We start from the raw sequence: 144,179 nt of genomic DNA on the forward strand, positions 1-144,179 counted from the left end.
AACAAGATAACTGTATAAATATGTATACATATATTGTATTTAACATATACTTTAACATATTTAACATGTATGGGACTTTTAACACGTATTGGGGGAAGGGGGGAAAGTTGGAACAGAAGGTTTTGCAAGGGTCAATGCTGAAAAATTACTCATGCATATGTTTTGTATATAAAAAGCTATAATAAAAAATAAAATTAAAAAGAAGTTCACATTGCTTTCTTCATGGGTGGGGAAGGTGTGAGAGAGAGGAAAAGAATCTAGAACTCAAAATTTTAAAAAAAGAAAAGAATATGAAAATGTTTTTAATGAAAGGGGGAAAAGGTGCTTACAACATTGCTACAGCAAGTTGCAAGTTGAAAATGGATTGGAAATTGCAGACAATCATCCTAATCATAGAGAACCAGCCCTCCCCTCCCCCACCAAAAGGAGAAAGTATGCACACATGTACTTTTCTGTCGAACATAAACTTCTCAGGTTTACTGTTACTTTAAGGAGCATGTTTAAATTTCAAATCCCGCACAAACTTCTGTTCATTTTAAAGCTAACAATATTCTATAGCTTTGCTATTGCCCACATTGGTCATATTTGCTAGTGCCTAATGTTCTGTGCGTTGCTCATAGGCAGTTTCACTCCATTACTCTTAATGGAACTAATTCCATCTTGTCTGCATTAGTAAACAAGTATATCTTAAATAAGGAGACTTTTCTTCTAATTCTATCCCAATAGTGGATAAGATGCACATAATAGGATGTTGGATCTATACTAGGAAGAAGAGCCTTAATGATATTTCTTAAACTGTATTTGCTACATAGAGGGTAGAGCAGCTAGACCTGAAGTCTGGAAAACACATCCAGACAAAACAAAATCAAATCTGGCTTCAGATACTTATAAATGCAGCTGTGAGACTGAACAAGTTATTTAAACTTGTTTGCCTTAGTTTTTCCATCTGTAAAATCTGTGGGAAATGCAAAACCACTCCAGTATCTATGCCAAGAAAACCCCAAACGTGGTCACAAAGAATGAGACACAACTTATAATAAACCGAACAAAAATCTGCTACATAGAATATTTATAGAGACTGGAAAAGGAAAAATACAAACAAACACACAGACACACACACACACACACACACACACACACACACACACCAATCCAGCTGCATCCTCAATTCTATTGGGATGACAATATTTCTAGAATTTTTTATTATTATTAGCATGCTTGCAAAAGTATTCTCCAAAATAAGTAAAAAATGATGTTTTTAATAGAAAACATCACAATATAAACTACAGGAGAATTCTTAGGATAGTAGCAACACATCAATCTATTAAAAATTAAACTACTTAGTACAAACTCCAGGAGAATCATAAATTCAATAATATATAAATCCAATGGTTTCTATATAATAAAAATAGAATTATCAACAGTAATCCAAATATATAAAATATACATTTTGTTCAATGGGGATTGCTTTTCAATCCACATACTTTTTTTTTTTTAATTAAAGCTTTTTATTTTTATTATTATTATTTTTTTTTTACAGAGCCCATGCCTGGGTAATTTTTTTACAACATTATCCCTTGCACTCACTTCTGTTCTGACTTTTCCCCTCCCTCCCTTCACCCCCTCACCCAGATGGCAAGCAGTCCTTTACATGTTAAATAGGTTGCAGTATATCCTAGATACAATATATGTGTGCAGAACCAAACAGTTCTCTTGTTGCACAGGAAGAATTGAATTCAGAAGGTAAAAAGAACCTGGGAAGAAAGACAAAAATACAAGCAGTTTACATTCATTTCCCAGTGTTCTTTCTTTGGGTGTAGCTGTTTCTGTCCATCCTTGATCAATTGAAACTGACCTAGATCTTCTCTTTGTCAAAGAAATCCACTTCCATCAGAATACATCCTTTTACAGTATCATTGTTGAGGTGTATAATGATCTCCTGGTTCTGCTCATTTCACTTAGCATCAGTTCATGTAAGTCTTGCCAATCCTCCCTGTATTCATCCTGCTGATCATTTCTTACAGAACAATAATATTCCATAACATTCATATACCACAATTTACTCAACCATTCTCCAATTGATGGGCATCCATTCATTTTCTAGCTTCTAACCACTACAAACAGGGCTGCCACAAACATTTTGGCACATACAGATCCCTTTCCCTTCTTTAGTATCTCTTTGGAGTATAAGCCCAGTAGAAACACTGCTAGATCAAAGGGTATGCACAGTTTGATAACTTTTTGAGCATAGTTCCAAATTGCTCTCCAGAATGGCTGCAATCCACATACTTTTTGACTTCACTATGGCCACTGTTGGTTACTCTCTCCTCTACAAATTTTTGTGACTCTATTTTTATATTGTTTCTACCCCCTATTTGTCTGACTGCTCCTTATTATGAGACTTGCCCATTAATTGTTGGTGTCCACCCATACTCTGGCTTAATTCTTATTCTCTTTTCTGTCTATATGCAAGTGGTATTATCACTGATATCCATGGGTTGAATTATCACCTCCAAGAAAATAATTCATAGATGTATCTATCCAGTCTTAATACTTCTCTTGATTTAGCATTATATATTACTATTGGATTTTTCAAACCATATGTCCACTAGGCATCTCAAACTCATGTATAAAACATCTCCTTTTTCCTCATAAAACCCTCTCGTTTTCTAAACTTTGCCATTACTATTGAGTCAGTCAATTTTATGCAACATTACTATCACCCCAAACTATTCTCTCTCCCAAAATACACATCTTTAGTTTCCTTAACTTAAAATTTCTTTCTTTACAACAATTCTTATACATACACATATTTGTATATGCCCTTCTGTGAAAAGCTATCACCTTAGTTTTGACACTTCCCATCATTGAACTATTATAATAGACATTCCTCAAGTTTTTTTCCACTAGAAATCCATTTTTCACATAGCTGTCAAAGTCACTGCCACCATCATCTTCCCCTTTTCCCTCCAAATAAAAAACAAAATTTCTCTGTCCCATATGGAATTCAACAAAAACTTGCCTTGTCCTTTAAATCTCTTTGTAACCTGAACTTGACTTATATTTTTAGTCTTTTAACCTATACTTTCCTTGACACACTCAAGCATTCTGACCTACTTGCTGTTGACCATATACGGTTCCACCTTTCTTCCACATAACTTTCACTGGCTGTCTCTTAGGTTTGGACTGTTCTCCCTCCTCACTTTGGACTCTTTGAAGCCTTGGTTTGTTTGTTCCAATACTCAACAAAAGCACCCAATTCCTCTAGGACACCTTTTCTAGATCCTCATAACCATAATTCTTTTCCCTATCTTCTAAAACAGAAGTGGAGGGGGAGAGAGTTATTGAATCATTTTCTGATTCATTAGCAAAAATACTGGAATTGTGTGTCATTTCTTGCTCCAGATAATTTTACAGGTTAGGAAACTGAGGCAAAAAAGGTTAAGTGACTTGCCAAGGGTCATACAGCCAGTAAGTGTCAGATTTTATACACACATACACACACATTTGATTTGATAGATGTATTTGATTATGTGTATATTATATATATATATACATATATATATATATGTCTATATATGTGTATACATATATACACATATATAGACATATATATGCATATACATACACACATATACACATATATTAATATCTTAAGGTATTTACTATCTGTCTGTCCCTGGGCCAATCACTTAATCCTATTTGCCTCAGTTTTCTCATCTATAGAATGAAGGAAATGTCAAAGTATCTTTTCCAAGGAAATCCTAAATGTCACAGATACTAAAAATGACTCAAATATATGCCTATATGTGTGTGTGTATATATATATATATATATACACACATATATATATATACTTATACCCAATGTTCATATTGAATGTATATTCATGCATTTATATACATGTGCATACATACCTACCTACCTATCCAAAAGGACTCTCCTGTTAAAGAGACAGAAAGAGAGAAAAGGCAAAGAACATCAGGGAAGCAGTATTTCAGAAACAGGATTGAGCCTTTGTTCCTTTACTAAATCTAGGGGAAAGAAGAGTTTTGAGAAAAGCTGAGAAACTGTTTCTGTTGTGGTTGTTCTGTTTGTATGCCAACAGACAAGTAAGATAACTGGCAAGATCCAAGAGTAAAACACTAGAAGCTCTTCTGCTTCTAATCAAAATAGATCACATGCTGATTTATACATCCCTTTAGTTCCACTGCATAGATCAATACATGTTCACATTAGCAATACTGTTAAGAGTTCAAATGTTGGAGTTTGTTCTCAGAGGACAGCCGGTTTAGAGGCTTAGAGCCCTTCGGATGTCTCCAAATCCAAAGGTTCTGTCCTTCAGCCTCTGCCTCTGCCTTCTTCTGCCTCCAACAGAGATGGAAGATCTCTCTTATCTCCTTCTGGGGGGCCCAGCCACCAATTTGCCGCGGAGAGAGGGCTTCTGGCGTAGCTCCACTGAAGTCCGTCAAAAGTGTTCTCTGCAGCAGAGTCGTTTCTCTCGAGTCTAGCGCGATCAGCCAGCCAAGAGGAAAAAATATATTCTGGAATGGCTGTCTCGCCTTATATGTGAACCTTCTGAGAGAATGGGATTATGGGTTTTCTCCCATAGTGCTCTCTGGCCCAAAGAGCTTTAAGGTGTGGACTTTGAGTAAAGGTGGGAACACAAGCCTTGTCTTGATTAGTTCTACTTAGTACCTTGTTTCAGGTTCTGGCCAAAACAACTTCTTGTAAGATTAAATCAACTCTAATTACTTAGCAGTTAGTAAGGATTCCAACATCTCCCCCTTTCTTTTGTTTTAAAACATAGGGGGTTTCTGAGGGGGTACACATAAATCCATCAATATGGGCCAGAACTTTGTAACAGATATACATGGTATACATAAATCCATCAATATGGGAGGCATTATACATAATTTACATGAGCACATAGCAATATAACACAGGCTAGTAGTAATGTAACAAATAACAAGAATCAATCTGAAAATTTACACATGTCCATAAGTCCTAGAAACAGTCCAATAGGATTCCATTGTCCATTAGTTCATGTGCCAGGAATCTAATAATTCTTATGAGCACAATCAGCAACAGAACCACCCGATATTTCTTGGGTCTTCTCCTTTGTTTCAAGGGTCTGCTCCATCTTTCTGCGATGGACAAGGCGAATGCGGCTCGTAGGCACCCATCTGATTCCTTCTCCACCTGTAGAGAAGCAAGCAAATCCTCTCCCCCAAGCAGTTAGTCTATCTGGTCCCTTCCATTCACCACTTTCTGGGTCTCTCCACATCACCTGGCGATTATCTAAAGATAGTGGAGCTGCTCGCACTGGACACTGCTCTTCTGGTGGGTTATAAAACCTGTCTGCTGGAGCCAGTGCATCTTTATCAAAGATTAAAAAGTTAATGGTATAGAGAACTAAATTTAGAAGTTCTCTAGGGTTACCCGTGGCTCCTCCTTTCTTTTGTTTTTGGAGGAGTGTCTTAATGTCTCTGTTTCTTCTTTCTACTATTGCTTGACCTTGAGGATTGAAGGGTATGCCAGTAGTGTGTAGAATCTTATACTGTGCACAAAAGTGTTCAAAATGTTTGGAGGTATATGCCGGTCCATTATCTGTTTTTATTTCTTGTGGCACACCCATAATTGCGAATGCTTGAATGAGGAATTCAGTGACCACTCGGGCTGTCTCTTTTGCTGCTGGTATGGCAAAAGTGAATCCTGAAAAGGTGTCTACCACAACGTGGATAAAAGACAGACGACCAAAAGATTTATAATGAGTCACATCCATTTGCCAGATTTCATTGGGTCTCAAACCACGAGGGTTCTTCCCTGGAGGCAGTGTAGGAGCGTGGAAGGGAAGGCAAGCTGTACAGCTTTTCACTATGCTCCTAGCTTCTTCTTTTGTAATCCCAAACTGTAAACGCAAAGCTCGAGCAGCCTGATGGTATTTAGAATGGGATTCCTGGGCCTCTTGAAATAAAGGCGTACTGGCCAACATAGTTAAAAGGCTATCTGCCTTTGAATTTCCATCAAAAATAGGACCTGGAAGTCCACTATGTGAATGGACATGCAGGATATAAATCTTTCCTGGATGCTTTCTCACTTGCTCTTGAAGTTCCTTAAAGAGCTGATATATATTAGAAGCTGCAAATTTTATTTGGGCTGTGGCAATTCTTTGTACCACACCTACTGAATAGGCTGAATCAGATATTATATTTATGTCGCCTGGGTAATAAGTGAGAGCTAGGATGATCGCATATAATTCGTTCTGCTGAGTGGACTGAAAAGGAGTTCTGACTACTCTTTTTACGGTTAGATCATGAGAGTATACAGCACAAATATTTTGTTTGGCTGCGTCTGTAAAGATGATTGGTCCTTCAAGAGGAACCTTAGAAACCTTCTCTTCAAAAATCCATTGCCAATTATGCAGTAGTCTGGTTATCTTTAATGGAGATCCATGTGCAAAATTTGGAGCCATGGCCAATAAAATCTGCCACTCTGGGATGGTTTCACAGCATACATTAATTTGTGCATTTGTATAGAAGATATATATCTTGTCAGGTCTTGTCCCAGATAATTGTACTGCTCGCTTAATGGCCTTTAATAGAATTCTAGCCACAAGCACTGGGTAAGGCGTAAGGCTTTGTTCTGGTTGTGCTGGGAGGTTCACCCACTCTATCACATTGTCTCCTTGATGAAGGACTGCTGTGGGTGCTTCTTTCGTAGCAAAAACCGATATTTCCAAGGGTTTTTGAGTTACTCTCTCAACTACATTGGATAAAGCCAGTTCAACTTCTCTCAAGGTCTCTTGAGCTTCTTTTGTAAGCCGGCATGGTGAATTTAAAGCAGTGTCTCCCCTTAAAATGTCATATAGGGGTTGCAATTGATTGGTAGTTAAACCTAATACTGGACGCATCCATTGGATATCTCCTATTAATTTTTGGAAATCATTTAAGGTGTTCAACCTCTCTGTTCTTAAAGACAGTTTTTGTAGTGTAAGTGCCTTAGGATATATTTCATATCCTAAATATTGAAAAGGAGCATGTCTTTGAATTTTTTCTGTAGCGATATGAAGTTTGTAGTATCTTAGTGTTTCTATGGTTTTTTGTAGACATGCTTCTAGAATTTGTTCCTCCGGTGCACATCCCAATATATCATCCATATAATGTAATAGCATAACTTTTGGAAATGCTTTTCTTATTGGAGCAAGAGCAGCAGCAACATACATTTGACACATAGTGGGGCTGTTCTTCATACCCTGTGGCAAAACCGTCCATTCATATCTTTTATAAGGCTCAGCTAAATTGACACTGGGCACCGAAAAGGCAAATCTCTTCATATCCTCCTTATCCAGAGGAATGGAATAGAAACAATCCTTGATGTCTATAACCCAAAGAGGCCATTCTCTAGGAAGCTGAGTAGGAGATGGAAGTCCAGGCTGAAGAGTTCCCATAGTTTCCATCTGTTCGTTCACTTTTCTTAAATCAGTGAGCATCCTCCATTTTCCTGATTTCTTTTTTACAACGAACACTGGTGAATTCCAAGGACTTAGAGAAGGTTGTAAATGCCCTTGTTCAAGCTGCTCCTGTACTATATCTAACAAGGCCTGAATTTTATCGCTACTTAAGGGCCACTGTTCTATCCACACTGGTGTATCAGTTTTCCATTGGATAGGAATAGGTGAAAGTGTTGGCAGGCCTTCAACAGCAGCCCTGCTTAAAAAACCGAAGTACTCATTTTTAACCCCAATTGTTGTAAAACGTCTCTTCCCCACAGATTGATGGGGATTTTTTCAACTATAAAAGGAGTAAAAACTCCTGTTTTGCCTTCAAAAGTCCATCTCATAGGGGCAGCACTAACTTCAGCTGCTATTGATCCTCCTACTCCAGACATATAGGTATCTGCTTTAATCTTTGGCCAGTGACTGGGCCAACTGGCACCTCTAATAACTGTACGATCCGCACCTGTGTCTACCAATCCTTCCAATGGTAGGCCATTTATATAGATAGTGAGCATAGGTCGGTCAGCCGTTACTGCTGCTGTCCAGTATATTTCTGGTTTTTGTGGTCTGGAGTCAGAACCTGGGTGACTATCACGAGGCTGCTTATTAGGATTCTGTATGAGTAACCCTGATGCTACTACGTCTCCTGGGTGATGTCACACATTGACTACCTGTATTAGTGACTGGGATATTATCTACACATTCCCCAGTTTCCCACATCAGTGTGTGGATGGACACTGTTTTGTACATACAAGAAGGTGAAATGGTCAAGCCTACTGTGCCTGGAGGTAAGGGATCCATAGGCTGGAGAGGAACAGATTTCACCTCTCCAGGGGGTATCTCAGTTGTCCCAGCTGCATACAGCTCTATTCTCCCCAATTGTAATTCCCTTCTGCCATCAGGTTGCTTCCTGGCTGGTTGACTGTGTAATCCCCTTCTCCCATCATATGGCTTTCTGGTTGATTGGTCATGTCTGGGTACTGGACTTCTAGGCACTCTCTGGGTGCACCATTGGCTGCCATCATGCCCCAAGTGTTTTTTGCCTTGGGCCCTGGGGCTGGGCCCCTCATCCCGTTTCCCTGAATCTGTCTGCATTCTGAGGCCCAATGGAAGCCTCTGTTGCATTTTGGACATGGGGTTTGGGGTCTTGTTCTCCCACCTTGTCTTCCCATTCTATCTCTATACCAACATTGAGCTTTCAGATGTCCTACTTTTCCACACTGAAAGCATCTACGAGTCTCTCTGGAAGTCCCTTGCCAAGAGGGATTCTGTCTTCTCATGTTTGGATTTTGGGAAGTCTGCATCATAGCCTGGCTATAAAAGGCACCTGTGCCCACTGTGGCACAGCGTCTTATGAGTTCCTCTAAAGGAGCATCCTTGCGCAGTCCTAGTATAATTCTTCTGCAAACCTCATTAGCATTTTCCTTAGCAAGTTGCCTTATTAAGATGTCTGTTATTGCATTTTCTCCATTTGTTCTTATGATAGCTGTCTGCAAGCGTCCCACAAAGTCAGCGAAGGGTTCATTTGGCTCTTGTGTTATTTTTGTGAAGGCCCCCCCTTTGTCGTCTTTATTGTGAAGAGAAGCCCACGCTTTGATAGCATTATCAGCAATTTGCTGATATGCTGCTACAGAATAACCAATTTGTGCTGCGACATCTGCATAAGGACCTGTACCTGTTAATAGGTCACAGGTGATTGCCGTATGAACTCCACTTTGAATATTTTGTTGGGCTTGTATCCTACAGAGCTCACTATATTCAGAAAGCCACAAGTAGTTCTGTCCAGGTTCTAGGCATATTTTTGCTATCGATTTCCAGTCATTAGGGGTCAAGATTTCAAAAGACAAATTTTGTAATAGCATCTTAACATAAGCTGATGTAGCCCCATAAAGAGTGCAAGCTTTTTTCAGGTCTTTGAGGATTTCTATATCAAAAGGTGAGTATCTTCTACTTTCTTGACCTGAAGAATTAAACTGTTGAATTACAGGAAAAATGTGGTGTTGAAATTCTGATACATTTTTCCCTTCTTCTCTGGCCTTAATTAGTCCCTTTTGTAATCTACTCAAAGGAGCAGCTGGATGCTGGGGGGGAGGTGCTGGATGCTGGGGGGGAGGTGCTGGATGCCGGGGGGGAGGTGCTGGATGCTGGGGAGGAGGTGCTGGATACTGGGGGGGAGGTGCTGGATGCTGGGGGGAAGGTGCTAGATGCTGGGGGGGAGGTGCTGGTGCTGTCACTGCCCCCCCCACTACCCCTCCTCCCTCCATCCCGGAGGGTGGAGTTGATGAAGGAGAGTCAATTACCTGCTCCTCAGGTGGGGCTGAGGCTGCCTCAGATTCACCCCACCCTTGAGTCTCACTTAAGTCTCCCTGCCCTGTGGGGATATGGCCATTAATCTGTTCTTTGTCTTCCTCCTTTATCTCAGGCTTCCCCCTTTGGATATCCAGGTATTTTAAGGCCATCTGTATTGTATTGTATAAATAGAACACTGCAATGGAAACTGAACGAGGACCATTTTCATTGTTATATGCAGACATCTGTTGACCAACCAATGCCCAGTTTTTTAGAGAGATTTGCTTTTCCTCTAAGAACCAAGGGGAGGTGCGTTTTAATGTAGCCAGAAGTCTAGCTGTCTGTCCCCAAGTTACAAGTAGCCCTTGATCTTCTATCAGCTTAAGCAGGCTTTCTATAGCACCACTCTTGGGTGGGTCTGGGGTTGGGGGGGTTGGGGTGGGGGATGGAGAATCTTTACCTAGGATCTGTCCCATTTCAGCCAAAAAAGGTTGTACTCACTCAGTTCCTGGTCACTGGAGACTTCTTCAGTGAAAGTAGGGTCCTTGGTTCCCACGCTTGGGCGCCAAATGTTAAGAGTTCAAATGTTGGAGTTTGTTCTCAGAGGACAGCCGGTTTAGAGGCTTAGAGCCCTCCGAATATCTCCAAATCCAAAGGTTCTGTCCTTCAGCCTCTGCCTCTGCCTTCTTCTGCCTCCAACAGAGATGGAAGATCTCTCTTATCTCCTTCTGGGGGGCCCAGCCACCAATTTGCCGCGGAGAGAGGGCTTCTGGCGTAGCTCCACTGAAGTCCGTCAAAAGTGTTCTCTGCAGCAGAGTCGTTTCTCTCGAGTCTAGCGCGATCAGCCAGCCAAGAGGAAAAAATGTATTCTGGAATGGCTGTCTCGCCTTATATGTGAACCTTCTGAGAGAATGGGATTATGGGTTTTCTCCCATAGTGCTCTCTGGCCCAAAGAGCTTTAAGGTGTGGACTTTGAGTAAAGGTGGGAACACAAGCCTTGTCTTGATTAGTTCTACTTAGTACCTTGTTTCAGGTTCTGGCCAAAACAACTTCTTGTAAGATTAAATCAACTCTAATTACTTAGCAGTTAGTAAGGATTCCAACACAATACTGTCAGAAGAAGTTAATTTGAAAAAAAAATTGGGGGGTGGAAGTTATATCATTATCACCCCAACCCACTTTTCAACTCTTATTCTGATAACAGTAATCAGATCAATACTATATTTCCTAGAAAAGGCATATCAATCAATAACTATGACTTCAGGCTCAGATCATCAATTGCTTATTGGAGATTTCAAAGTGGATGTCTCAGAAACATCTTAAATTCAGCATATCTAAAACTGAACTAATTATCCTTCTCACCAGCCTCTCCCCTGTTAAACTTCTCTATTTCTACTTGAAGGAACAATCGCCTTTATAGTTTCAGATTTGTAACTTTAGCATTATCCTGTAATCATCTCTAACCTACCGTACATATCTAGTCACTAGCCAAATCTAGCTTTTTCTACCTTCACAACATCTCTGTCTGATCCTTTCTTTTCATTCACATTGATATTGCTCAGGTAAAGCTCAGATCACCTCACCCCTAGATTATTGCAACAGCATCCTAGCTGATCTCTTTACCTCAAATTACTCATCATTCCAGTCTACTCTATTCAATACTGCCAAAATATTTTTAATCATGGATCTGATAATGTGACTTGTCTCCCCACCACTTTATCTATTTTTCTATAGGATAAAACTTAAAATTATTTGTTTAACTTTTAAAGCCTTTCACGACTCACCCTCAACATATTTTTCCAGCCTAAATGGACATTACTGTTTCTCCCACACTCTACAATCCATATAATCTGGCCATTAGGTATACAGAATTCTGACAACAAGATATTACACATTTACCATTATTTTATTTCACTTGAAGTAACCAATCACTTTAATCATTTCTATCCAACCTGGGTACGTTGAGAAAATTTCTTTTGAATGAATCAGAGGTATGAATTAGTTTTGAACAGAACCTAGACATCTCTGTTGAATCAATTCATAAATCAAGTGCATTAGACTAAAAATCCTTGAAAGTCATTGAACTTAGATATATAATTTATATCAAATTTCTTGCCTTTTTTAGGAGGGAAAATAGAGGAGAATTTGAAACTCAAAATTAAAAAAAATTGTTAATTTTTTTTACATATAATTGAGAAAAACTTAATAAAATAAAAAAAAAAAAAAAAAAACTGAAGGGGGAAAAAAGAAATAGTCCCCGTCACATATGTGTGCTTATAATGACTTTGAAGATTTTTTCAAAAAACTAATGATATGTATTCCAAAAATCATACCATAGAGATTGGCATTAAAATCCATTATATACAATCTCGGACTCAAAAGTACTCATTAACAACATAATGCTCTACTCAGCCCAACTCATTCTCTTATATTTCCACATACTCCAGAAAGCCACATGGAAAGTAGCTTACACATTTTCAGCAGACTGTGTCCAACACATTTTCTCAGATTACTGGACACAAATCTGCACAACTTTCAAAACCTAGCCCACACAGCTTTCACAGCCCTATCCTTCTATAAACTTTTTTCCTTTTACTTTCATACTACTATTGCACTGTTAGTCTCCAAATTCATTCAACTACTATTCAACTACTTTTCTTAATTCTTAAATTCTTAAAGGTACCTCTCCTTGCGTTAATAAAACCACTGTTACTCCTTTAAGCCTTAACATATATTTGTTTCAAATAGAGTTGTGTCTTTTTTATGCCATTTTCTAGTTTCCTAAAATTTATTAGGCCCAATTGTTAGATTTTACTTACACACACACACACAATCTTTTAGTTTAATAATTGTTAGGAGTAGACTCAATTTCAAGATCCTATGTAGGTCTGAAGTTGGGATGAAATGAAGTCATCATATATCATTGAAGAGTTAACAAAATGAGATTTATTTTGACATAAAGAAAAGGTATACAACAGAAATTCAGGGACATTTAATTTCTTCATATACATATCAATGTAGAAATGATGAAGTTCATGCTAAGTATTGCAAGATATCTTGAAAGAATTTGTAAGTTTATACAATCTCCAATTCAAGGTGGAAAATTTTTATTATTATGTCATAAAGCAAACTTAGGCTCCTTTGAGGAGCCTAACAGGATGCCAACATGGTTTTTTAAATAAGAAAATTAGATTTCTGGGAGGGGTGTTTTTCAGTCTGCAATATCAGAGTCAAGTTGTGATCACTATGCCTGCATTACTATGATTGTTCTTTTTATCATTCACTAGCATCTTGTCAGACATTCTCATCTGACAAAGTAGTCATTCTAATCTTGCAAGATAGCCTGAGATATCACTTCCTGGATCTATTCTCAGACCCTATCTTTTACCTCTCAAACAACTGGAACCCAAAATCATTTGGGGCAAAGGAACAAAGAATTCATTTTCTGGAGCTACTTTCTGCTGGGAGTGGGTGTAGAGATGTTTAGACTTTACAGGTTCCATTTAGAGGGATGTGAGCTAAAGGGCCCAGAAGTTGGTCAAAGCAACATCAAGCAGGTGCTAAGTCTCAGGATCAGAAATAGGATGGTATCCATTGTTGGTCATCATTTAAAAATGAATTGGCTGGAGCCCAGAGGAAACAGTCTAAAGAGAAGGTTAAGCAAGCATGGAAAAACAACCAAGAGGAAAATGATTAGAAGTGGAGCTAGTAGAAAAAGAAGTCACGAGCTCCACCTAAGGGAGACAGAAGAATGAAGATTGATAGGAATCTTGCACATTTACCCAGCCTTCTTCAAAATTTGATTGGTGTGGATTTCAACCTTCCAGGTGTTATTACTGTACAAGCAATAAGAGGTGTTGACAAAAGCACAAACACCAAGATGGAAGTTAAGAAGCTAATTTAGGGAAATCCTGTTATCTAGTGCCATGATAGCTAGAAACTCCTGGGACTCTTGAAGCTGTTTATGGCCTGTTCCTCAATTTTTTAAAATAATCGGTCTCTACACAGTTCTTTAAGAAAATCACAAAACTTTCATATTACTTTGTTAATCATTCTCTCCTTTGAAGGATTTAATCATTTGTTATAATTTGATCATAAATATAGGCTAAAATTATAAGATGTTCATACTTGCATCCTATTAGAAGAAAAATCCAATATCAATCTATTATTTAATTGATATAATGTTGTAATTTTGAAACTTTTTGATTAAAGAAATTTGCTATTCAAGATAGCAGAGAGCAGACATAACTCTCTGTGACCTCCTCTCCAACCAAGAACAGATTAAGCCTTTAAACTGGTTTTGGAGTCAAAGAATGCACAAATATTTGGAGTATAACACATTCCCAGAGAAACTTTTCTCACCTTATAGGGAAGTAAGAAGGAAAGGGGGAAAAGAAAGGGAAAGACTAATAGAAGTGAAAAAGGAAGAATAAGGGGAAAGGTATATAAAAAAGGGGGAGGGGCCCTAAAGGGGGAAGACTTTGAGGGAGGTAGTCCTCAAAAGCAAAATACTGGGGAGCAGAGAAGGGGGAAAGGAAAGAGAAAATCATAACACTGAGTAAATAAGATGGCAGGAAATATAGAATTAGTTATTTTAACTGTAAATGTGAATGGGATGAACTCTCCCATAAAATAGAAGTGGATAGCAGAATGGAGTAAAAGCCAGAATCCTATAATATGTTGTTTACAAGAAACACATTTAAAGCATGATGATACATGCAGAGTGAAGGTAAAGGGCTGGACGAGAATATATTATGCTTCAGGTGAGGAAAAAAAAGCAGAAGTAGAAATCCTGATCTCAGATCAAATTAAAGCAAAGATAAATCTAATTAAAAGAGATAAGGAAGGAAACTCTATTTTACTAAAGGGTACTAATGAAGCAATATCAATACTAAACATATGTGCACCAAGTAATATAGTATGGAAATTCCTAGAGGAGAACTTGAAAATGACCAGCAGGATGAATACAGAGAGGCTTGGAGAGACTTACATGAACTGATGCTAAGTGAAATGAGCAGAACCAGGAGATTATTATATACTTCATCAATGATACTGTATGAAGATGTATTCTGATGGAAGTGGATTTCTTCAACAAAGAGACCTAACTCAGTTTCAACTGATCAATGATGGACAGAAGCAGCTACACCCAAAGAAAGAATACTGGGAAATGAATATAAACTGTTTGCATTTTTGTTTTCTTCCTGGGTTATTTCTACCTTCTGAACCCAATTCTCCCTGTGCAACAAGAGAACTGTTCGGTTCTGTGCACATATATTCTATCTAGGATATACTGCGACATATTTAACATATATAGACTGCTTGCCATCTAGGGGAGGGGGTGGAGAGAGAGAGGGGAAAAATCGGAACAGAAGTGAGTACAAGGGATAATGTTGTAAACAATTACCTTGGCATGGGTTCTGTCAATAAAAAGTTATTATAATAAAAAAAAAATAAGAGAACTTAAGAGATGCCAGCAAAACTATACTAGTGGGGGATCTCAATCTTGCCCTCTTAGCACTAGATAAATCAAAGCACAAAATAAATAAGAAAGAAGTTAAGAAGGTAAACAAAATGTTACACAAATTATGATATATCTTTGGAGAAAATTGAATGGAGACAGAAAGAGTTTATTTTTTTTCTCAGAGGTTCATGGAACTTATGCAAAAATTGACCATGTGTTAGGACTTAAAAACCTAAAAATCAAATGCAGAAATGCACAATAAATAAATGAATTTTCTTTCAGATAATGATGCAATAAAAATTACATGCAATATAAGGCCAGGAAAAAACAGGCCAAAAAGTAATTGGAAACTAAATAATATCATATTAAAGAATGAATGAGTGAAACAACAAATCATAGACATAATAATTTCATCCAAGAGAACAACAATAATAAGAAAACTTACCAAAATTTGTGGGATGCAGCCAAAGTGGTAATAAGGGGAAATTTTATATTTCCAAATGCTTACTTGCATAAAATAGAGAAAGAAATAAATGAATTGGACTTTCAACTAAAAAAGCTAAAAAAAGAACAAATTAAAATCTCCAAGCAAATGCCAAACTTGAAATTCTAAAAATAACAGGAGAGATTAATAAAATTGAAAGTAAAAAAAAATTGAATAAATAAAACTAAGAGCGGATTTTATGAAAAAACCAACAAAACAGATAAACCTTTAGTTAATTTGATTAGAAAAAGGAAAGGGAAAATCAAGTTGTTAGTCTCAAAAATGAAAAGGGAGAACTCTCCACCAATGAAGAGGAAATTAGAGCAATAATTAGGAATCACCTTGCCCAACTTTATGCCAATAAATTTGATAACCTAAGTGAAATGGAGAAATACCTACAAAAATATAGATTGCCCAGATTAACAGAAGAGGAAATAAATTACTTAAATAGTCTCATTTGAGAAAAAGAACTAGAACAAGCTATTTAATCAACTTCCTAAGAAAAAATCTCCAGGACCAGATGGATTTACATGTGAATTCTACAAAACACATAAAGAACAATTAACTCCAATACTATATAACCTATTTGAAAAAATAAGGAACAAAGGATTCCTACCAAATTCCTTTTATGACACAAACATGGTACTGATACCTAAACCAGATAGGATGAAAACAGAGAAAAAAATTATAGACCAATCTCACTAATGAATATTGATGCAAAAATCTTAAATATTAGCAAAAAGATTACAAAAAAATCATCCCCAGGATAATACACCATGACCAAGTAGGATTTATATTAGGAATACATGACTAGTTCAATATTAGCATAATTGACTATATTAATAACTAAGTTAAGAAAAAACATAATTATCTCAATAGATGCAGAAAATGCATTTGATAAAATCTAGCAACCATTCCTATTAAAAACATTAAAAAATATAGGAATAAATGGGCTTTTCCTTAAAATAATCAGCAGCATCTATAAAACTATCAGCAAGCACCATCTGTAATGGGGATAATCTGGAACCATTCCCAATAAGATCAGGAGTGAAACAAGTTTGCTCACTATCACCATTAGTATTCAATATTATATTAGAAATGCTAGCTTTGGGCTAGAAGCTGGAAAATGAATGGATGCTCATCAATTGGAGAATGGTTGAGTAAATTGTGGTATATGAATGTTATGGAATATTATTGTTCTGTAAGGAATGACCAGCAGGATGAATACAGAGAGGACTGGCGAGACTTACATGAACTGATGCTAAGTGAAATGAGCAGAACCAGGAGATCATTATACACCTCAACAATGATACTATTTGAGGATGTATTCTGATGGAAGTGGATCTCTTCGAGAAAGAGAGCTAATTCAGTTTCAATTGATCAAAGATGGGCAGAAGCAGCTACACCCAAAGAAAGAACACTGGGATATCAATATAAACTGCTTGTATTTTTGTTTTTCTTCCCAGACTATTTATACCTTCTGAATTCAATTCTCCCTGTGCAACAAGAAAACTGTTCGGTTCTACACACATATATTGTATCCAGGATATACTGTAACCTATTTAACATGTAAAGGACTGCTTGCCATCTGGGGGAGGGGGTGGAGGGAGGGAGGGGAAAAATCGGAACAGAAGTGAATGCAAGGGATAATGTTGTAAAAAATTACCCTGGCATGAGTTCTATCAATAAAAAGTTATTTAAAAAAAAAAAAAAAGAAAGAAAAGAAATGCTAGCTTTGGCAGTTAGAAAAGAAAAAAAGAGATAAAAGGAATTAAAGTAGGTAATGAGGAAACCACTCTTTACAGATGATCAACTAAAAAACTATTAGCAATAATCCACAACTTTAGCAAAATTGCAGGATACAAAATAAATCCACATAAATCATCTGCATTTTTATACATCACTAACAAAATCCAGCAGCAAGAGATACAAAGAAATATTCTATTTAAAATAACTGTTGATAATATTAAAAATTTGGGAATTTATCTGCCAAAGGAAAGTCAGGAATAATATGAGCAAAACTACAAAGAACTTTCCTCACAAATAAAATCAGATCTAAACGATTGGAAAAATATCAAGTGTTCTTGGGAAGGCCGAGCAAATATAATAAAAATGACAATACTCCCTAAACTAATCTATTTATTTAATGCTACACCAATCAATCTCCCAAGAAACTATTTTACTGACCTAGAAAAAATAACAACAAAATTCATCTGGAAGAAGAAAAAGTCATGAATTTCAAGGGAATTAATGAAAAAAAAAAAAATGCAAATGAAGGTGGCCTAACTGTCCCAGACCAAAAACTATATTACAAAGCAGCAATCATCAAAATTATTTGGTATTGGCTAAGAAATAGATTAGTTGATCAGGGGAATTGGTTAGGTTCACAGGACAAAATAGTCAATGACTATTGGAACATTGTGTTTGACAAATCCAAAGACTCCAGCTTCCGGTATAAAAACTCACTATTCTGCAAAAACTGCAGGGAAAATTGGAAAGTAGTTTCTATTATGGAAGAAACTAGGCATTGACCCACACCTAATACCCATATACGGGTCAAAATGAGTTCATGATGTAGATATAAAGAATGATATTATAAACAAATTTGAAGAACATAGGATAGTTTACCTCTTAGATGTGTGGAGGAGGAAGGAATTTGTGACCATAGAAGAACTAGAGATCATTAATGATCACAAAATAGATAATTTTGATTATATTAAGTTAAAAAGTTTTTGCACAAACAAAACTAATGCAGACAAGATTAGAAGGGTGTCAATAAACTGGGAAAACATTTTTACATTCAAAGGTTCTAATAAAGGCTTCATTTCTAAAACACATAATTAGCTCAAATTTATAAGAATTCAAGCCATTCTCCAGTTGAAAATTGATCAAAGGATATGAACAATTTTCAGATGAAGAAATTGAAACTGTTTGTATTTATATGAAAAGGTACTCCAAATCACTATTGATCAGAGAAATGTAAATTAAGACAACTCTGAGATACCACTATACACCTCTCAGATTGGCTAAGATGACAGGAAAAGATAATGACGAATGATGGAGAGGAGGTAGAAAAAGTGTGACATTAATACATTGCTGGTGGAATTGTGAACGGATCCAACCATTCTGGAGAGCAATTTGAAACTATGCTTAAAAAGTTATTAAACTGCATACCCTTTGAACCAGCACTGTTTCTAAAGGGCTTATATCCTATAGAGATCTTAAAAGAGGGAAAGCGACCCTCATATGCAAAAATGTTTGTAGCAGCCCTTTGTGTAGTGGAATAAAACTGGAAACTGAATGAATGACCATCAATTGGAAAATAGTTGAGTAAATTATGGTATATGAATGTTATGGAATATTATTGTTCTGTAAGAAATGACCAACAGGATGACTTCAGAAAGGTCTGAAGAGACTTACATGAACTGATGCTAAGTGAAATGAGCAGAACCAGGAGATCATTGTACATGGCTACAAGAAGACTATATGATGCTCAATTCTGATGGACATGGCTCTCTTCAACAAAGAGATGATTCAAACCAGTTCTAATTGTTTAGTGATGAAGAGAGCCATATACACCCAAAGAGCGTGTTGTGGGAACCAAGTATGTACAACAACATAGCATTTTCACTCTTTCTGTTGATGTTTGCTTGCATTTTGTTTTCTCAGGTTTTTTTTTTCTTTTTGATTTGATTTTTCTTGTGCAGCAAGATAAATGTATAAATATGTATACATATATTGAATTTAACATATATTTTAACAGATTTCTCATGTATTGGACTACCGATCATCTAGGAGATAGGGTGTGAGGAAGGAGGGAAAAGTTTGGAACAGAAAGTTTTGCAAGGATTAATGCTGAAATATTATCCATGTGTATGTTTTATAAATAAAAAGCTTTAATAAAATTTTAAAATTTTAAAAATTGCTATTAGAGAAAAAAGCAGGAGCATGATATTAATAGCATCAATCTAGTCCTTCAGGTTTAAGCCTAAGGGCACACATATGGCAAGATAAAGCAACTTGAGCTTTGTTTGATTTCAGGCATGACAATCAGTCATGTAGTAAGTAACAATTCCTCCTCATAGGCAGACTCAAGAATAATCAGATGGGAAATACTCCTTTCAAAGAAATATAGTTGAGGAAAGTGAGTCAGAAGAATTCCAATTTAAGTTAAGTCAAGGTTGTCTTACCAGCTTTTGCTCAGATACAGGTCTCCACCTGTAATTGTTCACTGATAGGGTCTAGCAGCAGATCTTGAAAGGCTAGGATGAGCAGTTATCTTGAAAGGCCATCTTTTCTAGACCATTGTACTAATACAACTTGTTTGTACATATTTGTTAGTTAGTTTTCTTCTCCATTAAAATGTAAGCTCCTTGAGGGCAGAGACTATATTTTTACTCTTTATATGCTCAGCACTTAATACAATGCCTAGAACAGACTTAAAAGTAGGACATCAGAACCCCCTAGCTTAGCAGAGGCCTGACACAGTAAACATTTAAAAAATGCTAAATCCACCATAGTCTTTAAATTAAATAAAAGATTCCTGATTTCACAAGTACTACCTCTTTGACTTAGATCATATTTATGTTAATACAGTACATGATGGATTTTGTAACATGATGGTAAATATTTTTTCCTTATGAATTAATATAATTACTTATAATTATAACATGCAGTAATATAACTATAATTAATACAAATAATGTAATATAATCATCAAGATTTATTTGCATAGAAATTCTTATTGCAATATAAATGTAATGGTTTGGGAAGTGTTTTCTTCACTACAAATCTTGTGAGTTAGATAACATAAGTATTATTATATCCATTTTATAGAAAGGAAATTGAGATTCTGTAAGATAAATGATATGTATATGACACATAGTGAGTAAATATTAGAGGCATTCCTCAAAGACAGCTCTCTAAATTCCAAGTCAACTGAAGGTAACATTTTACCCCACTAGTGCGGGACAGGGATGAAATCACAGAAACAATGAAGGCCTTCTCCTCCCATATTGATATCTTTGTGTTGGTAAACTGGGCCATTTTTTATGTGGATCCTTACCTTGTCTTTAGTCATTAGCTATTCTAAGGTAGGGCTGGGAAGGCAGAATTCTAGCCAAGACAACAGAGTTCTAACTCTTTAAATACTTGGATATCGCTAGTAGCTAAATAGCATGGTGAATAAAATAGGAAATTTGAAGGGAAGAAGAAAAAAATTCAAATCATGCCGTGGACACTATCTGTGTAACCTGGGCAAAGCATTTATCATCTCAGCCTCAGTTTCTTTATTTATAAAAACTTACAGTAATTGCACCTAGCTAACAACCTTCTTTTAAGAATCACATGAGACAACAATTGTTAGATAAATGTTAACTTTTATTATTTGTGGTTGTTTTGTTCACTTGTTTGTTTGGTTTGCTTTTTTGGCAAGGCAATTGGGATTAAGTAATTTTCCTAGGATTGACACAGCTGGTAAAAATTAAATGTCTGAGGTCACATTTAAACTCAGATTCTTTTGCTAGAGATGACTCTTGCCAGAGTCATCTAGCTGCCCCATTATTTTTCTATGAAATTCTAATTTGCATGTCAACTGCCAACGACAAGACCTGTCTATTTCCTTCCAATATGTAATAACACAGAGCCTTTTCCCACACTTTTCCATCAGGTCATCAGAGTGTAAGTTTTCCTTATTTGATCTAAAGTTGCTGAATTTTCAGTCTGCCAGACATATCCAAATTCAAATGTGAAACTAATTTAAATGTGTCTTCTAATGTAAATTATTTTCATATTCTGTGTTTTATTCTATTATCTCTACTGCTACCACTCACTGTTTTGCTGTTCTGTTGTTTTTCAGTCATGTCCATTAATTTATGACACCATTTGGAGTTTTCTTGGCAGAGATGTTGGAATACTTTTGTCATTTCCTTTTCCAGCTCATTTTAGAGATGAGTAACTAAGGAAAACAGGGTAAAAGTAACTTGCTGTGGGTCACACAGTCAGTAAGTATCTGAGGCCATATCTGAACTCTTGAAAATGAGTCTTCCTTAACCCAGATTTTGCACTCTATCCACTGTACCACCTAACTGTCCCACTCCCTGTCAGTTACATGATTATACTATATATATATATATATATATATATATATATATATATATATATATATATGTATGTATGTGTGTGTGTGTGTGTATATATATATATGTTTTTGTCAGTTCTACATATATGCAGGATGCTACCTTATTTCCTCAGTCTTGTTAGGAAATGAATCATTCTATAAGAATGAATTACTCAGATTACTGAAACTTATTTCTTTAATCATAATTTAAAAAAAATTAGGCATGCCGGTTGCCCAATGACTTAGGTGACTATTATTAATATCAATTACTTTATAGTGTTTTAACACAGTGATTCTCTTAGTGGGCATGGATATTTTTGTTTCACTGACCTCTGTGTCAGTCTCCTCTGTAAACAGCAGTCACATCAAACTATTAACATAGTGCCTTGCTGTTTCTTATTTACTGCCTTATTTTGACCACAAATGCTTAGGCAGAGCCAAAGAACTTTAGAGCTTCTATCTCTCTCCTTTAGAATGAAATGTTTTGAATTTATTATGGATCTTTTCAATATTCAGAAATATGCTCTTTGTCCTGGTTTCAAATAATTCATGGCTGGAATCTCAAGTATGATCTTGAATGGACCCATGATTTGGTCTTGCCATTTGCATCTAATGGAATTTTCAGCTTTATAACATATCTATATTCATTATTTTTGCAATATTTTATCAATATAATATAATCCATTTTAGGTTTTGAAGCTTTTACCTCTTAGAGTAGCACAGTATATCTGCTAGAACATTGGGCTTAAAACCAGGAAACAAAGAGTTTGAATTTTGCCCTGGATACTTAAAAAATTCGTGATTATGGACAAGTTAACTGCCAGAACTTCAGCTTTCTCATTGTTAAAATGAGGATATTCATGCTCAAATAACTGAGCTCACAAACTTATTGTGATTTGATTATGTAGAATTTTTTAACAAGCTTTGAAGACAAAATCATTGAAGATAAATTAAGAGACAATTGATAAAAGTATGCAATAGAAGATATAAGGGGACATTGAGATGGTTTAGTGAATAGAGTGCTGGGCTTACATTCAGAAAGACCTAAATTCAATCTAAGACACTTGCTAGTTATGTGATCCTGGGCAAGTCATTTAACTTCTATTTGTCTCAAACTACTGAAGAAAGAAATTACCACACCAATACCTTTGCCAAGAAAATTCCATGGGCAGTACGGTCCATAGAGTCATAAAACGTTGGATGTGATTGAATGACTGAACAACAATACGCATAATAGAGTGAATTAAAACAACTATACAAGAACAAAGTCATTCTGAAATAGACAAGCAGTCAAAGAAAAGGAACAAATTTCCAAAGAAGAATTTCAAATCCATCAACTGATATTTATTGCCTTTTAAATTGTTTTGAATGTATAATTTAGGATTATGTAGTAAAATGTAGTAAAGGAAACTAAATCTTATTAACTACTGTTTCATCTATTACAATATTGGAAACATACTTCAAGGAGGTCTAACATGGAGGGAAATTATATATCAAAATATTCATAGCATCATTTTGTGTGTGTGTGTGTGTGTATGGAAAGCAAAAAAAAAAAACAAACAAATTTTAAAACATTCACTGTCTAATGATTGCAGAATGATTGACTAAATTGTGTTACATGAATATACTGAAGCATTATTGTAGTATAAGAGATGTTCAATTTGGGGAAACACATGAAGAGATGAAGAGTGAAATAAGCAGAACTAAAAAGAACAATGAACACTGTGATTAATTTAAGACATTATTCTTGCTCCAAGAGAAACAATGAGGAAACATCTTTCTTCTCTCAGGATAGAGTCAAAGGATTATGGGTTGGAAATATATTATACACTATCATAGGAAAAATGATTCATTCATTCTTTCACTTATTCTTTCAACAAATATTAAGAATTCATAGTAGATCAGAGATTGTAATAGGTATAATAGATACAAAGACAAAAATAAAACAATCTTTTCTGTCACAAAGTAGTTTACTTTCTATTGAATGAAGGTAACAGTATAGGAACAAATAAACATATTTAAATATAAACAGAAAATGTTCAAATTAATCTGGAGAACAGAATTAATAAGGTTGATTGAATAGCAGAAATGACTAGGTTAAGGCTTTCTATGGGAAGTAAAACATTTGAAGGAAGCTGTATATTCTATGTAAAAATGGGAAGAGAAATGTATTTATGGAAGAGTAGTGAAATAATGAGTAAGGAAAACAGCAAGTAGATGGAAGGTATAGTATAGGAAGGGCAGATGGTAAAAAGATTTAGATGCCAAATGAAGTTTTTAATTTTAGTCTTGAAGCAATTGGAAGCCACTGGAGGTTCTTGACCCCATCAGATCTGTGATTTAGTAATATCAATTTTACAAATATAAATTTAAATGTGATATCTTTTTTTTTAAAGAAATGACCTAATCATTGGGTAGTATAGCATAGTTTAAGGAGAAATTATGGTATTTTTAAAGCAAAATACAAGATTTGATTTTTTTAAATAACACCAGGAGGGATATCATCAAATGATTTTTCCAAAATAAGCTTAATTTTGAAATATTTCTTGATAAAAGTATACTCCTTGATAACTGCTTTCTTTTCTAAAATTTAATTTCATTTACTATATCCTAATTTTTTCCCCAGGAACCAAAACCAAGTTCATTGATGTGCAGTAGACTCCATTATTTTCCCTTTTAAGAAAATAGAGGCAAGTTCTTGTCTTATCTCTACCTTCAGAGATTTTTGACACAGGCTCAGCAGCAATATATGCCACATGATTAATCTAGTGGGCTCCTTATTGCAAGTGAAATTCTGGGAAATATGCATTTTTGAGGTCTACTTTTTCTTTCCAGGACGAAAGGCTATTTCAGTGTCTTGAGTCTATTCAAAAACAGAATGAGCTGCCTTGGGCGGCAGTCTATGTTCCTATATAGAAGACTGAATCAAAGAATATCTAGATGATCACTTACTTGGGGTGGTGGAGAGGATTCTTGTTCAGGTTATGGTGGCAATAGATACTTTGTGAGGTCACTTCAACTTCTGACATTCTATTATTCTCTGACTTATCAGGAAATCATAGATTCCATGACTTTTTCAATTTAGGAGGCCAAAGAAAACATCAGTCTTGCTGTATATCCATTATGTAGACAATAGTTTGAACTTTTCCTGTTTTCTTTGTAATTTGTGCTGATATAAAAATAGAATTCAGTCAAATATCTTCCAATAAGACTATATATATATATTTAATACACAGATTATACATAGATTACTTTCCCATTTTTGTTTCTCTTAGTATTTGTTGTGGTTGTTTTATTTTGTTTTGTACTTTGGTCTGGACTAGATTTGTGATTTCATCCAAGAATGGAACTCCATATGGCCTCCTTCTTCTGAAGCAGCACAAGTGTGTTCCCTGAGGCAGAACTCACACTGAGATCTCACTTGTTCCTAAGTGGCTTCTGTACAAGAGACTCTCCCGGGTCCCTCACAAAGCTGAAGCTTTCAGGCTCAGCAAATTGCAATGTTTGAGGAAGTCAGCAGCTCTCCTTCCGCCTTTCCTGCCGGCGTCAGTCTGCGCAGGCGCCGCAGCCAAAGACCCCAGACGCGCCAGAGGTCAAGGGCCACCCCCGCGGCGCTTCCGAACCCGGGCGCGAGGCGCCTTTGCAGCCCCCGCCCCCGCCCCCTCTTTGCCCTGCCAACGCCAACGCCAACGCCAAAGTCAAAGCCAGCGCCGCCGCGTCCCTCTCCCCTCCCCACCAACTCCCCCAAATATGGACACCAGCAAGCTCCGGGCTTTTGTGAAATTATGTCAACAAGATCCTGCCCGACTACACAACGAGGAGCTGAGCTTCTTGAGGGAGTGGGTGGAGAGCTTGGGTGGGAGGATACCTCCTCCTCCAAGAAGAATAAGATCTGAAGAAAGATTCAAGGGAGGGGAGGAAAGAAAGTTATGGGATGAAACCACCAAGAAAGAAGACGTCGAAACTGAGGAAAGTGATCTAGAACTTGATAATTCAGGAGTGATTGAAGACGATATGGACGGCCCCCAGGAAATGGGAGATGCAACTGCAGAGGTAACAGATGAGATGATTGATCAGGCCAACGAGATGAAGGTGAAGGGCCTCGATGCCCTGCATAATGGTGAATTCCAGAAAGCCCTTGAACTATTCACAGAGGCCATCAAATTGAATCCTTGGTTGGCCATTTTATATACCCTAAGAGCCAGTATCTTTATTGAATTGCAAAAGCCAAATGCTGCAATCAGAGATTGTAGCAAAGCAATTGACCTTAACCCCCACACAGCTGAACCTTACAAATGGAGAGGGAAAGCACACAGACTTCTGGGACACTGGGAGGAGGCAAGCCAAGATCTGTCCTTGTCTTGTAAACTAGACTTTGATGAAGATGCTAATGCTGTGCTTAAGGATGTTCAACCAAGGCTCCAGAGGATTCAAGAACACCGGAGAAAAAAAGAGCTTCGCCAGAAGAAACGTGAGCAGAGATGTGAGGAGCAAAAGTACAGAGAAAGGTTAGAAAAAATGAGGAAGGCTAGAGAGGAGTATGATAAAGCTAAACAAGAGGAAGAAGATAGGAAAAAGGCAGCTCACTTTGCCCCTTTCCAATTTTTTCTAGGAGAACTCCCTAGAATGAGGAGGAGAATGCGGACCATTCCTGGTACATCAGTGCTCAATGAAATTCTTGGTGACCCAGAAATTCTTACAGCCATGCAAGATCCAGAAGTCATGCACGCATTCCAGGATGTGGCCCGGCATCCAGAAACCATGGGCAGGTATAAGAACAACTTAAAGGTTATGAATTTCTTCAGCAAATTGTCAAACAAATTTGGAGGGTATGAGGACATTTCAGGTGAAGATCCAGAGCCTGATGAGGAATTAGATGAAGTTCCCAGTGAAGATAGCTTTGAGGTTTTGGATGAAGGTGATCTTTGGCTCCCAAGGAAATGCCTTGATGATTATCTCAACAACTTTGAACGACAAGGTCTGCAAAAAGGGATGAAAGAGAACTTGGAGGTTGTACCTAGTGAAGAAGAAGTCAATTTAAGGCGGCTGCCCTATTTTAAGGATTTGGAAGAGCTCAGTGAAGAAGAACAGTAAGGTGGGATGTGAGGCCTAACAAATACTTAAAAAAAACACACATAAAAAAAATTCACAACAAAACAATAAAAAAAAATCCCAGATTGGTGCCTTATCACTCCTGTACAATGGACTGCTGACATATACCAAATGCAGATCCTGCTGTCAGTGATTATATTGTGCCCCCCCCCTTTAAATTATAGTTCCTGCTTCTTCCCAAGTTCCATTGTGTGTTGCTCCTTCACAAACTATTTAGGAGCTTTATTATCACACTTTGCATAAACAATGGGATATATATATATAACATATATGTTTTATATATATATATATATATATATCTTTTTGAACAAAGTGTGACTGAAAAAGTCATGACTTCATACTAAGCATTCAATTTCCACAATATTTGGAAACAACTTTCTGAAATTCAAATATTTGCCTTTTGAATCCAAGGAACATATTCATTTTCCTCTTTAGAGTATCAGGCATATAACTTATGCAAAATATTCTTGGACTATCTAGGGAGAAAGAATGAATTACCATTTTTGGCCTTCTTGATCAAAATGAAAAGTCAGACCACATATACTTGTTTGCAAGTCACTGGAGAAATCTGTTGATCTAGCTTAATTTGTAAGGTATATTCTTAAAAGAGCAGAAGTTATTGATGATATCTGATAGGATTCCAGTCAGGAACTGAGGCCAGAGACATGGTCTGCATTGGGCTTTGGGAGTAGATGGCTCATTCCTCATTGAATGCCAAAGGCCAGAAATTCACTGAAGGCAGCTTACAGTGACAATGTTCATTTGACCAAAGGGGCAACACTGAGGTTCATCTTCCCATTTGTTTTTTTGTTTTGTTTTGTTTTGTTTTATTTGGTGGGGGGAGGGAGGGGGTTTTTGTACATTAGGGATTTCTGTTGAAGGTAGAAGTGTCTGCAAAACGTGTTAGTCCTTATTAGACAGTGATAATGCAATGGCTGCATTCATAAGGAAGGATAGGCTTTGCTATATGAAGTACTCTAAATCTCTGAATCTCTCTATCCTTAACGTGGATATGTTTACTTAGTGTCCCTTGCCTGTGGGGTACAGTTGTGCTTCTTTCTTAAAGTGATACCTTTGGTATCAAGGAAAAAAAAAGGGACTATCATACAATTGTAAAGTGAAAATTAGATATCCTTTTTTCAGTCATGTCAATTTCAATAAAGTAAAAGCTGACTGGTTGCTTCAACATTATTGGTTGTACTGGATCCTTGTGGGACATATCTACCCACAAAAGCACAGACTTAAATATACATAATGATGTTATTGATAGAAATCTACTATGGTAGATATTTTGAGATACTATGACAGAATTTCAGGTAATTGTTCATAATTAGATAATATGCTTTATAAATAACACTTCTACTGCATCAGTAGATCATAATGTAGCAAGGTTAACACACAGGGCCTATTCCTTGATAAGGCCAAGCTCGGTAAGTTGGGAGTTGTGTTTGTTCAGGAATAGAAGGCTGGGTTGAGGCATTGTTTAGATGAACAGATGCCCATTCTAATGGGATGGAGAAGGGGATTCTCAGGCTCTAAATCTGAGAATAGAGGATGGGGGTAGAGTTAATCCATTGGATTAGCATAGAAATGGAAGAAGGGTCTTTCCCATTAAATCAGGCAGGCTGATCAACTAAGTTTATGGACAGAAAATAGCTGTGGATAGAAGGAATTTTTTTTAAAAAGCATAAATGATAGTTATCTGTAAAAGTAGGGACTGGCATTAGATGATCTGTGAGTCCACTTACCTTCTTTCCACCATCAGAAAAAACAGGAATGTTTCAAGTCTTATTTTCATTATATAGACAAATCAGGTTTAGAAAGGGAAATGGATTTTAAAGACTTTTGTTTCTTTTATTATGAGGAGAGGCCAGAGGACAGTGGTCAAAAGGACTGGCTCTATTCAATATTTGCTTGGTTTCTTGTCAAAATGATCTAGGAGAAAAAAAAAAAGTAACACTTAGAATGAGGTTTGCTTACAAATCCAGATGTTATGCTGTGCTTACCTTTGTTGGTGAAGTAAAGTTATATGTATAATAGATTTTCATTCCTCTTACTTGAAAATATGTATAAGTTTGGGGGGAAAGTTCTGCAGAGGATAGTTTTCATGACACACAAGGCCACCATAATTTGAATATATTAAAATCATATTCTACTTCTTAGAGAGACAATAGTATTAAGTTCCCCAGGAGTTCATTGTACAAATTTCATTTTAAAAATAAAACTAAGATAATAGTCTGAAAAGAAATATGAGACAGGGAAAATAAGTCTATCTTCTACTCCATCAGTATGAAAGTAGATATATCAAGTTTTTTGTGCTTTCCCTTTTAAATGAGAATTGAAAAAGAGCAAAGTGAAAAGAATAAAAATATCTCTGCCAATTATTTTCATGATCTTGAGCATAAAGAGAAACATTGTGCACACTGCATTTTCTATGACTGGATTTTTTTTCAAGAGGATGCTTTTGCAAATGTTTGCTTTGACTTTGTTTTTTTTAATATGATTTAAAGAAGAAAGACAAAATAGTTCCTAACTCAGACTTGTTGCATATTATCAACATTCTGGGAGAAATATTTCACTTTTAATTAGGGCTTATTTAGTGATAAAAATAATCTAATTTGCATATCACAATTGACAGTGCTACCACATAAGTGATGTATTACAACATCCTCTAGTGTAGGGGTTTTAAACATTAGATACACACATGCATGTGTGTGAGTGTGTGTATGATGCATATATGTAACTGTCAGATATGTGCATGCATGTAGATATATGGGACACACATGTATGTATATGTATACGTCTATGTGTGTAACATATAATCCTTATATATAATCATATATAAACTTAGATTTAGACAGGTATTACTATCTACATATGAATATATAATTATGGCTATTTTTATATAAGCTCAAGTTTATAGAATATATAAATATATATTCATATGTCTATATAAATGATATATATTTCCTGTTTCTCATATCCAATATTTAGAACTACACCACTACAAATGTCATCAGTGCAAAATACTATTTGCGAAGTAACATTATCATGTGTGATATAAACATAAATATTAATAAGTAAATATAGGCATAAGGTAAATATAGATAACTCTATGACGTATAACTTGAGTTTATATATTCACATAGCTATATAATGAATAGATAATATATTCTAGATAGTACAAAATAACATGTGATATAAATTAATATATAATATAGAGACACCTGATGTTTAGAACCCCTATATTACAGAATGTTGTCAGTGCAGAACATTATTTTATATTAATGTTATCGGTTGTAACATATATACAGAGTTTTTATAACACTATAAATATGTATATATATAAGATTAGAGGTATTACATTGTGTATTCACACAAACACATATACAATGCACATATTATATATATATATATATATATACACACACATACACACACATAGTATATTTCAATATAATTTGTTTACTTTGTAATCCTATATATTTGTTACATTTACAAATACTCATTCTTTGAATCTCTGAAGGGACCCATAGGCTTCATCAGATTGCCAAAGGTGGAGGTAGTATAATATGTAACCATAAAATGGTGAATAACTTCCAGGAAAATTAGTTTGTAACCTTGAAGAACTAGGCTCTTACTTGATACATAGGGTCTAGATACATTTTGTGGGGATTCCACTTCTCTTACGTTTGTGACCCATAGTCAAGTGAACTGAAAATGAAAACTACAGTTCGTTGCAAACATCCTCTGCTATCCAGCTATGTCATTATCAACTCCCTTTATAATTAATTACACAGGCTCACAAGCCTCAAAATATGAAACTTTATTTTTGGGCAAGGAAAAAACCACTAGTACTCCTATCAGATCTCATAGGAAATGAAGCACACACATGGTTCACATAGAAAATAATATGTCTGTTCCTCTGTTATGTGATTTTTCAGATATATTTTGTACTGAGGTCTTTCATATTTCCAGGATTTTCCTTCAAAGTTCCTCTAAATGTCAACATAGTGTGACTCAAGTCTTCAACCTTTTAATATGTAGTAGTATTAGGTCATTGTTGGCTATGTAGAAAATCTTGTGACTTCTTTCAATTGCTCATCCCAGTATCAGAAATCCATCTCAACCATTCTCAAAAGAATTTTTTTTTTCCTTCCCTTTGTTCTCCACTTACAGTGAGAACTCAGACGTTCTATGCCACACATATGACAATTGCTTTCCAAGGTATGGGGGAAATTTCTAGTGTTCCCTTGGCTGAGCTAGAAACCATGGGACTCCCTGACTTTGTTCAGCTCTAGTGTAATACTCCAACAATTCCATCAGGCAATGTTCTCATGCTCTCTAATTCATCTAATTTCTCTTTGGTGGGGTTATGGATAAAAATGAGAAAGCAGCTTTCAGTGATAGCCCTTGTAAAGTTTCTTCCTCCACACTTCTACCAGTTGATTCTTGTCTGCTCTCATGATGGACTCACTCCTTCCTTCCTCTTTTGCCTCTCCTCAGTCTCTTTATGTCTTTGGATGTCTGAAACTTTTCCTTCTCTTGCCTTGCTTTGCCTTTTTTTCCTTCTTGTTTCTTGTTTCCTGTATTATTTCCCTCTCACTCTTTCTCCCTCCCTCCCTCTCTTGTCCGTGTCTCTGTCTTATTTGACTTTCTCTGCTTCTCTGTGCTCTCTGTCTCTCCCTTCCTTTGTTACTCTCGTGTCTCTCTGTCTTTCTCTCTTTTCCCCCCTTCTCCATTTTTCCTTTTCTCTGTTTCTCTGTTTTTCTATGCCTTTTATTGCAGACATTTGTTTCTCTCTGTTTCTGTCCCTGTCTCTGGGTTCATGACCTGAATGAAAAATCCTGACTGTGGCAAGTCATTTGATTTCTCAAGGTCCAGTAATTTTTTATTTTTATTTTTAGAATTTATAAATTGTATATTTCAGTTGGAAATAAAATACCTTTACAAATGAAAATAATTAAGCTCCTTATACTAAATGATGCAAAATAGACTTAAATTTCTTTCTTTTTTTTTTAATTTTTATTTAATAATTACTTTATATTGACAGAATCCATGCCAGGGTAATTTTTTTTTTTTACAACATTATCCTTTGCACTCGTTTCTGTTCCAATTTTTTTCCCCTCCCTCCCTCCACCCCCTCCCCTAGATGGCAAGCAGTCCTTTATATGTTTGATATGTTGCAGTATATCCTAGATACAATATATGTTTGCAGAACCGAACAGTTCTCTTGTTGCACAGGGAGAATTGGATTCAGAAGGTATAAATAACCCGGGAAGAAAAACAAAAATGCAGATAGTTCACATTCGTTTCCCAGTGTTCTTTCTTTGGGTGTAGCTGCTTTTGTCCGTCATTTATCAATTGAAACTCAGTTAGGTCTCTTTGTCAAAAAAATCCACTTCCATCAAAATATGTTCTCATACAATATCGTTGTCGAAATGTATAATCATCTCCTGGTTCTGCTCATTTCACTTAGCATCAGTTCATGTAAGTCTCGCCAGTCCTCTCTGTATTCATCCTGCTGGTCATTTCTTACAGAACAATAATATTCCATAACATTCATATACCACAATTAGACTTAAATTTCTTGACTATTCTCAGTTCATCTTAATACTTTAAAACGTTAATAGAGAAAAAAAGTCTATTTACTGAATAATGTACTTTAAAAAAAACCTATAACTGTTTTTTTCCCCAAAACAACATCAACTTTATTTCTAGATATTTCCCAAGTATTTCGTCAATAATGATATTTTTGGTATCTTTATTTGAACATCTCAGATTTTTTTTTAAATTTAACATTTTTCCCCAGTTACATTTAAAACAAATTTTTTTACATTTGTTTTTAAAATTTGGGAGTTCTAGATTCTTTCCCTTATCCCCACCCACAATAATGAAACCACATGTAAAGTTATGTAAAATATTTACAAGTTGTGAAAGAAAACATAGATTTCCCACCCTCAAATAAAATACCTTCTAATAAATTAATATTTATTAAAATAAAAACCCTCAAAAAATTAAGTTAAAAAGAAAGAATGCTTCAATTTGTATTCCGACACAATTGGTTCTTTCTCTGAGTATGAATAGGATTTTTTTTATCATAAGTCCTTCAAAGTAGTTGTGTATGATACTACCAAGAACAGCAAAATCATTTACAGGTGGTTATCCCCAGAACATTGATATTACTTTGTATTCAATAATACATTTCATTTTGCTTGAGTTCATGGAGAACTTTTCCACGTTTTTTTTTTTTTTTTTCTCGTGAGAGCACCCTGCTCAATCTTTTCCCATAGAATAATACTATTATATTCCATCACAAGCATATTCCACAGTTTATTGAGCCATTCCTTAATTGATGGGCATCCCCTCAATTTCCAATTGTTTTGCCCTCCACTACAACTCTTAAAGCATATGTTGACAAAACTTTTTTTCATTCAGTTAGGCAATAAATATTTCTTAAATACCTACTAGGTGCTGTATATTGTGCTAAGTCAGGAAAACAAAAGCAAAAGACAATCCCTGCTCTCTCAGAGTTTACAATCTAACAGGGAAAGACAAAATAAAAAAGGAAGCTGAATGGAGAGGAGATAAAGCAGAGGAAGGTGGGAAAGTATGATAAAGCTGAGAGGAACACAACTAGGTGGGAAATAAAGAATGGGTGGTCTGAGTATTCTCCTTAATAATGAAGATTGTGAAAAGATCTTACCCTCCACTCTCCAGGAAAAGAGAGCCTCAGGGGCAGGGCCCCTGAGGAGGCATGTTGTCTAGGGTTATTATAATCTTATAGGATAATTAAGTTTCTTGGGATATGATGAAATCCAATGCAGTGTAGTTAGGTGAGAAATGAGTATAGCAAAGTATCTACTCTTCCAGTGAAATGATAGGTACTGCTTCTAATTATAGACATAAATTCATGCATGGAGATACATATGAATTAAGTTATGTATCTTAATTCAATTTAAGATGGTCAGGATCAGATGGTGTTAAATTCCTTTGGCAATCTGGTAACATATATGGGCCTCTTTTCAGAATAATGTTTTTAAACATATAAGATAAAATATATCAAGTTACAAAGGAAACCAATTATATTGAAATACAAAAAAAAATTTTTTTAAGTTAATCATCCCAAACTAAGTACACTTTCGAAACAATAAGTAGTCTCCATCTACTTGTTTTTTTTCCCTTATGAGAATAAGTAGGTCAAACTCTTTTGAGTAATTAGGAATCTTATTAAGGATACTCTGCATTATCTCCTTTTTGGGGTAATTAGCACAGTGGCATCTAAAAATTAAGAGTATCAGTAAGACTATCGATGGGAGTGAAATAATTCTTCAAAACAAATTCTTCACTGGATCTTATCTAGGACAGGGGTAAATAGCTTTGGTGAGCATGTAGTCTTTCTTGAAACAAAAATCAATAATATGGGAAATTGATTAAAAGTAAAGACATTGACTCTAATTGTTACCATTCTTAAAGCAATTTAATTGATATTAAATAGTTATACAATGAAGAGACAAAAAGGCCTCAGAGATTATCTCAGACTATAACACTTAAAAGACATGTCATTGAAGAACATCAATGGTGACTTAGAGTCAAAAAAATACTTTGCAAAATATCACAGAGGAAGAGAGTGAAACTTCACCAGCAGTATCAACTCACAAAACAACAAAAGATTTTGGAAGACAAAATGAGCATTGGATTGAACAACAAACATTTATTAAGCACTGATTGTTTCAGTCACTGAACTAACCTCCTGGAATAAAAAAGGAGAAACAAAAACAGCCTTTACCCTCAAGGAGTTTACATTTTAATGCTATAAATGATTAAATCATTATAACCTTCAGATGCAGAGAGCATAGTGTCCAGAGCAGCTCAAGAAGACATACAAGCCTGGAATGAAACAGTAAAAAAGTGATGCATAATTGGATTTAATTATGTAGAACTCAGATGCTTAGCAAATTTATGCTTAAGACTCCTTTACTGAGTATAGCTTAAAGCAAGCTGCTTTTTGCATTATTAGGTCTTGGCACTAATATGTAACTGATAAAGCCAGCCAGACAAGATAGCTATATCATAGAGCAAGAAAATGTGAGCATCTCACCAAAAATAAAGAAAACTATGTTTATAGGTCATCAATGATTGAACAGTAGTACAGTGAACAGCCATGGAAAACTTATCTTTTGAAATGTAAGTCAGTGAAAGGCACTTCCCAGAGGAATGGCAAAGGAAGGCATACTCCACTTCAAGTGAGTTATGTTTTTGTTTCTGCCAGTATCAAATAATATCTGTTTGTACATAATGCATATTTTTCTCCATGTTAGAGTAAAAGATGAAAAGTATTGGAGGAATCTCTAATCTTTAGGTTATCAGAGAATGAAGACTTCTTTAAAAATGGAGGAAATGCTTTAGGGAAGAAACAAAGAATGATGATTGAGGAAGCAGTAAAGATTGCATATCTTTACTTTAGGAAGTAACTTTAACTTTAGGAAGTTAAAAGGCAGAAAAGTGTGATACAAAGAAGGAAGAAAACAGAATAGTTATTCTATGCATAACTAATAAGTATAATCCTGTTCTCATAGGGGGAGAATCTGGGCTACCTTACAAGAAATAGCTGCTTCTACTCCAAAAAAAAGATGATGGGGTTCATAGGTCCAAATGTATGATATTGTTCTAGGAGTGTTTGATTTCCTACAGATGGTTACTAGAGAGGATATTTGTCAATCTTATATAAGAAGGATCTGTTTCTGTCCTCTTCTGAAATTTATTGGGAACATTATAGAGAGCTATGCAAAACTTGCTAGAAGTAATGGATGGGTCCACTGCCTTTATTATTCATGTGGTAGACATAATACCTCTATAAGGACAGTAGAAAGCATTGAGAATGATGAAGTTCTGGGTAAGAAACTAAAGATGGAGTCACGGAAACAACAAAAAAAGATGAGGGTTAAGATACTTTCTCCAATTATCATGATTTCTAAACCTCTTCAAAATACGAATTATGTACCAGATATAATTTCCAACTATTTCCACAATCCAGGGCACCCGGAACACAAGACAAAAATTAGATGACAGAGAAGGCCAATAATCCCTAACCTCTAAAGCACTTACAAGGCACCCATTTTCCCTATGCCCACTATGTTTTAAACAGCAAGGCTTTATGTTTGCATAAGAAATCAAGTGTCAGATCTCTACCCCTTGCCAGATATCCAAACTACAAATGGACAGACATTATTCAGGCTTCAGTAACGGCAGCATGGTACTTCTCTGTGCTTCAAAAAGCTTGACCTACAAACAGAGGTATAGGGAGAAATGGGGCATGATACACATTGGATTTGTAATAGAACTTAACCTTTAACCCCCCTCCCCCCACTTCCCATTCTCTCAGTAGAGAGATTTAAGTATATACCTATGTGAAGGATAGTTGTTAGAATTACTTTGGTGAGTAGCTCTCCAAGTATACACCAGTGAAGCCTAACATTACATTTTAACATTACATTAAGAACAACCATGTGATAGACAGATGATTCAGTAGATAGAGCACTGGACCTGGAGTCAAAACTTGAATTCAGATTTGACCTCAAACATTTACAAGTTATGTGACCCACCCTGATCTGTTGGAGAAAGAAATAACAGATCACTCCAGTATCTTTGCCAAGAAAACCCCATAGACAGTATGGTCCATGGGTTCACAAAGAGTCAAAATATAGGCAGTACTGATACATCCTCTCTCATTTTATTGGCAAACAGTTGAAGCTTAGAAAAATGGAGTAGATTTACCAAGATCATGTAGGTGAAAACTGATTGATCTAAGATGTGAATTCATATGCTAATTCCTGATCACAGTAGTGTTCTTTCCAGCAAAAGCACTATTGCATACTACATGTGTCAGTATCACTCCTAAACTCCATTGCCTTTTTCTACTTTACATTTTTTAGGCTATCCAACACAGATAAAAACTTGTTGGGAACCTCAAAAGATAACTAATTCAATGTCATTATTTAAGGACACAGATATGGTAACTGACTTGCCTAAGGTCATATAGTAAATGTTGGAGATAGGATAAAATGTATGTCTATTGAAGAGCCAGAAAAATATTTATTTTACTATGGGGATAATAATAACACTTAGCTTACAAGGTTGTTTTTGAGAAACAGAGAAAATATTTATAAAAGGCATATTAAAGTGTCTGGCACATAGTAGGAGATTAATTTTGTCCCTTTTCTCTTTTTTATAGCAAGTTGCCTCCTGTGTTTTAGTATCTTCTTTTACCACTAACTAGTTCTGAATGATCTTGAACAAGTTACTTTTTTTTTCTAAACCCATTTCTCTTATTTATAAAATAAATCTAATAGATGACATCTAAAATTAATTTAAAAAGTATTAAAAAAAAGATTAATACCAGGAAAATGATGAACTCAATGTGTTCAACCATGATAAAAGAATTTAAACTTTTACACTTTTTATCCTTTTAAAATTATTGTACTTGTGTTTATGACCCACATGGAGTTCTAGGTCATGATTACATTGATACCAAGAAATTAAATGCCATGTCAGATTCACACTATAATCCATTAACAGTATTATTATACCTCCCTTTATGGCAGTTTATGTAGAACATAACTGTCACTAAAACAGTTTCCTATCTGTCAGAATTCCTGAAAAAATTAATTTTTCAAAAATACACAATTCAGCAATTTAACAATTGCTTATATATTTTCTGCAAAAAACTCAAAAGAAAAATATTGCTGATCTTTTTCATACTCTCCAATACATTTCTTGTATAGGTCATGAGCCTGTTTCAGTGAACAACTTCTTGAAATAGATTTCCCTCTTCCTGCTGAATATTAGAATCAGCCTTCCATTTGAGATTTTTTGTTGTTGTTGTTTTTTCTTGACACTTAATGAACAAAAGGGAAAAAATATAGAAATAAGTGAACAATCTGGCTTTTGGCAAACTTTATGAATCAATTGGCTTACTTCAAATTTAGTGACATTTTGGCACAACAGGGAAAGAAGTGGAGGAAAAACCTATATTCTGTTATTAGCTACTTGTATGACAAATCTCTTAACCTCTTAGGGTCTGAGTTTCCTCATTTATCAAATAAAATCTGTACCATTCAATGGGTAGAAAAAAAGTTCTAACAAATTACTTAACCAAAAAAGCATGCATTAAGAGCTGACCCTTTTCCAGAGAGGACACTAATTTTTGGTAATCTATGGAAAAACAAAAAATTCTTGATAGCAAAAAGTTTCATTGTATTGGGAGAGACTTTTTGCTATAACTATGTACATATAAGATGCATATACTGTAAATGGAAGATCATCTTATAGAAAAGAGATTAAGGGTAGGCAGAGGCTCCTATGAATGGTGGAATTTGAACTAATCATTCTCTCTCTCATACACACACACACACACACACACACACACACACACACAATTCATAAATGTCAAGTATCTGAGACCAGATTTGAATTCAGATCCTCCTGACTGTAGAGCTGGTGCTCTATCCACTATGCCACTTAGCTGCCCTATAGCTGTACTCTTGATCTTGCCTTTATCAGCAAGTGTTCTACTGTTATGATCATGAATTTTTAAATTCCATTATCTAGTCATAATCTTTTAAAACTCCATCTTTTCATTTCTTACATCATAATTTCTACTCTTTGTCCTCACTTTTTTCCATTATCAGTTCTTTCCTAGACCACTATCCTTATACTGTTTAAATTCTCTTTTTCATTATATTGACCCTCTGGTGAACCTGTTTAAATTTTACTTTTCTCTATACCCACATCTCTTGTCCTATAACCAGTAACTGTTACCCGCAAAACCTAATATGAATTACTTCCATTATCCTTCTTCATTTCTATTCATATCCTGCAGAAAGGAACAAGAAAAAAAAGAGAAAAAAATAAAAAAAAATAAAAAAAATAAAGGAACAAGAAAAAAGATAATTGATTTGTTCTGATCCACTGTTTTCACTGTCAATTTAATATTTCTTCTCTACTAAAATTAGCCAACCAATTGGCAAATTTATTGCCTCAGACCTGTTATAGGGTGCTTGAAAATTTTCATTATTCCCTTTTTCTTCATGTTTTGACTCTCAGCATCTATGGCATTTCTTGAGCTGTGAATATATTTTCAATTAAAATGATTTTTTCTAATTTGGAAAAGAATACCTAGCTACAATATAATTTTCTCTTAGTCATAATTTAAATATCCTGACTCATCTTCTTTCTTAGCTTGGTGACTCTGAGCAGGTCACTTAATCACTCTCAGCTTCAGTTTGTTCATCTGTAATATAGGGGTAATAATAGCACTTTATTGAGTTGTGAGGATCCAGTGCAATAGCATGTACAAAGCACTTTGCAAATGTTGCAGGGTAATATAAATAACTAGCTATCATCATCATCATCACCAAAACCACCACCAGTATCATCATCATCATCACCTATTTGTTCTGGTAAGTACCTAATAAATGATAGCAAATGATTGACCGATCTCTTAAATTTGACAGACTCCCAAATTAAATATGTTTTAAATATTATAATATAGTTAAGTGAAATTATTTTCTTAGCTTTAAACAACATAAACACACCAGAAACTTTTACAAATAACCTCAGAACCTCAATTATAAATAGAATCAATCCAATTTTTTTTATTTCCTTTCTAATGTTTTTTTCAGTATTTAATTCTAACGATCACGTCAAGTAGTTCAGCTTTAATATGAATGCATTTATAAAGAGATAAGTCAATTCTGCTCTAAAAAGCAGAATCAGTATGATGGGAAGAAGGGAGCAGCCTTCAATTCTAAGATCTTAGGTAAAGCAATATCAGATATTGCTTTACCTAAGATCTTAGTGCACAGATAAGGTTAAAAAAAAGTCAAGCATAATTTTCAGGTTGAGAAGGTGGGTTTGAATGTGCACTATTCAATGATAACATGAAATAGCAAGTGTTAAAAAGCAAAAAAACTCAAAAGAAAAATATTGCTGATCTTTTTCATACTCTCCAAATACTGAGAGGGGTATTGAGATTCTTTGATAGTAACTGTCATGTTTGTGGAGCTTTAAAGTCTGCAAAGTCTTTTCCTTATAACTGCTTCATAAGTAAAGCATTATTTTTCTCATATGATATATAGATATGGCCATCATCATGTAGTTACTTAGTATCCAGGATGTATCCCCAGAACCAGTGATTCTAGTTACAGTATTTTGGCTATTTTTCCATAAGGCCTCTCAGCCTAATAGATTATGTAACTCTGCTATATGAATCTTATTTATATATTAAATCTACTTCTTCTAACAGCTACATCACAATCACCTACCTGACATACATCATATCAAGAGAGGCAGTTTTACTAGTACTAAGCCTGACATTCTTTAATTTTTAAGTTATCTAGATTGGATATAAAATATCAAAGAAATGTTTGAGTGAAAGATAAATAGGAGTGGTGTGATCACAAGTAGAATTCGATTAGAAGAAATGCTATCTGAATATATTCAGCCATTATTTTAGATTATTGTGATGAATAATAATTATAGGCAGATTGTTTGCAGAAATAAGTTTTAGGAGGGAAAGGTATTCTAGGTAGCTATTTGATGAAGTGGAGAGAGCACTGAGTCTGGAATTAGGAAGACCTGAGTTCAAATTTGACCTCAGTAGTGGTGTGACCCTAGTAGCTTTATAACCCTAGAAAAGTCAGTTCACTCCTATTTACCTAGGTTTATTCATTTGCAAAATGTAGATAAAATGTAGATAAATGTAGATTAAAAATAGCATCTACCTCCCAACAATGTTTATGAAGATCAGATGAGATATTAAGTGCTTAGCACAGTATCTGGCATGTAGTGAGCCACACAGTAATGTTAGCTATCATAATTTTAAGGACAGTTAGGTGGCACAATGGAAAAAACTGAGTTTGCAGTAAAGAAAACTTTTCATCAGTTCAAATCCTTTCTCAGAGACTTTGTGAGACTGGGCAAGTCACTTGTTTGCTTTAGTCTCTCATCTGAAAAATGAGCTGAGGAAAAAAAAAAAAAAAAAGCAAACTACTCCAGTACTTTTGCCAAGAAATCGGGATCACAAAGTTGGACATAACTGAAAAATGACTCAATTTATTATAATTATATAACCTAATAGTAGAGAAATTTTATCGAGCATAGTTACAATAATTGACAGGTCATCTTATATATAGGTTAAGTAGACAAAATTTTAAGTCCTGAAGGATTCTAGGAAGTTATTTAGGTTTCTAAATCTATTCCTCACAATATTTTAAATATATCCCCTTAGTAAAATGCTAATAGTCCTAAGTAAAAAGTCTTTAATATTTGAGCACAAATAATTTTATTAGAATACTTACAAATCTATTTTGTCCATGAAATAACTTTATTCTTCAAAGATGACTAAAAAAACCCATAAATGTAGAGTAGCTAGGTTAAGTCCAAGGACATTTGTGATCATAGCCTCGACCAGAATTACCATCTCAGAAACAGTATTTAAGGAAAATATAAGCGATAGGTCAGGATTGCAAGTTCCTCATGTTTTTTTCCCCTTTAGACCTCCCCTCCCCCCCCCTTTTTTTTTTTGAGAGAGAGACATGGAAGTCATGGAAGTCAAGAGCAAGTGTATTTAAAAGTAGGAATAAAGTGAATATTGGTTCTGGTGTTAGAGGATCTGAATTCAAGTCCTACTTTTGAAGCATACTTCTCTGACATTGACAAATCACTAAAACTCCTGGGCCTCAGCTTGTTCATCAATAAGTTAAGGGGGGCCAAGATTATGGGAAGTTGGTGAAATAGGTCAGAAAATTCCAAACTCTCCATATTTCTCCCACAAATAAAACAAAATTGTGCCTCAGGGAAAATGTAGACCAGTGAAAAATAAGACTTGGGGTACAACAGGGGTCCTCCTTGGACAATGGGAGAAGCCCAGAAGACTGACCCAAGGATGGAGGATTAAGTGCTGTGAAGTATAAACATCTCCAGACTAGCTCTGATGAAAACAGTAAGTGGGGATGCCTGGGGCTAGCTGGGTATGGTGGCACTTCAGCAGGAACTACAGGAACTTATACCTCCCGTACAGTGTGGGGTGTCGGGGTCTGAGTCCGGAAAGACTGATGGAACCTCTGCTGGTTAGGAACATCAGGCCCAGCTGTGCTGCTGAAACATGGCCCTGGACGAGAAGGAAACAGTGCACATTGTGAGTACAGAAGCAATGGGGCAGGGGTATTGATAGCTGTGGGCACTTATAGGAGGGTGGAGTTCTGGGTTTGGGGTTCTAGGTTAGAGGGGAGAGCTGAAGATATGAAACCAGGTCCCTTCTCCCACCCAAACCTATAGGTGATTACACTATTAAATTCTTAAAAAAAAGAGTAGCCAAAGGAGAAAATATTTTAGAGGTTCAAGGACAACCAAACATGTTGAGATTCCAGACTGATGTTGCAAGATATCTTAAAAGAATTTGCAGGGTTAAAAATTATTTCCAAATCAAGGGGCAAAGTTTATAATTGTAATACCAATAAAATCTTCCCCCCTACTCTCAGCGCCCCTCCCCCCAAAAAAAGCCAATAGGTAAATTTATAGGGAAAATTGAGAGAAACAATGTACTTCACGTTACTGATGTGCTAATTTTATGGCTTAGAGGTGAAGTTGAGTAGTGACAGATTCTTATTGTGTGGGCAGATGCCCTCTATCCATAATTCCCTGGAGAGAGTTGGGAAGGGGGGAACCTTCCAAAGGTGTGTTTTTAGGCCTGAAATGTCTCTAGATCAAGTGGCAGACATCTAATTTTGTGCTAATAATTTTTTTATCTTTAAGTACCTCATTATTGAGGCTTACTGGCCTCAGAAGCCTGTTATCCCTGACCAATAGGTTATCTGGACTCAGCATTTTGGTCTTATAAAGTAAACTAATGCAAAATAGCCTAAGGCAAGAAATACATTGTTCCTAGCTACATCAATCCTAAGGTTAGATAGCCTTGAGTTTATTATATCATTCCTAAGAGTTGTACCACATCACAACCATAGAAAGTTAACAGAGTTCGTTTTGAGAGGATACTGAAATAAAAGTTCCTCCACCCCAAAAAATAATGTTAAATGACTATCTGCCCCCAAAATTTAGAAATCAAATAAGATTGAGGAAAAAAAAAAAGAAGAGAAAAATCCAATAAAAATCAACTAGAAAAGGAGATCCAGGATCTTAAGAAAATGACTTTTTGAAAATAAGAATTGGGCAAGGAGAAGCCAGTCAAGGTACAAGAGACGAAGGAATAAAATATAATGAAAAAATAGAAGAGAATATCAAACATCTTTAAAGAAAACAGATCTGGAGAACTAGAACAAGAAAAGAAAACTTAAGAAAAATTGGATTACTGAAAGTTATGACCAAAAGAATCTTGATACACCAATACAAAAGTAATTACAGAAAATTTTCCTGAAGTGATAGAACAAGAGGATAAAGTAGAAATAATAATAATAATAAAAAAAAGAAAATCCATCACCACTTCAAAGAGATGCTACAAGGAAACACATACAAATATCATTACTAAATTTTAAAATGCCCACATAAAATATTGTATAGGAAACAACAAAAATATGCTGGAACTATAAGAATTGTACAGGATTTATTAGCAGCTACAATAAAAGATTGCACGTCTTGGAATAATGTAGACAACCAAAAGAACTAGGGTTGGGGCCAAAAATATATCCAGCAAAATTAATATTGACAAAAAATGGACATTTAATGAACTTTCACACTATCAGCTTTTTTTTTTCTCAAACATGAACACAATAGAAAATATATGAACCAACATTAAAGAATAATTTCAACAAGCATTCAACAAGGACAAATTCTTTTACATGTGAAAATGTAAATCATATGTCTAAGATGAATTGAATCAAAAAGTTTGGGGTACAGCTAACTATGATGTGACTCTATAATATAAAATTATCTAGGAAAAGGTAAAAATAGTCATTGTTATACCAATGAGGTGCTATAGCAAGAATTAAAAAAAGAGTAATTAGATGGAGAAAGGCTGGTTGTTCTGAAAACCTACTTACATGGAGGTAGATTAAACAGGGAACAATATAATTTATGAAGGTAATAAGGTGAATTATAGAATGTATATAAATCAATGGGAGTAGGTTAAGAATGTAGATCAATAGGAAAAGGATAATCAGGGCAAAAAAGGGATTGGAGAGAAGGAATCCATGGTGGGGTAAGGAGTGGGGAGCTGGGAGGGTAATAGTAAGGCAAATCAAGTAAAAGTAAACTAGAATTAGCAGGAATAGGTAATAAGAAGTATATATCAATCAAAAGTAATTGATCTGAAAGTCAAACTTAAGAGATTCAATTGAGAGAAATATACATATGTCAACTATATGTTTATGTATATATATATATAAGTGGGTATATACATATGTATGTATATTTGTATGCATATGTGTGTACATGTGGGTGTGTATATGTGTGTGTATTATACACACATCTGTGTTTAACTGTAGCCTTCTTTGGGTGAGGGGAGAGGGGAAGGAGAAGGAAAGAAAAGTATAAAAGTAAAGTACACATCAGAGAATAAAAAAAAAACCCACAAAAAAGGAAAGATAAGATGGACAGTTATGGATAAAATATCTTAAGATATATGTTTTCTTGAAATGGAAATTTGTTACGTATTTTGAATCTTCCCTACACTTCTGCTGGGCACCTGACTCTTTTTTTTTGTTTGTTTGTTTGTTTTGGGATGTTTTTCTATTTACTTTGCATTTACATTTTAAATATATTTTAAAATAGATTTTTTAGAGATCTCTTCCAAGTCTAAATCTATAAATCTGTTGTTTTATGATTTCTTGTATATTCCTTGTAGAGGTATGTTGTATGACTTTCCTAAGGTATGTCTCATCATGGATACCTATCCTTGTTGGCCTAGGTTGAGAGTCAGAGCCATATAACAGAGGCAGGAAATGCATTGTCTTTTCATGTCACCAAGATGTGCAAAGTAGAGATGGATTCTAGCTAGTCAGATTAGATATTCCTTTAAGATTTCCTCTTTAATCATTAGAGAATTAACCCAGTACTAGATTGATACTAGACTGGGATGAACAAGTTGGCTCTGCCATTTGAGAGAAAAGTACAGAAACCATGAACTTAAGTGCTCATATTTGAGAACTTGATCTGGACATGAGCACTTCAGATAGATGAAATGGCACAAAACCCTGGCAGGCAGGCAGCTTTGTTGCTGAGAGACAGAGCCAAAAACACACAAAACACACACACACACACACACACACACACACACACACACACACACAGTTTTATAATACCTGAGAAATGTCTTGGCATGAGTATTGAGAAAAGAACACATTAGAATTATTCATATTTTATACCTTCCAAAAGCAAAAAAATATATAGACCCTATTTTTTCTAGACAAATGAACACATAGTTAATTGTTGAGTGGCAGAGGGTAACTAGCTGGAATTGCTATAGGAGATTGTGCTTTGTCCATTACCTCTTTCCAGTTTCTTTCCCATAAGTATAATCAGGCATTACTTTCACAGTAAGGCTGGCTATAACACCCAGAGGAACCCTGAGTTTATTGGATATCTCCTAATGCCATTTACTTAAGATCACATTAGTTTTGTTTCCCCACACAGTTAGCTACAGTAGTTGCTAGCAACCAACCCTCAAATTCCATTTAACCACTCAACATCAGTTAGCATTTACAGGAGAGTATTTGCTTTAAAGATATAGAAATAACAAAAGTAGAAATATTTATTGTCACCACCATGGGGGAAAATTCTTTGCTATATCATCTCTGTTCCTGGGGAGAAGGGACTCCAAATTATTTCAGTTCCTACATGGGATTGGTCTGGTCCTGAAATAAATGTTTTTAGGAGGAAGAGGAGGAGAGATCTTATTTAACATTTCATTTGTCCCCAATTACAAATTCAAAAAATTATAACTTTTTAAAAAAATTTCGAGTTCCTAATTATCTCCCTTTTCCTCCACCTCATTGAGAAGGCAAGCAATTTGATATAGATTATACATGTGTAATCATGCAAAACATATTTCCATGTGAGTCATTCTATGAAAGAAAACACAAAAGCAAAAGAAATTGAATAAAATTAAGTGGTCAAAGAATATGAAGGATTTTCAAAGTAATCAAAAGTATAGTCACATAACAAAATGATCTAAATCAGTATTGATAAAAGAAATGCAAATTAAAAAACTTTGAACTGCTGCCTCATACCTGCCAGATTGGCTAACATGACAGAAAAGGAAAATTTTGGAACGAGATATGTGAAAATTACAACAATGTATTACTAGTGTATTTTTATTCATTCATTCTGGAGAGAAATTTGGAACTATGCTAAAGGACAGGTCTGCTTCCCAAGTGGAGGAGACAGTCTCAAACTATCAAATTTGTTGTTGTTGTTGTTGCAGTTTTCAAAGGTATTCTGGGGATCTATAAATTTTTGGCTATTCCAAGGTGGTATGATCTAGGGAAAGGTGTACTTATTTGCTGTATAGTGCATTGGTTTATGAGTGACCACAAGTATTCTTTTCAATCCTCGGATTGTGACCAAGGTCCTTGCTCCCCAATTGCCACAAATTCTGCTGCACAAGGCTACTGCTCCCACTGGGAATAAAACATAGGATTGAAACCCAGATCCAAATATAGATGATGCAACAAAGTCCTGCTCCAGGTGCTAACAAATGGACGCCTTTGGACTCATTGTCCAAACCCCTTTACCGTTTGTGGCTACTACTGATTCAGTAGGCCTGAGGCCTACCCCTTTTTGCTGGAGCTGTGTCTTCACTGGCAAGGTTTATGCAGGATTATGCTGCTCTGTTACCCTTGTACTGCAGATCTAAATTATCTTGGGATGGAAAATTGTTTCACTCCATCAATTTATGGATTCTGCTGTTCTAGAATTTGTTTAGAGAGTAGGAAAGGTTTGGGGTAGAGCTTAGATGAATTCCTGCCTTTATGACATCTTGATTCCCAGTGAAAGTCTCCTTGAAGATCAGTTCTTGTTACTCAGGGTTTCAATGCTATACTGGCTACAAAACTTGGATGCTGGCACATTCAGACACTCTGTTTTCTAGACATTTTGAAATTCACAATGTTACAGTCCCTGCTCTTCTAACAGAAAAATGAAAAGCCAAGGCAAGAAAAGAGCAGCTGCTCATTTTCACAAAAGCAATATCCCTGGGGACTGTCAGTGAATGAATTAAAGGGATCCACTAGGAGAAAAGAGCCAAAGAGAAAAAAAAAAATTGAGGTTCTAGTGACTTGTCCTCTGAATCCCTTTGCGCCCAATCCAAAATTTTTTTCTTCCAGCCATATAATTGACTAGATTTAGAATGTAAACATACATTACAATATTTTTCAAGGCACTCCTTTTACAAGCTACTTTTCTGTTTAATAGTTTTAAGGAGGCACAGCTTCTATATAGATGGCTTATAATACTCATGTTTCTTAATACATGTTGAGAAGCAAAAATTAAATCATTTCTAAAACATCAAGTAGTCTTCTTAGGATATCAATATATTAGTATCAATAAATGCTGTTCCCTCAAAATTATCTCTTTGATGAAAACTATAATAGTATGTCCTGAAAATATGGAAAAAATTTAAAATTTCTTCTGCTTAGGAGATTTTCTCCCTAACTTCAACTATCTATTCAACTAAAACAACCTGTTGGTAAATGAGTAGATAAATGAGTTTTGCTTGACGCTAAGGGAAGTTAAGTAATTTATCCAGTATTACACAAGTATTAAAGATAGAATTTAAAACTTTGTCTTCCTGACTTAAGCTCAGTACTCTAGACAGTGTACTATTCTTCTAGGAAAATAAACATGGAAAATAATTAATAAGAACAAAACCAATAAAAGAAACTGTATATAAATGTTCACTTTAAATTTTTTTCAATGCTCATTTTCTTTGGAAGATAATTTCATTGAATTTTAAAATAATATTTTTGTTACTTTTATTGATATTTTGTTCAACATTCCTATTGTATCATTTTCATTATCTTTCACCTTACTGATAAAACAGGATTATAGGACACATTTAGGCTTTCTACAAACCACATTTTGAGGAAAAGCAATTAAAATCTGTGTTGGGACTAATATATTCTAATAGCTTGAGAGCATGAAATTTCCTTTAAAAAAGTATTATCATTGTTTTAATTGAATTCAAATCTATGTTGGTACTAATATATTCTAATAGTTGAGAGCATGACATTTCCTTTAAAAAAGTATTATCATTGCTTTAATTGAATTCTTTGCAATGTGATGTGACACTTTGATATGTTATGAAGATGAAATAGGAAAATATCTGTACAGCTTTAAAATCTGAACAAAGTCTACTCCAGTCAATATGTAAAATGGCTTATGAATTCTAAGGATCATTACCTCATTTGAAAGATGTGGGGTGTCTAAGATCTAACAGTCTGGCCCTAAGTTCTATTAGAGAAGTGAAAACCATTATATAGAATGGTACTTTTGGGTACAATAAAGGTGAAGAGCAAAATAGTTCCATAGTCTCCTTGTGTTGTGCCTATTTTGTTCCTCTAGAAAAAGACTGTTCAAAGTATGAACTTTTTAAGGGAAATTTTGCTGTCTTGGGCCTCTATAAAGTAAAGAAATTAGACAAGATTATTTCTATCTGTAAATCTATGACATGTTCAGGAATTAAACTAGGCAATGTTTTTATCAAGAGAATGTATTTCTGACATTTTTAATATTTCTATTTGGTGAAATTTCCAGTGATAGTTATGTAACAAATGATCTATTTTAATTACATTTTATTTAAAAGAACAATCCATATGCTCTGCATGAAAGAAATATTTCCTTCAAAAAAATTTTAAATGGGTTTTGAATGTGCTATATCTGACCCATTTTCCTTTTTTTAATGCTATCAAAGGCATGGAATATCTAACCCCCTGAAACTACAGAGAATCATTTTGGGGAAAAGGAACATTTTCCTCTTTAGATTCTGCCTTAATCACAACCTTAGCATTATAAGGTATCTTTTGTATTCTGATCTCATGCTGTTGTGTTACCATATTATAGAATATACTCTAAGGAGAGGTGTACTTTTTCCCTTAAATAATCACCATGAAGGATGACTCAAAATCCAGAGAATCAAGATACATATATGATAGACTTTTAAGGGACTGTTCCCACTTTATATACACTAAGTTACTGTTGTCACTGAGTTTGCCCTGTCTCAAGGATGATTTTAATCTTCGCTCATGGCAGATCCAATGAGATAGCTTGCAAGGTACAGTGGATCTGAAATAAAGTCTGAATGTGCTACTTCTTGTGAAACCATGGATAAGTCACTTAAGCTTTCCAACATACTTCCCTTTCTGAATTTATACTCCAAAGCAAAGTTAATATAAAATTGCCAAAGATGCTATTTTTAATTGTCATAGCAACCAGGATGGTCTGAGGGAAATTCAGGGAACAAGAGAACATCCCCTTTTTATCCCATCACAACTAGCTTATTTTTCTCCACTCCATCTTAGATAATATCTTTTTGAGGCCTTTTTTATTGATATTGATTAACCACCACTGTAGTGAATGTATAATTCTAATCTCTTGAACTAAGATTCTCAAAAATCTTTTGCATTTCCCCCATCAGCCCCGGGTAAATGGGTGATTTGGGAAAAGGACATTAAGGTTTCATAATTTCAGGGCAACAGACTTGGAGAGCTATAATGCTTAGATTATTTCCACATTTCACTGTTACTTTGTATATATTTCATTCATGTAGGTTTCTACTCTTACTGCCTTTTTAAATTATTTTTTCATATACATTTTAAATCTCTCTTGCAAAAAAAATATATATTGTTATAGAAAGTGCTTCTGTCTTTTGCTCCAAACTCTTTAGTCTCTAATTAGATTTGCTGATTTCTTCCTTGATAGCTACACTTTCTGTCCTTTCTTTTCTGTTTTTATTTTATTCCTTGATTGTTCTGTATCATTCTGAAATTAATCTTATAATTGTACTATTACTGTTACAAGGGTCTGGTATAGTTTGTTATACTTCCTCACCTCCTTTTTGCTTAGTCGCAAAATACTTAGCCACTGAGATGACTGTTCTTTTCAAGTGATTATTCATTCATCCTCTTTAATTTTTATTTTCATCGCTTACTCTGATATGATATATGGATACAGAGTGGATACATGTGTACACATGCAACCCCATTGTATACATGTGGAGTCAGACACAACTGAGTTCAAATTTTGGCTGAGACACTAACTAGCTTTGTAGCTTTCTGGAGGTGTGCAAGTCACTTTAACTTCAGTTTGTATCAGTTTCCTCATCTATAAAATGAGCTTAATAATAGCACCTACCTCCCAGGGTTGTGTTCTTCCTCAGTTCTTACTGTCTATATTTACTTTATTTTAGTCATTCTTTTATCTTACTTCATTGGAGGCGGGGAAAAATCTTTGGCCCTCAGTGTGTCAGGAAACCTTTGTTTACACTATGCTTCAGGGAGACTCTAAATGACCACAGTATTTCAAATCAAGTCTACAACCATTTATTAAGCAACGTACTATGTGTCACACACTGTGCTAAACAATAAGAATATAAGCAGAGAGAAAATTCCTGCCCTCAAGGAGCTACCATTCCAGTGGGAGAAAATGTAAAAGGGAGTTAAAAAAAGAAGAAAATTGAGATTGGCTAGGTGTTAATGGTGAATGGATCCAGAATGAGAGCATAGTAGAATAATTCCAATGAGGATTAAATCAGTAATGCAATCAAGAATGAAGACATGGTTGGTTTAAATTGGTATAAATTCTTGAAGGAATTAGAAGGAAAGAACATAGGAAGTAGGGTACTACTAATGTGGATAATCCAGAGAATGAGCAAGAATTTCCTGTGTCATTATAGAGAAAATCCTATGGATATGCCATAGTAAAATATCGTAGAGAAAAAAAGATGAGATTCTTTCTATCCTTTATCACTTCTGCTTTTGGGGAGGAGAATTTACTCTATTTTCTATAAATACATTTGTTCAGTAATCCCTAGACCTCAGGGCTTGTCATGGAAGTATTAGGGTAGAGTACCCTGGGTCATTTCTGAGAGAGGTGCTTTGGGAAGCTTTTGCACATAAAACTCTACCATTATTTCTTTCCTTCCACTGGCTTCCAGTTTGTTTGTTTGTTTGTTTTTTTCTGAATATTAAATAGGTATAAATAGCATGACATTTCTCTTTGCCTCTCCTTCATTTTTTTTGTCCTCTGATCTCCACAAGATCCTTTAATAAGCTTCATTTCATGTTTTGGAGAGGGTCCAATTTAAGGACCTCAACCTGATCTGGGAGCAAAGTGCCTCTAATATACTGAGTGTAATTCTGAAAACATGCACCTAAAATCATGAAAGTTATGAGGGCACAACCCATGTGTAAGATGAGAGATGGAGGGAACCAAGGACAGACAAGGATGCAAGAGATAATGGCTTGTTAAGCCATGTATGTATACATTTTTTTCTATAAAAATTGGTGGTTTATTTATTTTTTTTTTTGTTAAACATTAGTTTTCTGCCTTCAGACTCTTCTCTGGTATTCACAGACATTGAGTAGCACAGGAGGTAAGAGCAATAAATTTGAAGATAGTATATAACTGAGTTCAAATTCTGCCTCAGACAATAGCTGTTTAAGCCTGATTATGTCAGTTAACCTCTATCTGTCTCAAGTTTCTTCACCTATAAAATGAGGATAATAACTAACTCTAAAAATTGTGAAGATAAAATGAGATGTTTCTTTTTTTTATTAAAGCTTTTTTATTTGCAAAACATATGCATGGGTAATTTTTCAACATTGACCCTTGCAAAACTTTCTGGTCAAAATTTTTCCCTCCTTTCCCCCACTCCCTCCCCTAGATGGCAGGTAGTCCAATACATGTTAAATATATTAAAATAAATGTTAAATCTAATATATATATATATATATATACGTAATTATACAGTTATTGTTGAAGAGAGCCACATTCATCAGAATTCATCATCATATAGTCATGCTATTGCTGTGTATACTGATCACCTGGTGCTGCTCATTTCACTTAGCATCAGTTCATATAAGTCTCTCCAGGCATCTCTAAAATTATCCTATTAGTCATTTCTTACAGAACAATAATATTCCATAACATTCAAATGCCATAATTTATTCAGCCATTCTCCAACTGATGGGCATTCATTTAGTTTCCAGTTTCATGCCACTACAAAAAGGGCTGCCACAAACATTTTGCACATGTGGATCCCTTTCCCTCCTTTAAGATCTCTCTGGGATATAAGCCCAGTATTAATACTGCTGGATCAAAGGGTAGGCAGAGTTTGATAATTTATTGAGCATAGTTCCAAATAGTGTTTGTTAAACCCTAGATTACTATAGTCATTGACTTTTTGTTCTGTGAACCTAATCTATTCCACTGATCAACTACTCTGTTTCTTGGCCAGTACCAAATGGTTTTGGTAACCGCTGCTTTAAAATATAGTTTTAGATCTGGTGCATCTTCATTTGCTTTTTTTTTTTTTTTTTCATTACTTCCATTGAAATTCTTGACCTTTTGTTCTTTCTGATGAATTTTGTTATTTTTTTCTAGGCCAGTAAAATAGTTTCTTGGGAGTTTGATTGGTATAGCAATAAATAAATAGATTAGGTAGTATTGTCATCTTTATTATATTCACTCGACCTATCCAAGAACATGTGCTATTTTTCCAGTTGTTTAGATCTGTCTTCATTTGTGTGGAAAATGTTTTGTAGTTTTATTTATATACTTCCTGATTTTCCTTGGCAGATAGATTCCCAAATATTTTATACTATCGACAATTATTTAAAATGGAATTTCTCTTTGTATCTCTTGCTATTGGATTTTGTTAGTGATGTATAAAAATGCTGCTGATTTATGGGGATTTATTTTGTATCCTGCAACTTTGCTAAAGTTGTGGATTATTTCTAATAGTTATTTAATTGATTCTCTAGGGTTCTCTAATTATACTATCATATCATCTGCAAAGAGTGATAATTTGGTTTCCTCATTACCTACTTTAATTCCTTTAATCTCTTTTTCTTCTCTTACTGCCAAAGCTAGCATTTCTAATACAGTATTCAATAGTAATGGTGATAGTGGGAAATTTTATTGTACCCCTGATCTTATTGGGAATGGTTCCAGTTTATCCCCATTACATATGATTCTTGCTGATATTTTTAAATAGATGCTACTGACTATTTTAAGGAAAAATCTATTTATTCTTATACTCTCTAGTGTTTTAATAGGAATGGGTACTGGATTTTATCAAATGCTTTTTCTGCATCTCTTGAGATAATCTTTTTGTTAACTTGGTTATTGATTTAGTCAATTGTGCTAATAGTTTTCTTAATATTGAACCAGCCCTAATTCCTGGCATAAATCCTACTTGGTCATGGTGTATTATCCTGGGGACGATTTTCTGTAACCTCTTTGCTAACTAATCCCTTTTATTTAAGATTTTTGCATCAACAAGATTTGCATTTGTTCTATAATTTTTCTTTCTCTGTTTTTGTCCTACCTGGGTTAGGTATCAGTACCATGTCTGTGTCATAAAAAGAATTTGGTAGGTGTCCTTCATTCTCTATTATTTCAAATAGTTTATATAGTATTGGAGTTAATTGTTCTTTAAATGTTTGGTAGAATTCACATGTAAATCCATCTTGATCCTGGGGATTTTTTCTTGGGGAGTTTATTAATAGCTTGTTCTATTTCTTTTTCCAAAATGGGACTATTTAAGTAATTTATTTCATCTTCTGTTAATCTGGGCAATCTGTATTTTTGTAGGTATTCCTCCATTTCACTTAGTTTATCAAATTTAGTGGCATAAAGTTGGACTAAGTAATTCCTAATTATTGCTCTAATTTCCTCTTCATCGGTGGAAAGTTTTCCATTTTCATTTTTAAGACTAACAATTTGATTTTCCTCTTTCCTTTTTCTAATCAAATTAACTAAAGGTTTATCTATTTTGTTGGTTTTTTTCATAGAACCAATTCTTAGTTTGATTTATTAATTCAACATATTTTTTTTTACTTTCAATTTTATTAATCTCTCCTTTTATTTTTAGAACTTCAAGTTTGGTATTTGATTAAGGGGTTTTAATTTTTTTCTTTTTCTAGCTTTTTTAGTTGCAAGCCCAATTCATTGTTATTTTCTTTCTCTATTTTATGTAAGTAAGCATCTAGAGATTGGGGGATAGGAAAGATTAAAAAAATTTCTCCTTCTTACCACTTTGGCTGCATTCCACAAGTTTTGGTATATTGTCTCAAGATTGTCATTCTCTTGGATGAAATTATTGTGTCTATGATTTGCTGTCTCACCCATTCATTCTTTAGGATGAGATTATTTAGTTTCTAATTACTTTTTGGTCTATTTTCTCCTGGCCTTATATTGCATGTGACTTTTACTGCATCATTATCTGAAAAAATGCATTTACTTATTGTGCATTTCTGCATTTGATTTTGAGGTTTTTATGCCCTAACACATGGTCAGTTTTTACATAACTTCCATGAAGTTCTGAGAAAAAAAAATAAACTCTTTCTGTCTCCTTTCAATTTTCTCCAAAGATATATCATAACTTGTCTAATATTTTCTTTACCTCCTTAACTTCTTTCTTATATATTTTGTGGTTTGATTTATCTAGTGCTAAGAGAGCAAGATTGAAATCCCCCACTAATATAGTTTTGCTGGCATCTTTCAAGTTCTCCTCTAGGAATTTCCATGCCATAACATTTGGTACATATATGTTTAGTCTTGATATTGCTTCATTATCTATGGTACCCTTTAGTAAAATAGAGTTTTCTTCCTTATCTCTTTTAATTAGATCTATCTTTGCTTTAACTTGATCTGAGATCAGGATTGCTACCCCTGCTTTTTTTTTCACCTCACCTGAAGCATAATATATTCTGCTCCAGCCCTTTCCCTATACTCTGTATGTATCACTATGCTTTAAATGTCTTTCTTGTAAACAACATATTGTAAGATTCTGGCTTTTAATTCAGTCTGCTATCAGTTTTTGAATTATGGGGGAGTTCATCCTATTCACATTCACAGTTAAAATAACTAATTCTGTATTTCCTGCCATCTTATTTATTCTAGGTTATGCTTTTCTCTTTCCTATCCCCCTTCCCTCTTCCCCAGTGTTTTGCATTTGATGACCACCTCCTTCAAACAGTCCTCCCCCTTTAGAGCCCTTCATCCTTTTTACACTTTTTCCTTAAATTCTTCTGTTTTCTCTTTTATTAGCTTTTCCCTTTCTTTTCCTGTTTTCCCTCCTACTTCCATATAAGGTGAGACAAGTTGCTCTGTGAAACCAAATATGTCTGATACTCTCTCTTAGATCTGATGAGAGTAAGATTCATACAGTGCTCTTCCCCTTCCCTTCTTTACTTCAATTACAATGGGTTTTCTTTGCCTCTTTGTGAGTTGTAATTTCTCTTATTTTACCTTCTTTTCCCTTTTTTTCCTGTAAGCTCCCCTTTCCACCTCTAGTTTCTTTTTCATATTATTATAATAAAACCAAATTATACTTACACTCACTAAGTATAGCCATAACAGAAATATAGTTCTCAAAAGTTCTTTTCTTTTTACCTTTGTTATGTTTCTCTTGAGTTCTGTGTTTGGAGACCAGAGTTTTTTCTTCAGTTCTGGTCTTTTCATTAGAAATAGGTGAAATTCACCTGTATCATTGCATGTACATCTTCTTCCTTGAAAGATAATGCTCATTTTAGCTGGATAACTTATTCTTGGCTGGAACTAAAGTTCCTTTGCCTTTCAGAATATCAGATTCCAGGCCCTTCAATCCTTTAAGATAAAGGCTACTAGGTTCTGGGTAATGCTAATTATGGTTCCTCAGTATTTAAATTGTTTCTTTCTGACTGCTTACATTATCTTTTCCTTGTTGTGAGAGTTCTGAAATTTAGCCATGATATTCCTTGGGGATTTAATTTTGCTGTCTCTTTTAGGAGGTGATCTGAGAATTCTTTCAATGGCTTTGTTACCTTCTGATTCTAAAATATCCAGGCAGTTTTCTTTTATGATTTCCTGTAAGATAATGTTTAGGTTTTTCTTTATTTTTCATCATGGCTTTCAGAAAGTCCAATAACCCTTAGATTGTCTCTCCTAGATCTATTTTCCAGGTCAGTTGTTTTTCTTAAGAGGAATTTCATATTTTCTTCCATTTTATTTCTTTTTTTTTGTTTTTGTTTGACTGATTCATAAAGTTTTACTGAGTCATTCACTTCCATTTGTTCAATTCTAATTTTTAGTGTATTTTTTTCTTCAGTTACATTTTTTAGCTCCTTTTGCAACTGGCCAATTAATTTTTTCTTCATTGCATTATTTTTTCAATTCTTCTTGCAATGATCTCATTTCATTTCCCCATTTTTCTTCTTTCTTTTAAGATTCTTTATGCAATCTTCAAAGAAAATTTTTGAAATGATGGCCAACTCATATGTCTCTTTGGGGTTTCTTCTGGAGTTGCTTTGCTTTTAGGAACCTCAGGATGTAAAATCTGTTCTCTCTCTCTCTCTCTCTCTCTCTCTCTCTCTCTCTCTCTCTCTCTCTCTCTCCATAAAAGCTGTCTATGGTGAGAGTTTTTTTAAATTCTTTTTTTTTTTTTTAAAGCTGGAGGTCTATTCAATGCAAAGGAGTGACAGCTGCTTTAATTTGCTGTGGAGCAGTTCTACTGATTGATTTCTAGTGCTGGATAATGTTGACTTGGTCTGGGATTCTTCTAGGGCTTAGTGGTTTACAATTTATCTTTTACAAAAGGCAAATTCGCCAAACCATCTGCTTACAACCAAGACAGAGTGGTCTAAGAGGCTCACAGAAGATTCCTGGGTATGTGGAGTATTCAATGCTCTGACTCCCAGCCCCCACTCTTTGTCCATGGCTCCCTATGCTGTGGTATGGGATTGGCAGACTATCCCTGTGCCAGTTTGAAACAGATTGATCCTGAAGTTCTTCCAAGTTATCTTTCTCTGGGAATGTGTTGTACACCAAATATTTGTGGATTCTTTTACTTCAAAACCAGTTTAGAGGCTTAATCTGCTGTTGGTTTGAGAGAAAGTCAGAGGAAGTCACAGAAAGTCCTGTCTGCTGTCTGCCATCTTGGCTCCATCTCTGGAAGTCAAAATGAGATGATATTTCTAAAATATTTTGTAAACCTTAAAGCACTTACTAAATCTAATTTAGTATTTATCATCATTTCTGGTATTCTGGTAGAAGATGCTTACCACACTATCTTAGTATTTTTTTCTAAAATATTTTCCAACAATTTTCTTTAATTAAAATTTTCAATAATACCTAGGGGTAACGTCTCTACCTAGTAGGATTCAGCCACAGATTACATTCAGAAGGTGAAAACACAAAGGTTAAATAAACATACTCCTAAAGTTATATTTTATGACTCTCCACTGGCATATTTGACTTTTCTAACATCATCCAGAGGATATAATTTCCAAAAGTAAAGATGTGTATTCCAATTCCATATCAAGAGCACTAATAAAAAACATTTGGATCATAATTCACCTACAATTTTGAGAAAAGTACACATGCAATGGACATATGAAAAAAGATGCCATCTGCATCTAGAGAAAGACTAATAAATAGAAGTATATATAGAATAATTTTACATTTATCGATCTATTTGTATCTAACAATAATTCTCTAGGGCTGGGAGAGAGGAAAAAATTTACATGAAAACTTTTATATATTTAAAAGGAATAACTATTTATGCATAATAAATTTGCAATTTCATGTGCAACTTTTTTATTACACTATGTTATAGAAAAGATTGTTACATTCTACAAATTAAAAACAAAATCAAACTTAAAAAAAAATTCCTATGTGGCTAGGCAAATACATAGGTATCTCATGTGGCCAAGGCAACATAGTCTTGTAGCACTTCAAGCCTCTCCACCATGTCTGCTTGCTATATCCTCCCACTGATTCTTTTTGGTGGTTGTTCCTTTGGACTTCATGAATCTGCTGCTTGGCTGAACTTTAGTCTCTACTTCAGGTTTCTTACAAACTTGTAGTAATACATTTCAAAAGAACCAGAAGTCACATCCAGGCACCAAGGCTCAAAGAAATGTCTTATCCTAATTGAGAATCTAGGTCTAGCTGCTGGATTTATAAGCTCTTTTGCTGACAACTCTTTTCATTTCTTTCATTGGACTCTTGGCTTTGAGTTTCTGCTGCAGGAAGCAAAATCTAATCCATAATCTCTAATTTCCCTTTGTCCCTACATAGTAATAAAGGAAGAGGTTGATTTACTTAAGTATAAGAGTATGAGCTAAGTAGACTATTTTTTTCCCTATTATGTCTGCCCTCATTTCTTTTAAATTGTTCACACTTGCCCAAAATTATTAGTAATATTATCCCCAAACTAGTCTTTATAAACCTACAGCTACTTTAACCATCACAGTCAGAGAATTGTCAGAGAAGTATGACTTTCCAGAGACAATTAGAGTTTAAGGCCCTGTGGTTCCTGTAGCTGTTATAACATATCAAACAGACTTATAATAAGATATCCTTTAAATAAGATATTGAAACAAGAAATTCTAGTCCTTCTTCCCTTTTGATTCTTAGATAACATCTACCAGATTTCAATTATCACCTTGCAGATAAACATCACCATTTTAATACAAGGGACAATAAGGAGAATAGAACAGGAGACTTAAATGATAGACTGTGTTAAACAAGAATGAATCTCATTTTTTAGTGGCTTTTGGATGAATATTTATCTATGCCAAATGTTGTTGGGACTATTTGATGTTTATTCTCCTTAGAGAAAATGTTTATCTTTCATCTCATCATATATACATATATATATATATATATATATATATATATATATATATATTTGGAGGGGAGAATAACAAATTAATATAAGCAAATTCTAACAATTATCCATTTTAAATAAAATATCAATACCATGCCCAATATTTTTATTTATTAGTTGCTGAATTAATATTATTTTGGACAAAAAGCAATCTTACTACATTGTCTGTGAACAGTTTGTTCCGATCAATATATTGCAACACTGAACTTTTAAAATCAAGTTTCCTGCTAATTAGCTTTGTACATCTTTAGACTTCCTGGGTTTCCTAATCAGTAGAATTATAGGATTGAAAGAGATCACCTCAATGGAGGAGATGAGTACCAGTCTCATATAGGGAAGACTCTCTTATTCTCTGATGTTTTCTCATAAAATTACAAAATAGGGCTTAGCTCTTTTTCTTTTTCTTTTTTAATGATCTCTTAATGAAGTCTAGATCTAAAGATCCTTTAATTTTTGAGCAACCAAACTATTCTGCAAAAAGTCAGAGAAATCATGAATATTACATGGAGGGCTAATAGCAATGGAATCCCTGTCTTCAAGTTTCTTTGTTTATACTTTTTAAATCTTTTTAAAAATTTACTTTTAGGGGCATCTAGGTGGCACAGTGGATAGAGTACCAACCTGAAGTCAGGAAGATCTGAGTTCAAATCTGGCCTCAGACACTTAACACCTCCTAGTAGCAAGTCACTTAACCCCAATTGCTTCAGCCAAAAAAAAAAAAAAAAAAAAAAAAAATCGGAGCACAAGGGAAAAGCCACGGGAGAGAAAAAACAAACAAAAAGAAAAAAGAAGTGAACATAGTATGTGTTGATTTACATTCAATCTCCATATGTCTTTTTCTGGATGCAGATGACATTTCCAAAGTCTATTGATTTTGCTTTGGGTAACTACACCCTGAGAAGAACCAAATCTTTCATAGTAGATCATTACACATTTTTCCTGTTATTGTGTACAATATATTCCTGCTTGTTTTGCTCAGCATCAGTTCCTGTAAATCTTTCCAGGCTTTTCTAAAAATCATTTTGTTCATCATTTTTTATAGAACACTAAAATTTCATTATTTTCGTATACCACAAATTATTCAGCCATTCCCCAATTGATGGGCATCCATTCCTTTTCCAATTCTTTGCTACCACAAAAATGGGGCCTAACTCTTTATTAGAAAAAAATTCATCTCTATTTTGAATGAGTGTTTTTTTTTTTCATTGTGGTACCATTTTCTTTCCAATTGATGTTTGAAAACAATTTATGTAAAAGGGAAATTTCCTATACAACAAAATATATCCTGTTTTTATGTGAGTATATAAAAGAGAACAAAGGTTCTTAACCTTTTTTGTTTAACATGCAACATTTTTTTTCAATCTGATGAAACATCTAGATCTCTTCTTAGGAAAAAATAGTTTTTTAAATGCATAAAATTAAATTCATAGATCATAAATCTATTATGTTGTAATACAAACATAACACAACCTTTCTGAGCTGTTGTGAAGATAAATATTTGTTTTGTAAACCTTAAAGTGCTATACCATTGGTAGATAATTATTATTTTTAAGTTCATAATCTCCAGATTAAGAACTTCTGATATAGACATAGTTCACCATCAACAACATGGTGGAGTAAATATAAATTTATCTTTCACAGGTTTCATCAACCCAGTTTATATTTACTGATCTGATGATATATCTTCATTCTACTTAGGGTAATTTACTTAAATGCTTCCTGTAGTTTTGTTCTTAATGGAGTATTATGAATTTATTTAAATATAAATTTATTTTTTAAATATTTTACTTTTAGATGATACTAAATATTGTATAATCATTTTGGGGGGTATGGTAAGATATGATTCCTCATCTGTATTAAAGTTATAGATTTACAGTAAAGCAAAACCAAAAAATTCTTTAGCTTTATATGAATACTCTGGAAAAACCATTGTGTTAATGTTAACTTCATTCAATTTATTAAGGAAACCTGAATGGATTACTGAGGTGGATATTTTATAAATCTGTTAAGAGGTTAAGATGAAAAATGTGTAGAGTACCTTGGAAATCCATATGCTCAAAGGCATTAATTTAACTATCTGTAGTTTGCTCTTTTTAGTCTCTTGCTCAGTAGCTGAGATTAAAAAAGAAATAGAAATAAACAAAAAAAACTACCTTTTAACATTGGTTATGTGTTTTTGAAACAAAGAATTATCATATGAATGGCCCTGTAGGCTTCACTTTCTGTTTATAGGTCAGGTGTGCCTCATTTGACAGGAAAGAAAGATGGAAATATGCATTTAAATTAATGTATTACATTTTTTTGATTTTATAATTACTCTGTTAAGCAATCATAAAATCCCAGAAGTCATCTAATCTAACTCCTTGATTTGAAAGATAAAGAAACTGAAGTCTATGGAGATAGATCGATTTGCCCGTCATGCAGGGAATATAAGAGATATTATTTCTACAGAAGTTCTTTGATGTCAGTGGCAATTTTTTTTTTCCCTACTGTTCACTCTACCAGTTGTATTCAATGACTATTAGGAAATGTTCTAATCCTTCTGCTCCTATAGCTGCTACAAAGGATTCAGAAGAATGAGAACTCCTTTGTGCTTAGATTCTATCTTGGCTTTACTTATTTATCAATATCATATTCCTATTATCACAAACGGAGGAGTGGGTCTTAAGTAATCTTTATGAAGTAAAGCCCAGAATAATGACTTAACATGCCTAATAGAGAATATAATTTTGGGTCTCATTGAGAAATGAAAATGTATATGTTTAACAGCTAGACAATAAATAATGTTAAACTAAGATTTCTTCATGGTGGTGATGATAAAAAGCTATTCATGAGTAAAGATGTTTTAGATGAGCATAGCTGGTTGATTCCATGGAGTAGCCATGGGAATAGAAACAAGGACAATAGGGTAGGAAGAAATGAAGCAAAAAAGGGAGAGAAAAAAATGAATGAAGAAAGAAAAAATGAAAGGAAGGATGAAATGAAATGGGAGGTAGAGGGAAGCGGGGAGAAAGAGAAAGAAATGTATATAGATTCACTCCTGCATTTAGTAAATTTTGATCATAGATCATCTTGTAGGGTCAGAACTAGATGGATATCTATTATCAGATAGTCATGAAACTATAATGTTCTTTTAAAAAAAAAAAAACTTTTTTTTGTTTTTATTGTTTGCTGATTAAAAATATAGACTTAACCCAGTCTGGAAAGCTCTTCTCCAACAATGTCGCATATAAATGTTAAAATCTTGTGTTATCTTGCTTCCAGTGAGATTAGTCCTTTTATTTTCTCCTCGTGTCTCTCAAACTACTCTTTCCATTTTCCTTCTAAGTCAAGAACTTCCTGTTGTAATTTTTTTTCAATCCAAATAGTATGCACAATAGAACAAACAAAATGATTATGAAACTCTGTTTCTTATCCATTGCCTTAAATATGTATACAGGTATAAATGTTGCTTTCAAAACTTTGTGGCCTGTCTGTGCCTAATTCTAAACATTTTGTTTTTTGTTTATACATGTATACTCTTTATTTTTTACATATTTCTTTATGGAATCATGCTGGGAGGGAAGATAGGAACAAAAGGGAAAAACCCTGAGGAAAAAAAAAACAAGAAAAAGGGGGGGAAAGTGAATATAGATGTGTTAATGTAAATTCAGTCTCCAAATTCTGTATTTGAATGGTGTTTTCCATCTAAGGTGTATTGGGATTGCTTTGGATCACAGAACTGCTGAATAGAAGCAAATGTATCATAGCTGATCATTGCATAATTGTGATTATGTACAATGTTTTCCTGATTCTGCTTCTTTCACTCAGCATTAATTCATGTAACTCTTGGCAGATCTTTTTATAGAACAATAACATCACATTACTTTTATATACCATAATTTATTCAGCCATTCCCAATTGGTGGGCATCTACTCATTTTCCACTCCTTTGCCAACACAATAAACATGCTATAAACATTTTTGCATGTATAGGTCCTTTTCCCTCTTTTCAGATTTTTTTTGGGATATACACCCAATAGTGGCATTGCTGGATCAAAGTGTATGCATGGTTTGGACATAGTTCTAATTTGCTCTCCACAATGATTAGATCATTTCACAATTCCACCAACCAGGCATTAATATGCTATTTTTCTCAAATCTGCTCCAATTTTTATCATCTTTTCCTGTCATCTTAGCCAATATGAGAGGGATGAGGTAGTATTTCAGAGTTGTTTTAATTTGCATTTCCCTAATGAGTAGTGATTTAGAGTATTTTTTCATATGACTAAAGATGGATTTCATTTTTATCACCTGAAAATTGTTCATATCCTTTGACAATTTATCAATTGGAGAATGGCTTGTATTATAAATTTGATGTGGTTCTTTATATAATTTAGAAATGATGCCTCTTATCAGAAACACTGGCTGTAAAAGGTTCCCCCCCACAACTTTGTGCTTTTGCTTCTAATCTTGTTTGTGTTGGTTTTATTTGTGCAAAAACATTTTAATTTAATATAATAAAGATGTCCATTTTGCATTTCATAATCTTCTCTAGTTCTTTGGTCACAAATTCCTCCCTTCTTCAAAGATATGATAAGTAAACTATCCCTTGTTCTCCTATTTTGTTTATAGTATCATCCTTTGTAACTAAATCATGCACCTATTTTGACCTTATTTTGGTATGGAGTGTTGAGATTTAGGTCTATATTGAGTTTCTGACATTATTTTCCAGTTTTCCATATGGTTTTGATGACTGCTACTTTATAATAAGAGTTTTAGGTCTAATATCACTAAGCTACTATTGTTTGTATTTTGTTTTCCATTAATTGTTTTGGTATTCTTGGCATTTTGTTCTTCCAGATGAATTTTGTTATTTTTTTCCTAGCTCTATAGAATAATTTTTGGGTGTTTGATTGGTATGGTTACTAAACAAGTTGACTTATTTAGGTAGAATTATCATTTTTATTATATTTGGTTGGCCTATACATGAGCAATAAATTTTTTACAGTTGTTTAGATCTGACTTCATTTGTATGAAAAGCATTTTGTAATTCTGTGCATATAGTTTCTGGCACCCAAATATTTTATTTTATCTATTCATTATTTTATTTTAAATAGAATTGCTTTTTCTATCTCTTCTTGCTGAGTTTCATTAGTAACATATAGAAATGTTGATTTGTGTGGGTTTATTTTATATCCTGCAAATTTGCTAAAGTTGTTGATTGTTTCAAGTAGGTTTTTTGGATTCTAGGATTCTCTAATATACTATCATATCATCTGCAAAGAGTGAAAATTTTATCTCCTCAGTGCCTACACTACTTTCTTTAATTAATTTTCTTTTTTTTTATTGCTATAGCCAACATTCTAGTAAATTATTCTAGTAATAAGAGTGATAAGGGCTTCCTTGTTTCACCTTTGATCTTATTGGAAATGTGTCTAGTTTCTCCCCATTACAGATAATGCTTGCCAATAATTTTAGATAGATGATGCTTACCATTTTAAGAAAAAACTCCATTTATTCTTGTGCTCTTTAGTGTTTTTAATAGGAACTGATGTTGTATTTTGTCAAAAACCTTTTGTCAAAAGGTTTTCTGCATCTATTGAGAATATGTGATTTCTGTTAGTTTTGTTATTAATATGGCCAATTATGCAATAGTTTTCCTGATATTGAACTAGCCCTGCATTCTTGGTATAAATCCCACTTGATCACAGTGTATTATTTTACACATAAGTTATTTTATTTAAAATCTGTACAGCATTTGGAACTATTCCCAAAGACTTATCAAACTATGCTTGCTCTTTGATCCAGTAGTGTCTCTATAGGATCTGTATCCCTCCAAAATCATAAAATTTGCACCATAGATGCAAAAATATAGCAGCCCTTTTTATAGTAGCAAGGAACTGGAAACTGAGTGGATACCCATCAGCTGGAGAATGGCTGAATAAGTTATGCTGTATGAATGTTATAGAATATTATTTTTCTATAAGAAATGATCAGCAGGATGATTTTATAAAGACTTGGATAGAATGACAGAAATTAATGCTAACTTAGGGGAGTAGAACCAAGAGAACATTGAACACAACAACAAGATTATGTAATGATAAACTATAATGCATTTGGCTCTTTTCAACAATGAGATAATTCAGGCCAATTCCAAAAGACTTGTGATGGAAAAAACCTTCTGTATCCAGAAGGAGGACTATAGAAACTGAATGTAAATCACAACATAGGATTTTCACTTTTTTGTTATTTTTTGCTTGCTTTATTTTCTCTCTCATTTTTTCCTTTTTGATATGATTTTTCTTGTGCATCATGATAATGTGGAAATATGTTAAAATATTTGCATATGTTTAACCTATATTGGATTACTTGCTATCTAGGAAAAGGAGAAAAATTTGGAACACAAAGTTTTACAAGGATGAATGCTGAAAACTGTCTTTGCATGTATTTTGAAAATAAAAGCTATTATTAATAATTTTAAAAAAAATAAAAAACAACAACAATAGCAACAACCATAAAATTAGTTTAAGTGAAAAAAATTGCATCAATATTTATTAGGGAGCTAGATCTGTAATTTTCTTTCTCTGTTTTGGCTATTATTGCTTTAGGTATCAGCACCATATTTGTGTCACAAAAGGAATTTGGCAGAATCTCTTCTTTGCCCATTTCCCCAAATAGTTTACATAGTACTGGAATTATTGCTCTTTAAATGTTTAGTAGAATTCACTTTTAAATCCATTTGTCCCTGGAAATTTTTTTTTTTTTTAGGATTCATTGATACACCTTGTCCAATTTTGTTTTCTAAAATGAAGTTATTCTGTTGATCTAAGCAATTTGTATTTTTGTAAATATTCATCCTTTTCTATCAAATTGTCAGGTTTATTGGCATATAGTTGGGCAAAATAGCTCCTAATTACTGCTTTCATTTCTTCACTGGTGATAAGTTCACTCTTTTTAATTTTTGATATTGATCACTTATTTCCCCTTTTAAATAACCAAAAGTTTATCTATTTTGTAGGTTTTTTTTTTCACAAAACCAACTCTTAGTTTTATTAATTAGTCTAATCATTTTCTTAGTTTCAATTTTATTAATCTCTCCTTTGATTTTTAGAATTGGTATTTAATTGGGGGGGGTTAACTTGTTTCTTTTCAAACTTTTAAAATTGCATACAAAATTCATTAATCTTCTCTTTCTTTATTTTATCCATAAAACTATTTAGAGATGTAAAATTTTTCCTAAGAATTTCTTTGGTTGCATCTTATAGGGTTTGGTATATTGTCTCATTATTGTCATTCTCTTGGATGAAATTACAGATAATTCTATGATTTGTTGTTTAACCCACTCACTCATTGATTGGAATTATATTATTTAATTCCCAATTAGATTCTATTAACCTCCATAAGTTTATTTCTTATTTATTTTGTGGTTATCTAATTCTGAGAGGGGGAAAGGGAAGTCCTCCACTAATATAGTTGTGCTGTCTGTCTTCCTGTAACTGGCTTAACTTCTTTAAGAATTTGGATGTTGTAGCACTTAGTGCTTATACATTTAGTAAATTACCACTTCATTGTCTATGATAATCTTTAACATGATATAGTTTCCTTCTTTATCTCTTTTAATTAGATCTGTTTTTGCTTTTGCATTATCTGAATTCATTTGCTACCCCTAATTTTTTTGCTTTAGCTGAAGCATAATAAATTCTACTCCAGTCTTTTACTATTACTCTGTATGTATCTCTCTGTTTCAAATGTGTTTCTTGTAAATAACACATTGTAGGATTCTGGTTCTTAATCTACTCTGTTACCCAGGTTCTTTTTGTGGTCGTTGCCTTTAGGCAGACCAATAATTTTTACATTGTCCATCCTGGATTTATATTCCAGGTCAACTGCTTTTCCAATGAGATATTTTATATTTTCTTTAATTTTTTTCATTCCTTTTAATTTGTTTGATTGATTCTTAATGTTTCATAAAGTCATTAGCTTCCATTTGCCTAGTATTAGTTTTTAATGTATGATTTTTTCAATTAGTTTTTATATCTCTTTTTCCATTTGATTAATTCTACTTTTCAAGTGGTGTTTTCTTCAGTGAATTTTTTTTTTTTGGTTGCATTGTACCAATTGTAATTTTAAAGAAATTGTCTTCTTCAGTCAATTTTTTTTGTCCTTTCTTTTCTAAACTGTAACTTTCTTTTGCATATCTCTCATTTTTTCCCCCAATTTTTCTTCTACCTCTCTTATTGGCCTTTATGAATTCTTTGAGTGCTTCTTTGAGCTTGAGACCAATTCATATCAACCTTTGAGATATCCCGTGTGCACATTTTTTTTTTTCTGAGTCAGTGTTTTGACCTTCCCCGTTAACATAGTAGGCTTTCTATGATAAAGATTCTTTTTCATTACTTGCTCATTTTCTTTCTTTCCTCTTGCTTATTTTGTGACTTTTAAGGTCAAGCTTGGCTCTGGTATAAACTATTGTCCCAACTTTCTTTGTTCTTTCTTTGTGCTACTTTGAGCCCTGGCTTTGAGCACAAGGGTCTCTTGTGTTAGACACAACATGGAATAGCCCTACTTGCTCTCTACAAGCAACAGCCTGGTTTCCCAGTATGGCAATTTATTTGCCTTCTGTGCTGGGATTGGAGGCTGTCCCACTGTTCTTTCTTTCCTACTGAGCTAGGGCTGACAATGTCAGTTCATGATTTGCTGTGATTAAGACTTTCTTACTGCCTTTCCTAGATACTGTCTGAGCTGGTCTGAAAAACTTTCTTTCTTATTCCATTTGCTATCATTCACTTGTTTCATTCATATTAGACTCATTGTGACCCTATTTGTCTTGTCAAAGATGTTGGAGTGTTTTATCATTTTTTTTTTTCTGCAGTTCATTTTATAGATGAAGAAGCTGAAGCAAACAGGGTTAAGTGACCGGCTGAGGGTCACACAGCTACTAAGTATTTGAAGACAGATTTGAACTTATAAAGATAAATCTTCCTTTTTCCAGCACCCCATCCATGAACAAAAGTAAAGCAAAAGTACTATTACAAATATGTAGCATGAGCAAAATAAATTTCAGCCTAGTGAAACTGACCTTTCTTGAAGCCCTGCTAATCTGTCTTGGGTGGAAGAGTAGTTTTATTCCATCAGACTCTATTCAGTTTTGCTTTTGTATGGTTTGAGGGAAATTGGGAAAACTTAAGCAGCTTTCTGCCTTCCCTCTGCCATCTTGACTCTGCCCTGCAACTCCTGAAACTGTAATGTTCTAAGAAATTTGCAATTAGATCACTCCAACTATACATTTCTTCCCTCATTGCTAATAAAACCTTGTTTTAAATAACACAGGCAGCATTTTTAGTATTTCTGCTACTTCAATGGCTTTCGGATTTTTTCCTCCATGTAAAGTCAATTCATTATCTAGTGCCAAGTTATTTTTTCAGTAATCCTATGTTGGCATTTTGATCTATAAAATATGTTTAATATTTTTTATTTCCTACATTATAAGTTTTTTATATCCTATTATATGGTCAATTTTTTGAAAGATGCCATTTACAGTTGTGAACTATGTATGCTCCTCTCAAGTCCCATTAAATAAAAACACCAGATTTCTAATTCATTTAACATTTATAAAATTCTATTTAAGTCCTTATCTTCTTCTTGAATAATTTTTTTTTTGGTTTAGATTAGTTTGACCTTTAAGGACTATGTTTATCTGCTTTTGATAGAGAGGTTGAGTCAGAGCACAGAAAAAGACTTATTTTCCTTTTAGATGTGACAAATGTACAAATTTATTTTGCTCATGCTACATATTTGTAATAACACTTTTGCTTTTCTTTGGTCCATGGGAATGGGAAATAGATTAGGAGGTAGCAAGATGGCTCAATGAATGGAGTGCTGGAAAAAGAAAGATTTATCTTTATAAGTTCAAATCTGTCCTCAAATACTTAATAGCCAGGCCATTTAACCCTGTTTGCTTCAGTTTCCTCATCTATAAAATGAATTGGAGAAAGAAATGGTAAAATACTCCTTTATCTTTGACAAGATCACTAAGGTCCCAATGATTTTAACATGACTGAAACAAGTGAATGACAACAAATGGAGTAGGAAGGAGAGTTTTTCTGGCTCTGTACCTGTGTTCCCTCTATGCATTTCCCTTATCTGTGTGTCTTTCCTATGATATAATAACTTTAGGGACATGGAACTTCTATGATTATTAGTTTGAGGTAATATTTTTGCTATGATTTGTTGTATCCTTTCTGATGAAATTAGTAAAAGTATGGCCTTTTATCAGTAGGGCTAATGATTTTGAGTATGTCCTGACATAAAGAATCTAAAACTTTAGGTAGGAATCATCTTTCTTGTGTGTAAATTTTTATGTGTATGTATGTGTGCATGTACATGCCTGTGTATGGTCTGGAAGGTAGATGGGAAGGGACAGAAGTATTGGGTACTACATGTGTCACTTGTTTTAACAAACTCTTAAGTTAGGGGCTTTTTTGTATTTCCCATAAAACTGAACAGAATATTTTGCATACAATAGGGAATTGCTGATAATTTGTGCTGCTATTATTCATAGTAATGATAATTTACATATGTAATACTAAATAGTTTTATGAACTGAGTAAATAAAATTTGGAAATGTAAGGCATTTATTCAACCCACCTCACTGGGAATAATGAGGCAAAGAAAGGTGAAGTTATAACCTATGTGTTCCACAAACAGGAAGTGGCAAAGCTAGGATTGTAAGACAGATCCTCTGAATTCAGTTTTACTGCACTTTCCATTATACAGCGCCACTTTAAATCCTTACAATTATAATTATACGTGTGTGTATGTACATATACATGTAAGTGTGTGTCTCCATGTGCATGCATATGTGCATACACACACATATACAAGTGTGTATATATACATGTACCCTAAATTTATGTGTATATTCAAGCTAAATTTTACATAATATCATTTATATATGTATATATGCATATATACGTCTGTCTGTCTATCTGTCTGTCAGTGGACAGGAAAACTGATACACAAAGTAGGTAAAAATCATTTAAAGAGAGACTGCCTCCAGATGGCCGAATAAAGGCAGGGACTAGCCTGAGCACTGCTCTCACACTGCCCCAAATTCTTTTAAGTAATGGCTCTAAACAAATATTAGAGCATTAAACACACCAAAAGACAAAGCAGAACAACTTTCTGCTGAAGACAACTAGGAAGTCAGCAGAAAAGGTTTGTGACAACAGGGTGGCCAGTGCACAGTCCCAGTGCAGGCTGCCCAATACTGGGAGCTGACAAAGCAGAGAGAGGCAGGGGGGGAGGACCTTGGGACCTCTGAATCAGCAGCAGTTCTGGTGTTTCCAGACTTTTCAGTCCAAAGACACCAAAGATGAGTTGAAAGGTCAGCATGACTTAAAAGTAATGGAAAATTAGTAATGGAAATCAGGAATTTAATAGAATCCAGGCCTTTGAGGAAGAAAAGGAGAAAGAAAAACAAAAAGGGAGGAATGGAGAAGATTTCTACATCATCCTGGTTGTATGAGATAATTTTTGCTAACCTTCCTTTTTCTGCCTGCCTCCCTCCCCGCAACAATGATCCCCATGTATTCCTTCTCACTCTTTCCATTCTTCTCTTAACATCATCAAGACATAATAGAACCACTCTCAGTTCTTCTATCTACTTAGATTTCTGTGACCATTGACAATGACGGCTTCCCATGTTCAAATGTTATCTTGATTAGGTCTTTATTGTTGGTTATTTGTGATTTTTTTTTTAAATCACCTCTTAACTCCTGTGTTTAAACTTCAAAATTTGTATAGAGCTCTGGTCTTTTTTTTAATCAAAAGTTATTGTAAGTATTCTATCTTTTTAAAGGTATATTTCCCCTCCTTTAGGGTCATATTCAATTTTTCTATTAAAGTTATTCTTGAATATAAGACAATAATATTCTTTGTCTTCTGGAATAAGATATGACAGACAACATCTCTGCTCCTTTAAGTAATGACTTCAGTACTTGAATGCTTGCTTTCTGGGTGTTTGTAGTGTTTCTTTTTTATTATGATTATTTCACTTTTCAACTCTTCATTTTAGAAATAATGCTCATATTTTCATTTGGGAATTTCTATCAGAAGATAACCAGTGGATTCTTTCCATTTCCACTTTTACTTCTGGTTCTAAAATCTCTGGGAGGTTTTCTTTTTAGGCTCTCTTATATTACAATGACTAAGTTCTTGTTTTTGTCATGATACACAGGTAGTCTGATGACTCTTAATATTTTTCTCCCCAATTTGTAATCTAGGTGAATTGATTTTTGTATAAGATACCTTGATATGTTCTTATTTTTTTTTCAAACTTTTGACTTTGTTTTACTATTTCTTGTAATCTAATAAAATCATTGTCTTCTAATTGGTCCAGTCTAGTTTTCAGGAAGATTGTTGCTTGGGCATTTTGTACCACTTGTGCCAAATTGTTAATTCCCTTTCAAATTCTTTCTTTCAAAACTCTTAATTTCTTTTCCAATTTTCCCCTCTCATACTTTAACTTTATTGACAGAAAACGTTTGTGTCTCTATGTTGATTTGAGGTAAAAAAGGACTCACTGTGACTTTGGCCTTGATTTCCAGATCAGGGTTTTCCTGGTACATTTTCTAAATCAGTTTGGGGGAAAAATGGGAGGGGGTTCTATGATGGCATCCTCTCTGTGCTACTTTCTTCTTTCTACTCTACTCTCTTGGGTCTACCTCCATTTTCTTGTTTTTTCCTGTTCCTTCTCCTCCTCTCTTCTACTCTCCTCTGCTCTCCTCTCCTTTCTTCTCTCTTCTCTTCTTTTCTCCTCTCCTCTCCTTACTTTTTTTTCTCCTTTCTCCTGCCCTTTCCTTTCCTTTCCTCTCTTCTATTTTCTCCTCCTCTTTCTTGTCTCTCTCTTTCTTAAAACTATTACTATCACTCATCTCTACTGCCACTATGTGGTTATGACATTGCTGGAAGTTTTCAATTTGCTGGATGTTAAAAAATATTTTATTATTCCCTTATTTTTAATAATCTGGGCAGTTTTCAATTATTTATTGAAAATATACTTCCTGAAAAATAATGATGAATGTTGGAGGGGATGTGGGAAACCTGGGACACTGATGCATTGTTGGTGGAGTTGTGAACAAATCCAACCATTCTGGAGAGCAATCTGGAATTATGCCCCAAAAGTTATCAAATTGTGCATACCTTTGATCCAGCAGTGTTTCTATTGGGCTTATATCCCAAAGAAATATTAAAGAAGGGAAAGGGACCGGTATGTGCCAAAATGTTTGTGGCAGCCCTGTTTGTAGTGACTAGAAATTGAATGGATGCCCTTCAATTGGAGAATGGCTGGGTAAATTGTGGTATATGAATGTTATGGAATATTATTATTCTGTAAGAAATGACCAGCAGGATGAATACAGAGAGGCTTGGAGAGACTTACATGAACTGATGCTAAGTGAAATGAGCAGAACCAGGAGATCATTATACACTTCGACAACGATATTGTAGGAGGATGTATTCTGATGGAAGTGGATTTCTTTGACAAGAAGACCTAACTGAGCTTCAATTGATAAATGATGGACAGAAGCAGCTACACCCAAAGAAAGAACATTGGGAAACAAATGTGTACTATCTGCATTTTTGTTTTTCTTCCCGGGTTATTTATACCTTCTGAATCCAATTCTCCCTGTGCAACAAGAGAACTGTTCAGTTCTGCAAACATATATTGTATCTAGGATATACTGCAACATATCTAACATATATAAGACTGCTTGCCATCTAGGGAAGGGGGTGGAAGGAGGGAGGGGAAAAATCAGAACAGAAACGAGTGCAAGGGATAATGTTGTGAAAAAATTACCCTGGCATGGATTCTATCAATATAAAGTTATTATTAAATAAAATAAAATTAAAAAAAAAGAAAATATACTTCCTGAATCACAATTTAAAGAAACTTTGTGATTCTTAAATTATTTCTTGAACTTATTCCTGGAAGCTAGTTTTAATAATGTTACTTTTTTCTATTTAAACATTTTGATTTTTTTATTATAGCTTTTTATATACAAAACATATCCATGGGTAATTTTTCAACATTGACCCTTGAAAAAACTTGTTTCAACTTTTCCCCTCTTTTCTTCTATCCCCTCGCCTAGATGGAAGGTAGTCCCATACATAAAATATTTTGGTTTTGTTCAATTTTGAGAAAAGAATTTCATGTGGCACTGAGTTTTGTTTACTCCATTCTCTCCCTCCTCCTCCCCACTTCCCAGATTCCATAACTTAGATAACATGTTCTACTTTCTGTCTTAAAGTATAATGCTCATTTATTCTTATTAAATTTATCATTTCATTTTTCTTCATTAATTCAGTAATTGCTTCATTACTTCCAGATACTTTTGTAGTCTTTATTGTCAAGCCTTTTTTTTTTATTTTTTTACTGTAAAGATAAATTTATGATGCTGCATATTTATTCTCTTTTTCTTTCCTTGAGCTTTTTGTAAGAGTTAGTATTTCTTTTTTTATGCAGTGATTTTTTCTATTTCTTGTATTTTCAGCCCCACTTTTTGGTTTTAGAATTTATGCTTTTCTCTAGCCTTCTTTAAAGAATTGGGTAACCATATTTTGGGCATGTTATCTCTAAAAATCTATATTCTTTAACAGGTCCTTATCCACATGAGGGGGCTCATGCGAACTTCCTCTCTCTTCAATTTCTGGCTTGTTTTGTCCCTTTTTCACTCATTTTTAGCATTATTCTTGACTTGATTAAGTACCTTACTTCTGTTTATTTTCCTTTGATTTCTTTTATCATTGATTTTTCTGAGATCATTTTCAGATAGGGGCTGGAATTTATGTAAGAGAGCTGGTCTATTATGTGATTTTTCATATTCTTGTCTAAGACAGATAAGCTTATTAAGTACCTCTCCCCCTCCTCCAACTTTTAAAACAATGTTCAATTGTGTGAGTATATGAAAAACAGAGTGAGGATTGTGCTAGGTGAAGGTACTAAAGAAAAGTCTCCCTTTCAAGGTTTTCCTGTTTGGTGTTCTTTTCTTCCCATCTCATTTTTCATAAGGCTATTTCATCCTACTGGAAATTTCTGTATCTATGGTTTACTGTCACCATCCTTAGTTCAAGCCCTAAAAGTACCAACAGTAACAGGAACCACAAGGCACTATGTGTGTGGGTGTGTATGTATGTTTACTATAAACAGTGAAACTGGGGTTCATGTCCATAAATGTGAATGAATAATTAGCACATTTATCAGTGTCCAATTTGCAGTTCCAATTTGCAGAATAATAATTTGTTAACTACAGACCATATGTCCTGATTACAGTGCTCATTACATTAAAATATTAAATGAATTTAGATGCCTGATCAGAAATCTAAGAGGCTTGAAAGCCATACATATTTACTGTGAATTCAAGAACATTATCTACCTCTGGTAGGCAGTGGAAACAAAGGAGCCTCCATCTCAACAACACAAAATTATAGGTAACACTAGGAAGAATCATAACATGCTTTGACACATTTGCTAATAATTCTTTTCTACTATGGATGTTAACTTGAATTGCCTTTGGACATTCATGTATTAATGAATTTACAATTTTACAAGTTCTTTCAAATTTATTGTCTCAATTCTTATCTTAGGCTATTTAAAGTGGATAAGATAAAACTTTAATTAGAAATATTCAAAAATGAATTGAATAACTATTAATTTATAAGATACAGATTGAGACATAATACCAGATAGAATGATAAATAATCTTTGACATCAATAATTTTATAAGGTAGTGATAATGTAATTTTCTTACAAGCCTACTTTCAGTATGTATATATGTATTGTGATATATAATTTTCTTAAATGTAAGCTTTATATAGATACGTTTCTTATTATCATGAGAGAACAAGAATTTATTCATTGAAGTTGAGATAAGAAAATAAAGCAGCTAGTTACTTTTATTTAAAAAAATTTTTTTTAAAGAGAAAATAGAGAGGGAATATACTAGAAGGTTGGCAGAGTAGATTGGTAAATTTCAAGCTCTCAGACTTCCTCCACACATAGAAAAGTAGAAAAAAAATGACCCTCAGGGAGAACATAGGCTAAAAATCAAGAAGACTTGGGGCAGAACAGAGGTCCTTTAAGTGCAACCTAAGAAAATCTGAAGACAAAGTCCAAGTGGAGATTAATCCTTGTGAAGTTCAAATACATCTGTACTAGCCCCAAAGAAACCTCAAGAAGGGACCCCTGAGGCAAACTGAGTGTATCTGGACCCCCTGCAGGAACAACAGAAACTTTCACCTCCCAGAGAATATGTAGAGTCTGAATTTGAGTACCTGAAGACTGATGAAATTTAGGTTGATTAGGAACTCTAGGTCCAGCTGTGCTGCAGAGATGTGGCTCTGGGCAAGAAGGAACTCTAGCATGCCTGTGAATGCAGAGAAAATGAGGCAGGGATACTGGTGGCTGTGGGCACTTGCTGGAGAGTAGAGCTGGTTTGGGGTTCCAGGTCAGAGGGGAAAACTCAAGTGAAGCTAGAGGCACTATACCCTCACCTCACAATTAGAGGTGCTTACACGAAAATCTCTTTATTTTTAAGACAATGGACTGGCAAATTAAAAACACCATCATAAAAACTTACTATGGGAACAGGAATACTGAGGTTCATCTTCAGAGGAGGATACTGAAATAAAAAGAACTTCTTTAACCCAAAGTATAATGTAAACTATCTCCCTGCCTAAAGAGAATTTATAGAAGGCAAAAAAAAAAATTTAAAATCAAATGAGAGAAATTGAGGAAAAAGTAATGAAAATAAAAAATAAAAAAACATCTAAGAAAAACAAGATTATGAAAAAAAGATATTATGAAAAAAAAGATATGAAGCTATAAGAGACCAAGGACTAACAAAACAGATTATAAAGAATAAAAAAATAGAATGTGAAACATAAGAAAATTGACAGATCAGGAGGACAGATCAAGAGGAAAAAATATAAGAATTGGCCTGAAAGTTGTGATCAAAAGAGAACACAATAATGCAATAAATAATCCAAGAAAATTGTCTTAAAGTGGTAGACTATAAAAAGAAACTAGAAATAGAAAAAAATATACCCATTGCCACCTCAATGAGTTCCTTTGTGGAACTCACAGGAATATTATTGCCAAATGTCAAAAACCCAGATCAAAGAGAAAATTTTGCAAGAAATAAGAAAACAATTCAGATATGTTAACTCTGTCAGCACCCACAAAAAAAGACCTAAGGTCCTGGAATTATATCTACCTACAATAAAAAGAACTAGATCTGTGGCTAAAAATATCATATCCAGTAAAATTATAATATTGAATGAGAGAAAATGGACATTCAGTGAACTTGAAGATTTTCAGGACTTTCTATCCAAACCCAAACTTAATTAGAAAATTTAGCATATAAGAGCCCAAATCAAAGATCAGTTTCAAGGAACTCTAACATGGATACATTGTTTTTTGTTTTTGTTTTTTAACATGGGAAATGTATACCATACATTTAAGAATGACATCAAGAATAAGGTAGCTCAAAAGAAAAATTGTGGCAGAATTAAAATAAAAATAGTAATTATATTATACAAATGAGGTACACAGGAAGAATAGACATAGAGAGGGAAGAAGGGTTCCTAGTTTGGAAAAGCTACTCATCTTGGCAATGGATTAATAAATAGGCAAAACTACATATATACTATGAAAGTATAGTGGCTCTCCAAAATTTAAAAAGAAAAAAGTGAGGATGGATGGGTAGACAGGGAAGCAAGGGGTGAGAGAAGAAGACAATGGAGGGATTCATGGGTAGGGGGAGTTAAGTAAAGCAAGGCAAATTAAGGAGCAGAATTAAAGCAGAGTGTCAGTAGGCTTAGGAAATGTATGTGTATGTGGACGGTAGGGAAGTGTGTGTGTGTGTATGTATACATAAATATATCCTTAAATAGTCTTTTTGGGAGTGTGGATGGAAGATAAAAGAGGAAAAATAATAAAATATAAAAGGTGTAAAGCAGAGAACAAAAGAACAATTTACAAGTAAAGAAAAGATGGACACTCATGAATATAATTTCTTCTACTGATACACACACACATACACATACACACAATTTTGAATTGCAATGTAAGTTGTCATTATATATTTTCAATTCTCCCTGATGTTCTACAGAGCACATGATAATGGTTTACTTTGTTCTGCTTCATTGTTTTATATTTCTTTTCTGTCTCTTTTTCCTTATTCCATTTTTTAAAATAAAATTTAAAAATAAAAATAAAAAAGAGAAAATAGAATTTTAATTATAAAATGTGTATTTTCTTTTTGTTGTAAATTCATATTTTTGTATTAGGCCTCATTTAAAAACTTTGAAAAACAAAGCAATCTTCATAATAATATAGTGAAGAATAAAATCAAAGCATAATTTGTATCTGAGTAAGATGAAAATGTGCTGATTTTTGATGGCAAAATAAATAGTATTATAAATCTCTACTTTTATTGTATTAATTTATTAAGAAAAATTTCTCTCCTGTTTTCTAAATAGTTTTGTAGCAACTCTTGTTTCTCCTTGTAGGTTTTTTTCTTTATTTTTTTTTAAACTCATAAGACCTTCCTGGCAGTCACCACCTAATAAATTTGGTTTTCTTTTTAGATCAATAATATTTTTATTGCACAATTTCCTATAAAGTATTATATATGATTTTTGTTTTATTTGCTTTTTTCTGTAATATCCACACAAACTCTGGAGGAAAGGCAAAGTATGCAATAGTATTAACTATCCCTTGCAGTTTATTTTCACAGTCTTGTAACTCTAAGGACATTTTCACATATAAACAATAATATAAATGATGTAAGATACATGCTATAAATATAATATGATTTTACTTGTTTACTATTATTAATGATAATTCTATCTTTAAAACCACTGAAGCAGATCACAAACCTTCTAGTTTTCAAGTTCCAAGATTCTAGGATTCTTACTGATGTCTCTCAAAAAAAGTATATTTTCATTGAGTATCTATTTAATGTTGTGTTTTTTCTTAATATAGTGTAGATACTAATATAATCCTGTTCAATTTTGTGACTGCTATTCTTCTCATACCATAATTGTCCATTTTCTTTTTATGGTTTTACATGAATATGCCTTTGGTTTAATTCTTTTTATTTTCCTCATTTCTTTTTTTTTCTCCTCAGTAAATGTTAAAAAAAAAAAATTAACAATTAAAAAAAATTGAGCTCCAAATTCTCCCCCTCTTCCTTTCCTCCTCTTCTCCTTTCCTCCCTCCCTCCTAGAGAAGACAAGCAATTTGATATACATTATACATGTGAAATTCTGCAAAGTGTACTTCTGTATCAGACAGACGTGTTACAAACGAAAATATAAACAAACAAAACAAGAAAAATAAAGTTGAAAAAGTATGTTTTGATCTTCATTTAGACTTCTTTCTTTGGAGATAAATAGCAATTTTTTTCATCATGCATCCTTGTCTTGGAATAGTGACTTGCTCAGAATAGCTAAGTCATTCACAATTGATCATCCTAAGTATTGTTATTAATGTGTATAGTTTTGTCCTGATTTTGCTCACTTCATTTTGCATCAATTCATATAAGTCCTCCCAGACTTTTCTGAAAGCATTCTACTCATCATTTTTTCTTCTTCCTCTTCCTCCTCCTCTTGCTCCTGTTCCTCTCCCTCCTTTTTTTTTTTTGTTCTTGTTCTTGTTCTTTTTCTTCTTCCTTCTTCTTTTAGTTAAACACGTGCAGTTCTTTTAAACATGTTTCCATATTTGTCATATTGTACAAGAAAAAAATCAGATCAAAAGGGAAAAAAACACCAGAAAGGGAAAACAACAACAACAACAACAACAACAACAACAACAAGGCTCATCATTTCTTAAAGGACAATAATATTACATCATGATCACATTCCACCCCATGTTCAGTCAATTCCCAGTTAATGGACATCCCCTCAATTTCCAATTAGTTATCACTACAAAAAAAGCTGCTATAAATACTTTTTTCCTACAACTATGTCCTTATCCTTTTCCTTTGATTTTCTGGAAAAATCTAGTTTTACTAGACATCATTGAATCAAAAGGTATGCCCATTTTTATAGCCCTTTAGGCATAGTTCCAAAATGCTTTCTAAAATCATAGGATTAGTGACTTATTTTTTTCCCCAGAAGTCCCTCAACATTTATCATTTTCTGTTGTATTAACCAATATGGTAGAAGTGAGGTGGTACCTTAGAGTTGTTTCAATTTGCATTTCCTTAATTAGTACTGAATTAGAGCATTTTTTCATAGTCTACATTTTGATTTCTATATATTTTGATATATAGTTTTGATTTCTTTATCTGAAAACTACTTTTCATATATTTTGACCAATTATCAGTTGATAATGACTCAAATTCTTATAAAGTTGATTCTCTATATTTGAGGAGAGAAAAATTTAGCAGAGAAACTTACTATGTTTTTTACCAGTTTCCTGCTTTTTCTTTTAATCTTGGTTGCTTTGGTTTTTAATTTAATATAATCATAATTGTCCATTTTACATCTTGTAGTGCTCTCTATCTCTGGTTTGCTTATAAACTCTTCCCTTAGCCATACATCTGACATATAAAGTATTCCATGTTTCCCTATTTTATTTTAGGATATCATTATGTATAAATCAGGTACCCATTTTGATTTTATCTTGGTACACAAGATGAGATATTCATCGATGTATAGTTTCTGCCAAAATACTTTCTGGTTTTTCCAGCAATTTTTCTCAAACAGTGAATCTTTGTCCCAAAAGTTTGATTCTTTGGGTTTATCAAACACTAGAAAACTATTGTGTACCTAGTCTATTTCACTGATCCATTACTGTATTTCTTAACCAAAAATAAATTGTTTTGATGATTATTGCTTTGTAATACAGTTTGAAATCTGGTATAATAAATTAATAAATCTGCATAAATAAATTAATTTAGATAGGTTTGTCACTTTTTATTATATTGACTTGGCCTACCCGTGATCAATTGCTATGTTTTTAATTATTTGGATTTAACTTTATTTGTATGTTTTGTAGTTGTGTTCATATATTCTTGGCATGTAGACTCTCAATTTTTAAAACATATTATCTGCAGTCACTTTAAATGGAATTTCTTTTTCGATCTCTTTTTCTTGGACTGTGTTAGTAATATATAGAAATGCTGATATATATGGGTGTATTTCATATCCTGCAATTTTCCCAGTGATATTAATTGTTTTTTTTTTTTATTCTCTAGGTTCTAAAAGAATATACCATTATATCATCTGCAAAGAGTGATAGTTTCGTTTCCTCATTGCTTATGCTAAATCTTTCCATTTTTTTTTTTTCTTCTCTTTTTGCTGTAGCTGGCATGCCCAGTACAGTATTGAAGAACACTGGTGATAATGGACATCTTGTTTCACTTGATCTTTTTTCGAGGATTTCTAGTTTATCTCATTATAAATACTTTCGGATGGTTTTAGATAGGTACTACTTATGTTAAGGAAAGCTCCCATTTATTACTATGCTTTCTAATGTTTTTAATAGGAAATAGTGTATTTTTTTATATTGAGATAATCATATGATTTCTATAAGATATTTTATTGATAATGGAGAATTATGCTGATAATTTTTCTAATATTGTACCAGTACTGTATTCCTGTTATAAATCCCACATGGTCACAATGTGACACATTACTGTAAATCTCCTTGTTAATATTTTATTTAAATTTTTTTCATCAATACTCTTAGAGAAATTGGTCTATAATGTTTTTCTTTATTTTGCCTCTTTCTGGCTTATCAGCACCATATTTGTGCCATAAAAAAGGAATTTAGTAGAACTTCTTTGCCTTTTTTTTCCAAATAATTTTGGAATTGTTTTTTAAATGTTTGATAGAATTTACTTGTTAATCCATCTAAGCCTTTCTTAGGGGACTTACTTATTACTTACCAATTTCTTTTTTTAGAGTGGATAACTTAATTATTCTGTTTCCTCTTCTATTAACCTAGGAGATTTTTATTTTTTATAAATATTCATCCATTTATGATAAATTGTTAGATTTATTGACACATGATTGGACAAAATAATTTCTAATAATTGCTCTTTTTTAACTTTATTGATGATGAATTCACCCTTTTTATTTTTAAAATAATTTGTTTTTCTTCTTTGTTTCTTTTTGAAATAAAGTTAATGTTTTAAATTTTTTTCATAAAACCAGCTCTTATTTGTTTTTCAATTATTATCTTTCAATTTTATTAAACTCTTCTATGATTTTTAAGAAAGTTTTGTTGCACCAGGGTGAGAGTAGAATGCAGTCCAGTGAAGGCTGTGCCAGTCCAGATTGGATTCTAGCAAACCAGGTCCCAACAAACAAATTAAAATCCTTGAGGACTGAGACAGTGACAGCAATGCCAATTTCCTGAACTCTCGGCCTTACAGATGGCAAAGATGATAGCAGATAAGCAGGAAAGGTTTGTCAGACTTAAGTGAGAGTAGAGCAGACCATCGCAGTAAAGCCCTGGCTCCAGCAAACGAGGAGCAGGCCTTGGGAGTCTGAATCATCAGTGGCTGCTTTTGGAATTCTGAGCCATAGAGAATAATAGATTGAACAACTGGCCAGAAGGAAATTGCAAGGTTTTTTGTTGTTGTTGTTGTTAGCAATGAGGCAGGACTCTGTTGCTTTGCTGGTGTTCAGATACAAGTTATAGTCTTGGGTCACAATTCCAGATTGAGGAAGAACCCTAGCACACTAGAACTTGCAGCCAGAGTGGAGCAGGGACCCATCTCATATTTCCAGGGTAGAAAAGATAGTGTTGTCTTCTGAGTTTTGTGTGTTGATCTTCCTGGTCACCATAATAATTTTTTATATCCAAGAACTCATTGTTGTTATTTGATTATTTTCCCATACTATTTTTTTTTAAACTTTTAACTTTATATTAAATTTAGGCTTCTGGGGTTGTAGAAGCTGTCTCAAGCTTCAGTTATATTTTTGCTGTTGTTTTCACAGCTAATTGTATGGGGAAGAGCTGTAAGTTTTCAGTGTTTTCAAGGTGGTATTATCTAAGGAGAGTTTTGGTAACTACTCTTTTGGCCTTTACTTTGGTCTTTCCAAAGAAAAGACATTTTTTTATGCCGGCTAGCATATTCCTCTTCATTCTGAAATTGTGACAAGGTCCTCGGCTCTGCTGAAATTGCAAATGCCATTGCTCCTTTGGGCCTTAGAACCAACAGCAGATTTTCTACTGACTTACAAGTAACCACAAACACTCTTTTCCGTCTTGTAACTTTGACCAGTACCCTTGATCCACTGTGGCTGTTTCTCTTCACCCTTGAATTGCAAACTAGAACTGCATATGAGCAATGCAACAGGATAACATATCCAGCACCATTTTTCTGATCTTTCTAATCAATAGTGAAACCCATTTATCGTATATTGGTTGAGAAGCTCCTAAAATTGTTCCTACCAACATTACTGCAGTTACCTCCAACATATGATGTACTTTTGAAAATTCTTTGTGAAAGCCTCCTTGTTCCCTTATCACATTTTTATCAAGGTACCTTCAATTTGTACAGAGGCCATTATTTTAAAGGCTTTATAGATGAGGTAATAGAAATACAAGTGAACAATTAATGTTGTCTCCATTAACATTTTTCTTAATTTCCTCCTTTTTGAAGAATATTGAATCGTGTTCTTGAGTGTCATTAAAAAAATCTACATTTTGACGGTTTTCCCAGTGCTATCTTTTTAAATATTATAGTCATTTCTTCATATGTAACACATTGGATACTTATTAAGAGTTCAGATGTGGTAACTCCAAAATAATCAGTGATGAGGATAAATTGCTATGGAAATGGAAGCAATTTTGCATTATTGCTTGTCTTTTATCAACCTTGAAACTTCATCTGTAAATATTTGGGCATGGTTAGTCCTAGCTAGATCTCTTCATATTCTGTAGACTTGTTTCTTATCTTCTTTCTTTCTTTCTTTCTGCCCCTGCCTCTCTGTCTCTGTCTCTGTCTCTCTGTGTATCTCTGTGTGTCTATCTTTGTCTGTCTCTGTTTCTTGTCTCTCCATCATGATCATATGCTATTCTTTTCTGTAATATTTTAACCAACACCAGATATTCTGTTATTTTGTCTGTTATTGTCTCTTCTTGGCAAAGATATTTTTTGTTGTTGTTGTTGACTGAAATAGTTTCTAACCTCTTTCAGTTGTTTTCCCATTATGAGGAATTTCACATCACATAAACATCTTAATCATGACAGTGATCAAGGTCAATGTCTTTAATCATATCCATTTTCCATTTTTCAGAATCAACAACTTTTTCAAATAGGTTGGCTCAGAGATGTTATATTTGGCACATACTGTCTTCTACTCATTTTTTCTAACAATGAATTTTAATTTTAGATTTATTTTAACCTCTTGATCAGGTTGACTGTATAAAAGAGCTTATTTATTTAGTCCTGAAAATAATATTAGATCAGAATGCAACAGTTTCCTCTTTGCTAAGATACATTGTTGTATTTTATGTAATGTCTGGTGCTGCTTGTAACATTCAGTTTCAAATCTCTTTTGGAAAAGCCATAACTGTTTACTATATACTCAATTATTGGCATATGGACACAAGGAATGTAATTGTTCTACTTAATTTTATCCTCATTTGTTTCCTAATCTGTATCTTAGCTACAGATCACAAATAAGATGTTGTCTTTAGAGCCTCTTGAAAATCAGTCTTCCATCTGCTGTGGGTACAATTCTTGGTAATCTTTTTCCTAGGTAGAAAGATACAGCTTCCTTTATTCATTAGTCTCAGTCAAGAGTTTTGAAATTTGCCTTATCTCTTTTAATCAGAAGCTGTTGCCATTCTTAAGCTTCTTATCCAATGGTTGTGAACTTTACTTTTGTTATACCCTCTTGCAGCATAATTGGCCCTTTCCTTTTTATGGTTTTACAAACCCTTAATCATATTTCTTATGACACTTTTCAAACTCAAATCATCATTGTTAATATTTAGAAAATTATTGGCTATAATTTAGCCAAGAGTTATAGAGTGCAACTCACCCAGACTATACTAGAATGTTCAGAGTCTTTGCTCATCTACTCTTTATCTCTTAGAATTTTTCTCTTAATTAATTATCTTTTTCTGAACACTTTTCAAAATGTAATGTTTGATCCTTATTCAATCTAAATATCCTTTCTTGGGCAACTAAATTCACTTGCTACTTAACATGATCCCATGCTCATTTTAAAATTTATTTTATCCTCTGAGGTGAATTTCCCCAGTGTTTTGTATCACAAACAGAAAAGAGTTTGAAAATGTTGTGATAAAATATGTTAAACTTTAATCAGCTATTTATTTGTTCTATCTTAAATAATAATTGCTGTGTTTACCAGAAACTTTTAAAAGGCTGCTCCATGAAAATGGCAACTACAGTATTGACTAAAAAAAAAAAAAAAAAAAAAAAGCAATACTATGACCTATTTTTCCTCCTGAGGTAATTGGAGTTGAGTGACTTGCCCAGGGTCACATAGCTAGTAAGTGTGTTAAGTTGCCAAGGTCAAATTTGAACTCAGGTCTTAACTTCAGGGATGGTACTCTATCCATTGCCCCAATTAGCTGCCCCAAGACCTTTCATTTTCAAAACAATAGGTCACACACAATCTGGTAACTCATGAAAAATAATTTATAACTTACTAATCAATTTGTAACAATAAATCTTTTGGTGTTTAATACAGTATGGACCTCCCTCCCCTCCACTCCCAGATTTGGTACCTTTTTTCTTGTGTGACACCACTGTGCAGCTTTCCTTAAACCTTCAAGAAGACATCATGCCATTATGTTAAGTATACAGCAAAAGAGTTCAACTAGTTGAGTGCAATAGCTATCTTTTCTGGGAAGTAGTTTTCTACTTGAATAGCTAGGGATGTATTTTCAGTTATTGTATATGTAAGGGATAACGATTTCCAAGAGGTTTCAATATTCCTGATGATTACAAGAAATCTTTCAGTCTACAAATACTTAAGCCATTTCCCTCTCTATCTAAGAACAACTAGCTCCAATGAAGCTCAAGAAGCTTTGATTTAAAACTTGCTGATCATTTCCCAATTTAATTGAAGGCATAGAATGAGATTTTGTTCAAAATTTCAGCATATAAAATTTTATAATCATGGCTAACTCAAGATCCCCAAACCAGTGAATTCTACTTTTTAAGATTACTTTCCATTGCATTTGTAGATCCAGACATTCAGTGTGCTGATAATATTTTTGGTTACTGTACAAAGAGTAAAGTGAAAAAAGTTTTTTTTTATTTTTAAAATTTTAATGTATAGAGACAATAACCTCTAGCCAATTCCTCCTTCTAACTTTTCTCCCATTTCCCTCCCAGATCATGTGGTACAGATGTAAAGAAATCAGATAGATAGACAGACAGATAGATAGAGATTTATATCTATCAACTTATACACACACACACACGCACACATATGTATAGTTGTACATAAACCTATACATCTATTTACATATATGTATATATGTATAACTTTACATACATCTATACATATATACACATACATAAATATACATACACAAAGATAACACACACATATATTCAGGAGCTTGTAGAAAAGACTGGGCAGAAAGGATATGAATTCCCATTCTCATACTAGAGTTAGACATAAAAAAATGAAGAAGAGGGTGAGGGTTTTATTCCTCTTTGGAGGATTTAAAAAGAATCAGGTTCTTTGAATTATCTAGTATAATGAAATTAATAACTGCTTAGCAGCTCTTAGTTTCACTCACTTACCCTCTCTTTCCCCACATAATTGTCCACCTCACTCTTATGCCTATAAGCATAAGTTTTATGATGATTTCTCTAACTCTGTTCAAGATTTCCATATCATTCTATTCAGTCTCCAGTTAGCTCAGATTGCTTTTGTCTCTGTTAGAATTTTGAATGGCCAAATCATAGGAAGGAAAAAAGAAAACCAGGAGGATATCACAAAATACAAATTGTATCTATGCCTTTTATGTATTTGGTTTCTTGAATATAGGGAGGAATATCCAGGGAAGGACAGCTTCTATTATCTTTTAGAGAGAAGCAGAGCAATTTCATATTTGGTGATATATCTCAGAAATTTTATCAGTGTCCCTCTCTGAAAAACAAATAAACAAACTGTGAGACATATATAGCATCTCCAAAATGATGCAAATGCACTGGTCTGTATGTGTGATTCTCTCTTGGATAGTGTGTTTATACTTGGTCCAAAAATTAGCTTCAAGAGAATTATGGCTACAAAACAGTTTGTTGAGGAAAAAAAAAAAAAAACCTGGGGATTTTAGTCTATAAAGCCTTAACATAATTGACAACTGTGATACAGCAGTCAGCAAAGTTTTTGTAGTATCTTCTCCCACATTTGTTACCAAAAGGCAGTGAAATATTATAATGTGAAAGCTGGCCTCAGAGAAGAAACTGGGCTACCTTTGCAGAGGTTAAAATCCTGCCTCTGATTCATAATTGTTTTATGACTCCAGGTAAGTCACTTAACCACTCAAGAGAGTTACTCAACTCTCCAAGACTATAAACTGGAGAGAAGGTGCTGACCTTCATTTGGTATTAGTGCCCCATGACAATAATACTGCTGGCCTCTTCCCTATTGCGATCTTTTTGATTTTGGATCACCCATGTTCTACTTTCTCCCATCCAAGAGATTTTATAGCAAAGAATTAAAGAGGAAAAAAAAAACACAAAACCAAACATCAATGTCTGACATTATTAGCAATTATTTCAAAAGTATAGTTGCTTACCTCTACAAAGAAGGGAGACTCAATTAATGAATTATCAAGATAAATTATAAGGATAATTTAAGGTCTAACTAAAAGTATGATGTCTAGGACTCATAATCTGGTTAGAATATATTATTATTTTCACATCTGGATGTAATATTTAAGGAATGATTTTGATAAGCCATGGGGCCATGATAAGGAGGGTGATCAGGATGATAGAGTTTTTTAGTGTCTTGTTGCACGAGAAACAGCTGAAAGCTCTGGGGATATTTAGCTTGAAGCAAAAAATTAGAGGAAACATGACATTTGTTTTTAAAATATTTGAAAGACAGTCATGAGAAAGAAGAATCCAACTTCTCCTTGGTTTTGGAGGTCAAATGGAGCTCATAGGTAGATATTATAAAAAAGGAAGACTAAGGCTTGAGATAAGAAAATATTCACAAAAAATTTTATACATACTTATATAATTGTTATAAGATAACAGTTACTTTTCCCAATATAGAATGATATATATTAGGATGAAGGGAGTTTCTCCTTTCTTGAGATTAAAAGAAAAAAACAACCAAACCAAAAGCCAAAAATTACCTGGACAAATACTCCTCAATTATGCTGTAGAAGGTATTTCTTTTTTCCCTCATGATAATTAGATTACATGAGCTCTGAAGCCACTTCCTCTTCTGAAAAGTAATTGAAGCCTTTCCAAGTTAGTAGAAACTCCCAGAGCCAGTGATCTATTTGCATATCTTTTGAGAAACTCACCACTGTTAAGGAATGTGAAGGGATCCCCTAAACTTGTCTTTTGAATTGTCTTATTTTCCAGAAACACTGGACCTAGAGTATATAGAAGACTCTGAAAGTGTCAAGGGTGAAGCCTTCTATGAGTTGACATAATTTTTAGTTTGCACCCCAAACTGGACTCCCTGTGTATTCTTGGGAATCAAGATGTATGCCAATCAGTCTGAACCAGAAACTGCTTGTGTAACTGGGACTTTTAGATAAGCAGACCATCCTACCTTCATGGTCTAGCATGGTCCAGCAAGGGAAAAGAACGCTGCTTTTGCCATCACCTTGTTCCTTCCCTTTAGGAGAGGTTTTGTCCTTTTTTCTACTTTTATTATCTCTTTCTCCCTTCCTATGCCATTTCCCTTTAGGGGAAAAATTCTCTTATCTCCTCCATCTGTTGTACTGTAATAAAAACTTCTGCACTGATTGCGAACTCTTTGCTTTAGCTTTGGGTTCCCCAATGCATCTTCATTTCTCTTGTAATAAATCTAGTTGCAATGCAATATCCCATGGCCTTCTGATATTATTTTTGGTTAACACCACCATATTCAGATGATACAAATGAGTAGGACTTGTGTAGCAGATTTAATTACATTTTGATTTAAGCAAGCTTTGGTGAGCTATTTTTGAATCCTAACCACTATCTATATTTTTAATTCCATTCAACCCTTGATCCCCAAATGCTCTTGATTCAAGCTGTCTTTTCAATTCATACTTAGATATACTTCCTGTCTTCTCCATGGCCCTCCCAGTTATGACTTAAATTCAACTAGATTCATTTATTGTTCATGACTCCATGAAATAATAATGCTATAAGAAGTCAAAGATATCATAGCTAAGCTTAGGCCCAGGAGGGATTTGGGGAAATCAGTAAGTAAACTGTACTTCTTTCAGATAGTTCTGAACACAAAACTAAGATATACAAGTCTTAGGACAGAAATATGTAACTGCTGTAATCTTATCAATCAAGACACAAAAAATTCTGCTAGCATTGTTATGATTGTTTGGAAAACAACAATAAATGTTTTCCTAAGTTTGCAAAACAACAATAAATATGTTTCTAATTAAATTAGCTATCTGAATTATCTTCTTTTGTTACATAAAAGAATAGATTTCACTGTATAATCACTAACCTTTCATTATATATTAAACTATACAAATGATGTTATTATTTTTCTTATCATAATTCCAAGCTCCAAGAGCAGTAAAAGCAAATATCTTTAAGTGATTAAATATTTTGAAAAGTCTTCCTTTTCCACATACCTTCCAAATCTCAGTTTAGATTTGTTAGTTTCTTCAGACTTGGACATAATATAATGAACTGAGGCTGTATGAATACTCAATCCAGTTTATTCAGGATCTGATTTTGACTACTAAGACTAGTTCATGAAAAGAGCAAAATATTTTCACTTTTAAAGTATACGTTTCTATATCCTGGTTAAATAATATACAAATTATACAAATAGCCTCCATTTTAAGAGTTCATTTTAGGAGAATATAAAACATTAATAAGCAAATATATGGAGGGAATTTTGATGAGAAGCTTAAAGAAATGAACACTAGAAACTAAATAGGTCAGGGAAATTTTCTGTAACAAAATACTAAAAGAACTGAGTTTTGAAGGACTCTCAGCATCCTAATATACAAAGGTGAGGAGGAACAGTATTCCAGTGGAAGGGTAAAGATACTTGAAAAGACATGAATAAAGTTGATGAAATAGTGAAATAGGGAAACAAGAAGTAGCCAATTTGCTTAAAATGTAGAATTTATAAAAGAAAATTAAGATTTGAAAGCTAAGATGAACCCAGGTAATGAAGAACTTAAAACTTAAGCTTAGGAAGTATTTTATTCTCCAAGAAATAAGTAGCCATTTAAAAGTATCTTGAGCAGAAAAGTGCCATGGACAGATGTAGTTTGAAGATAATATATGTAACATATATATGGTGGAATATGAATTGAAGAATGAAGAACAAAATAACTCAGCAAGGAGGCTATAATAATAATCCAGGAAAGAGAAATTGAAGGCCTGAGCAAGAGTGCCTATGTAATTGGAGAAAGGAGAGCAGATCGAAGAGATATTGTGGAGATAGAGGGAAGTCACCTTGAGTGACTAGAAGGATAAATGGTGCCATCATCATCATCATCAACAACCGCAACCAAAAAACAAACAAAAAAAACAAGCCAGAGATAATTGAAAGAAGGGTGAGTTTGGTGAGAAAGATAATGCTTATTCTTTTGGTATTTTGAGTTTGAATTTATTATAGAATATTTAGTTTGGAATTTCCAATAGATGATGCGGGACTGGAGCTCAGGAAAAAAAAATAGGGCTTGATATGTGTATATACACACACCACATACATATTTATTAGGTAATTTTCAGAACATTTTAAAAAACAATTCAGTTTCCTGATATGGTGTTGGAACATTGTCCATGTTCTACAAGCATACAGTTATAATAAAGTCAATAGAACAGTTCCGTAGACTATAATACCTCTTCCCTCTCACACTTTCCTTCAGAGCTTCCCCAAAACTTAAGTTAGCTCTGGCAATGCAAGAATTAACTTCATCATCTTTGTGAACATCCCTGAAAGTATATTGCCATGGTAAGTGAATTTATTCACAGCATTCAAAATTTATCCATTTTCTATAACCAATGGTTCCACATATGAATGATATGATGGTGGCTAATGAAGAAGCTCTACTTTTTTTGGGGGGGTTGGGGGGATATTGTTAGGCCAAAATTAGCACAAGCATAGAAAATTGACCAGTGCTTTTTTTACAATGCAAAAAAAAATTTTTTTTGAGTGCATAATCATCTTTGAACAGTCATGCATGCAACATATGTGTGTGTATGTGTAAAAGAGAGAAACAGAGATAGAGACAGACAGAAACACAAAGAGACAGAGACAGAGAAACAGACAGAGACAGATTCAGAGAGACTGAAACAGAAAGAGACAAGACACAAAGTTATCTGTCTAGAGATGATAAACCCATAGGGAACCAAGGAGATTACCAAGAAAGAGGGTATGAAAAGAGAAGAAAGGGGGCACAGGATAAAGTCATTAGGAATAAACTCATTTGTAAGACATGTTATAGATAATGAATGATTAAAATTGATTGAAAGGGCCTAGTTAAGGAGCAGGAAAATCAAAAGAGAAGAGTATTATGAAAACCATAAAAGAGAGTATCCAAAAGAAGAGAGTAATTAACAATATATAACCATTGAGTATATTGTTGGGTAAGATTGACAGAATAGGCAGAAAATGAAAATGAGAGGAATAAGATCTGTCTCACTACTACCTCTGAAATTTTGGGAGGTGTTGCCATTCTTTACATACCATAGTCATCACTACCACCAACACTGAGTATGCTCAAAGAAAAAAAAAAAAAAACAAAACAATGTTTGGGGGAGGAGGAGGAGAAGACATATATTCATCTCCAAGTTGCTATGGTCATTTGGCTATAGCTCAAAGGTTAGAAAATAATAGTCTAGCTGAAATTTTGCTTTGTATAAGTTTTAAAAATGTCAGGAATCCTTAACCCTAGGATGAAAAGAAAATAGCTGTTTTAGATCAAGATTCAAAGCTCTGTCCCATTGTTGTTTATATTCAGTATAGGATCCCTGTAGTGGCTGGACCTCTGAAAAGGTGTAATTGAATCTAAGACAGCAAAGCACTTAAGGTTTAATACCTACTTGATGTGAAATAATGGTTGTATAAACATATACTTAGATGATATGGTGATGCGTTCTCCTCACAATTGACACCTGCTGAATGTGGTGTGGTAAAGTTATCTTAGGGAAAGATTGGTGGGCTGAGATAAGATAAAGAGTGCTTCTGCTGCAGCTCACTCAGCAGGGAAGACTTCAGGCTCCAGACTCCAAAGTTCAGGATCCATATTTGACTAGCCACATAGCAGCTTGCCTGCCTCCTTCACTTCTTCTAAAAACACCAAGGACTCTGACTAATCCTGACTCTGATTGATCCTGAAGCCCTCCAGAGAGCCAGCCTGGACATTATAGTTCCCTATACTGTTTTTGCTGTACAGGCCATAAATAGCTATATATCATTGAGAAGTTATGATTTGTCATTGTTTACATAAAAGTAAATCAGAAATAAAAAGCAGCTTTAAAACTTGGAGAAATATGGAAGTCTTCTATTAGTAGTTGGCAGAGATGGGGTGAGACTACATAAAGAAGTAAGCAGGAAATTTAAATCTTCATAGAACTCGACATTTTAATAAACTTCCATTCATTTTTAATATTAATTAGAGCTAGCTTTTTGTCTAGTTGCTTGTTTTTAACAAAAACCATGATTGCTGGAGACAGATCTAAAATTCCCACTTGCAAGTTTGTATAGTTTTGTTTTCCTTAAATGTCAAAGTACAATGCCTACAGGGGTTTCTCTTTCTCCCAACATAGTTTCCGTCAATTGAATTTATTTTTTTCTCTAAAGAACTTCAAAACCAAATTTTAATGTCAACTATGTCTGGGCATTGTACCACACAACTCCAAGACATAATGTTCATTTTCTTGATTGCAGTTCTATAAGTTCACTTTCTGAGTCATGGAATTTTAACTCTTGTCATGTCTTTGTCAGTGTCCCCAAGGAACAATTTACAAGCTTTTTAAGTGACTACTCTTCAAGAGATCAAAAAGTTGATTTTTCTAAAGATCATTGAATTTGGCATTTAGAAACTTTGGAAATACCAGTTTCAATTGAATGATGAAATTGTAAGCCAAAGTTGAGAAATGAATGGAAAGTAAAATATAGATTTGAGAACAACAATCTAATTCTGATTGGCATCATCACATGCTCATAGTCATGCTGAAAAGATGTTACATAATGTTTAGGACAACCTAAATTGCATTATTGTTGTAGTATAGTGACCAGCAAGACTTGTCATATTTCCCAACATCACAACATATTTAACACCCCATATCCATTCTGTGAACTATTGTTAACTATTAACTATTATTATTAATAACTATTGTTATTTAGTTAAGGAATTATAAGAAATATAAAAGCATATAGTGAAGGTTTTTCTGTCTCCAATCATTTTTTACTAATTTTAACCATATCAAGTCTCAGCTACAAATTATACATTCAGACAAAAATGGTCTTCTGTCACCATATTTAGGGTCATAAAACTTGTCCCATTCGAGGCACAGAACAAAGATAAGAGAATGAACAAATGCGATTATGAAGATATAGTGTGAACATTTTCCTGCAAAAATGATTTGAAAATAGAACTATTTTCTCTAGAGTTATCTGTCTTAAAGAAAGATGGCATAATGGATAGACTTTTGGGTTTGAATTCAGCAATTTCCAGGTTTGAATTCAGCCACAGACATTACTTCCTTGGACAAGTAACAATACCTATCAACTTCAGTTTCTTTGTATGTAAAATGAAGATAGCAATAATATGTATCACTGGCTTGTAAGGAACAAATTAAAAATTAAAGTTTAAAATAATAAAAATAAAAATTTATAAAACTTACAATATTATTATTATTATTAATTTCACATAATCAAAAAGCAAAGAAAGAAATAATTTTTATTTGATTATCTTCATTGTTCAAGGAGGTCAACCTGGATTTCTATACTTGGTTATATCAGAAAAAATAGTTCTTGGCTAAAAGACGTTAGCTAAAGAGAAAGAGAAAGACATCTATGTGTATATATATATATAGTGGATGGATAAATGTTATAAAAAGTAAGTTTTTACTCATGTTGAATTCATTCCTTTTAATACTCTATATGTAGTGTGACAGTGATTTCCAGAGCAAATATTCATGGCAATTAAATTCAATTCTCTTGAAGTCCTGCTTGTCCTCTGTATGTTTACTGCTACCTGACAAAATAACACCTAATAAATGTGAACAGGACAGTTGACAGGTAGTCAACACTGAATGCAGGCTTAAAAACAAGCAAAACAAAACAATAATAAAAAAAAAGAAAGCAGTTTTCTTTTTTAACAACAGGTTTTTGCTCGAACTCTACAGGCCATTATTCCAACTGTGCATGGCATTTTGCCTTTGTACACGTAGACTCTCATCCATACATTTATCTCTATTACTGTCTCCCTAGGAGATAGAGGATAAAAGGTCCCTTTTTATGTTTACTTTGTTTTCATAAGCTTTGCAAAGAGGAGCTATAAAAGTGCTGCTAAATGTTCAGCCTTTGGATTTTAACATTCTTCTTGCAAGTAAATTGTATATTTCTTGTGTTTAGCTTATTTATTTGCTTTTTTTCTTTTCAAGAGTTCCCAAGTAGCCCCAAGAGGTACTAGATAATAAATAGAATCTCCATATACAAAATAAATGTTTCCTATTGAGGCTTTCTCTGTAATTTCCATTCTTCAGATGGCCTGACTCCCTCTTCCTTTAGCCTTGGTTCATATCAATATAGTTGCATTTGTAGAAATTATTATCTGGAAACAAATGATGCATGACTATAGCATTACCACCAAAGAATTCATTCAAACCATTCTGGCAATATTCACTTTTCCCAAGTATAATTTAATTTGTTTTTCCTGTGGACTCTGTGTTTTGCTGAGAAACAAAGAAACTGAGAAGAGAAAAAGAGCCAATAAGTCTGGGATAGTCAATTATAAACTTAGAAAATGAGAAAGAGGCAAAGGGAAGGGAATATGGCCACCAGGACAGAAGAAGTCAGGTATGGTTCTGCACTCTTTAAAAGCTAAAGCAGTGAGAATGGGCAAATAGTGGATGAATTAATGTTTAAATCTAAGTTCCAGCAGCTGTACTTGGAGGGAAAACAATAACAATAACAACAACAAACCCAAAGACATTCAAATGCACCATATCACAAATTCTCTAATAATTTTGTCTCTGACCATCTAGGAATTCAGTAGTGGGAAAGGTTAGAGCATAAATGAGAAAGTATTGGTGTCATTTATTAAATTTAATATTGAGGATGATTAAAGATCTTGGTATAAGCAATTTAATTTAGTTACCTGAAATGTATTATTGAGTCCTGGATTTTGAGTATATTATTGACCTGATTATGGTAAAGTGGAATCTAGGAGAACTATGGTCAGCCTCATTTAATTTTAGAATTTTTTACTTTTGCATGTTTAGGAATCAATGGGACTAGTAGTAACTGAGATTATCAATTTAAAAAGCTGAAGAAATCCTTGTGACATTGCCTGAGTTTATATCCTAGAACAATGTAATATAAGTTAAGTACAGAAAATTTATCTGGGAAGTTTCTATTTTAGCTCTTTTAGATTGCATTATTATTTCTCTCTCACTTTTATTAATATCATTATCCTTCAACATTCTATTAACCATTTTTCTAAAGTTCTATATATTTTTAAACATTTTAATTTTGTAAAATACAATCTTTTCCCAGAAATCCCCATTAAAATCAGTGTATATATGTGAAAATTTTGTATATAAAATTATTTTACTGTTTTTTCACATTTAGAAATTTTAAATTCATTCCAAGTCTAAGTTATAGAGAAACAAAGTATGACCCTCTTCTAAGCATCACAATTTATGATCAAACCCTGTATGTAAAACATTCTTTGATACATATGGATACATAGAAACTTTTAAAAATATAATAACAATATTAATATCTGTGTCTAATTGCAAAAGTAGTTTAAACATTTTACAAAGAACCTTAACACTTTTAACCAAATAACCTGATTTTGAACCTTAGTTTTTCTATTTATTTGGATAATTGTTTCTGGGTTTTGGTTTCCTTACATATAAAAGGAGGACAGACTGTGATCTCTCAAGACTTTCTAACTTTAAATCATGGGATTTTATTAACTGAAGTAAGTGCCAAGTTTCATGGGAACAAAACAAACATTTCTTTGGTTTATACTCATAAGCAATGATTTGAATGAATTTTTAACTTGGGTTAGGGTCAGTTAGGATGATTATATGTATGATGTCTCAATAAATGCTATTATAAATTACAAATCCGCAAATCACCAAATTGGAAAACTTGGAAATCAAAGTCGAGATTAATAAGATTGTCAAATTAAAAAAAAATCTATTGAGGAAATCAATAAATTGATGTGCTCATTTTATGAAAACAACAACGAAATAGATGTTATTGGCTAATTTGAATTTAAAAAGAAAGAAAGAAAAAAATAGCCAGTATCAAAAATGAAAAGGGTGAAATCACCACTAAAGGAAGAAGAAATTACAGCAATCATTAGGAAATATTTTGCTGAATTATAAGCCTGCTTATAATTAAAAAGAATCCTTAAATAACCTCATTTGAAAAAAGAAATTGATTTTTTATTTATTGATCAAAAGTTATATATTTAATATAATGATTAATGAACTCTCTAGGAAAAAGCCCTAGGGTCAACTGGGCTCACAAGTGAATTCTACTGAACACTTAAAGAACACTTAATTAAAATAGTATATAAACTATTTTGAAAAACAAGCAAAGAAGAAATCCTACCAAACTCCTTTTATAGTGCTGATATCTAAGCCAGGAAGAACCAAAGCAAAGAAAGAAAATTATAAATCAATTTACCTAATGGATATCGATGCAAAAATTTTGAACAAAATACTAGCAAGGTGATTACAGCCATATATCACAAGGATTATATGTTATGACAAGGTGGGAGTCATACTAAGAATTCAGGGTTGGTTTACTATTAGGAAAATTATTAACATAATTGACCATATCAATAACAGAACCAACAGAAAGCATATGAACCTCACAACAGATGTTGAAAAATCTTTTGTCAAAATACAGTACCCACTGCTATTAACAACATTAGAGAGCATAGGAATAGAGGATTCCTTAATATGGTAAGTATTAGCTATCCAAAACCATCAACAAGCATTATCTGTAATGGGGATAAGCTAAAGGCCATCCCAGAAAGATTAAAGTTGAGACAAGTATGTTCATTATCACTATTATTATTCAATATAGTACTAGAAGTGTTAGCTGTAGGAATAAGAGAAGAATCAAAGGAATTAGACAATGAGGAAATAAAACTATCACTTTTTACAGATAATATGATAATATAACTAAAGGACCCTAAAGAACCAAATGTATATATACATATGTAAAACTACTTGAAATAATTAATAGCTTTAGCAAAATTTCAGGTTATTATATAAACCCACAAAAATAAATAGTATTTTTAGAAAGCTTTTTATTTTCAAAACCTATGCATAGATAATTTGATAACATTGACACTTGCATAGCCTTGTGTTTCATATTTTCTCCTCCTTCCTCCTCCCCCTCCAGATGGCAAGCAATCCAATATGTTAAACATATTAAAACATATGTTAAATCCAGTATGTATCACCATATTTATACAATTCTCTTGCTGTACAAGAAAAATCAGATCAATAAAAGTAAATGAGTAAGAAAATAAAATGCAAGTGAATAAGAAAAAGAGTGTGAATGTTATGTTGTGATCCACATTCAGTTCCCACAGATCTCTCTCTGGATATAGATATCTCTCTTAATCACAAGATCATTGGAACTGGCATTAATTATCTAATTGTTGGAAAGAGTCACATTCATCAGAATTCATCATCATATAATATTGATGCTCCTAATTCTGCTCATTTCACTTAGCATCAGTTCATGAAAGTCTCTCCAGGACTCTCTAAAGTCATCCTCCTGATCAGTTCTTATAGAAAAATATTACATAACATTCATATACCACAACATATTCAGCCATTCTCCAGCTGATGAGCATCCACTCAGTTTCCAGTTTCTTGCCACTATGAAATGGCTGCCACAAATATTTTTGCATATGTGGGTCCTTTTCCTTCCTTTAAGATCTCTTTGGGATATAAGCCCAATAGAAACACTACTGTGTCAAAGGGTATGCACAGTTTGATAACTTTTTGAATATAGTTCTAAATTACTCTCCAGAATGGCTGGAACCATTCACAGTTCCACCAACAATATATTAGTGTCCCAGTTTTCCCACAATCCCTCCAGCATTCATCCTTGTCTTCTCCTGTCATTTTGGCCAATTTGAGAGGTACATAGTAGGATCTCAGAGTTGTCTTAATTTGCATTTCTCTGATCAATAGTGATTCAGAGCACTATCTCATATGATTAGAAATAGTTTTAATTTCTTCATTTGAAAATTGTCTGTTCATATCCTTTGACCATTTATCATTTGGAGAATGGCTTGAATTCTTATAAATTTGAGTCAATTCTCTTTACATTTTAGAAATGAAGCTTTTATAAGAACTGTTAAATATAAAAATGTTTTCCCAATTTATTCCTTCCCTTCTGATCTTGTCTGCATTAGTTTTGTTTGTACAAAACTTTAACTTAATATAATCATAATTATGCATCTGGTGTTCAATTATGACTTTCAGTTTTTCTTTGAACACAAATTCTGTCCTTCTCCACAGATCTGAGTTAAACTATCCTATGTTTTTCTAATTTGCTTGTAATATCATTATGTCTAAATCATGAACCCATTTAGATCTTATCTTGGTATGTGGTGTTAGGTGTTAGCCCTGATTTCTTCCATACTAGTTTCCAATTTTCCCAGCAGTTTTTGTCAAATAGTTAGTTCTTATCCCCAAAACTGGGGTCCTTGGGTTTGTTAAACACTAAGTTGCTATACTTAGTGACTATTTTGTCTTGTGAATCTAACCCATTCCACTGATTAAATACTCTATTTCTTAGCCAGTAATAAATGGTTTTAATGACCATTGCTTTATAATCTATTTAAGTCTGGCACAACTAGGCCACCTTTATTAGCAGTTATTGTCATTAATTCCCTTGAAATTTTTGAACTTTTGTTCTTCCAGATGAACTTTGTTATTATTTTTCCTAGAGTTTGATTGGTATGGTACTAAATAAGTAGATTAATTTAGATAATGTAATTTTTATTATATTTGCTTGGCCTACCCATGAGCACTTGATGTTTTCCCAACTGATGAGATCTCACTTTAAGTGTTTTATAGTTTGGTCATAGAGTTCTTGACTTTCCCTTGGCAGGTAGATTCCCAAATATTTTATATTATCGACAATTATTTTGAATGGAATTTCTTTTTGTATCTCTGCTGGACTTTGTTGGTAATATATAAAAATTTTCATGATTTATCTGGATTTATTTTGTATCCTACAACTTTGCTAAATTTGTGAATTGTTTCTAGTAGTTTTTAGTGGATTCTTTAATTTTCCCTAAGTATAGCATCATTTCATCTGCAAAGAGTTTGGATTAGTATGGATTTTATCAAATGGGTTTTCTGCATCTATTGTGATAATCATATGATTTTTGTTAATTTGATTATTGATATAGTTGATTATACTGATAATTTTCCTAATATTGATCCAGCCCTACCCTACATTCCTGATATAAATCTTTCTTAATCATACTGTATTATGCTGGTGATAACTTTCTGTAATCTCGTAATCTCATTGCTAATATTTTATTTAAGATTTTTATGTCAATATTCATTAGGGAAATTGTCTATAATTTTCTTTCTCTGTTTTCACCCTACCTGATTTAGCTATCAACACCATATCTGCATCATAAAAGGAATTTGGTAAGACTCCTTCTTTCCTTATTTTTTTCAAATACTTTATATATATTGGAATTAATTAGTATTTGAATGTTTGGTAAAGAGATCTAATTCAGTTTCAATTGATCAATGATGGACAGAAGCAGATACAACCAAAGAAGGAACACTGGGAGATGAATGTAAACTGTTTGCATTTTTGTTTTTCTTCCCAGATTATTTCTACCTTCTGAATCCAATTCTCCCTGTTCAACAAGAGAACTATTCGGTTCTGCACACATATATTGTATCTAGGATATGCTTTAACATGTAGAGGACTGCTTGCCATCTGGGGGAGGGGGTGGAGGGAGGGAGGGGGAAAATCAGAACAGAAGTGAGTGTAAGGGATAATGTTGTAAAAAATTACCCTGGCATGGGTTCTGTCAATAAAAAGTTATTACAAAAAAAAAATAGTAGAATTCACATGTAAATCTCTGTAGCCCTGGAGATTTTTTCTTAGGGAATTGATTAAAAGCTTGTTCTATTTCTTTTTTTCTAACATGGGATTATTTAAATAATTAATTTCCTCTTCTATTAACCTGGACAATCTATAGTTTTGCAGATATTCCTCCATTTCTTTTAGATTATCAACTTTTTTGGCAGATAGTTGGGCAAAATAATTCATAATTATTGCACTAATTTCCTTTTCATTGGTGGAAAGTTCTCCCTTTTCATTTTTGAAACTAACAATTTAATTTTCTTCTTTCCTTTTTTAATCAAATTAACTAAAGGTTCTGTTTAATGGGGGAGTTCATGCCATTCACATTCATAGTTAATATACCTAATTTTGTATTTCCTGCCTGTAGAGGGTTGGAACTCTGAAAAAGTGTACTTAAATCTAGGTCAGCAGGATACTTATATATATAAGTATATATATAAATATATATATATATATATATATATATATAAGTATATATAAGTATATATATATATATATATATATATATATATATATATATATATATATATATATATATAAGTATATACTTAGTACTTAGTATGGTGATATAATGGTTGCCCAAGCTCAGTGTGTTGGAGTGATGAAATCATACTGGAATACTTAAGGGCTGGGACAAATGGAAATGCTCTCTCAGCCACAGCTCTCAGCCACAGACACAAGAGTAGATGCCAGAGTCCAGACTCCATCTTTGATCAGCCACATGGCCCTCCTACCTCCTTCATTCCTCCACTAAGACCAAGGACTCAGGCTAATCCCCAAATCCTCCAGAGATCTAGTCCAGACTTTACACCAGCCATCTTATTTACCCTATTTATCTACCAATGCTTTTCTCTTTCTTATCTCCCTTTCCTCCCCCAAATATTTTGCTTTTGATAACCTCTCTCAAACAGTCCTTCCTCTTTAGAGCCCCTCCAACTTTTTTATACTTTCCCCCTAATCTTCTGTTTTCCCTTCTATTAGTCTTTCCTTTTCTTTTCCCCCTTTTCTTCCTACTTCCCTATAAGGTGAGACAAGTTTCTCTGTGAAACCAAATGTATCTGATATAGAACCAAATCTGATGAGAGTAAGATTCACACAATGCTTATCCCTCTTCTTTCCCTTAATTATAATAGGTTTTCTTTGCCTCTTTGTGGGATGTAATTTCTCTTACTTTTCTCCTTTTTCCTCTTCTTCCAATATGATCCTCTTTCCACCTCTAGTTTCTTTTTCATATTATCATAATAAAATCAAATTATACTCACACTCTCTCAGTATGCCCTTAACAGAAATATTGTTCTCAAGAGTTCTTTCCTTTTTATCTTTTTTATGTTTTTCTTGAGTTCTGTGTTTGGAGATCAAATTTTTTGTTCAATTCTGGTCTTTTTCATTAGAAATAGGTGAAATTCACCAGTGTCATTGAGTGTCCATCTTTTTCTCTAAATGATAACACTCATTTTATCTGGATAGCTTATTCTTGGTTGTAATCCCAGTTCCTTTGCTTTTTGGAATATCAGATTCCAGGCCCTTTGATCCTCTAAGGTGGAAGCTGCTAGGTCCTGGGTAATCCTAATTATGGCTCCTCAATATTTAAATTGTTTCTTTCTGGCTACTTGAAATATCTTTTCCTTGGTGTGATAGTTCTGAAATTTAGCCACAATATTCCTTGGGGATACTCCTTGTCTCTTTCAGGAGGTGATTTTTGAATTCTTCCAATGGCTTTTTTATCCTCTGATTCTAAGATATCAGGGAAGTTTTCCTTTATGATTTCCTGTAAGACAATGTCTAGATTCTTTTTTTTCATCATGTTTTCAGGAATTCCAATAATCATTAGATTGTCTCTCCTAGATCTATTTTCTAAGTCAGTTGTTTTTCCTAGGAGGTATTCCATATTTTCTTCTATTTTTTTATTTTTTTTTATTTGACTAATTCTTGAAATTTTATTCAGTCATTCATTTCCATTAATTCAATTCTAATTTTTCGTGTCTTATTTTCTTCAGTTACCTTTTTTTTAACTCCTTTTGTAACTGGCTATTTGAATTGTTTTATTTGTTGCATTTTTCCATTAAATGAATTTTGTTTTTTATTGAATTGGTATCTTTTTTATATTTATTTCAAAGGGCATTATATACTTTTTTCCATTCCTTCTTGCAATGCTCTCATTTTCTTTCTGTAGAGGACAGAATTTTGGAGAAGTATACTTGAAACAAGGTATTAACTCAGAAAATTGATGAAATAATGGTTTTCTAGTTCACATATATCTAATATGATATAATGATATAATCACTCTAGTTTGATATAATGATATAATCACTCTAGGTTGGCTTATACTCAGTTTACTGTAATGATATAATTATAATAGGATATTTAAACTGTGAACAAAGTCAGACTCAGAGGGAGACTGATTGAGACTGGTGAGACTGACAGACTGGCAGACTGCTGGAGGAGAGTGGGTCAGACTGAGACTGGGTCAGACTATGACAGACACAGACTGTGTAGGAGGCAATAAAGACTTTGGACTCTATTCTTGTCCATTTTTGTACTGTCTTTCCTGAGACCAAGGCCATTCTGGAGGTCTTCCAGAAAGCTAATCCAGACATTGTATTTTGGCACATAAACATGGGTGTAAGGACTTCAGCAGTTCAACTGACAGGATTGTGAGTTCAGTGGAGAAGTCCCCTTGACCTGGAAATAGGGTGAGTATAAAAATAGACAAGGAGGAAACTTTGGTAAGGCTAAACTAGTCACTTTTTTAGCTGAAATGGGGCACATACTAAGAAAAGGGTCTCCCCCACCCCAAGGGAAATATGCAGAATGCATAGTTAGTTAATAAAGAAGCAAGGTTTGTTGGTAACTTGGAAGCAAATCACTGGACTCTTAAATATATTAGAATGCTCATCTCCTTGGCTATCTAAGGGAGAAAAATTAGAGCCAGATATGTAGGAACTTGTGGGAGAGCAACTAATTGAACATTATGAAGCTATGGGTCCTGATTCAGTTCCTGAAGAAACATTCCTTATGTATACCATAATACAATTGCCTTTTAAAAATCCCACAAGTTCTAAAAAAAGGAAAAAGTTTTAAGGAGAACAGCCAGACAAGGAAGAGGAGAAAGAGGAGGGGAGGGCATGGTACTGACAAAGCAGCTGAAAAACATGGAGAATTGGACAAGACTGTCCAGATTAATTTAATGGATGTGGTGCTTCTCACTTTTACAGCTCATTTACATCCCAGCAGGTGTCATTAGGGCATTCCTCTTCTCTTGACCATCTTCCCTCAATTTTGCCCTAGTGGGTAGAAGGAGAAGGAGGAGGGGGAAGGGCAGTGACACCATCCATACAGCAGTTTTGTCTGCCCGCTATGACATGATTACAAGAGCTAAAAATGAAGGACAGGATATATCTGATTTAAAAATAGAAGCATACCCTGTGATTGAAGAGTTTGACTCTTCAGTCAAAAAAAAAAAAAGAAAATGCACTCCTTTTAATTTAGAAATTATCAAAGATCTGAAAAAGGCTTGCATTCTTTATGGGTCTACATCATCTTATGCTAAGATGTTATTAGAAAATTTGGCTTTTGAAGTTCTAACCCCTAATGATTGGAAATCTATAGCAAGGACATGTTTAGAAACTAGACAAAACTTGTGTATTTCTGGGTATAGTGAACTCTGTAGAATACGAGCCCAATGAAATGAACAACCTGGAGTTAATATACCAGTCAATTTTTATCAACTAGTAGGTTTAGGTCTTTATACAGACACTTTAGCACAGATTAATTACCCTTTCACAGCATATGAGCAAATTGCTGCTGCTGCTATCAAAGCATGGGGAACCCTCCCAGAAAGACTAGATAGAGGGGAAGCCTTCACGAAAATAGTTCAAGTTCCAAATGAACCCTCTGCTGATTTCGTGGGATGTCTGCAGATAGCTTTTATAGGAACTATTGGTGAAAATGCTGCAACAGGAATTATGATAAGACAACCTGCTAATGAAAATGCTAATGAGATTTGTAGAAAAATTATACTAGGATTACACAAGGATACTCCTTTCGCTGAGATCATAAGATGCTATACCACAGTGGACACAAATGCCTTTTATATGCTTTTAAGGTGGTAAAGTAGGACATCTGAAAGCTCAATGTTGTCATAAAAGACAAAGTGGTAGAACAAGACCCAAAACCATATTCCAAAATGCAACAGAGGGATTCCATTGGGCATCAATATGTAGATTGACTCAGGGAAATGGAAAGCAGGGTTCAGCTCCAGGGCCCCAGGCAAAAAAACATTTGGGGCATGATAGCAGTATATGCTACACCCAGAGAGTCATTAGAAGTTAAGTGCTCCGACATGATCAATCAACCAAGAAGCAACTTCATGGGAGAAAGGGATTAAAGTTGGGGAGAATAGAGTTGTCTGCAGCTTTGATTACTGAGATACCCCCTGGAGAGTTGAAATCTGTTCCTTTCCAGCCTGTGGATCCTTTGCCTATAGGCACAATAGGTTTGATCATTTCTCCTCCTAAGAGTGCATACAAAACAGTGTTCATCCATCCCACTGATGTGGGAAACTGGGGAATATGTAGCTAATATTCCAGTCACTAATATAGGTAGACTTCTCACCCAGGAGAAGTAGTAGCATCAGGGTTACTGATACACACTCCTAATAGGCAATCTGATGATATTTGCCCAGATTTTGACTCCCAACAACAGAATCCAGGAAAATTCTAGACTGCAGCTGTTACAGCTGAAGTCCTACACTCATTATATATGTAAATGGCATACCACTGGAAGGGTTGGTAGACATAGGTGCAGATTGTATAGTCATTAGAGGTGACAATTGGCCCAGTCATTGGCAAAAGATTACGTCAGACAACCATATGCCTAGCATAGGAGGATCAATAGCAGCTGAAGTTAGTGCTTCCCCTACGAGTTGGACATTTCAAGGTGAAACAGAAGTTTTTACTTCCTTTATAGTTGAAAAAGTCCCCATCAATCTATGGGGAAGGGACATCTTACAGAAGTTAGGATTACAATTGAGTACTTAGGCTTTTTAGACAGGGTTGCTGTTGAAGGCCTGCCTGCACTCTCAACTGTTCTCATCCAATGGAAAACTGATATACCAGTGTGGGTAGAACAGTGGCCCATAACAAGTGAAAAAATTCAGGCCTTATTAGATATAGTACAGGAGCAACTTGACCAAGGACATTTACAACTTTCTGTAAGTCCTTGGAATTCCCCTGTATTTGTTGTAAAAGAAAGAAAGAAAGAAAAGACAACTGGAAAATGGAGGATGTTGGCTGATTTAAGAAAAATAAATGAACAAATGGCAACTATGGGAACTTTTCAGCCTGGACTTCAATCTCCTAGATTGCCTAGGAGAATGACCTCTAGGTTATAGACATTAAAGATTGTTTCTATTCTATCCCTCTAGATAAGGAGTATATGAAAAGATTTTCCTTTTAAATGCTCAGCATTAATTTAGCTGAGTCTTATAAAAGATATGTAGGGGCAGTTTTGCCACAGGGAATGAAAAATAGTTCTACTATGTGTCAAATGCATGTTGCTGTTGCTCTTCAGTAAGAAAAGCATTTCCAAAAGTTATGTTGCTACATGACATGAATGTTATCTTGGGCTGTGCACCTGAAGAGCAAATGTTAGAAGCATGTCTACAAAAGACCATAGAAACACTTAAGGAACTACAAATTGCATATAGCTACAAAAAAAATTCAAAGACATAGTCCTTTTCAATATTTAGGATATGAAGTATATCCTAAAGTGATTAGAGTACAAAAACTTTCTTTAAGAACAGAAAAGGTGAGCACCTTAAATGACTTTCAGAAACTGGTAGGAGATATCCAATGGATGCATCCAGTGTTAGGCTTAGCTACCTATCAAATACAACCATTATATGACATTTTAAGAGGTGACACTGCTTTAAACTCACCACACCAGCTTACAAAAGAAGCTCAAGAGGTTTTCAGAGGAGTTGAACTGGCTTTATCCAATGTGGTTGAAAGAGTTACTCAAAACCCTTGGAGGTATACATTTTTGCTATAAAAGAGGCACCCACAGCAGTCCTTTATCAGGGAGACATTGTGATAAAGTGGGTGAACCTCCCAGCACAACCAAAACAAAGCCTTATTCCTTACCCAGTGCTTGTGGCTAGAGTTTTATTAAAAGCCATTAAGGGAGCAGTACAGTCATCTGGGATAAGACTTGACAAGATATACACCTTTTATATGAATACACAAATTAATGTATGTTGTGGAACCATCCCAGAGTGGCAAATTTTATTGGCCATGACTATAAATTTTACACACGGGTCTCCATTAAAGATAACCCGGCTATTACATAATTGGCAATGGAATTTTGAAAAAAAAAAATAGTTTCTAAGGTTCCTTTTAAAAGACCAACTATTTTTATAGATGCATCCAAATATAGCATTTGTGCTATATACTCTCATGACAACTATAAAAAGGATAGTCAGAACTCTATAAAGAGGATAGTCAGAACTCCCTTTCAGTCCACTCAGCAGAATGAATTGTATGTAATAATGCTAACTCTTCCTTATAATCTAGAAGATATAAATATAATATCTGATTCCGTCTATTCAGTAGATGTGGTACAAAGAATCGCCACAGCCCAAATAAAATTTGTAGCTTCTAATATATATCAGCTCTTTAAGGAACTTCAAGAGCAAATGAGAAAGCATCCAGGTAAGATTTATATCTTGCACATCCAATCTCAGAGTGGACTTCCAGGTCCTATTTTTTATGGAAATTCAAAGGCAGATAGCCTTTCAACCATGTTAGTCAATACTCTTTTATTTCAGGCAGCCCAAGAATCTCATTCTAAATATCATCAGTCTGCTCAAGCTTTACATTAATGATTAAGAATCTTCTCTCTTTTAAGATCCTTTATGCAATCTTCTAAGAAAGCCCTGTGAAATGGGAACCAGCTCATATCTCCCTTTGGGGTTTCATCTGGTGTTGCTTGGACTTTAGAAACTTCAGGTTTTGAGGTCTGTTCTCTCTCTCCAAAAAAGCCGCCTATGATGAGAATTCTTTTTTTTTTTAACTCATTTTTTTAAGGCTTGAGGTCTGTTCAATGCAAAGGAGTGATACAGCTGTTTTAATTTCCCTTGGGGCAATTCACTGATCGATTTCCAGTACTGGGTAATTGTGGCTAGATCCCTCATTCTTCCAATTTGCCTTTTATAGCAAATCTGCCAACAGCTTGCAACCAGGACAGAGAGCCTAAGAGGCTTACAGAAGATTCTCAGGTATGTGGAAGCTTCAATGCTCTGACTCCCCACCCTAGTTCCTTGCCTCAGTGTCCCTGTGCTGCAGTCTGGACTTGGTAGACTCTCCTCTTGTCCATTTGAAACAGACCTGTTCCAAAGTTCTTTTTAAGGTATCTTCTTTCTGGAATGTGTTGTACTCAAAATATTTGTGGGTTCTTTGAATCCAAAACCAGTTTAGAGGTTTAATCTGCTGTTGGTTTGAAAGAAGGTCAGAGGAAGTCACAGAAAGTTGTGTCTGTTCTCTGCCATCTTAGCTCCATCCCTCCGAATTTCTTAATAGGACCAACAAAGCCAAGTAGCAAGAAATAGAAAGATTTTAAAAATGTAAACATAAAATACTTGGGAATCTACCTACTAAAACAAATTCAGGAACTATATGGACACAAGCACAAAATACTTTTCACACGAATAAAATTAGATTTAAATAGTTGGAAAAATATCAGTTGCTCATGCTTAGGTTGGGCCAATATAAAAAAAAAAAAGGAAAATTCTGCCTAAACTAATTTACTTGTGGCCATGCCAGTCAAATTACCAAAAAATTGTTTGATAAAACTAAAAAAAAGAAATCAAGAAAATTATCTGAAAGTACATAAAGTCAAAAACAATAAGGGGATTGATAATAATAATAATAATAGGAAGGTGGTCTAGCAATACCAGATCCCAAAATATATTATAAAGCAGTAATCATCAAAACTGTCTAAACTTAACTAAGAAACTGAGTGGTAAATCATTGGAACAGACAAGAAACACAAACATAAAAGTCAATGAACAAAGTAACCTAGTGTTAGATAAACCTAAAGATCCCTCTCTTGGGATAAGAATTCACTGTTTGACAACAACTGCTGGGAAAACTGGAATGCAATAGGACACAACTTAGGTCTAGGCCACCATGTCACACCATATACCAAGATAAGTTCAAAATGGATACATGATTTAGACAGAAAGGGTGACACCATAAAACAAAAAAGAAGAGCAAAAAATAGTCTACTTAGCAGATATAGGGAGAAGGAAAGACTTAATTGCCAAGCAAGAGATAGAGAGCATTACAAAATGTAAAAGAAAATTTTGATCAAATTAAATTAAAAAGCTTTTGTACAAACAAAACCAATATAATTAGGATTAGAGGGGGAAAGGGGAAAAAGCTAAGAAACAATCTTTACAGAAAGTGTCTCTGAAAAAGGCCTGATTTTTCAAATATACGGAGAACTGAGTCAATTTTATAAAAATTCCTCAATTGATAAATAGATAAAGTTATGAACAGGCAATTTTCAGGTGAAGAAATAAAAATTATTACTAGGCATACAAAGAGATATCTTAATCACTTTTGATTAGAAAAATGCAAATTAAAACAACTCTTAGTTACCACTTCATACCTATAAGACTGGCTAATATGAAAAAAAAGGAAAATGATAAATTTTTTAGAAGATGTGCAAAAATTGGGACACTAAAGCATTGATGATGGAATTGTGAATGCATCCAATCATTCTGAAGAGCAATTTACAATTATGCCCAAAGGGCAACCAAACTATGCACATCCTTTGATCTAGCAATGCCACTACTAGGTCTATATCCCAAAGAGAGCAGTATAAAGGGCAAAGGACTTACATGTGCAAAAATATATATAGCAGCCCTTTGCATGGTGGCAAAATATTGGAAATTGAGGGGATGGCCAACAATTGGAGAAGGGCTGAACAATCTGTGTTATGTGAATATAATAGAATACTATTGTGCAATAAAAAATGATGGAAATCCTAGAAAGACTTGTATAAATTGATGCAAAGTGAAGGGAATAGTACCAGGAAATCATTGTAAATGATAGCAGCAATATTGTGTGATGATTAACTATGGATCATTCAGCTCTTCTCAGTAAGACAATGATTCAAGACAAATACAAAGTACCCATAAAGGAAATACTATCTACATCTAGATAAAGAACTGATGACTGTGAATGGAGATCAAAACTTTTTTTTTACTTACTTTATTCTTTTTTAATGTATTTTAAAATTTTCTTTTGAATTGTCTCTTTTTTTCCCAACTGTGAGTTATATGGAAATGTATATATATATAGCCCATATATAACCTATGTCAAATTTCCTAACATCTTTAGAAGTGAGGAGAAAAGGATTGGAAGGAGGAGAAAAAATTGGATCTCAAAATCTTGTAAAAATGAATGCCAAAATATTTGGTAAAAATAAAATGCTATTAAAAATAAAATAACCAATAAAAGTAATGTTAGTTATTGACGCAGGCTTTTGTTTTGCTAAATATTATATAGGTTATTTTCTATATTATTACTTTTTGTTCACTTTATATAGATTTGCTGAAAGAGACCTTAAAGTTAATACAATTTAACCCATAATTTTCAAAAAAGAAAAAGAAGAAGAATAGGAGAAGAAGGGAGAAGTAGACAACAAGAAGTAGAAGGAGGGACAAAAGAAACATGAAAAGAAAAAGAGAAAGAATGGAAAGAACATTTTTAAAATATTAAAACAAACCCAGGATAGTAAGAAAGTTCAAAATTGAATAAAGATTTGCAGCATGTTTTGTTGATTTTGTATTAAATTCAATATGGAACATACACACATACATGCACCAAATAGAAGTTCCCAGGTTCATAAACTCTAGAATGAAGGCCATGAAACTAGAATATAGAACTAGAATAACAACAAATATTTATTAAACTGAGTACAGAAATCTGTCAGTAGAGGATAGAGATACAACATTTACATAAGACAAGGTCCCTGACTTTTTATAGCTTGCTCTCCCAAGGTAGAAATGCCACCAAACTACGTTGCTGTTATTTACCATGTTACTGGATAAATAAAAGAGCAGCAGAGCAAAAGGCTGTCCCCTAGACCAACTAACTAGTAAGCCGCAAATAGCCAAGGCCGAATATGAACTTTTGGCATAAGTTTATATATGTATAAACATAGTTCCACTATATCTTAGCTATTTTAAATTGTCAGATTAAAACAAAACATCTAGCTGCTTATAAATCAAGTTGAGTGAAACTAATTTAAGATCAAGCTCAAACTTCATTAACTAACTGCCAATGTATTTCAAATTCAATCATTTTCAAAACTAAATTGTAGGAATGGGAGAGGACTGCCAGCAGGAGTCATGAAGTAAGACTGAAAGCTGAAAATTGATAGGAGGGAAGCTATACTTCTATCTTAAATTCTGTTTTCCTGTTGGCTAAAGGCCAATTCCAAAACCAGGGTTATCTGTCAAAAATAGGCATCATTCTCATCTCCTCCAGTTCAAGTTGTACTTGAACTGAGTTTAAAGATCAGTTTTCAGCTCTAGTTATCTGAACAGTCATTAATTAGATAGATGTGGCTTAAGTATCACTAACAGATTAAAGGCTGTAAAGCTTAAGTCTTTATCTCACACCTAGATTCCTTGGAGCTCCCAGCTGTAGTCAGCAAACTTAAACCCCAACCACTAAGGACCTGGTGAGAGAAGGCCAGACTAGAAGGCTTAATTAGATTTTGGAGAGAGTTGTAAATTTAATCTGGGAGCTGAACCATCTCTCAGTGAAGGAAGCAAGTTGGGAGTACCAATATAGAGGGAGAGGGGAGATATAGGATCCCATACTTTGAGAATTGTAGCCTTTCTGTAGGAACCTACGTTCTATAAGGTGAATCAAAGGTGAAGCAAAGAGGACATAATAATCCTGGATAATTAAAAAAAAATTCCTATGCACACACACATTCTTCACAGTATAATAATAATAATTATTAATAATAATTGATACTTATATAATGGATTGAATGTCAGTCCTGATTCACTAAAACATAAGTTCAAGTTTGTCCTTATGCACTTACTAGTTGTATGACACTGGCCAAGTCACTTAAGCTTGTAACTCAATTTCAACATCTATGAAATGAACGGAGAAGGAAATGGAGAATCACTCCAGTATTTTTGTCAAGAAAATTTCAAATGAAGTTATGAAGTGTGGAACATGACTAATTGACTAAACAACTTTTGCATAGTGCTTTAAAGTAACTTGCCCAAGATCATACAAGTGGTTAAGTTCTAAGGTAGGATCATGAACTCACATCTTCCTGACTTGAGGTCCAAAGCTCTAACCACTTCAACACTGAGTTATTTTATTTCATTCCGCTTTTTAATATAAAATTTTGAGTTTAGACAAATAGGAGTTTGGAAACTGAGAGGTTACAACATTTCTGAAATAAAGGTTACTATATATTTTAATTCTCTTTTGAACTTCAAATTCCCAAAACCTCATTGGTATCCAATTCAGGGCCAAAGTAACAAATGACTTGGGGCCTCTTAATGAGATACTGCCAATTCAATATCTAAAGGATTATGTGAGGTTCTTTGGCATGGTCTGTTTCAGCCCTATAAAAGGCTAACAGAGGTTTGAGTTGGAAGGGATCATAGAGATTCTACTTTGAAAGATCCTGTTTGAACCCCTTCATTTTGTAGATAAGGAAAAAAAAATGAGGCAGAGTAAGATTGAGTGATATATCTAAACTCATAAAGCTGGCTAGGAAAAGGAGTAAAACTTAGGTATTAACCAATGAATGCAAAGTGAATATAAAGATGGTGATTGTGATTGTGGCAACAATATTAGGGTCAAAGAATCTCAGATTTTGAGGGTCCTTAAGGATTTATCAAGTCCAAACCATGTCTGAAAGGAAAATCTTTCCAAAATACTGAAGTCATCATCCTGTTAAATTTGGAAAAATAGAAAATTTAGAAGTGGTCTGGTAGATAGCTTCAAATACTTGAGAGGTTGTTAATGAAATTGGGATTAGGCTCATTTTACTTTGTTTCAGCAGAGCAAAACTAGCAACATTAGATAGAAGTTGCTTGGAGACAGATTTAGATTAGAAATAATGAAACATTTCCTAACAATTGGAAGAGTTTAATATTTGAATAGCTGTTATGGATTTCTACTCATTAGAAGTCTTAAAATGAATGATCAACAACATTTTGGAAACTCTGTCCTCTACTGTCCAAACACTGAGATTAAAAAAAAAAAACAATTAATAAAAAGATATTAATTTGATCATAATCAAAGACCACTCAGCAAAGATATTTATTGAAGACCATTCCAAGTTGTTTCAAATCAGAAACTCCCTTGCCTGTGTTGCCTATGATAGTCTGCCAAACATAGAGAGGCCCAGTTCTGAGGTTCTGATTCCATCACCTAGGAAGAAGCTCACTCCATTTCAAGACTGACCAACCCACAGTTGAACTACTCTAAATCCAGGAAGTGTTTGTTTGTTTCGAACTCAAAAGAGCAAGATATTTCCCTTATGATTTCCCAAAGACACAAGAACAACCATTACATTTCGCTGAGTTTTTTTCTTTTATGGGATAAGCATACTTGGTTCCTTTAGCTCATCTTTGCATATCATGTCATTTGGGCATCTGGTATGTCATCTCTTTACACTTTTCAGAAAACTTCTCTTCCTTCATAAAACAGTTTAGGTGCCTCAACTTTCTCTGATCCCTTCAGTTATTGTCTTTTTTTGCCTTTCCAAAATTTTCAGATCTTGTTTGATTTTTCCTTGACCTTTATGTCCCCTAACTTTTATTTTTTGTCTGTGGAAAAATTGTATAACAGGACTAGAAAATAAGTTCCTTAAGGGCACAAAATATTTTTATAGTTCTAGTGTATAGCTTCCAGTCTTATGCACAGTATATAGTATAGATCTTTCAATCTTTGTTAAACTATTGAATTTAAAAAGTCATTGTTATTCCCTTCATCACATAGTTATTCTTCTTTCCAAATTGTAGACATTCCTCTTAAGAAGTGAAGCACATACCCTTTGATCCAGCAGTGTTACTACTGGGCTTATATCCTAATGATCTCTTTGGGACCTGTATGCACGAATGTTTGTGAAAACAAGTTAGAACTTTTGGGGGTGAAAACAAGATGGTCAAGTTAGGAAGTTGCATGAACTCTGCAAGTAAAACTCAAAAACCACATGAAACCAAGCCTCTGAACAAAGTCTGAGAACGAAACCATTCTGCAGCTCAAGATAGACTGAAAAAACTTCAGGAAAGATCAGTCTCACTGAGGTGAAAAGGGGATTTAGCTCAGCTCAGAAAGATTGTGGGAAAGCCAGTGAGAAGATCTTAATCACAGCAAACCAGTAACTAAGACCCTCCGTCCTGGCAAATCACTGGGGAAGCTTTCAGTTTCAGAGGGCAAACTCTGGGAAACTAGGCTACTTGATGAACAGAGCAGGGAAAGGTACCTCCTGAAAACACAGGGGATCCTGTGCTCAAAGCAAAAACTCAGAGCTGCACAGGAGGCTTGGGATTGACCCCTTTACCTCAAAGGCAGAGATCCACCTTAAAAGTAAATAAAGAGGAAATAACAAAAGAAAAGAAAAGAAAATGATCAAGAAACAGGAAAAAAAAAAAAAAAAAAAAACCTTGACCATAGAAAGCTATTATGGTGACAGGGCAGATCAAAACACAAATTCAGACAAGGATAGAACATCCATAGAAGAAATCTCAAAGAATAAGATAAATCGGTCTCAAGCCCAAAAATACTTCTTTGAAATGGTCATAAAAGACTTCAAAAGGCAAATAAGTGAGTTAGAAGAAAAAATGAGAAAGGAAATGAGAAATATGCACAAGGAAGTCAACAGCTTGGAAAAGGAAAGAAAAAAATTTTCTGAAGAAAATAAATCTTTAAACAGTAGAATTAGTCAAATGGAAAAATATACAAAAGCTAATTGAAGAAAATCACACATTAAAAACTAGAACAGGGCAAATAGATGCTAATGACCTTGTGAGACAATAAGAATCAGTCAAACAAAGAAAAAAGAATAAAAAATAAAACAAAATGTGAAATACCTCATTGAAAAAACAGCCAACCAGCAAAATACATCCAGAAGAGACGATAATTTTAAAATCATTGGCCTACTTAAAGGTCATGTCCAGAAAATGAGCCTGAGTAACATTCTATGAGAGATTATTGAAAAAAATTATTGAGAGTTCCAATATTCTAAAAACAGAGGGGGAAATGCTTATTGAAAGCATCCATAGATTACCTCTGGACAGGGATGCCAAAAGGAAAACCCTAAGAAACATTGTTGAGAAACTCTAAAATTATAACCTCAAGGAAAAAATACTACCAGCTGCTAAATAAAAACAATTCAAATATCAAAAAACAACAGTTAGGATTGCCTAATAGTCTGGCAGCCTCTACAATAAATGATCAAAGGGCCTGATATAGCCTATTCTGGAAGGTGGAATACCAAAAATTAACTACCCAGGTAGATTCAGCATCATCTTTTGGGGTGGGGGTGGGAGGGGTGGGAGATGGAGGTTCAATGAAGTAAGTAAGTAATGACTTTCAATCATTTCTTTTGAAAAAACAAGAGCTAAACAAAAAATGTAATCTACAATCACAGGACTCAAGAGCAGCATAGAAAGATAAACAGTAGAAAATATGTATTGTTTAAAGGATAAACTGTTTACATCCCTAGATAGGAAAATAATAACTATAACTCTTGCAAACTATATCTGTGGGCTATCAAAATATGTATATCCTTTGATCCAGTAGAAACAGTGCTTCATGATCAAAGAAATCATAAAGGAAGAAAAAGGACCAAATGTGTAAAAATGTTTGTTGTAACTCTTTTTGTAGTGACAAGACAAGTGGAAAATGAGTAGATGTTCATCAGTTGGAGAATGTTTGAATAAGTTATGGTATATATGGTATATGGAATATCTTTGTTCTATGAGAAATAATCAGAGACCTGGAGAGACTTACATGAACTGATACTAAGTGAAATGAGCAAAACCAAGAAATCATTGTACATGGCAACAAAAAGATTATATGATGATCAATTCTGATATATATGGTTCTTTTCAACAATAAAAGGATTGAGACTAGTTCCAATGATCTTGTGATGAAGAGAGCCATTTATACCCAGAGAGAGGACTGTGGAAACGGAGTGTGGATCACTACATAGCATTTTCACTTTTTTTGTGTGTACTTTCATTTTGTTCCTTATTTTTTTCCCTTTATGGTCTGATTTTTCTTGTGTAGCAAGATAATTGTATACATATGTATATGTATATATATATACACATATATATATTGGATTATATTTTAACATGTTTAACATATATTGGATTACTTGCCACCCAAGGGAGGGAGTGGGGAGAAGGAGGATGAACATTGTCTGAAATTGGATTTCATTGAGTTTTGGTTCCAGGACAGAAAACTTAATCATTCAGTTCGGTATAGAAATTTATTTAGTCATATAAACAAGTAGGAAGAGAAAGAAGAAAAGAAAAGGGATAAGATAGAAGGGAGAGCAGGAACATGAGGGGAAAGGGGGGGAAGGGTTGATAGAAGATAAGTTAGTAGGTTTAAAAAACAGTACTAAGAGAAGGAAGAGATGATAGGAGATAAGGTAGTGGGTGGAGGAAGTAAAACACACTCAACTAAGGATGGTGTAGAAAGAGAGAACAAAAGTTTATACAGGGGAAAAAACAAGATGGAGGGACAAACAGAGCTAGTAATTGTTACTATGAATGTGAATGGGATGAACTCTCCTGTAAAATAGAAGTGAATAGCAGAATGGATTAAAAACAATCTTACAATATGTTGTTTAAAAGAAACACATTTGACACAGAGTAAAAGTAAAAGATTGGAACAGAATTTATTATGCTTAGCTGAAGTAAAAAATTCAGGGGTAGCAATTCTGATCTCTGATAAAACAAAAATAAAAATAGATCTTATTAAAAGAAATAAGGAGGGAAAGTACACTTGATAACAGGTACCATAAATAATGAAGCTGCAATTTTACTAAATGTATATGCGCCAAGTGGTAGAAGAAACAAATTCCTAGAGAAAATATTAAGCCAGTTACAGGAAGAAATAGACAGTAAAATTGTTCTAGTGGGGGATCTCAACCTTCCCTTCTTAGAATCAGACAAATCTAATTACACAATGAACAATTAAAAAAACTAGGGAAGTTAATAGGAACCTAGAAAACCTAGATATGATACACCTCTGGAGAAAATTGATTAAGATAGAAAGGAATACAAATTTTTCTCATTAGTACATCGCACCTACAAAAAAAAAAAATTGACCAAGTATTAGGGCATAAAAACCTTATAATCAAATGCAAAAAGGCAGAATAGTAAATTCTTCCTTTTCAGAGCACAATGCAATAAAAATTATATTCAATAAAGGGCCAGGGAAAGATAGACTAAAAATCAATTGGAAATTAAATAATCTAATTCTAAACAATGAGTGGATTAAAAAACAAATCACATAAACAATCCACAGTTTTATTCAAGACAATGGCAATAATAAAACAACATACCAAAATCTATGGGATGCAGCCAAAGCAGTTCTCTTAGGAGAAATTTTATATCTCTAAATAGCTACATAAATAAAATAGAGAAAAAAGGAGATCAATGAACTAGATATGCAACTAAAAAGGCAAAAAAAGAACAAATTAAAACCCCCAATTAAACACCAAATTAGAAATTCTGAAACCCAAAGGAAAGATTAAGAAAATAGAAACAAAGAAAACTATTGAACTAATAAAACTAAGAGTTGGTTTTATGAAAAAAAAAAAAAAACAATAAAACACATAAACCTTTGATTAATTTGATCAAAAAAGAGAAAGAAAAGAACCAAATCATCAGCATCAAAAATGAAAAGGGTGAATTTACCACAATTGAAAAAGAAATAAAGCATTAATTAGAGCTATTTTGCCCAACTGTATGACAGGGTGTCTGACAATCTAATTGAAATGGATGAATATTTACAAAAATTACATTGTCCCAGGTTAATAGAAGAGGAAATAAATTACTTAAATTGTGTAATTTTAGAAAAAGAAATTGAGTAGGCCATTAATGAACTCCCTAAGAAAAAATCTACATGGCCAGATGGATTCACAAGTGAATTCTACCAAACATTTAAAGAACAATTAAATCAAATACTATATAAACTATTTGGAAAAATAGGTGAAGAAGGAGTACTTCCAAATTCCCTCTATGACACAAATATGGTACAGATACCTAAACCAGGAAGAGTCAAAACAGAGAAAGAATATTACAGAATTACAAAAAAAAAAAAAAAAAAAAAAAAAAAAGAAAAAGAAAAAGAAAAAGAAAATTGCAATCTCCCTAATTAATATTGATGCAAAAAATTTAAATAAACTATTAACAAAGAGATAATAGCAATTTGTCAGCAGAATAATACACTATCACCAAGTGGAATTTGTACCAGGAATGCAGGGCTGATTCAATGTCAGGAAATTTATTACCATCATCAATCATATCAATAAAAAAAAACAAGAGAAATTATATCATAGTCTCAGCAGATGCAGAAAAACTTTTGACAAAATATAGCACCCATTCTTAATAAAAACACTAGAAAGCATAGAGATAAAAGGAGATTTCCTTAAAATAATAAGCAGTATCTATCCAAAATCAAAAGCAAGAATTATTTATAATGAAGAGAAGCTGGATGCATTACCAATAAGATCAGGGGTAAACCAAGGATGCTCATTATTACTACTATTTTATTCAACATTGTACTAGAAATGCTGGATTTAGTCATAAGAAAATAAAAAGAAATGAAAGAAAATAGAATAGGCAATGAGGAAATAAAACTTTTTGCAGACATTATGATGATATACAGAAAATCATACAAAATATACTAGAAAAATTAACTTTTGTAAAGTTGCAGTATATATAAAATAAACCCACACAAATCATCATGTCTATGCTATTGACAAAGCTCATGAGTAAGAGATAGAAAAAGAAATACCATTTAAAATTACAGTACACATAATAAAATCCTTGGGAGTCTATCGGCCAAGACAAATCCAAGAATTTCATGAACACAATTACAAAACACTTTTTTACATAAATAAAGTGAGATCTAAACAACTGGAAAAATATCAGTTGTTCATGGCTAGGCCAAGCTAATACAATAAAAATGACAATTCTGCCTAAATTGGTCTACTTGTTCAGTGCCTCACCATTCAAACTGTCAAAACCTTATTTTATAGATTAGAAAAAATAACAAAATTCATCTGGAAGAATAAAAGATCAAGGAAATCAAGGGAATTAATAAAAAAAAAAAAATACAACGAATGGTGGATTAGCAGTGGCAAGCCTAAACTATATTCTAAAGTAGCAGTCATCAAAACCATTTGATACTAAGAAATAGATTGGTGTATCATTGGAATCGATAAGACATACATGACACAATAATCAAAGCCTATAGCAATCTAGTATTTGATAAATTCCTACACTTCAGCTTCTGGTATAAGAACTCACTATGTGACAAAAATTGTTGGAAAAACTGGAAAATACTGTCTGAAACTTGGCATAGACCTACAGCTCACACCGCATACCAAAATAAGATCAAAATGGATATTTTGCAAAACAGGATGATACCATAACCAAATTAGGAGAACATAGTAGCCTATATATATTTACCTATTATCAGAACTTTGGAGAAGGGAGGGATTTATGACTAAATAACTAGAGAACATTATGAAAAGCAAAATGTACAACTTAGATTACATTAAATTAAAAAGTTTTGCACAAACAAAACAAACAGAAGGAAGATTAAAAGGAAAGTAAAAAGCTTGGGGAAAATCTTTACATTCAGTGTTTCTGATACAAATCTCATTTCTGAAATATATAAAGAACTGTGTCAAATGTATAAGTCATTCCACAACTTATAAATGGTTAAAGGATATAAATAAACAATTTTTAGATGAAGAAATTAAAACTATCCATAGTCATATGAAAAATGCTCTAAATCACTTTTTATGAGGGAAATGCAAATTAAAACCAACCTCACATGTCTCAGATTGGCTAAGATGACAGGAAAAGATGACAAATATTGGATGGGCTGTGGGAAAACTGGCACACTATTGCATTGGTAGTGAAGTGAGAAATGATCCAACCATTGTGGAGACTAATCTGGAATTATGCTGAAATGGCTATAAAACTGTACATACCCTTTGACTCAGCAGTCAATGGAAATGAATCAATGCCCATCAATTGAAAAATGGCTCAATAAGTTGTATTATATGAAGGTAATGAAATATTTATATTCTATAAAAATGATGAACAACATGATTTTAGAAAGGACTGGAAAGATTTACATGAACTGATGATGAACAAAACAAGAACTAGGAATACATTGTACACAATAACAGCAACAATGTGTGATGATCAACACTGAAAGACTTGTTTCTTTTCAGTGGTCCAGTGATTCAAAGCAATCCCAATAAACTTTAGACAGAAAATGGTATCTACATCAAGAAAAAGAACTAAGGAGACTAAATATAAACCAACACATTCTATGTTCACTTCTATTTTCTGTGTTTTTTTTTTTTTCATCTCTCCCATGGCTTTTCCCTTTTGCTCTAATTTTTCTCTCCCAACATGATTCATAAAGCTACATGTGTTAAAATAAATACATAAACAAACAAATAAAAAATAAAAAAAAGTTTGCTATAAAAAGAATAAAAATATTTCACAGGGAAAAAAATAAATGACAGCTATTCAGGAAAATTATTTAAAAAAACTAGAGCTTGGAAAAAAGAGTACAAAAATTAACTGAAGAAAACTTTAAAATAGATTTGGCAAAATGGGGGGAAATACATTGAAGATAAAATCTTCTTTAAAAAGAAGAATTGGTCAAGTTAAAAAGAAGATAAAACAATTAATTTAATAAATAATTCCTTGTAAATTAGAGTTGCACAATTCTAAGCTAATGACTCATGAGACATCAAGAATCAGTCAGACAAAACAAAACAAAACTAAGAAGAAAAGAAGAAAAAAAAATAGAAGAAAATGCAAATTACTTCATGGGTAAAAACAACCAATCTGAAAAGTAGATCTAGTAGAGACAATTTAAAAATAATTGGACTACATTACTACTGGGTTTATATCCCAAAGAGATCTTAAAAGATGGGGAAGGGACCTCTTTGTGCAAGAATGTTTGTGGCAGCCCTCTTTGTAGTGACCAGGAACTGGAAACTGAGTGGATGCTTATCAATTGGGAATGGCTGAATAAATTGTGGCATATGAATATTATAGAATATTATTCTGTAAGAAATGACCAACAGGATGATTTCAGAAAGGCCTGGAGAGACTTACATGAACTGATGCTGAGTGAAATGAGCAGGACCAGGAGATCATTATATACCTCAACAACAATACTATATGATGATCAATTCTGATGGATGTGGCCAACTTCAGCAATGAGATGAATTAAATCAGTTCCAAAGGAGCAGGAATGAATTGAATCAGCTACATCCAGCAAAAGAACTCTTGTAGATGACTAAGAACCATTACATAGAATTCCCAATCCCTCTATTTTTGTCCACCTGCATTTTTGATTTCCTTCACAGGCTAATTGTATACTGTTTCAGAATCCGATTCTTTTTGTACAGCAAAATAACTGTTTGGACATGTATACTTATTTTGTATTTAATTGTAACATATTTAACATATATTGGTCAACCTGCCATCTGGGGGAGGGGTGGGGGGAAGGATGGGAAAAATTGGAACAAAAGATTTGGCAAGTATCAATGCTATAAAATTACCCAGGCATATAACTTCTAAATAAAAAGCTATAATAAAAAAAAAATATATCCATGTAAAGTCCATCACCATTACAACTTAACAATTGTGGTATTTGAGGTTCTAATGCCAAACTTTAATTCTCCCACATAGTTGAGTATGAAAGGAAAGAATATAGGAATCAAGAAAAGCACAGAATAGCAGAGTTATATTTTCCCCAACTAATCACTTGTCCATTTTTTTTGTTTAATCAAAAGAGACTGAAAAATCTTTTAATCACCATAATATAAAAATTACTAATAAGCAAACTCATTCTATTGACTCATTCTACTGTAACTTCTAGTCATAGTTGCCTAGGACACTTAAAGGTTACTTGCCCATAGGCTTATAGCTATTAAGTGTCAGAGACAAGAAAGACTTTATCTAGTTTTGATGATTTGTTACCTATTGCTGACTGAAATAAAATTTTACTTATGTGAGACTCTTTTGCATTCCTTAAAATTGCATTCCTTAAAATAAAAAAAATTCCTTAAAATTTTTTCTCATCTAATTAAGATTGAGTGCCTCTAGTACCTTAAGTTGAAACTAATTTGCCCTGCTGGAATTCCTAAATGATCGTAATTCTTAGGTCATTTTGCCAAAAAAAAAAAAAAAAAAAAAAATGAGGCTGCTTAAATGTCTACTGAGGAATTAATTTAGATCTTAGTCCAGGCATTAGTTTGTAGATTAAAGTATTAATCCTGATTTTCTTGCTTCAATTCTTGATAAATTATTTGTAGTTGGATAACTAAGGAACTGCTAGTCATCCATCAGAAATTCATTAAAATAGCAGTTTTTAAATACTTTTTACTTAAAACACATATGCATGCAGGCTTTCTATAGTGAGTATCTTCCGTTTTTTTTTTTTTTTAAAGGTTCCTTATGGCAATTAAGCTTCTGAGAAATTACAAAACAGAGTGGGGAACTCAAGAAATATTTAGATTTCAAAATAGATGTGAATATCCAATTGAGAATACCTGAATGTTTTGAAAGATAATTATTTCAATAAAACATGGAATGAAAATACAACACTGGCTATACAGGTGAGGGAAAAATCAATATATTTTACAATATTGTTGAACGTGAATATAAAACATAAAAGTTACAGTGCCCTTGATATAAAAAGTGACCTTCCATTTATTTAGTTTAATAGTAAGGTCCTGATATTAAAGAGCAAAGATTCATTGTAAAAATGGAAAAATCTTAGTTGTATCAATGGTAACATGTTTCAATTTACTAAAGAATGACCAAAAAAAGGTGCCAGCTATATTGAATAAAACACATTTAAACAATGTCATCTTGATTCATTTGTCTATATAGAATTTGACAAAAATATTCATATTCAATTGTTAGAACAGGAGTTTTCAAAACCAATTCTCTAAAATAAAACTTGAAAGGAATATCCAAGTGTTATCTTGACAATACCAGGGTAGGAGAAAAAAATCTGCTCAGTGAGGAATCATCTGCTGCTATTTTAGATTGATGTCAACTACCGCAAAGGACAATAATAGATTGATGGAGTGGCACAGTTTGAGCTTGAAATCCTATAGACCCTGTGCAGTGTCACTGTCTAACTCAGCTGTGGCACATCCTTCTGTGGCCTCAGCAGGGACGCAGCCAAATAACTGAGCAAACAGAGCAGGTTCAACAGCAATAAAGGAGCAGGCAAAATTGCTTAGCACAAGTAAACCACAGGATTAGAAAGCACTAGGGGAAAAAAGGCTTAGGAGTAAAAACTTGAATGCAGTAGTACAGTTCCAATGGGACTTGGAGAATTAGGTTGATTCAAATAAAAATAACAGTAGGAATGTTCCTAGTTTACTAAGCATGGATGATCAAAGATGATTGTAACCTGTTAATTTTTGGTCTCTTATTTGCCAGGGAAGACAATAATGTGTCAGATTCCTGCTAGCAAGCTCACTTGCTTCTGACCCTGATTCACTATCCTCAGTTACAAACACTAGAAAGCCTGGAGGAAGAAATACTGTGGATCAGCTAAAATACAGATAAGTGCTATAATCACTATGGAAGGCAGCTGACAGTAGAAATAGCATGGGACAGGGGCATGGATTTGGAATTAGATAGTCAAGAAGTCAGGTTGAGGATATAAAAATAATCATGGAGTAGTTAACAAATTCCTTTACCTCAGAGGCACTTCCTTCTTTACAGATAGATCAAGAAGATAAGAATTAAGAAAAAGTCCTTTGTTAATTACTGCTGATAATTTGGGAGTGGACAATTTCAGTTGGATAATGAATTTCATAGCTAGATTTCAGAGGGTTTAGAAGTGATTGAGATGAGACAAAGTGGGGCAATTAGTCAATTGTTAAGTTAACTAGTAAACTGTTAAATTTACCCAAATTAAAAAAAAAGATATAGGATGGTACCTAATAGAAATAGATTAAATCAACATTTTAAAGACCTAGGGAGACATGGGTGTTTGACCTGCTTGCATCCTTTAACACTGTTGATTTCTATTTCTTTCTGGATTTTCTTTACAAATCTGTCTTATGACTTTTCAGTATTCATTGCTAGGTCATTATCTGTGAATTATGATTATCTCCAAAAGCTCTAGAATGACTCATTTTTTCTCTATAGTATCTCCTTTGATGATCCACCAGTTTTCTTGAGTTCAAAAGCATTTCCAAATTTTTGACCATTTCAAATTGAATATTTTATAAGTATTTCAAATTCACAAATCCAAAAGAAAACAAATTTATCTTTTCCTAATTTACCTAAACCCCTCTTCTAAATTTCCTCATTACTATCAAAGCATTGCCAGCTTCTCACTCACTCAAGCTTAAAACTTGGTATCTTTGACACTCATTCAATACTTGTAATCTTTTCTCAAGTCTTATTTCTTCTATCTTTAAAGCATCTGTTGACTGTATGCTTGTCTTTCACACAGCTACTATCAGAGCTCAAGTTCTCATTGCTTCTCACAAAAACCTTTGAAAAAAGCCTTATACTAGTCAATTGACCTCAAATCTCCTGCTCCAATTTTTCCATGACATGATCTTCCTAATTTTTAAGTGACTATGTCACCTCCTACTCAATGAGCTCCAGTAACCTGCATTACCTCCAGTATCCCATAGAAAGTCTTCTTACCTTTAAAGCTCTTAACAGTTAGTGAATGGAAGTTCATCCTTCCTCTCCAGTGCTCTTATATTTCTTTACTTTTCTATTCATTCTCTGTGCCTCAGTCATACTGGCCGTCCTTGCCATTCTGTCCATACATTGCTCCAAATACAACTCTAGAATTTTGTATTGTCATTGAATAATTCTCTCTCTTGATCTTTTCTTCTTAGCTCTTCTGGTTTCCTGCATGTCTTAGTTCAAATCCTACCTTCTTCAAAAAGTCATTCCCAAGTAAATTTAACATTCATTTGTTTATTATTCTTCTGGTTCTTTTTTCTTCTGGACAATTTCTCCTCTTATTATATTTCCCAAACCAGAAAATTCTTCAGCTGGTTTTAAAGAAAATATTTCTATCTTTGTATGAATACATATGTGTTTTACATATATATGCATATATATGTATGAAGTTAAGTGAATTATGTTGTATTTTAATTCAGTGAAGATATTAATTTTAGGAATATTAAGCTAGCTATATTGTATACTGATTACTGAATTTAATATTTGCATACAATGAATAACATGACAACTACTTTATTTTCTAATCAAATTTTAACACTACTAATTTTTTATGCAATAACTGGATTATAATCAGTTTGTGCCTCAATTTTCTGAAGAATAACTAAAGTGTTTATAGTTCATGTTTTTGACCAACCAGTATAATAGGAAATCAATTGACATTTTTTTGCTTGCAAATTTAGAAGGCTCAGCTATATTCTTGTTCAAATAGAGATTCTTGGTTTTTCTCTTGGATATGTGTCACTGAGGACTCCAGATAGCATCAACAGTGTATTGAAAAAGAACACTGAATTCTGAGTTAGAGAATCCCAATTCAATCTGCGTTACCTTGGACAAATCATTTAATTTCTCTGGGTCTCAGTTTCTTCATCCATAAAGCTAAGGAATTAGTCTTGATACTCTCATTAGTGCTTCCGATTTTATAATTTTAAGAATGTTGGGCTGGTTCAAATACTTCAAAATGGTCATTTGGAATAAAAATATAAAAACCAGTGGGTACACACTCTTTTTGTCCATTCTTCCTTCAGGAATGTCTTGCTAAACTCACTGTCTTAGCCTTATCACTACAGCAAGTAGGTTTCTCAAAGGATCAGGCTTGAAATGATAGTTCTAAAAGTCCTACAATATAATTATTTCTTCTGCCAATGAATCACATCAAAGCATTTCTCCTTTTATTAAGCATACATTGCTTACTTTACCCATAATACAATTTTTAGTATTGGCTTGGGATTTTAAATCAACAAAAGATTCATTTTCATTTAAATGGATTTTGTCTGCCACATTAGAAATTATAGACAGAATGTAGGGAAAAAAGAAAGAAAATTGATAAGAAATATGCTTAAATTTCTGTGAACATTAATAAAAGGCAGGTAGTCCAAAGGTAAGAAAACCCCCTAAGAAATTCTACCTCATACTTTAAATCCTTGCCTTGTAGAGCAAATTTGAAAGAATATTTAGGTGTATGTATGTTTTATTCATGTTTTTTTAAACAATATGACTATCAAAATCATATTATTTGAAAAAAATCCAATTTGTTAAAGTTCTATATCTAAAAGTTATCCAGAAACAATGTATAACTTGAATTTTACAAAGATGTTAACATTCTATCTGTACTCTCTGCTCTAGAGTAATAATACCATGAAAAGGCTGAGTAAAATATATATATATATATATATATATATATATATATATATATATGCATGTATATATGTATAGATAGATATAGAATGTAAATCCCTTTCCCTTCTTAACAAATCTCCTGTTAGATAATATATGTCTCAGATCTGTGGATAAGGAAAAAATTTATGACCAAAGACGAACTAGAGAACATTATGAAATTCAAAATGGATAATTTTGATTATATTAAATTAAAAAGGTTTTGTACAAACAGCACCAATGCAGCCAAGATTATAAGGGAAGCAGAAAACTGGGGAATTTTTTTTTTATATGCAAAGCTTCAGATAAAGCTCTTATTTCTAAAATATATGGAGAATTGATTCAAATTTATAAGGATACAAGGCATTCTTCAATTGGTAAATTAGTTCAAAGGATATGAATAGACAATTTCCAGATACAGAAATTAAAACCATTTCTAATCATATGAAAAGGCTCTAATTCATTATTGATTAGAGAAATACAAATGAAGACATCTCTCAGGTACTACCATATACGTCTCAGATAGGATAAAATGACAGAAAAAAATAATGATGAATGTTGGAGGGGATGTGGGAAAACTGGAACACTAATATATTGTTGGTGGAGTCGTGAACTGATCCAACCATTCTAAAGAACAGTTTGGGACTATGCCCAAAGGGTATCAAATTGTATGTACTTTTTTGATTCAGCACTTTCTCTACTGGATCTGTATCCCAAAGAGATCATAAAAAAGGGGAAAGAATCAATATGTGCAAAAATATTTGTGGCAATCCTTTTTATAGTGGTGAGGAACTGAAAACTGAGTGGATGCCTATCAGTTAGAGAATGGCTGAATAAGTTATGGTACAAGAATGTTAAGGAATAATATTGTTCTATAAGAAACAACCAACAGACCATTTTTTTTATATTTTAGATAGTCCCGGAGAGACCTACATGGAGTGTTGCTAAGTAAAATGAATAGAATCAAGAGAACAGTGTACATAACAACAACAAGATTATGTGATGATCAACTCTGATGGACATGCTTTTTCCAACAGTGAGGTGATTCAGTCCAATTTCAATAGATTTGTGATAGAGAGAATCATCTGTCCCTGAAAGAGGCCCGTGAAGAATAATTGTGGACACACAGTATTTTCATCTTTTTGTTGTTTGCTAGTTTTTTTCTCATTTTTTTCCCTTTTGATCTGATTTTTCTTTTTTTAGTATGATAAATGCAGAAATATACACGTATAAAACATGTTAAACACGTGTAGTTCTTCTATATAGAAGAGAACTACATGTTTCACATGCATTAGATTACTGACTGTTTAGGAGAGGGGATTGGTGGGAAGGGAGGGAGACATTTGGAACACAAGGTTTTGCAAGGATGAATGTTGAAACTTATCTTTGCATGTATGTTGAAATTAAAAAGCTATTTTAAAAAAAGCTATTATAAAAGAAATTATGATCTCATTTGACATTTATAATGAGCCCCTATGGGACATGTGGAGCACAGGTCAAAATATTCCAACCACTTTAATTTTCCTTCTGGGGTGCATGAACTTGTTTTTCATTTTCTTTCTAACATTTTCATAATTATTTCAATATTAATGGTTTCCTTTTAATCTTATATATTTTATTTTATATCTTTAAATATATTTTTAAAAAATATTTATTTAAAACTAAATATAAAATGAGAAAAAAAACAAATAGAAAAATAAATACAGAAAAATGAAAAGAAAACAAAATATTGTCATGTGCCCAGCAGAATTTTGGAAAGGATTCAAAATATGTAATTTCCTTCTAAAGAAATCATATCTAATAAGAGAAGACATTATATTCATGACTTCATCTTTGTTTTCTTATAGGTTATGCCTTTGTTTTCACTGTGCACTTTTTATTTTATTCTTTTTTCCCTTTCATCCCCTCTATGTCCCCCAAACAGGCTACAGTTAAGCAGGGATATATATATATATACACACATACATACACATACACACACGCATAGATTATGTGCATATATATATATATATGAATATATACACACATACATACAGATAGATAGATACATTCATAAATTCACACCTAAATACATAGCCACATACATACATACACCAACATGCATATATATAATATATATAGATAGATAGATATAGACATATGCATTTATATATATATATATATATATATATATGTAGATGTATCTAAAACAGTATTAACGTGGCTGAAATATACTGTACATTTGTGTCTTAATTGATTAAGTTTGATTTTGAGATCAATAATTACTAGCTTAATTTTTTTTCTTCTAAAGAGTTGTATTCCTGATCCTTATTATTGTGTTTGTATCTTTCTATTATTTCCTTTCATTCTCTCCCCCACCCCCTTCTATTTTGTAACTTTTAAGATAAAGCCCTGCTCCTGAAGTACAGGGGGACTATGTTCCAAGTTCTTGTGACACTCTGAGCCTTGGCTTTGAGCACAGGGGTCCCTTTTGTTTGGTGTCTTGTTCAGTGCAGAAGGTTGCCCTACCTGCTCTCTTAAAGAAACTAACTAGTTTCACAGACTGCTAATTTGCCTTCTGAATTGGGAATGGAAATTGACACATTGGTTGGCTCTACTACTGAGTCAGGACCAAGGGTTTTGCTGACCTGTTGGGATTTAAACCCCTGGACACTATCAGAGCTGAGCTGAACATCTTTCACCCCAGTGAGACTGACTTTTCTTGAAATCTTTTTAATCTCTCTTGAGCTGGAAAATGGTTTCATTCTATCACATTCTGTTCAAGGCTTAGTTTCATGTGATTTTAAAAGAAAAGTGGGAAAGGTTGAGCAGCTGCCTATTTCACTCTGCCATCTTGGCTGCATCCCTGAAACTCTATCCATCATTTCCTATCCCTGTTAAATTTTTCTACTTTCTTGCCTTGCTATTACATTGTAAAGTTAATCTAGGTTTGGAATTTGTATTCACCAGGCACAGATCTGGGGGTCTGATTACAAATTTATTATTGCTCAGAACCTTGTTTCAAATAAAACATAACGAAAGAGGAAAATTTATAACATATAGCATAAACATATAACATAAACAAATAACACAATCAACACAGTGATCATTATAACAATAGACAATCTAAGAAAAAGAAAGAAATAAAGAGAGAAAAAGAGGAGAGAAAGAAAGAGAGAGAGAGAGAGAGAGAGAGAGAGAGAGAGAGAGAGAGAGAGAGAGAGAAGAAGAAGAAGAAGAAGAAGAAGAAGAAGAAGAAGAAGAAGGAAAGAAGGAAGGAAGGAAGGAAGGAAGGAAGGAAGAAAAGAGATATGCATCATCACACCTCCTGGGGAAGTACTAACACCTGAGTTAGCTGGGGAGTATGGATGGATATATTTTATATTATGTGTATATGTATATGTTTGTATTGTTTCCTATTTAATCCATTCTCAATGTGAATGGGTTTTAAGAACTATCATCCCTCCTCCACATCTAATGCCTCTGTATCATTTCTTCTTACGCACTTCATTTGTATAGTATAATTATTATTTTTACCTTTTTCTATATAGTTTTGCTTTTTATAAGCAGATCATACTCAGCTCTGTTCCATTCTTTCTTTTGAACTACTCGATTACTAATGTCAGTCTTAAACGTGTTGTTTTCATGTCCATATATAAAGTATAAACAGTCTCTTCTTATTAACTTCCTTAAGATTAGTCTTTGAAAATCTATAATAAAAATAAGATCCCATATTAACATTTTGGTAAACATTATTTTTGCAATAATTGTGCCAAAGTACTTTTCAGTGACATTTCTTAAACATGTACAGGGCCTAGATATTTATTCTCAGGTGGAAATCTATATCAAAACCAAAAATGTTTCTAACCTTTTCTTTAAGTTAAAAATGACCTATATTAATTAATAGGTGAAAACTATTCCACAAATCTTTTATTTATAATAACTGTTTACAATAGTAAACTCAGTTTTGTAAAAATTGACATTAACTAAAATCAGAAACCTTTGTGCCTAACAATGATTATTGCTTGAGGATTTGGCAGGAACATTAAGAAAAATTGTCAGTAAGAGGTGATGAATGTAAAGGAGATCTTGATTGTTAAAAAAATGTTTTTGTCTTTCCTCAAAAAAAATAAAAATTAAATTAAAATTAATTTGATGTTGATTCTTATATGTTAAATTTTCTATTAAATTCAGGTTTGATTGAGACAAAATTCTGAAAATCTCGAGTTTCTTAAGTATTGATTTTTTTTTTGTTCAAAATTGTGCTTAGTTTTACTGGATATGATATTTTTGGTCACAGTCTTAGTTCTTTTGATTGTCAATATATAATATTACAGGATGTTTATTCTTTTATTATAACTGCTGTTTTATTGTGTTTCTTTTACAGTAATTTTCTCTTTGATTTGGGGGTTTCAGAATTTATCAATAATGTTCCTATGTGGTTTTTTTTTGGTAGGATCTTTTTGAGGTAGTGATTGATGAATTTTTTTTTTCGATTTTCCCCTCTTGTTCTATCACTTTAGGACAATTTTCTTTATTTCTTACATAACTGTGTCAAAGTCCCTTTTTTTTTTTTTTTTTTTTTTTTTTTTTTTTTTTTTTTTTTGGTCACAGTTTTCAAGTGATCATAATTCTTACATGTTCTCTTCTTGATTTGTTCTCCAGATCTGTTATTTTTCTTATATGATATTTCATATTCTGTTCTATTTTTTGTTAATTATATTTTGTTTTGTTATTTTTTTGTCTCATAGCTTCACTGGCTTTCCCTTGTGCAATTCTAGTCTTCAAAAAATTATTTTCTTCTTTATGACTCTGGATTTCCATTTCTAGTTGGTTAACTTTCTTTTCAATATCTTGTTCTTCTTGGATAAATATTTATTATTAGTTTGCTATTTTTTTTCTCAATCTCTCTCCTCTGATTTTAAGTATTTTTTGAGTTTTTCTATAAATTCTTTCTGGGCAGGTAGCCATTTAATATTACTCTTTGGGATAGCAGAGACTTTTTTTATTTTAATGTCTTCCCCTGAAGATGAACCCTTGTCTTCCCTATTCCCATAGTAAGTTTTTATAGTTGGTTTTTTTCTTCTCTGCCTTCTAATTTAAAACAAATACGAAAACTTATTAGTGTAGCCATCTCTAATTATAGTGTGAGGGAGTGGTACCTCTGGTTTCACTTCAATTCTTCTCTCTGAACTGGAATCCCAATCCAAAACATTTACCCTTCTGCAAGGGCCTGCAGCCAGCAGCATACTTGCCCCATTGGTTCTACTCTTACTGGCTGCTGGTTCCTTCTTGTCTAGGGCATCATCTCAGTATCTAAGCAGATGGTTCTGGTGTTCCTAATCAGTAGAGGTTTCTGCAGTCTCTCCCAAGTTAGACCCCTGTAAGGAATCCTAGTGAGAAATCTCAGTGGGTTTTGTGCATGCATTTGTGTATATTTGTTTGTGGAGAACTTTGAAATATGCTTGAAGTTATTTGATAGACTCTCAGGAAGCACAAGAAGGATCAGAGTCCTTCTGGTGCTTTACTTAATGAGTATCCTTTATGACAGGTCTCTCTTTATCCCAGAAACTTGGCCAGTTCCTGAAGTAAACATAATCCTCCTACAGGAATGAATAAATATTTTCCTTGGTGGGTCTCTTGTGATAGAGCACTCTGAACTTGAGGGGTCTGCTTCATATCAAGAGTCACTTTAGCATAGTGCCTTCTTTGTTTTAAAAACCCTTTAGTGGAAAAAATCTTTGAGAATTGATATAGGAAACCTTCTACTACTTGCCTAGCAATGCCTCCTACTTGAGACTCTGAATTACTATTATCATGTATTCTTCCAGCCAAAAAATTCAGATATTGGTGTATCCTCATAGTGGTGATGATGTATGCCATTATGTTATCTGCTTTTTATATTATCTTGGTGATCACTATGTTTATTAATTGTGAATTATTTTTAGGCTATAAGTTTCCTCTTTCCTTCTATGTTTTATAACTCTAGTTTCTGAGCAGTAATAAAATTCTGTTTCTTCCTTTTAGGCCTGTTTCTTTTCAATTTAAAACCCTCCAAACCTAGGTTAATCCTATATTAATTGGCCCAAGAAGAGGATTTTGTTATCAAGATACAGTTCCTAAGGCAAAATGCAGAAAAGAGAAAGGGCTAGATATTCAGGATGGGAAGATATCCTACAGTAGTTTAGCAAAAGAATGGTCTAGAAATCAACTCCTTAGAAGATTGGCAAGCCATTTGCCAATAGCCCAAGTCCCCTCAGGATGATGCATAGAAATCATTCCAGTAGAGAAAGGGAAAGAGTTAGTTGGGATTTGCAGGAGAGAGTGGGGTTACTAACTGTCTACATAAAGCAAAGTGAAGAAAAGGGCAGACTTGTCCAAGAAAAGATAAAACTCGAAAGGGAAAATAGTCAAGGCTAAGACAGAAATTTTAGTAATATTTGCCTATTAATTTTGGCTGCAGACAACTCTGATACTCTTTAAAGGATTGCATGCAGAAATTAAAGGAAGAAGTAATGAAAATATTGATTATGGTAGTGCTGATAGTTTTTACATAGCCCCAGTCACAGCCCCTCACACAAATAGTAAGAGGAGCTTGAGACAGCTCCTCTTGCTGTCTCACAAACACTTTATGCTTATTTTGTTATTAGAAGAATCAGGGTGTCCTTTAGGGGAAGTTCTCAACAAAATCTCTCAACTAAGGTATCTAAGTAAATGGGAGGACAACACTAATAGATGGAAGGATACTGGTACAGGGAATAATGAAAATAAGAATAAGACTGATTCATGTATTAAGGAAAGGTGAATGTCCAGGACAGATTTATTCACTGACTTACTGTGCTCAAGGGTATGGAGGAGGATGATAGATGTAATATCCATGCAGGAATTGTTTAAGATGTATAAAGAAAAGCAAAGTCATGACAGCTGGGAGGTAAAGCCATACCTTTCATACCTCTCTTCCCCCCTCCAAACACTCTGACTAATATTCTAATTTAGAGCAATTTAAAATGTTACATCCTTATGATTAGAGAGGGGCAAAGCCTTGGTTATAGAAGTAGGAGGAAAGATTATAAACCCCTCCCATTCTTATAGTTGTATATTAGAAAAACAGATCCACCACTATAACAAATGCTTTAATTAATACTGGGGCAGAGAGCACTCTAATATATGGCAACCCATCAAAATATATATTTGGAACTCCTATTACTATAATTGGACTGGTGGGAAAAAAATTCATACCAAACAAACAAAAATAGTTATGGAAAATAGGACAACTACCAAAGAGAGAATATATATTGGTAAGAGATGGGGTGTATCCCTGAATATTTAATTGGAATAAATATATTGAGAGGGGTGACTCTGCTTTTCCCTGATGGAAAATATCAATTTGCTGTAAAAAGAATTAATATATTAGCTATGCTAGTTGGAAAGAGATATTTGTCTCTTGTTATTTTATCTAGGTCTACTAAGATTATACAACTAATGCAATATGGAATTCCTGGGATACAGGAAGATATTACAAGTATCATTAAGTAGTATGTGGCTGCAAGAGTATTAGTACTTACTACTTTTGAATGAATAATTCTATCTGGCCTATTAGGAAATCTGATGGGACATGAGAAATGACTTGATTACAAGGAATTTTAAAAAGTTACTCCTGCATTAACACTACAGTTACTAATACTATTACCCTAATAGAGAATGTACAGGCTAATCCAGGCCAGTAATATGTAGTGATAGATCTAGCTAATCCTTTCTTTACTATTCCTGTTGATTCCACACAAGGGGATCAATTTGCATTTACTTGGCAATACACTTTCACTAGATTGCTTCAGGGATACTTGCATAGCCCGACGATATATTGTCATTTAATAACTGAATATTTAGATGAACTATCATTCCCTGACCTACTAATCTCATAATATATTGATGATATATTAATCCAAGGTCAACTTGAAGAAATAGTACAAACCTGGCTACCAAAAACAATAGAATTTATGAAATCTAAAGAATGGGAGATTAACCCCAATAAGGTTGAAGTCTAGTTTAGACAGTATAGTGTTTAGGAATACTAAAGAATAAAAGCCAAAGAGAAATTTTATTCTGGGCTACACAAAAGATATCAGAGCATACCCCAAAATAAAATGGAGGCCCAGAAGTTTATTGGGTTATTTAGATATTGGAGGAATCATATTAATATTACTATTGGAAATTTAAATCTATCCTTAAGCAAAGTTCTCTCTGATAACTTACTTAACCTAATGAGATAATGGTTGTATAAGATGTACTATTGTTTTCTATTATGCAATCTGTAAATTTTGTTTGTTGAAGTTATGATTTTTAAACAAAACTAGTTTTGTTTTTACTTTAAACAAAACTAGTATAACTAATGTGTGTTGGATTATAAGCTTAGTAGAGAATATGAAATTTCCATATAAGATAAAAAATACAGATGACAATTTGGTTATCACTCCTGAAAACTTTTGATTAAAACATAATTTTGAAAGTTATATGGAATTGGGGATTGAAAATTGCATGATTTCATGGTCATACTTTGGATCAATTGGAATAATTATGGGATGTCCTGACTTGAGTCTTGCCTCCCTACCCCTTTTACAGAATAGAGGAAGTATCCAAGAACACATTCCCTACTCTGAACCCTACTGTCTAAGCTAGTTAAATGAAATTCCTTTGATATTATTGCTTCTATTGCTTAAAAGAATGGCTTATATTTGCATGGTGTTAATAATTAAATATTTCTTTTTATTTTTCAAGTCTATGACTATTTTCAGACAAAGTCATTTGTAATGCTGTATCAAAGATTCTTTTCCTTAGCAATGCAAAAAACTTTTATGAGTTTTGTTAGAACTGCAAGTTCTCTGAAAATGATTACTGCTACCAAGGTCTCCATCTGTCTTCAGCAAAATTATTTAATATTTATTTAAGTGCATCATGGCTTTATTTTTTTCATGGCTTTATTGTTGAATGAATATGATAACAAATATGACCTGTAGGTTTATTGAAGCATTAAGAACACGATTTTAACCTGATATCCCTACACTTAGTTTTGACTTTGCCTACAGGTAGGTTAGGTTATACACAATGGTTTGTAAGATATTTTTTTTAAAATATATATAGACCTGTAGCCTCTGATTGATAAATCTTGCTATTGAGATAAAATCTCTTGGGACTGAAAATGATATTGTTTTGAGTTTGGGATTTGGAACTATTGTCTGATGAATCATTCAATCAGTAATTATTTGAGAAAAACACAATAAACTACTCAAGAGGAATGTGATCCTGACCTGTTACAGGTGAAGGTCTGTATCAGCAAAAGAGTTGGGAGGACAACCTTGGCCTATGCTCAAGATAAGATCTTTCTGATTCAGTTTCCCAGTGTGTTCTTTGAATAAGAATCCATTTGATTATTTTTGGCTCTGATTATAAGGTGGAATCGTTACTGAATGATTGGTTATCAAACTGGGCGAAGGATGCTTTATCCTATTATGCATGTGCTCCCAGGACCAGTTTTGATGGTATAATCATGCCCCTGATTTTTTCCTCTCATAGCAAATTTCTATAATTGGAGCAAATGGTCAATAGAAACCACAAAAACAGCTCAATTATGTAATAGATTACTGTTTTCAATCTGAAAACAGTCATTATATCCTAAATAATTAGGAGAATGAGTATTTGGGCTATGCTTTGTTGTGTCTGTATGAAATAAGGTCCTTAAAGGTTTCCAAAATAATGTAAGAACAATTTACACAATTGTTTGTGAAACCTAACTGCTATTTTATTGTTTATTGAAACTAAAGCTGAAACATTTTTACTGTCTATCCAGTGGTACAAACAAGTATCTTATATGAAAAGCTGCTATCAACCTATATTGGCTGTTCTTCATCTTGTAGCAGTTTTTGTGGGCTGGTCTTTCTATCTCATACTACCTTAACCCCTATTTGTTTTTATTCTAGATTTTTTTTTAAGTCTAGATTTTGGTCAGTTGTAGCTGCATTGATTATCTTCATGCATCTGATGCAACACATTAGATGCTTCCATCAATTCCAGCTTACCACCCCCAAAAAATGGGGCCCTGTAGGATGACCCAGTTCAAAACCCATTCTTTGCAAGAAGTAGTTTCAGAAGGTGAGATCATCACCCCATCCCCACAAAGGACTTTGGACCCCATTGGTTTAGGGAAGAACTGGAACTGGTTGGCAAATGGACTCCAAATCAACCAGTGAATGAGTGGCTCCCCTGTTACATTATATTTGGGACTTAAAATGGGAAACATTGGGTTAAGATTTGGGTTAAATATCACTAAAAAAGGATACACCACTAACAATTCAGTTTAATGTTTGATCAATCTTGTAATCACTGTTTGTTAATTGTGCATTACTTTTATGCTATGTTTCTTTATCTTGTTTAAATTAAGGTTCTGAGAAGTAATTCTATATTTCCCCTTTTTAAACCTGTGCCTGTTGAATGTGAAATCCTCCCAATCTAGGTTAATCCTACAACCCTTGACTCTTGTTGCTATCTGGGAGGTGAAAGTTCCTCTGGTTGTGTTTGAGGCTCCTTCTGAACCCGGCTCATCCTAGGGCTTCCCTCTAACTGTTTTCTGTGGGGCTAGTCTGAAGATGTTTACACTTTATATTGTTAAAACCTTGGTCTTGAATCTTCCTGAGGTCTTTTCTGTTTGTCCCAGAGGGACTCTTATTCTACCCTAATTCTTCTTTGTTTTCCCCTAGTCTGTTAGTTCTTAGGTACAATTTTGTTTTGTTTCTGTATAAAATCTGGAGATCTCGGAATTTTCTGATCTATTTCACCATCTTCCTAGAATCCTTCTCACATTTAAAATATTGTATGAAAGAGTTAATAAGGTGTACCAGATTGCCAATAGTGTATGAAACCACATGACACAACATAGAAACGTTTAAGAATTTAGGAGAATATACAAATCTAGCTTTTAGGTTCTTCACAATCTGAAAATATTTTACCTTTAAGCCTATTTTATATTATCTCCAATTTGTTCTTGCCAAATTGCACTATTAACTTTCCCTGCTACTTGATAGTCCATCTCCTACAATCTTCTTAGCACAAACCAAATCAAATACACAGAAAGTATTAATTTTTTTTTATTTCAACCTTTTAGAATCCACTTTTCCTTCATGATTTAGCACTGGTGAATATCCTTCTCCTTGGATTCTTTTCTCATACTATTAGAAATTCAGAAGTCACTTTGTAATTACTTGTGCCTGTATGTATTATACCTCTGAGCTGAATATAAGCTTTAAGGGACAATAGCATTTTTGTCTCAGTATCCTATGACTAGTACAAAGCCTTGTGACTAGTAGAGACTAAATGAAATGTTGAGTTGCATTGAATTAATTTGAACTGAGACTCAAAGAGGTTAAATGACAGCTATATTTTTTGAGAAAATGAAAGATACTGTCTAGACTTAAGAAAGTGATAGGGAAAATGTTAATAATATAAATTAAATTTAAAAGTGTAGTCAGAATCCTTGGTAAGTTACTTGCCAAAAATTTACCAGAGTACCTCTGAAAGGTTACAAATAAGTCCAAAGAAGTCCTGTGATGCTCAAATAGCAACACTAGCAAAAACTGTAAACAAAATAAGCCGGCTGAAAAAAAAATCATCAATCAAGGTATATGAATATAATGGAATATTGCGTCATAAGTCATGAGGAATATAAGCAATTCAGAAAAAATATATAGCAAGTCTTTTCTGAAGTGATATAGAACAAAGAAAATAGTGAAGAACAATATATAAATTAATGTGATAGTATAAAATAAAATAAAATCAGGTGAATTCAGACTAAATGGAATGTGTATTCTTGAGTTCAGAATTTTCTTAGGTTATAGTTTCAAAACAAATAGAAAATGTCACATTCTATATGAATTGTATTATATGTGCTCAATAAAATGTAATTTAGGACTTGATACTTTGATATGATTAATTTGCAAGAAATATTCCTTATGTATCACTTTTAGGATAATTGTCTCAAGCTTGTAATAGTGTGTTGGGTCTAGAATCAGGAAGACCAGATTTCAAATCTGGCTCTTGACACTCTGTAAATCACTAACCTCTCTTCGCTTTTGTCCATTGGGAAGGAAATGGCAAATCACTATTTTTTTTTTTTGCCAAGGAAATCCCATGGACAGTATAATCCATGGAATCATGAAGAATTAGACATGACTCAGCAACAACTGAAATTTTTAGAAGACAGAAGGTTGTGAGGCTAGAATTTGAATTGTATATTTGCAAAGGATTCTTGTTAAGATATAGCTCTCTAAGTATAATTATCCCCATGTGATGCCTTCATAATCTGGAAAATCCATGTAAAATTTTTGCTCTTATTTCATACCAGAGAAAGTCTGATTTTTTTTCTTTTTCTTTTATGGACTGTTTACAATACCTAATTTTAAGATGTAGGTTGGTATTATATAATACTATACATATGATGTGGACTTAATCTCTTCCCCTGTCAAGAAGCAGCTCAAATGGCTTTTATCAAATATAACCAATTTCTAGACTATCCAATTTGTATAGCGTGATTGTGAAGAAAGAACTCCTTATCAATCTCCATTGTCCACCTCCCAACCTCTGGATATTTTTAAATAACTTTTTGAGATGTTGATTAGCATATCTTTAGACAAGTCTGTGACCTGGTCTGCAAGGTCATATTGAATATGATTCCTCTTTGATGACCACCCACTTTGAGCTCCCTGGTTCTTCCTCTTCTCTTTGATTGCTCCCTCTGAGTTCCTTTAAGTCCCTTGTTTTTCCCTGAGAAACCCTTAAGGTTGCATTTCCTCTCTAAAAGATCTTTGCTATCTTCTTCTTAGAACTAAGCCCCCTATGAGGTTACTCTCTCCCTCTATAGTGTCTTCCCTCTACTGGAATCTTTCTCTTTACTCTAGCTAACTCTGGTTGACCTTCTCTATGGATCTAACCTGCCAGTCAATGACTTACTCCTACCTCATGGAGTATTTCTTTTCTCCTGGCTATCAGTTCCTCTGGGAAACTTGTTCTTTCCTTGATCACTATATGTTTTCCCAACTTTATTTCATATTTGCCACTACTGGTACCTATTTTACCTCTTAGTTTGTCTGTAATTTCTTCTCCTAAATAAACCTGCCTTTTGCCACAGAGAATGGCCATTGTGAATTTGTCACATGTTTATTTCAAACTAAGTACTGAAATCTTAACCTCATTGCATATATTTTATATATTTCTAAAGTTCTAAACTTTTTGTAATCTGCTGCCCTTTGTGTGTCTTCTGCAGCTACCATAAACTTTCCCCCAAATTCTGATTTAATTTCATATGTTGACCTCCAATAAATCAAAATTGCAATGGGGGGGAAAGTCACTATGTGGAAGGAATAATTGTAAATAGATGGGGGAACAAGGTGGAAGAATGTGGCATACATTACCAGACCCAAACATTAAGTGTTTTTCATTTACTTATATGCTATTTTTTTTTGTTACAAGACAGTGACCATTGCAGAGATGAGTTGTTCAGACTATGATATAAAAACACTTTATTAAAGCATGATTTAAAAAAAACATCTGGTTTCAAATCCCAGCTCCACTTACTTCTTATATACTTCATTTTCCTAATATGTAAAATGAGGAATTGGACAGATGAAACATTATATGGTTTAAGAGAGCTGAATTTGGAGTCAAGGATCTAGATTCAAATCCCAGCTTTGCTGCTTAAAATCTCCCTGTGCCTCACGCCCTTGTCTATAAAATGAGGATCAGCATCTCTAGTTTGAGGATTTGCTGAGCTCTTTTCAAGGCTAATCATTGATCTTCTTCACCAGCTTCTCACCTGTAGCTGCAAGAAGCTGTAGAGTGTGTGGTGGTCACACCCCAATAACATTGTTTTAGGAGATTTAGCTGAACTAGGTTGAAAGCAATAAACAGGTCTCAAGCTTGTTGGTGAGTTAGGTGGATGTCTCACCCAACCATGTAAAAACTTCCCTGGCAAAATGAACAGAAGAGAGCAATTTGTTCCAAAGGTGGCTGAAGCAGGTGCTCTGGAGGACTTAGAACTAAGTCAGACATCAAAAATACCAAGACCATCCACTGCATCTCAAGCCATTGTTAACTGTCTTGACTCTCATCCTATCACTGGACTTGGATTATTTAGGAAAAATGGTCTGTTTCTAGAAATGTGTGATGGTAGATATGGAAGAATCCTAGCTCCAATTCAAAGCATAGGCAATGCTTTCAAATGTGCTTGTTGTGATGGAAAGCCTTTTAGTTGACTTCAAGACTGGAACTGAATGTGCTTACAAAAGATACAAATGGACAAAAGTCTGTTATTTCCCAGGTGGTTTTTAAGTTAAGGACAAAGAAATGCTATAAGACTTCAAGCTAAGAGAGACGTCTAAAAGACAAGAAACCTGACATTATTGTTTTCAGGAAATTAGCTAACATTTAAAATGTTTATTTTTGTTTCTTTACAATTGTGTAGAAATTAGACTTTAATATCTAATTATCCTTAGCCTAATTCTCCCTGTATAACTATAATCTTCATAACTAAAAACAATAATAACAATAAAACCAACTATCTTATTTTTGGACATTTGACTTATAAAATTTATAATATGAGAAGCTGTCTTGAAATAAATAAAAATACACACACACACACATATATATATATGACTTAGAAGTCATTATATTAATTAAAATAAATATTCTACATATGAATAATACCTCACACTAAATGCTAAGAATTTCACTATTACTTTTATTTCCTCAGTATTTGAAAGCATTTTAACTAGTAGGTATTTAAGAAAAGTGATTGTTGGTCTATTTATTGATTCCTTTGCCAAATATTTTTTAACATATTTTTCCCTGCAGGAATTTAGCTCTGCTATAATTGAAATCTAGTTCTATGATAAAACTTGCATCATCTTGGCAGAAATTTATTTTATAGCCAACTTTGCTGTAATGTCTATTTATTTTAGAAAACAGGGCTTACCTCTATCTAAAGGAAAGAGTTTTCCAAGTACATTTTTTTTTCCTTCAATAACTTAAGGAATACTACTGTTTTTCAAGTTACATGTACAGATGATGCTACCATCCCAATAGAACAGAACTGAATGATTTTTTGCTCCACAAGATCTGAAATATTCTCAAGGGCTGTCACGGAAATGCTCAAAACATTTTCAAAACAATTCAAATTGGCAGAGTAAAGTAGCCATTTTGTATAGTTGGTAGGGAATAAAGAAAGATGGTAAAGGTTGAAATGATAGGACATTACAATCCTCTAAAAGTCAGTAAAAACTGCAGCAGAATAAAAAGACAAATATGTGCATGTAGCTAATGGAATGGTTTAAGTAAATGAATGATTAGAAATCATGTGAATATTTTATGTGATTAACTTCCTACTGAAAGAAAAAAAAGACTTTCACTATTTAAAATATGCTTATGGTTTCTGATTCAAAAGCTTCATAAACAATATTTATAAAGCAAATGTAAGAAGATAAAAGTGAAGAGACATGATCTCAAAAGAAATGAAAATTGACTTCCAATTAAGAATAAGTAACACCATAATCTTCTCCAGAGATGCTTTATTTATATTTTTGATGAACTTCAGATATTGTTCTTGGGTTGAAGATGACATAGAAAATATGCATTGTGTGTACTGTTGTTCCCATCTTTATTGAATGTAGCATTAAAGCTTGATATTGCCTTTGGGTCATGGAAGAAAAAAATTGAAACAGTCTTTCTTTCCTCTTTCCTCTGATATTTCTGATTATCCAAAGGAATTGTGAGTCCAAGATTGATATTCAAAGAGATGTATCAAGTACAGGAAAATAGCAGTAATTACTAAGGGGATTTATAAATTATTTAATAGCAGGTCTTGTAAATATCTGAATATAGTGCTTTCATTGTGAATTTTTTTTGTTAATATATAACATATAACACAAAGATTGTTAATAGGCACATATTAAAATTAACACATAATATATAACACAAAAGTGTTAATAGGCACATATTAAAATTAATATATATAACACAAAGGTTGCTAATAGGCATATTAATAAGGGCATTTTGGGTGGCACAGTGACTAGAAGGTTGGACCTGGCATCAGGAAAACTTCTCTCTGGCTGTTGCTCAGTTGTGACAGCCATGTCCAGCCCTTGTTGTCCCCATTTGGCCTTTTCTTGGCAGAGATCTTCCCTAGTGGATCCAGTGGATCCATTTTGTCAGATAGTTGGAGGTAAAATGACTTGTCCAGGGCTAGGCAGGATGTGAGGCTAGATTTGAATTCAGTTCTTCTTGACTCCAGGTCCTGTGCTCCATCTCTTTTTTTATTTTGTGAGTGGGTTGGGGAGGAGACATTTATTTGGTCGCTCCAAATACAGGATTTGGAGGCACAGGAGTCAAGGGCATGTTACAGCGTGCCTGACCATGGGAAGCACAATGGCAAGTGAAAAGAACATCTATTCTGAAGAAAGAGGACTTGAATGAAACACTTGAGTCTTGCAGTGTATCCTTCAATTTCTCATCTTTGTTGAAGTAGTTGTAGGAGGAGTTGGGTTGAACTGTATTCTCTTACTTTACTATGTTGTCTAGTTTCTCCTTTTTCTACTTCTCTTGATTCCTGTTGTTGGAGATCAAATTTTTTGTTTGTCTGGTTTTTTCCTTAGAAACAGATGGAATTCCTCTATTTCATTAAATGTCCATCTTCTTCCGTGGAAAAAAATACTCAGCTTAGCTAGGTAGTTTATTCTTGGCTGCATTCCAAGTTCTTTTGCCTTTCGGAATATCTGATTCCAGGCCCTTCGATCCTTTAATGTTGAGGCAGCCAGATCTTGCATGACCCTTATTGTGGCATCTCGGTATTTGAACTGTTTTTTTCCTGGCTGCTTGTAAAATTTTTTCTTTAGTCTGAAAATTCTGAAGTTTGGCCACAATATTCCTCAGAGTCTTTATTTTAGGGTCTTTTTCAGAAGGTTTTCGATGAATTCTTTCAACACCTATTTTCCCTTCCAGTTCTATTACTTCTGGGCAGTTCTCTTTGATGATTTCCTGTAAAATAGTATCTAGGCTCTTTTTTTCATCATAATTTTCTGGTAGTCCGATGATCCTCAGGTTATCTCTCCTAGATCTATTTTCCAGGTCTGTTGGTTTTCCAAGTACATATTTGACATTTTTTTCAATCTTTCATTTTTTTGGTTTTGCTGGACTGATTCTTGATGTCTCAATGAATCAGTCATTTCTATTTGTTCAGTTCTGATTTTTAGTGAGTTATTTTCTTCATTAACTTTTTTTACTTCTTTTTTTATATGTCCAATTGAGTTGTTTTGCTCTATGGAATTTTTTTCCATTTCACTATTTTTTTTTTTTTTTAGTGAGTTATTTTCTTTCTCCAATTCGCAAATTCTGTTTCCCTGCATTTCTTGGGAGTTTTTTATCTTTTCCAATTCACATTTTAGGAAGTTGTTGCTCTCTTGCATAGCTTCTCTTTCCTTTCCCCATTTCTCTTCTAGCTCTCTTTTAAGGTTTTTAATAGTCTCTTCTAGGAGAGCCTTTTGTATTGGAGACCAACAATTGTCTGGAGACTGTCTGCTATTAGTCTCTTCAGGGTTGAAAAGCTGTTCTTTTTCTGTATAGAAACTATCAATCGTTCTTTTGATTTTTTTACTCATTTTGTTAAAGACTGTAGGGTCTGCCTTCAGGGCCAGGAGGTTACCAGCTCATTGTGAATATTTTTTTACTACTTCTTGAGCTAACTGAATGTTTCAGTGCGGGAATGCCAAAATGACAGTAAACTGGCCAAGGAATTCTTTCTATACCTAAACTTTTGCTCTTTCACTCACAGATAAAAAACTAAATCAATTAAAAAATATCCTCACATATCTTTTGAAAATAAAAAGCTTTAACAAAAATTTTTAAAAATTAATGGCACTCTTACCATTGAAGAGATCTGTCAATCTACCACTGACATATTCAATTCAATAATTCAGTTCAACAAACATTTACTAAACTTATGTTGTGTACAGAATAGTGTCTAAATTAAATTAATACACATTCTCCTCCCCCAGAGGTTAAGGTACCATAAGCTCTGAATTAAGAATAATTCAAGATAACAAGAAAGTCCTTAGAGTTTATTGCTGCTATCACGTTCTCTAGATCTATCGTTGCTGGCCTTGGAGGTTTTCTGTGTCTCAAACCTCAAGCAATTTTCAGAATAGCCTGCCACACAAGAATTCACTGGGGATATACATAGTAAAAGAGAACACAAGTACAGGTATATAAGGAATACCTTTCAGGAATACCAAACCCCTGGAGTTATACTACTTTGTTACAAAGAGCTCTTACCTGGCACTCTTCCTCTTTTTCTGGTCAAAATTGTGGACTCTGTAGAAGCTACTTTTCGGCTTTTATCTTCTGCCTGCAGACAGACTGAGTAGGAAGGACACTGATTGTCCTAGTCTGGACTACAGGCAGCACTTAACAGATTTCTGGTTTCTATCGTTCAATGATTTCTTGATTGTGGTAAAAAACGAAGCTTACACTCTAGTAAAAGAATGTGTCACATATATAACAACTATAATATGAAATAATACAAAATTGCAAAAAATATGTAGGTGCTGTGAGAGATTGAGGAAGTAAAAGTTGAGGAAAGCCTTTTGGATAAGGAAATTATGACCTCCAAGTTCATAGTTTTGGTAGTTTGGTAGAAATGAATGCTAAATTGAAAGGTAGTAAAACAGAGAGAAGTTGGTGAGGAAAGAGGAATCAAATATAAAAGTTTTCTTTTAGATCTTAAAGGAGGAAAAGGGACCCACATGTACAAAAATGTTTGTGTCAGCCCTTTTTGTATTGGCAAGAAATTGGAAACTAAATGGATGTCCATAAGTTGGACAATGTCTGAATAAGTTATGGTATATGAATGCTGTGGAATATTATTGTTCTATGAGAAACAATCAGCAATGATTCCAGAGAGGCCTGGGGAAACTTGCATGAACAAATGCTGAATGAAATAAGCAGAACCAATAGACCATTGTACACTGCAACAACATAATTATACAATGATCAATTCTGAAGGATGTGGTGTTC

At 33.6% G+C, this 144,179-nt stretch overlaps 1 protein-coding gene across 4 annotated transcripts; it reads left to right on the forward strand.

Moving 5' to 3' along the window:
- Nucleotides 1–25,468: 25,468 nt before the first annotated feature.
- On the forward strand, nucleotides 25,469–87,904 carry LOC127559358 (putative protein FAM10A4). Of its 4 annotated transcripts, none has more exons than XR_007953117.1 (3): nucleotides 25,469–26,945; nucleotides 42,045–42,161; nucleotides 87,439–87,904. XR_007953117.1 is itself a non-coding variant. In XM_051993081.1 (2 exons), the coding sequence occupies exons 1-2, from the start codon at nucleotides 25,601–25,603 to the stop codon at nucleotides 87,470–87,472; spliced, it is 1,374 nt and encodes a 457-aa protein (XP_051849041.1). In that variant the 5' UTR covers nucleotides 25,469–25,600; the 3' UTR covers nucleotides 87,473–87,904. The 4 variants fall into 4 exon arrangements, 2 of the variants coding, with proteins under 2 accessions (XP_051849041.1, XP_051849049.1); XR_007953115.1 differs by lacking the exon at nucleotides 42,045–42,161 and adding an exon at nucleotides 84,572–84,703; XM_051993081.1 differs by lacking the exon at nucleotides 42,045–42,161 and having other exon boundaries at nucleotides 25,469–26,940.
- The last annotated feature ends 56,275 nt before the right edge of the window (nucleotides 87,905–144,179 follow it).

Source organism: Antechinus flavipes, chromosome 1, assembly GCF_016432865.1.
Source record: "Antechinus flavipes isolate AdamAnt ecotype Samford, QLD, Australia chromosome 1, AdamAnt_v2, whole genome shotgun sequence".
Lineage (NCBI taxonomy): Eukaryota > Metazoa > Chordata > Mammalia > Dasyuromorphia > Dasyuridae > Antechinus > Antechinus flavipes.

What these genes read in the sequence shown, in the direction of transcription:
- LOC127559358 (XM_051993081.1), top strand. Translation starts at nt 25,601, where the DNA reads ATGGACACCAGCAAGCTCCGGGCTTTTGTGAAATTATGTCAACAAGAT. An exon ending in GAGCTCAGTGAAGAAGAACA is followed by an intron (nt 26,941 to 87,438) that starts GTAAGGTGGGAT and finishes CTTATTTTCCAG; the next exon opens with AAACACTGGACCTAGAGTAT.